Consider the following 144,179-nt stretch of genomic DNA (forward strand, 5'->3'; position numbering starts at 1 on the left):
CTCGCCCTCCTCCTCCTTCCTCCTCGCCCTTCTCCTCCTTCCTCCTCGCCCTTCTCCTCCTTCCTCCTCGCCCTTCTCCTCCTTCCTCCTCGCCCTTCTCCTCCTTCCTCCTCGCCCTTCTCCTTCCTCCTCGCCCTTCTCCTCCTTCCTTCTCGCTCTCGTCCTCCTCCTCCCTCCTCGCTCTCGTCCTCCTCCTCCCTCCTCGCTCTCGTCCTCCTCCTCCCTCCTCGCTCTCGTCCTCCTCCTCCTTCCTCGCTCTCGTCCTCCTCCTCCCTCCTCGCTCTCGTCCTCCTCCTCCCTCCTCGCTCTCCTCCTCCTCCTCCCTCTCCTCCTCCTCCTCCCTCCTCGCTCTCCTCCTCCTCCTCCCTCCTCGCTCTCCTCCTCCTCCTCCTCCCTCCTCGCTCTCCTCGTCCTCCTCCCTCCTCGCTCTCCTCCTCCTCCTCCCTCCTCGCTCTCCTCCTCCTCCTCCCTCCTCGCTCTCCTCCTCCTCCTCCCTCCTCGCTCTCCTCCTCCTCCTCCTCCCTCCTCGCTCTCCTCCTCCTCCTCCCTCCTCGCTCTCCTCCTCTCCTCACTCCTCGCTCTCCTCCTCCTCCTCCCTCCTCGCTCTCGTCCTCCTCCTCCCTCTTCGCTCTCGTCCTCCTCCTTCCTTCTCGCTTTCCTCCTTCCTCCTCGCCCTTCTCCTTCCCCCTCGCCCTCTTCCTTCCCCCTCGCCCTTTTCCTTCCTCCTCCTTCCTCCTCGCCCTCCTCCTTTCTCCTCACTCTCCTCCTCACCCTCCTACTTCTTCCTCACTCTCCTCCTCCTTCCTCCCCGCCCTTCTCCTCCTTCCTCCTCGCCCTTTTCCTTTCTCCTCGCCCTTCTCCTTTCTCCTCGCCCTTCTCCTTCCTCCTCGCCCTTCTCCTTCCTCCCTCCTCCTTCCTTCCTCCCCCTCCTCCTTCCTTCCTCCCCCTCCTCCTTTTCTCGCCCTCCTCCTTCTTCCTCCTCGCCTTCCTCCTCGGCCTCCTAGCTCCTCCTCCTTCCTTCCTCGCCCTCCTCGCTCTCCTCTTCCTTCCTCCTCGCCCTCCTCCTCCTTCCTCCTCACTCCCCTCCTCCTTCCTCCTCGCTCCCCTCCTCCTCCTTTCTCCTCGCTCCCCTCCTCCTCCTTCCTCCTCGCTTCCCTCCACCTCCTCCTTCCTCCTCGCTTCCCTCCTCCTCCTCCTTCCTCCTCGCTCTGCTCTTCCTTCTTCCTCCTCGCTCTGCTCCTCTTTCTTCCTCCTCGCTCTCCTCCTCCTCCTTCCTCCTCGCTCTCCTCCTCCTCCTTCCTCCTCGCTCTCCTCCTCCTCCTTCCTCCTCGCTCTCCTCCTCCTTCCTCCTCGCTCTGCTCTTCCTTCTTCCTCCTCGCTCTGCTCCTCTTTCTTCCTCCTCGCTCTCCTCCTCCTCCTTCCTCCTCGCTCTCCTCCTCCTCCTTCCTCCTCGCTCTCCTCCTCCTCCTTCCTCCTCGCTCTCCTCCTCCTCCTTCCTCCTCGCTCTCCTCCTCCTCCTTCCTCCGCGTTCTCCTCCTCCTCCTTCCTCCTCGCTCTCCTCCTCCTCCTTCCTCCTCGCTCTCCTCCTCCTTCCTCCTCGCTCTCCTCCTTCCTCCTCGCTCTCCACCTCCTTCCTCCTCGCTCTCCTCCTTCCTCGATTTCCTCCTCCTCCTTCCTCGATTTCCTCCTCCTCCTTCCTCGATCTCCTCCTCCTCCTTCCTCGATCTCCTCCTCCTCCTTCCTCGATCTCCTCCTCGTCCTTCCTCGATCTCCTCCTCCTCCTTCCTCGATCTCCTCCTCCTCCTTCCTCCCCGCTCTCCTCCTTCCTCGATCTCCTCCTCCTCCTTCCTCGATCTCCTCCTCCTCCTTCCTCCCCGCTCTCCTCCTTCCTCGATCTCCTCCTCCTCCTTCCTCCTCGCCCTCCTCTTTCCTCCTCGCCCTCCTCCTTCCTCCTCGCCCTCCTCCTTCCTCCTCGCCCTCCTCCTTCCTCCTCGCCCTCCTCCTTCCTCCTCGCCCTCCTCCTCCCTCGTCACCCTCCTCCTTCCTCCTCGCCCTCCTCCTCCTTCCTCCTCGCCCTCCTCCTCCCTCGTCACCCTCCTCCTTCCTCCTCGCCCTCCTCCTCCCTCGTCACCCTCCTCCTTCCTCCTCGCCCTCCTCCTCCCTCGTCACCCTCCTCCTTCCTCCTCGCCCTCCTCCTCCCTCGTCACCCTCCTCCTTCCTCCTCGCCCTCCTCCTCCTTCCTCCACACTCTCCTCACCCTCCTTCTTCCTATTCACTCTCCTCCTCCATCCTCCTCGCCCTTCTCCTCCTTCCTTCCTCGCCCTCCTCCTTTCCTCGCCCTCCTCCTCCTTTCCTCCTCGCTCTCCTCTTCCTTCCTCCTCCTTTCTCCACGCCCTCCTCCTCCTTCCTCCTCGCTCCCCTCCTCCTCGCTCTTCTCCTTCTCCTTCTCCTCCTCCTTCCTTCTCGCTCTCCTCCTCCTCCCTCCTCCCTCTCCTCCTCCTCCTCCTTCCTCCTCGCTCTCCTCCTCATCCTCCTTCCTCCTCGCTCTCCTCCTCATCCTCCTTCCTCCTCGCTCTCCTCCTCATCCTCCTTCCTCCTCGCTCTCCTCCTCATCCTCCTTCCTCCTCGCTCTCCTCCTCATCCTCCTTCCTCCTCGCTCTCCTCCTCATCCTCCTTCCTCCTCGCTCTCCTCCTCATCCTCCTTCCTCCTCGCTCTCCTCCTCCTCCTCCTTCCTCCTCGCTCTCCTCCTCCTCCCTCCTCGCTCTCCTCCTCCTCCCTCCTCGCTCTCCTCCTCCCTCCTCGCTCTCCTCCTCCTCCCTCCTCGCTCTCCTCCTCCTCCTCCTTCCTCCTCCTCCTCCCTCCTCGCTCTCCTCCTCATTCCTCGCTCTCCTCCTCATCCTCCTTCCTCCTCGCTCTCCTCCTCCTTCCTCCTCGCTCTCCTTCCTCCTCGCTCTCCTCCTCCTCCCTCTCCTCCTCCTTCCTCCTCCTCCTCCTTCCTCCTCGCTCTCCTCCTCCCTTCTCGCTCTCCTCCTCCTCCCTCCTCGCTCTCCTCCTCCTCCTCCTCCTTCCTCCTCGCTCTCCTCCTCCGCGCTCTCCTCCTCCTCCTCCCTTCTCGCTCTCCTCCTCCTCCCTCCTCGCTCTCCTCCTCCTCCCTCTCCTCCTCCTCCTTCCTCCTCGCTCTCCTCCTCCTCCTTCCTCCTCGCTCTCCTCCTCCTCCTTCCTCTCCTCCTCCTCCTTCCTCCTCGCTCTCCTCCTCCTCCTCCTTCCTCCTCGCTCTCCTCCTCCTCCTCCTTCCTCCTCGCTCTCCTCCTCCTCCTCCTTCCTCCTCGCTCTCCTCCTCCTCCTCCTTCCTCCTCGCTCTCCTCCTCCTCCTCCTCCTTCCTCCTCGCTCTCCTCCTTCCTCCTCGCTCTCCTCCTCCTCCTTCCTCCTCGCTCTCCTCTGCCTCCTTCCTCCTCGCTTTCTTCTGCCTCCTCGCTCTCCTCTTCCTCCTCCTTCCTCTTCGCCCTCCTTCTCCTTCCTCTCCGTCCTTCTATTCCTTTCTCCTCCTTCTTCGCCATCTTCCTCCTTCCTCCTCGGCCTTCTCCTTCTTCCTCCTTGGCCTCCTCCTTCCTCCTCGTCCTCCTCCTTCTTCCTCGCCCTCCTCCTCCTTCCTCCTTGCCTTCCTCCTCGTCCTCGCCTTCCTCCTCCTTCCTCCTTGCCTTCCTCTTCGCCCTCCTCCTTCCTCTTCGTCCTTCTATTCCTTCCTCTTCGCTCTCCTCCTCACCCTCCTACTTCCTCCTCACTCTCCTCTTCCTGCCTCCCCGCCCTTCTCCTCCTTCCTCTTCTCCCTCCTCCTCCTTTCTCCTCGCCCTCCTCCTTCCTTCCTCGCCCTCCTTTTCCTTCCCCCTTGCCCTCCTCCTCCTCCTTCCTCGCCATCTTCCTCTTTGGCCTCATCCTTCCTCCTCGCCCTCCTCCTTCCTTGTCGCCCTCCTCCTCCCTCCTCGCCCTCTGTGGGGAAATCTGGCTCCAGTATAAAACTAATAAAACCAGCATTGAATGTAATGAAACGCCATTTTCTGGGTGAGACCCGGAGGCTCCACGGAGCTTTACCAGGCTGATATGCTAATGTCAGACTTTGGCATCAGTCATGTGTATGGAGTTCTAGGGCCTACCAGGGACCACAGCCAGAACCTGGCCCCCTCAGAGAGGCAAGGGGAGCAATGGCCTATAGAAACCCTCGTGTAGTTGGAAGCATTCTATATCTGCCATCAACCGGGTCAAGCATTCAGAAAGGTAACCATTCCAAAACAAACCCCTATTCTGGTGAAAATTGCTACCAAAAGCCGAACTAGTGGATAGAACTCCCCAACAGAAAACAAGCAAGCTAGTATGACGTCACACGTCACCGCGCCGCTGTCTGCGCAGCTTCCCCCTCCCCGGGAGGGGGAAGGGGGAGCCCCAGACCTCTCTCGCCGGCTATCCACCCATCAGTTCTGAGGCTGGATGTCAAAACACGCGAAAAACCGCCGACTGGAGGGAGGGAGGGTTGCCGGGGGAGCCTCTGGGTCTTGCCCAGAAAATGGCGTTTCTTTACATTCAACGCTGGTTTTCTGTGGGGATCCCCGTCGGCTTCTCGGAGCTAAATACCGACAGAGAAAGGTCAAAGGGAAGGAACCGGGAGGCGGACACCAAGCACCCCTCAACGGAAGCGAGACAACCGACAGCCAACGCTAACCCAAGGCGACAGCCCGAAAAAGGACCCAGAAACAACACGAGACAACGACCAGCAAGGCCCCTGCACGAACACCAAAGATCCTTGCCCGAATGACATCAAGGATACGCCGCATAGACGGGAGCTCGAGCAGCGAAGCCACGAACGCCACAGGCATAGGGAAAGAACACAGGCAGGCTAGTCGCAAGAACACGGCTGACCACCCGGGACACCGTCACCCGCGAACAGAGAAGAATGGAACCGGATCAACTCAAAGCATGCCCCGGACATAAAGGCCGTGGCACGCAAATAACAGCGGAGTGCCGCCACTGAACAAAACACGACACCCCCCGGCCCTACCAACCAAAGCACCAATAACACAAGGACCCCTCCGGAACGCAGCAGCCCCCCTCCCATGCCAGAAAAGATGGAGAGTGCTGCCACCGAACAACCAAAACGCCAAAACCGAAGGAACAGAAAAACCCCTGCGGAGGAGCAAGAAGCCCAGCCACCCGACTCCCCAGAGGTAAACGCCAACAGGAAAAGGAGCTGACGAAAAAACAAACCTGGAACCGAAGGGGCACCACCAACCGAGGAGAAGACAGAGCACGCTTACCAGAGACCAGGACGGTTCAAGCGGTGCACTAACAGGCCGGAAGTGAAATAACGCACGAGACAGCGTACTAACGGTACAGAAGCAACACCAAGAACGAAAGAAAGCCGAAGTGGCTCCGTGAGCGCCGCACGAACGAGGCGACAGTACGTGGCAAAACGACGGCCCCCAACCCCCACCAGAAAAAACCAAGCCGACGCTAACAACTGCAGCCACCTAAGAAAGGGCAGGAGGAAAAGGAAGGACCGCCAAAATACCCCATTCTACGGCCAAGAAGAAGTACGCAGGTGGGACACCGACCACTAAGCCTCCCGACCACCAACCGGAGGTGAGACACGCGAAGCAGAATGTAAGCAACCCCGACAAGGCACCTCCGAGCGCAGGAAAAGGCGGAGTTGCAGGAAGATCTCGGGTGCGACCACCAAAGTCCAGGTGGCACAAAGGAGATGAAACGTCTGCCGAACAGAAAGCTCCCAATGCAAGCAAGCCCGCCAGGAGATCAGAAATAACGGGTCCAATGCAAGACATGGCAAGACCCTGAAAAACCAACCGGCAGGGCAAGCCAGGAAAGCCGAAGAAAGCATGAGGGTTGCCACCAGAACAGTACCCGAACCAAAGGGTACGAGCAATGAAAACAGACCAAGACACATAAGTGCACTATAGTACACAGGCTGAAATAACGCCCAAGAAGCCAAGGAACGCACGAAGAACACCCCTGCGGCATAGGAGAAAACAAAGGAAATGCACAAGGAAGAGAATCGGTAAAAACCGACAGCCCCCCCCCCAAAGCAGCAAGAGCAGGCAAAACCGACCAAAGGAGATGCCAGGGAAGCGACTGGGGAAAAGCAGGATGAAAAGAGCCAAAGCTCAAAGCCCAGGAAACAACCAGGGGTGGATAATCAAGCAGGGACAGGATCCCACGCACATGAAAGGTCCAAGCCAGGGACCCGAAGACCACGAAAATTAACAAGCAAATCCCCAGACGCAAACCCAAGGCACAAAACAGCAGCAAAGTGCCACACCACAACCGGACACAGGAAAAAGGACACCCCACCACAAAACACGTTACCAATGCACACGTGCAGCAGAAACGTGCACCACCGCAACATGTAAGTAGCAACCTGCTTCTGCAAAGGCAGAGAACGGTGTAGGCAGACCCCAGACAGGGCCAACGGAGACACGACAGAACCCAGCAGGCCCAAGAACCAGCACACCCGGTGACCGACGGCGGAGATACCAGCCCGATACCTGCTGGATGGGGTTCAGGGTGTTCACTTACTCCCCAAGCCCGGCCCGAGGCTAGGCTTGACTAGGGAGAGGTTGGCCCACCAGGCTGTTACTTGGAGCAGCCCGCAGGCCCACATACCCACCACAGCCAGGATGGGCCGGAACCTCTATCCGAAAACAGGCTAGTGTTCCTTGGAAGTCCACGGATGTACCGGCAATACGGCGGATGCTCGCAGGTAGGACGTGTAACAACCACAGACCTCTGATGGTTATACAGTGTTTCCCGATTGTGCCTATGGCACCACTGCACTCCACTGGAACTATCCCGCAAGTTCTTCCATATAGGCGGGACCCAAGAGCCAGAGCTCAAACCGCGCAAGCACAACCAGGAGAGCCCTACCAGGTGAGTACATAACCAGCACCACAACCCACACACCCCATAACACGAAAGATGTGGGTCCCCCTGAATGACACTAGCATGGGTACGTTGGACATGCACATGAGTGGGACTGGAAGGGTTGAAAAGGGACAGTCACTGGTGTGCTAACGGTCTCATTCGTACATAAATATACCTAAATAAAGACAGGTATATAAACATCGCATCCATGCAGCGCCCAGCCAAAAGACGCCAGACCACAGAAACTCACCTGTCAAATGGAGGAACAAACGTGTCACGACCCAACAGTGCCCAAAAGATCCTTTGAGCACCGCTAGGTGAAAAAGCCAGAGCCGGACACGCAGGAGAGCAGGGTAGAGGCGAAGGAGGCCCACAGCCATGACACAGGGAAAACCGCGGCGTCCTTCCCACAGCGGGAATCTATGACATCCCCGGAGCGAAGGGGCACATACCGGAGAAAGGGAGAAGAGTGAGAGGCAAAAGCACCCGAGTAAAAAGGGCGCAAAACACCAGCACTGAAACACACCGCCCAGACCAAAACAAACTCCACGGCGCATATGCATGACACGCTGGCCGAACCGCACAACCTGCTCTGCGGAAAGGTGCCAACCAGGACAACTGCACTAGAAAAGTAGCCATAAGAGGAAGCAGTAACAACAAAACCAGCCAACTAAGCACAGACAAAGAGCCCAAAAAGGAACCCCAACTGGGCCACGAGTAGCCCAACTGGGCTACAAGTAGCCCAATACGGCGACCCGGACTAGGAGCCGACAGACGTTCCAATAATACGGGAAGTAGCGAAAACCTTCCCGAACCCTCGAGAACACAGAAGCAAACACCAGTCTCGAAGGCACACAAAGGCACAGTCACACCCGAGACCAGAAGTCATGTAGAACCCCAAGAACGGGAAAACATGACGAAGACACCGTCCCGAAAAGGGGGGAGCATCCACCCACAGGACGGAACTAACCGACTCAAAGGCCAAGGAACCGAACCCGGGGAGGGGATGATGCCCAACAACAACACGTACGCCGAGTGGGGAGGAAAAACCCCACTCCGCGTAACCAGAAGCCCCGCCTAGAGGGGGAGAAAACCCCCCCACGGGGTCCTACGGGGCCAAAGCCCCCCAAGTCAGCCCCAGGAACCCACACGACAGGCCCCGGGGGCCAAGCCATCCCCCCAAAGCCCCGGCCGTACCAGAAAACCGGGGCAGCTGCATTTTTACAAAAAATACTAAGGAAGGCAGCCCACTGGCAGACTCTTACAACACAGCTGGAGGAACAGGCTCAAATGCCCCCATCACTACCCAAGAAGGGGAATTCCCCGAGACTGCCCGAGTCTCAAAACCATCGAACCCCGCCCCGAACCCACAGTCGGTAAGGAACCGGATGTCGGCAGGACAAGGACATCCAGGGGAAAGACAAGGGGGCATAGAAGGAACCGAAGCAACAAACACCCTCAAGTTCCAACACGACACGAACCAAAACGGGGAAGCCCCGAGGCTCCCGGGGAGTAAACAAACGAGAACGCTGCCACCACCAAGGCTCAAAGTGCAACGCCCCTGCTGCCCGCACCCGCTTAGTCAGCACAACTGGGTAACCGAGCCACAACGAGCAACAAAACTCGCAGGACTCCGGGTTGAAGGGGTCACCGACCCCACAGGCAGCAGACGGAGGCAAACAGAGAGTCACCCTGAGACAAGGGGTGAGAGAAACCCTCAAACTCGCTAGAAGCGAGGGGGGGGGACTCCGGGGTCACATTCATTGGACCTGCACGCCCCCAGTGAATTCCCAGGGTCCCGAGCGTTTACTATAATAGGACTCGTGCTCAGGTAATCCCATTCAGGGTACTGCTAACCGGCGTCCAAAGCTACCAAACAACTTTCTAAGCACTGAACCCCCGGGACGTTTACACTCACGGGGACCTAGCAGGGGGAACCACCAGAATAATACTCGGAACACAAGGGACACAGGAGGCAAGAACGAAGGCAGACCCCCCACCAGGTAGATAAACAAAAATGAAAAAGAAAACCCCGCAAGAGGACAGCATACCCAGGCACAACAGACCTGGACGCCAAATAGGTGAAAACAAGCTGTGCAGCACCTTGCGCCCCACCAGTGCAAAACTGCCCCTTACCCGAAGGCGAACAAGGGAGACAGAACACCCGAGCACACAAAGGGCGGCCGAAAACCAAGGAGTAAACTGCCTAGCAGGGGCAGAAACCAAGGAACTTGTGGAAGGTGGCCCCAAGGGCAGTACTTACAGGGCACCTAGGGAAGGGAACCCTAGGCGCATGCAGCCAGAGTACTGGAGACTCCCGATTCACGCATCACCTAGAAGACAGACACCATACTAGGTACAGTGCTGAAACAACTAATGGAGCCGGAGCACACAACCGGTGCCTATAGCATCAGTCGAAGAACTGATGGGTGGATAGCCGGCGTGAGAGGTCTGGGGCTCCCCCTCCCCAGACAGCGGCGCGGTGACGTGTGACGTCATACTAGTTTGCTTGTTTTCTGTTGGGGAGTTCTATCCACTACTTCAGCTTTTTTGGTCGCCGCTCTGCTACCGGAGGGCGCTGACGTTCGGCCCGGGCTGTCAGTGTTGACCTGTAACTGCTGCGTGGTGGTCGTCTTGTTGACGGTGTGGTGCGGCCATTGGCCGGGGCCTGGCGGGTGTCATGGCGTCGACTAGTGGTGGCCGTGTTCGCCGGGTCGACACCGCCCGGCTTGATTTCTCGGCCCCCGTTGACTGGCCCTTGGTGGAGGTTGCCCTTATGGACGTCATGCGTGTGGAGTACCAAGATCTCTACGGTGTTGAGAAACTTTCCCCTACCCGGGTGGCGGTGACGTTCTCCTCGGCGCAGGTATATCAGCTGTTTGTGCGTCGATGGGGTACGCGGACGCATGTACTTCCAGGTTCTGCTGTGACGGTGGAGGTCTCCGATCCGTGGGGCCCCCTGACGTATGTGAGCGTTCATGGTGCGCCGGTGCAGTTTCCTGAGGATGAGCTGTCTACCGCGTTCCGTCGGTATGGTGAGGTGGTGGGGCAGCGTCATGCCTGTCTGCTTAGTGGGCGCCTGAAGGGGCTCCGTATGGGTGCCCGTACTTTGCGCATGCGGCTCTCTGGGGCTATTCCCTCTCGGGTGGCTGTGTGTGGGTTTTATGTGCGTGTGTTCTACCAGGGGCAGACTCGCTCCTGTTTCCGGTGTGGTGAGGTAGGCCATTTCGCTGCAGCTTGCCGTGCCCCTCGTCCGGAGGACCCATCGGTTTTCCATGCGGATGATTTTCCACTTCTGCCGGAGGCTGGGGCGCCCCCAGTGGGCCCGGGCTCTGTGGGTGTGCCTCTGGAGGCGTCGTCCCCAGCTGTCCCTACCTCTCCGTCTGCTGCTGGGTCCTCTACTCTGTCTGTTGACTCTGATGCTCTCGCGGCTCCTGCTTCGGGTGCGCCTCTGCTGGTGGCGGCGGAGGTACATCGCGACCCGAGTGTCTCCTTGGAATCCGACGTGTGTGGTGTGGTGCCGGCGGGCGACCCGTGTGCAGTGGCCAGTGTGCTTCCCGAGGCCAGGGGCGGTGTTGTTACTGTGTCTCCTGACGGCCAGCCTAGCGGTGTTCCTGATGCTGGTGCCGTGGCGCAGCCGCCTGCTGTCGCTTGTGCTGTGCCTCCTGTGGTTGCATTGGGCTCTTCTGTTCCTCGACGAAAGCGCGCTCCGAGGGATCGGTCGCACAGCAGGGGCCCCCCTGGGAAGAGGATCGAGGCTTCGGGTGGTGTGCCTTTGGCTGGTGCTCCTCCCTCCGCTTCTCCAGTGGTTCCTCCTCCCCCTTCGGAAGCGGGATCTGGGGATGAGCGGGGCATTGAGCGTGGTGTCGGGCTCGGGGCGGCGGAGGCAGGGGAACAACTGTGGATGGTGTCCTCGACGCCTGGGGCGCCCTCTTCGCATGGTGTGTCTCCTGTGATTTTGAAGGCGGTTCCTGGCCGGTCGTCTTCCAGGGTGCGGCAGGGGGTTGAGCCTGGTGGTGTGGATGTGGCTCCCGCTGCGGGTGCGGTTGTGTCCCCTGGGGGACGCGTTGGGTTGGGGGTGTCCTGAGGTTCTCCCGATGGCGCCCTCTGTTGTCTGTGCGTCTTTGCATGTTCGTGGTTTAAATGATCTTGGGGTCCAGTTGGGCCTGTTGGATGGTGTGTGTGTGTGTGGTTGTTTTGGCTCCTGTGGGTGTGTGTTCGTTTGGGTGTGCTTGTGTGTGGGTGTGGTTTTTATGTTTTCCCTGGCTCCTGCGTGGGCCTTTTTGTTTGCCTTGTATGGATTTTATGGTTTGTGCATTTTTGTTCTTTATGGTATGTATGCTTATATGCTCCTATGTCTTTGGAGCGTGCCTCTTCTGTCTTTTGTGATTTTCTGTGTGGGGGTTGGGGTGCCCGGGTTATGTTTTGTCCTCCCCCCCCCTTTTCATGTACTACTGTTCCTGTGTTATGAGTGTTCTTTTTGCCAGCCATGTACTTTGCCTTGGGCTATTTATGTAGTATTTATCTGTTCTTTCTTGATTTGTGTTTTGTGTTCTGCCTTTGTATTATGTCTTTTTAATTATGCATGAGGAAACGGAGTAAGAAACAAGAAATGTACTCAGTTATTTCTGTTTGACTTTCCATGTTCTGTATTTCCATGTTTTTTGTTTAATGTAGTTTTGTAATTTTGTCTCTTAGGGGTTTCGGAGGCCTGTTGTTCTGTACTTTTATGCACCTGTGCTTGGGTTGTTGGGCTGGGCTTGTATGTGCGTTCTCCTTTTGTATTTCTGTACTTAAGGTTGTGTGGAAGTGCCTATGTTTTATGTTATTTCTATTGTGTGCTATTTATGTCATGTTCTGTTTTTTGTGGTACATACTGTCCCCGTTTCTGGGTTCTCTTTTTTTTTGTGCCTTGTGTCATGTGTTTTCTTTCTTGGTTTTTGTTGGGTATGTTTAGTGTATCCGTGGTTTACTTCCTTTGTTATATTGTCCTGTGTATGTTCTTAACTTGTTCTTTCGGCGGGTGTCTGTTTTGTACATTGTGTATTCTTTTATAAAAATAAAAAAAAAAAAAAAACTTCAGCTTTTGGTAGCAATTTTAACCAGAATAGGGGTTTGTTTTGGAATGTTTACCTTTCTGGATACTTGACCCGGTCGATGGCAGTCATAGAATGCTTCCAACCACACGGGGGTTTCTATAGGCCATTGCTCCCCTTGCCTCTCTGAGGGGGCCAGGTTCAGGCCGTGGTCCCCGGTAGGCCCTAGAAATCCATACACATGACTGATGCCAAAGTTTGACATTAGCATATCAGCCTGGTATAGCTCCAAGGAGCCGACGGAGCTCCCCCCAGAAAAGGGTGATACCTAAGATGATAAGCATAGACTATTACATTATGGAGTCAGTAGTTCTAGTAATAGTATGGTAGTTTAATTGCATTAAGCAGAATGAAAACATTAAATTGAAATATAACAATTTATTTTTATATTTATTTATTTAAAAACAAGAAGGTACAGTGGGGTCTGAGAGCACATAATAATAATAATGTTGTTATTCTTATATTTTTGGAAAGCCACAAACACGCATTCCATCTTGAGCAGTTACTTAATCTAACAGATATGGCCAAGACTATCAATAGGTACATTGTAGCAAAATTTGAGTTCATCATAATAACTACAATATAAATTGAAGGTATTGATAACACCGGTGAAGTTGCACGTCTTAAGTACTAAAATGCTTTAATACTCTTAGTTACAGTTAGTAGTGGACAGTGACCTTGAAAGTTCAGACAATTGTCAAACAAGTTGTATATAAAAATTATTAAGTCATAAGTATGAGCCAAGTATTACACCTTAAATCAATTAACAATTAAAATAAATATATTTATTTAAGCTCTGTCATTAGTTTATTTATATACAAGAAGGTATATTGCGTCGTGAAAGTGCATACATTGGAGTTTAAGTATAAAATTCTTGCAAAGCTACCATGCATCAAGACGACGAAGAGTTGAGGGAAAGGCAGAAGTAAGTAATTATCAAAAAGAAGGCACCAAACCGGGAAGGTTATGTAGCACTATCAAATGTGTGGGATAACCAGAGGGCGCTAAATATCACCAAGGACGCTAATACGAGAACAGAAACGCATAAGGTGAACGATATCAAAAGTATCCGAGTCACCAAGAATACCATTAAGATACAAACAACAGCGAGGGACGGTCGGAAAACAAGACACAAGCTCGTCCCGGAAGTCAGGACATTCAACAAGGATGTGCACGACCGTAAGAGGGACAATGCAATTAGGATAATGTGCACTCTACATTATTAAAACAGTTAACACTGAAAAGCATCACTGAAAGTACTCAGAGTATGGGTAACGATGTGTATCAGTGCTATACCGACGGCTCTGTAGAAGAATGTGGACGATGTACCGAATGTGCATGTAATATATTTGAACACATACAGCAATGAAGCACGTCAATGACTGGGCAAGTACAACTCAAACCGAACTTGCAGGCATATACCTTGCCACTGAATTTTTAAAAGACAAAGGCAGTGGACTTTTATACTGTGACTCGCAGAGTGCACTCCTGGCATTGAACGCACATAGTAGTGACACCCAGAAAATAGTCAGTGATATTCGAATGAATGTTTTAGCTGCTAAAGAAAACAGATTTGAAATTGAATTCCTATGGATACCATCACATGTTGGCATCTCAAGGCATGACACTGTTGATATGCTTGCAAAGAAAGCCTGTAGAAAACCAGTGGTAGAAATTGATATGGGTGTTTCATTAGCAGTGACAAAGAGAATACTTAAACAAATATCTAATGCAGATCTCACCAACCTAACAAATTCACAAAGACCTGAAAGTTGTAGCATTAAATATTATGATGGATATCGTGAGGAGACATTCACATATGGGACTATAGAACAAGAACCTGGCAATGTGATGTTATAGTGGCCAGAATACGCCTGGGATATAGACGTATCTGGCAGCTTTCTCAAAACCCAAATGTCGAGTACACAATGTGTCAACTTTGTGAAAGAGAAAACATGCACTCTCTTGAACATTATATTGTAGATTGACTGACTTTCGCCCTCCTGGGCTAAGGTATGCTGAACTGTGTAATTACTATATGAGTACTGGAACACTTGATGATATATTGGACTTATACCCAAGATTAACCATGTAATGTATCAATTATACAATGTATGTATGTGATGTAACTATATAACCTGAGCTTGTAAAAGCACCTTAATCACCTTCAGTGATTAAGCCATGGTGCTTAATCACCTTCAGTGATTAAGCACTTAATTGCACACTAGTTTCTCTATCAGCATCTCACCCTGTCAGAGTAAAAGAGACAAATGTATGTGAATGCATGTGTGTGTAATTACCTAAGTGTAATTACCTAAGTGTAGTTACAGGATGAGAGCTACGCTCGTGGTGTCCCGTCTTCCCAGCACTCTTTGTCATATAACGCTTTGAAACCACTGACGGTCTTGGCCTCCACCACCCTCTCACCTAACTTGTTCCAACCGTCTACCACTCTATTTGCGAAGGTGAATTTTCTTATATTTCTTCGGCATCTGTGTTTAGCTAGTTTAAATCTATGACCTCTTGTTCTTGAAGTTCCAGGTCTCAGGAAGTCTTCCCTGTCGATTTTGTCAATTCCTGTTACTATTTTGTATGTAGTGATCATATCACCTCTTTTTCTTCTGTCTTCTAGTTTTGGCATATTTAATGCTTCTAACCTCTCCTCGTAGCTCTTGCCCTTCAGTTCTGGGAGCCACTTAGTAGCATGTCTTTGCACCTTTTCCAGTTTGTTGATGTGCTTCTTAAGATATGGGCACCACACAACAGCTGCATATTCTAGCTTTGGCCTAACAAAAGTCATGAACAATTTCTTTAGTATATCGCCATCCATGTATTTAAATGCAATTCTGAAGTTAGAAAGCATAGCATAGGCTCCTTGCACAATATTCTTTATGTGGTCCTCAGGTGATAGTTTTCTATCTAGAACCACTCCTAGATCTCTTTCTTTATCAGAATTCTTTAAAGATTTCTCACATAATATATAGGTTGTGTGGGGTCTATGTTCTCCTATTCCACATTCCATAACATGACATTTATTAACATTAAATTCCATTTGCCAAGTGGTGCTCCATATACTTATTTTGTCCAGGTCTTTTTGAAGGGCATGACAGTCATCTAAATTTCTTATCCTTCCTATTATCTTAGCATCATCAGCAAACATGTTCATATAATTCTGTATACCAACTGGTAGATCATTTATGTACACAATAAACATCACTGGTGCAAGAACTGAACCCTGTGGTACTCCACTTGTGACATTTCTCCATTCTGATACATTGCCTCTGATTACTGCCCTCATTTTTCTATCAGTCAGAAAATTTTTAATCCATGATAGAAGCTTACCTGTCACCCCTCCAATATTTTCCAGTTTCCAGAACAACCTCTTATGTGGAACTCTGTCGAAAGCCTTTTTTAGGTCCAGATAGATGCAGTCAACCCAACCATCTCTTTCCTGTAATATCTCTGTGGCTCGATCATAGAAACTGAGTAAATTCGATACACAGGATCTTCCAGATCGAAAACCATACTGTCTGTCTGATATTATATCATTTCTCTCTAGGTGTTCTACCCATTTAGTTTTGATTAGTTTTTCCAATACTTTCACTATTACACTTGTCAATGATACAGGTCTATAATTGAGGGGGTCTTCCCTGCTGCCACTTTTGTAGATTGGAACTATGTTAGCCTGTTTCCACCCGTCTGCTACGATTCCTGTACACAGGGATGCCTGAAAGATCAGGTGAAGTGGAATGCTGAGCTCAGATGCACATTCTCTCAGAACCCATGGTGAAACGCCATCTGGGCCAGCTGCTTTGTTCTTACCGAGCTCCTTGAGCATTTTTTCCACTTCGTCTCTAGACACCTCTATGTGTTCTATGTTGTTCTCTGAAATTCTTATTGTATCTGGTTCCCTAAAGATTTCATTTTGTACAAACACACTTTGGAACTTTTCGTTTAGTGTTTCACACATTTCCTTTTCATCTTCCGTGAATCTATTTCCCATTTTCAACCTCTGAATATTATCCTTTACCTGCAATTTGTTGTTTATGAATTTATAGAATAGACCTGGTTCTGTTTTACATTTGTCCGCAATCCCTTTTTCAAAATTTCTTTCTGCCTCTCTCCTCACTGCCGTGTAGTTGTTTCTCGCATCTTTGTATCGCTGATATGTTTGGGGGTTCGGCCTGTATTGATTCCATTTTTGTGTCTTTCGGTCTCTAGCCCTCTCGCAATTTCTATTGAACCAATCCTGTTTCCTAGTTCTGCATCTCTGTTTTGGTATAAATTTTTTTGTGCCTTTATCATATATTTCACAAAACTTGCCATACATCTCATTCACTTCCTTGCCTAGCATCAAGTCTGTCCAATTATATTCACTAAAAAAATTTCTAAGGTCACCATAATGTCCTCTCCTGAAGTCTGGTTTTTCAACTGCTTCAACCTCCTTATTTTCTTCCAGCTTATAACGCATTGCATACTTTATTCCCAAAAAGACATGGTCACTTTTACCCAAGGGAGGAAGGTACTGAATGTCAAATATCTCTTCCTCCTTCCTGGTAAATATCAAATCTAGCATGGAGGGAACGTCCCCTTCCCTCATCCTCGTAGCTTGTTTAACATGTTGATACAAGAATGTTTCCAGGATGAGGTCTACAAATTTACAGGTCCAAAAATCTTCTGTTTTAGCTTCATATGCTTCCCAGTCTATGGATTTCAAGTTGAAGTCACCGACTATCAACAGTCGTGATCTATCGTTATCCGCTCTCGCTATAATCTCTCATTATTGTTATAAGACCTTCACGTTTACTATCTAGCTCCTCCTTTGACCATGTGCTGCTTGGCGGTGGACTATATGCATTTATCATCATTAGTTTATCATCCTCATAGCAGATCTCTAGTGCTATTATGTCAACTTCTTGTGGATTGGCAGTCATTATTTCCTTCACCTTTAGGTGTTCTTTTACCAGCACAGCAACGCCACCGCCTTTCCTAATTTTTCTGTCCCGTCTCCAAATTGAGTAGCCCCTTGGGAATATGACCTCATTTAAAATTACATCTTCAAGTTTTGTCTCCGTGAGTGCAACAATGTCTGGTGTCTGCAGCTGTATTACATCACTTAACTCCAGTATCTTCGATCTCACTCCATCTATGTTGGTGTATGCAATCTTCAGGAACTTGTTCCCCCTCTCCTTATTCTTCACTCCCCCTCTCTCTATTGATTTTGTTGGTTTGCCTTTATGTACCACTTTACTGGTTTGCCTACCCCTATCACTTTGTAGAAAAAAGAATTTATTTCTTCTTCATTCCTGCTCTCATTTAAATGTTTTGCCTCGGCGAGGTTCAGTTTCAGCTTCTCTCTATCTTCTTTTGAAAGATCTCGTCTTAATGACCACCCTTTCCCATCCTCATCCCTTTGCAATTTTCTAGCATTCCTTAGTACTTCTTCCATCTGTTTGGCACCGTTTAGGGTGATCCTCAAAGGTCGATCTTTCCCTTTTACGTACCTGCCTATTCTCCTGTAGTCGCACACATTCTCTCTGTTTGTAAGACCTTCCACGAGGCCAACAATTTTATCTACTACTTTAGCTTCTTCTACAGCTCTTTCTGACCTAGATGTTATCGCCTTTTCTTTGCAGCCAAAAATGATCAGGGACTTACTCCGATCAACTGTGTTTTGCACCAACTTCGGGTTAGATGCCAATTCTTTCCTCACTTCTAGCCTAATGTTTGTTTTATCTTGGTTGCTGCAGTGTTTGACTTCCTTTACTGCTTCTTCTATTTTTTCCTTCTCCTTGGCCACTTGTGCATAAGTGAGTTGCATATCTTTCTTGCACTGTTCTATTCCCTGTGTAACTTCCTCCATCTGTGCTGACAAAAGCTGTTTCTCCTGTTGAATTTCCTTGCCTAACCTATTGCAGTCATTTATGTTTAAATTTACTTTAACTTCTTCCAAAGCTATTTTTAAGAGTTTATTTTCTTCTTCCATGGCTTTGCAATTTGTTTCCAATTGATTCTTATCCTTGCGCAAGTCTTTCACTAAACCCTCAAGACATAAAACTTTGCTATTCAAATGGTCATTACTTTCTTTCAATTTACTAATTATTTCTACATGAGAGTTCACTATAGTATCTAAATTTACCAACTTGTTATGTAGACTACTAATATCAATGCTTTCTTCATTGAATCCCTCAAAATCAAGCTCTGTTTTGTTTTTCCCCTTGCCAGTGGCCATCTTGAATGTTCTTCTCTGCACTGTAAACACTAGGGCAACTTTTTCTCATCCGATTTTTCACTTCCCTTAGCACTTTCCTGTTATCTCACCTATTTTTCAAGAGCACTATACCTTTATGTTCTCTGGGACACCACTCACTACCATCAACCTGTACTACAATACTTAGGATTGTTGAAATATGCTGGAGCTCCTCTGCTGCAAGTGTTGACCCTAGGGGTGTCACCTTTTGAATCAAGTATGTGTGTGTGTGTATATGTATGTATATATGTGTGTGTGTATGTATATGAATGTGTATAAAGTATATATGGAAGCTGATCAGAATTACATTTCACCTTTGTAAATGCACATTACTGCCAAAACATTCTGGCCAAAGGAGGAGCAAGGTCGGGGCCCAATGCAGCAGAGGCTGCAGAGCCCGGTCTTCCAACACGGACAGACTCGGGGGCTTGGTCGCCCACCCCACGAGCCTGAGAAGGTAAAGGAGAAACAGAATTTAACATGAGGACGAAAAAGAAACATTCATTCACAAATGTGCCCCCACACCCACCATGGAGCCACAGTTAGAGGCAGGACACCCAACAAGAAGCTATTGCTGATCATGCTGGGGCCCCCTAGGGCTGTGTCGTGAGTATATGCCCCACAAACGCCACCTTAAGAACCGTCAGTCTGTCGAGATCGTGTTCAGTGATGAAAGGAGGATTGACAATAAAAGGTTCCCCTTGCTCTCGACTTTGGGTACTACAGTTCTACGGGTGCAGGAGTATGCCTCCTCAAGCACCCGGGCGTCAAAATAGAAGTAGTCCAAAGGAATAACCAAAACAAGCAAAAGGTCGGCAGGAAACGACAAGCACATAGGAGAAGAGGGGGGAGAAAAACGAAACAGAAGGAAAAGGAAAAGTTGTTCAGCACAATTAGAGAGGATAGCAGCAGGAGCACAAGGCTACAAAAAGGCAGAGGAGTGTCCCAAGGAGCATTACACTCCAGCAGCCGCCCACTAAGCCCCACTCATGGCATCAACGAGCTGAACAGGGAGGGGGGAGGCAGAAGAGTAAGCAGGACAGCCGTAATTGAGTTTAGACAGCATGAGAAAGGAATGTAAAGAGAGCAAGCAGCATGCGCCCTTCAGCTCCCCAGGAAGTATGGGACAAGACCTTAAGTAAGTTAAGGGCTTTGAAGCATTCAACTCGAAGGTAAGAGATAAGGGGTGATTAAGACAAGCAAGTGTCAAAGATTAACTCAAAAAGTTTAACAGAATCCTTTATAAAAGAGGATTACTATCAAGAGGACAGAGTGGGGTCGAAGAACGACCTGCTTCCAAGTAAAGGTCATAGCACAAGTCTTAGTTGGAGAGAACTTGAAGCCATGATTGGTGGCCCAGGACGACATGGCATCAATCGCAAGTTGAAGCCGCCATTGGAGAAAAGGCGAGTCATCACCTTGACAGCAGAGGGTAAGATCATCAACATAGAGAGCTGAGAAAATGCCAGAGGGATGGGAGGAAAGAAGACCATTGAGGGTTACCAGGAAAATAGTAGTGCTCAGAACACAACCTTGAGGTACACCTTCGTATTGCCGAAAAGAGGCAGAGAGGTTCCCTTAGAATCTCATTCTAAGGGAACGACAAGAGAGGAAGATCTTGAGTTAGAGAGGGAGATTGCCACGAAGGCCAAAAGAACATTGTTGGAACAGAATGTGGTATCTCCAGGTGGTGTCATACGCCTTTTCCAGGTCCAAAAGGACTGCAACCACGAAGGTCTTCACAGCAAAGGTAGTACAAACATGGACCTCTAAGTTCAGGAGGACATCAGTCATGCAGCAACACTTGCGAAAGCCAAATTGAGAAGGAGAGAGGGAGGGCGATAGCATTCCAAGAACCATATCAGACAGACACTGACCATACATTTAAAGAGGTTGCAGACACAACTCATTAAAGCAATGGAGCGAAAGTCTTTAGGGAATGACCACAGAGAACTAGGTTTTCAAATAGGAAGAATAACCGGCTCAAGTCAGTCCATGGGAACCGATGACAACTCCCAGACACTGTTATAAACGTTCAGTAAATACTGAAATATGTATGGAGGGAGATGTCAAAGTATTACATAATGAATATCAAATGAACCCGCCGCTGTAGAACCGCAGAAGGCCAGGGCAGACAGGAGTTCTTAGAGAGAGAGGAGCGTTATAGAGAAGATGAAGAGGCGTTTGAAAATCTAAGTGACAAGATTGAAGAAGAGGCTTAAGAGTAAGGAAAGGAGGAAGATGAGAATCGGAGCTAACAGTTGAAAAGTGTGAACCCAGTTCGGTTTTGACCGAGACCGGATCTGCCACAACAGAACCACAGAGGTGAAGAACTGGCAAGACATCTGGAAAAAACTTACCCACTAACTTGCAGATTTCCTCCCAGATCAGGGGCAGAGGGGTGTTAGACATAATAGTGGAAATGAAAGATCTCCAACTCTCACTCTTAGTCATACAGATGGCCCTACGGGCCACTACACTTGACTTCTGGCGCAAAAGCAAAGAATCAGGCGTCCATCAACAACGGTGTTTCTTCTAGGCCGCACGCTTACAATGGACAGCCTGAGCACAGGCTGCATTCCACCAGGGAATGCACTTCTGTGCGCCCCGGGAGGTAGAGCGAGGAGGGCAGCATCAAAAACTGTCATGAAAGGAGGAGGGGGGCTCGGGAAAGAGGAAAATCAGAGAGGTTGGAAAGAGTAACACAAAGGTAAAGAGGTTCCAAACAGCCTTGTCAAACTTCCACCTAGGGAAGGAGAGGGGAGGGTGAGAAGAAAAGAAAAGTGAGAAGGATGGGGAAAAGGTCACTTATGTAGGTCATCAAGAACCCGCCAGGTGAAGTCCATATAAAGAGAAGATGAGCAGAAAGATCAATACAGGAAAGGGTGGGGAATCAACATGAGTGGGTTTGCCAGAATTCACTAGTTATAAATGAAGAGAAGTGAGCACAAATGGTTCAAGAAGGCATCCCCGGGTGTTTGTCAGAATATCTCCCCAGAAGGTATGCTGACAGTTAAAATCATCCAAAAGGAGCACAGGCTCTGGTAAAGAGTCCAACAGGTGTTTAGGATCATGAAGAGAAAGCGTAAAATTTGAGGGGAGATAAACGGAACAGACTGTATACCATTTACTCACAAAGATATGGACCACAAAACACTGAATGGGTGACTGAAAAAGTCGGGGGATGAAGGGAATATCACGACAGATCAAGAGAGCAGTAGAGTTATGCGCAGTAAAAGCTGGAGGGGAAAAGAGAAAGTAATAACCATGCCAAATAAGTTTTATTGTTTTCTTTTGGGAGGGAGTTCTTTGGTTGTTCTACCTCTTCCCCTCACTTCATTACACACGCAAATCACAATAGCGTGATGCTTCAATGAACAAATCCACAAGGGCCGTGACGAGGATTCGAACCGTCAGAAGAGGTAGAACGGCCTATTGACATAGCTAGAGTGCATGGGGGAGTTGTGTAAAACCTTGGTTTGTGTCTCGAAGAGGCTGCAGGATTCAAGTAAGTTCAGTAAAACTTCTGGTTTCAACTCTTTTTACCATGTTGTAGCTCAGTCGATAAGGCAGCGTCTGCGATGATCTAAGACGTAGGTTCAAATCCTCGTCACGGTCCTTGTGGATTTGTTCATTGATGAATCACGCTAGTGTGATTTCTGTGTGTTTTTGACAATATTCAAATGACTTATGCTGTATGAATCCTAATGTGCTTTATTAGATTTGATTTTTGTGAAAAGTCTTTTTGACATTCTAAACAGTGATATGGTTTCTCTCCTGTATGAATCCTCATGTGTGTTATTAGAGATAATTTAAGTGAAAAGTCTTTTTGACATTCTGAACAGTGATATGGTTTCTCTCCTGTATGAATCCTCATGTGTTTTCTTAGATATGATTTTTGTTTAAAGTCTTTTTGACACTCTGAACAGTGATATGGTTTCTCTCCTGTATGAATCCTCATGTGTTTTATTAGAGATGATTTTTGTTTAAAGTCTTTTTGACACTCTGAACAGTGATATGGTTTCTCTCCTGTATGAATCCTCATGTGTGTTATTAGATTTGATTTAAGTGAAAAGTCTTTTTGACATTCTGAACAGTGATATGGTTTCTCTCCTGTATGAATCCTCATGTGTGTTATTAGAGATGATTTTTGTGAAAAGTCTTTTTGACATTCTGAACAGTGATATGGTTTCTCTCCTGTATGAATCCTCATGTGTCTTATTAGAGATAATTTGTGTGAAAAGTCTTTTTGACATACTGAACAGTGATATGGTTTCTCTCCTGTATGAATCCTCATGTGTCTTATTAGAGATAATTTGTGTGAAAAGTCTTTTTGACATACTGAACAGTGATATGGTTTCTCTCCTGTATGAATCCTCATGTGTTTTATTAGAGATGATTTTTGTTTAAAGTCTTTTTGACACTCTGAACAGTGATATGGTTTCTCTCCTGTATGAATCCTCATGTGTGTTATTAGAGATGATTTAAGTGAAAAGTCTTTTTGACATTCTGAACAGTGATATGGTTTCTCTCCTGTATGAATCCTCATGTGTGTTATTAGAGATGATTTTCGTGTAAAGTCTTTTTGACATACTGAACAGTGATATGGTTTCTCTCCTGTATGAATCCTCATGTGTTTTATTAGAGATGATTTTTGTTTAAAATCTTTTTGACACTCTGAACAGTGATATGGTTTCTCTCCTGTATGAATCCTCATGTGTTTTATTAGAGATGATTTAAGTGAAAAGTCTTTTTGACATTCTGAACAGTGATATGGTTTCTCTCCTGTATGAATCCTCATGTGTGTTATTAGAGATGATTTTCGTGTAAAGTCTTTTTGACATACTGAACAGTGATATGGTTTCTCTCCTGTATGAATCCTCATGTGTTTTATTAGAGATGATTTTTGTTTAAAGTTTTTTTGACATACTGAACAGTGATATGGTTTCTCTCCTGTATGAATCCTCATGTGTGTTATTAGAGATGATTTTTGTGAAAAGTCTTTTTGACATTCTGAACAGTGATATGGTTTCTCTCCTGTATGAATCCTCATGTGTCTTATTAGAGATAATTTGTGTGAAAAGTCTTTTTGACATACTGAACAGTGATATGGTTTCTCTCCTTTATGAATCCTTGCGTGTGTGTTATTAGCCATAATTTATTTTTAAAGTCTTTCAGACACATTCTACAGTGATATGACTTTTCTCCTGAACGGTCACTTATTTATATTTTGATATTTTTTAAAGTAGTTGTAGTACATTACTACTACTAAAGTAGTAGTAATGTATTTATTTTTTTTCTCTAAATGTTTTCTATGCTATTATGCGAGATGTTTTCATAATATAATTTTAAACATTCAACACTGATGACATTTTTCTTTTGAATAAATATTTGTACAGTTTTCTTGATTGTATAAACCTTTACAGCTATTTGATCCAATAAGCAAGTATTATCTAATGAAATATTCTACATTTCATTAGTTAAGTCTTGTAGACAATTATTACTAGTATTTGTCTCCTTTATAAATTGTTGTGTTCTTTATAAATCTTAGTAATATATTTTTTATATAATTTTAAATGCATGAGCTTTTATTTATTACTAAAGCAAATATTGTTAAGAGATGCCAAAAACACTTGGACTGTCGGATACATAAATAATTCAAGTAACTACATAGTAATCAGTATAGAGTAACCAGAATAGAGCACACAGGTTATAGTGTTAACTCTGTTGTCAACAGATGGCACTCAATATCAGATAAGCAATTGGAATAATCTAACTTTTGTAGGAATATAAAGCAATTTAATTACTTGTCAAAGACACAAGAGAATGGAAAAAAGTTACAATATGTAAACCACAGGAATTATTCATAAATAGTAAGATAATATTGTGCTTATTATATTATAAAATGTGCTAGACATAAAATATACTCTACAATATTTCCTGTGAATCAGCAAGTGTAAAAGCAAACATACAAATCTACGTCTCCACATGCGTTCACCAGCAGGAAAGTTAGTGTCCGTGTATAACTTTGTAAACATTACGAACAAATCTTGTGGCAATTTTTTTTTTAAGATTTAGCAAAATGTCTTTGTATAGGAAAATTAAATATATTATAAATTTTATAATCATACTGTACATATAGTATACAGTATGATTAGTATACATATATAGTATACAGTATGATTAGTGTACATATAGTATACAGTGTACATATATACTGTACATAAAACATACTGTTTTATCATACTGTACATATAGCAACAGCAGAGAAGGATGGTTTATTATAAATACAGCCACAGTATTAAGATGTTTCACTACAGAACCTTATTATAAACATCACCACAGAACTATGGGATGTCTTATTATAAATATAACCACAGAACTGATGGATGTCTTATTATAAATATAACCACAGCACAAGAGTCAGGTACAGTGGACCCTCATGTGGTCTGTCATTTGCAAAAATATATGTGTGTGATTTTTAAAAGAACTTACTGATCCAATGTACCATGCACATTGTTATTTTTAAATCCCCTATACCATTCATGTAATTATGTAAATAAATAAATAAATTCTGAGCATTAAGAACACTGATATATTATCTTATTTGGAGAGCCTTTTGAGCTTAAGAGCAAATTACCTAAGAAAAAAATCATAATTACTATACAGTATAAAGATTATTTATTTTAAATGCTTTCTCAACATTTACAATGGCTCACATAGGAGAAAAAGTATGTAATGTTTTAAAACTGAAAATATACATTAAACTTTTTAATATTAGAACCTGATTATAAAAATCATTAATTTGAAAATCTTAAAATGTTTTCTTGCCAAACAATAGTATTAAAAACAATACTGTACCACATACACAATGAACTAATAAATACTGAGATTATAAAATTAATGATACACCAAATTTAATTTAAATACACATTTTCTTTGTTACCATAGTGCATGAGATGTTAATAATGCATGACATATTGAAAATACATATAGTCATTCACATGAGTGTGCTGAAGACAGTCTTACCCATCTACATGTAGTATTTCTTACACCATAATGTGTTTCATAATGCTGCTGACAACATGTATGCAGTATATCTGACAGTGTGTGTGGATGCTGACACTGCAGGTATTATTCAATACCACTGGGTCCTGACACAGCAGGTATTATTCAATACCACTGGGTCCTGACACTGCAGGTATTATTCAATACCACTGGGTCCTGACACTGCAGGTATTATTCAATACCACTGGGTCCTGACACTGCAGGTATTATTCAAAACCACTGGGTCCTGACACTGCAGGTATTATTCAATACCACTGGGTCCTGACACTGCAGGTATTATTCAATACCACTGGGTCCTGACACTGCAGGTATTATTCAATACCACTGGGTCCTGACACTGCAGGTATTATTCAAAACCACTGGGTCCTGGCACTGCAGGTATTATTCAATACCACTGGGTCCTGACACTGCAGGTATTATTCAATACCACTAGGTCCTGACACTGCAGGTATTATTCAATACCACTGGGTCCTGACACTGCAGGTATTATTCAATACCACTGGGTCCTGACACTGCAGGTATTATTCAATACCACTGGGTCCTGACACTGCAGGTATTATTCAATACCACTGGGTCCTGACACTGCAGGTATTATTCTTCTGGTGACTGTAGGAGCTGTGAAAGAAAGGATTGAGAGATTACCAAGTCGTTTAAAGTCAACAAATACCAAATACAGAATCTTTGAAATCTAGTAAAGATTTCCCAAATAGGATTTTTTTTTTAATAATTCCAATACTATAATGGTTCTTTCTCCAAATAAAACAAAGATATACAGTATAGGTAAAATATATCAGCCAGCAGACTGTAAACAGGTACAAATCCCTGTGCACAGGAATCTTAGCAGATACAGTACATAGAAAAAGGCAAACATAATTCCAATCTACAAAAATGGTATCCAAGAAGACCCTCTAAATTATAAACCCGTATCATTAACAAGTATGGTAGTTAAAACATTAGAAAAAAATAGCTAACACCAGATGGGTTGATCCATTGTTGTTAACACAACAATGGGTAGAACACCTGGAGAATACAATAATGACATCATAATGGACGGACGGTATGGTTTTCGAACAGGAAGATCCTGTGTAACAAATCTACTTAGTTTTTATGAATCACAGAGATTCTACAGGAAAGAGATGGTTGGCCAACTGTCTATCTGGACCTAAAAGACCAGCATTGATGTAATGAAATGCCATCTTCTGGGTGAGACCAGAGGCTCCCTGGCGCTATCCGGACTGATATGAGTGAATTAGACCGTGGCATCAGCCAAGTGAATGGAGTTCTTAGGCCTAACAGGGACCACAAACCAGAACCTAGGCCCCCCTCAGAGTGGCACGAGGAGCAATGGCCTATAGAAAGCCTCGTGAGGTTGGAAGCATTCTATGTCTGCCATCGACCAAGACAGGCACCAAAGAAAGGTGGGTACCCCAAAGCAAACCCTATCTGATTAAAAAAACCAGCGTTGAATGTAATGAAACGCCATTTTCTGGGTGAGTCCCGGAGGCTCCCTGGAGCTATCCATGGCTGATATGGATACCCTAACTATTTTGCATCAGTCGATGTGGGTGGCGTTCTAGGCCTACCGGGGACCATGAGCCAGAACCTGGTCCCCCTCAGAGAGGCATGGGGAGCAATGGCCCATAGAATTGCACATGTGATTTGGAGCATTCTATATCTGCCATCGACCGGGACAGGCACCCAGAAAGGTAAGCGCCATAAAACAAACCCTTATTCTGGTTAACAACAAAAATCGACAAACGAGTGGACAGAACTCCCCCAGGAAAATGAACTAACAAGCATGATGTCACACGAGCCTCGCCACCGCATGTCTGCGCAACTCCCCCCTCCCCGGGAGGGGGAAGGGGGAGCCCCAGACCCCCGCGCCGGCGATCCCCGCCCCAGTTCTGAGGCTGGATATCAAAACCGCAAAAAAAAAAACGCCGACCGGAGGGCGGGAGGGTGCCAGGGAGCCTCCGGGACTCACCCAGAAAATGGCGTTTCATTACGTTCAACGCTGGTTTTCTGGGGGGAGCTCCTACGGCTTCCCGGAGCTTATTCACCAAAGACTACCTAAGAAAACAAGGGGACATACCCGGGAGGCGGTCGGTGAACCACACCTCAACACGAAGTTGAGACAACCCAAGGACCCTTCCGGAAAGCAGCAGGCACATCATTCGCTAGAAAAAGGGAGAACGGCTGCAGACGAAGAGACCTATGACCACGACCACAGGAGCCAAAAACCACTGCGCCTGAGAAGAGCATGAAGCTCTGCCACCTGACCCCCAGAGGCCAATGCCAACATAAAAAGAGAGCCGAGGCAAAGCCAACCTGAACCGAAGGAGCCACAACAACCAAGGAGAAGAAAAACAGGAGAGCACCCGGTCCAAACACCAGAACGGTACAGGCAGTGCATGAGCAGGCCGGAGGTGAAACAATGCATGAGACAGCCTGCGAAACGGCACAGAAGGAACATCGATACCAAAAGCTAGCAGCAGAAACCAAGGTGCCAGACCCAGGAACGGCCCCAAGCGCCTCTACATCCTCCGCAAGCCAATCCTATGACAGCCCCAGGAGGGAAAAGAAAATGCAGGACCAAAACCAAAATGCCACAAGCATGCAAGTCCACCGCCACAAGTGCAGCCGACAGGGAAGGATCCCGCATAAGGAGCCTCCCCGCACCAACATCCCGCAGAAGGGCAGGAGCAAAAAGACTCATTAAGAGGAGCAAAATCGCCCCCAGGAAAATGAGTAGTGCCGAGACAGTGCTAAGAGAAGAGATATGAACAGAATAACAAGGCCAAACACCCAGAAACTGCCTGGAATAGGACCCACAAGCCCTAGAAAAGACCAGAGGGAAGCTCAACCGAATGACGACAGACGTACCAGAAAACGGGAAGGAGCAAAACCGTCCCGAACCTTCGAGAACAAAAAGAAGCAAACACAAAGGACGAAGGCACAAAAACCCCATCACACCCGAGACCAAAAGTCATGCAGAAACCCCAAGAAGAGGGGGACATGACGGAGAAGGCCCGTCCCGGAAAAAAGGGGCGAAGACCGTAGAAAAACACCCACCGACAGGACAAAAGCAAAGGGCACAATGGACAAGGAAACCGAGCCCAGGGAGGGGCCGACGCCCACAAAGCACGTGCGGAAAGGGGGGAACAGAAAAACCCCACACTACAAAACCGCAAGCCCCGCCCAGAGGGGTAGAAATACCCCGGCGGGGACCAACGGGGCCTGAGGCCCCTCACGTTAGCCCCCCCCCCCAGCCCCGGGAACCCACCCTGCAGGCCCTGGGGCCGAGCTGTCCCCCCAAAGCCCTAGCGTCAAGAAAAACCCCGGGGCAGCCGTGAAAAACACTAAGGAAGGGAGCCACTAGGCTCTGGAACTTGAACCAAAATCGGAGGATAGGCGAGGGGCGAGACGAAGACCCCAAGCTCATCCCCAGCCAGCTCAACGAGGCGAGGACAACGAGGACAGGACAGAGAATCCAAGGAACATGGAAAAACCAGGCCCGGCACAGCAAGACCGGCAAGGAAGGAGGGCCCCAGAAGGAGCACGGAAGGGCCGAACAAAATGCCACAACCAACCCCGACACGCAGCCGCAGTACCAAAACCACAGCAGAATGTCACCATACTCCCTGAGGAAGCAACAGAGAAGATAAAGATAAATCGGAACATGAGTGGCACACAAGGGGACACAGGCGGAAACCGAGCACCCAACTGAGCCACAGGGACGGTAGAAGAAACGTGTGCAGTGGAACAGGCAATCGAAGGAACACATTAGGCAGCCCAACTAGGGCTGTCCCCATACACAGCCCCAAGAGCAGAAACGAGAGCGCCCATGAAGCACAGAATCCGCTCGACAGGCGAACGACAGGGGAGAGGCAGAACCAAAGAGCCAGAACCCAATCCTGCAAGCACAAGGAGGCGAGCACAAAACGCCCTCGACACAGGAAAACGTACCACCGAACAGGCAACCCCACTGTTGCACCATGGAACAAGGTGGAGGCGGGGCCCCGAACTCCAGCAAGGTTAGACAAGCATAGGAGAGGGGCAGGAGGAGTACAGGCAGGAGCCGTCTCAGAAGGGCCAAGAGGCCACCCGCAGACACCCGTGAACCGAGGAAGGAATCAGGTGGAGAGAACAAGAGCTGCCCTGTATGGGCTAATAGCCCTGCAGTAGGCACCTCAGGTGGTACGGTCCACGTTCTCAAGTATGTATGTACACCCATTCCTACTTCCAAAAACAAAAACAGCGTCAGGACGAAGGAGACGTCATACCGCACCAACCCACCTGCAGAACATAGGCTCTGTGGGCCATGACGCAAGCCTATGAGTCCGTAGCCGCCGGAGGCGGCCAGGGTGCCCATGCTGGAGAGGAGAAGGGGAGCAGCGAAGGAGGCTCCCCACCCTAGAATGCAGGGAAAAAACCTTGTGACTTCCCCACAGCGGCACTCCAGAACACCCCCAAAGCAACGGGGCACGGATTGTATTAAGAAAAGAGCGAGAGGCGAAGCCCCCTGAGAGAAATGGATGCAGAACACCACGTGTGCACACCGCCCGGAGCCAAAACAAACTCCCACGGCACATGCGCAGGACGCGAAAGAAAAGTAGCCCAACAAGGCGGCAAGGAGCCCAACCGGCGGCAAGGAGCCCAACCGGCGGCAAGGAGCCCAAACCGCTACAAGGAGCCCAAACTGCTACAAGGAGCCCAAACCGCTACAAGGAGCCCAAACCGCTGCAAGGAGCCCAAACCGCTACAAAGGAGCGCAAACAGCTACAAGGAGCCCAAACAGCTACAAGGAACCAGTATGGAGGCAAATTCCGGGACACGCAGGAGGTAAGCCGCAAAGGCCAACTGCACCACAGGCGAAGAGATGCAGGTAGCCGAAAACCTCTGGAAGACAGAACCGAAAAACCACAGGGACACGGAACCGACCCAGGGAGGAGCAGAACCCAAGCCCAAATCGTACGCAGTACGGGGGAAAGAAAACCCCACTCCTCGCAACAGTAAGCCCCGCTCAGAAGAACGGAAATCCAGGCGGGGCGCAATGGAGCCCAAGGCCCCCCCTCCCCAACCCCAGGAGCCTCTACAACAGGCCCCAGGGCCAAGTCGCCCTCCAAAGCCCCGGCCCCACAAGAAAAAGCCGGGGCAGCCGAGAGAGCTGGAAGAGAAGGGGGGCCCACTGGTTAGACCCCGGAGCATCGGCCGGAGGAACAGACTCAAATGCCTCCGCAGCTACCCCGGACGGGGCAACCCCCGAAACTGCCCAAGTCTCAGAACCTCTAACCCCGCCTCGACCCCGAAGCCTGCAGATGCGTAGGGGCCGGAAGCAGGAGGGAGAAAAACAAGGGGGAGTGGAAGGAACCAAGGCCGAAGGAACCAAGGCCGAAGCAACCAAAACCCCCAAGTCTGGGTCCCTACACAAAGCGGGGCAGCATCGTGGCGTCCGAGGAAGCGACAAACCCGAGCGCGTTGCAACAACCTACCTTGCAACGCGCGAGCTGCCTGCACCCACGGGAATTCATCAGCAGACTGGGTGAATGGAGTCACGAACAAGCAACAAAGCTCGCAGGACTCAGGGTCGAATGTGTCACCGACCCAACAGGCAGCATGACGGAGGCAAAAAACAAGGAGAGTCACCCTAAGACAAAGGGACAGAGCAACCCTCAACTCGCACAAAGCGAGAGGGGATGCAAGGGTCTCCACTATCGGACCCGAGAGCCCCTGGGGGGTTTCCCAGGGCTCCTAGACTGGGTCTGCTAAGGGTTATCCCAGGCAGGGCACTGCCAACTGGCGCCCCAAACTACCAAGCAAACTGCTAAAGCTGAACCCACGGGACGTGTCCACCCGTGACGGCGAAGCAGGGGGGGTGCCACCACACAAACAAACCTAATATAAGGGGGGGGGGGAACACAAGGGAGACCCCCCTACCAAGGTAAACAAGGGAGGAAAACCCCCAAACACTTGGGGCAGCTAAACGCCAAGCAGCAAAAAGCCAACAGAGGTAGACTCAAGGTGATTTGTGGAAGGCAACCCCAAGCCCCAAGGGTGGTACTTACAGGGCACTCAGGGAAGGTGACCCTAAGCACATGCAGGCCGAGTACCTGAGAATACTACTCCCAGCTCACACGACCACCGTAGGAGCAGCACTGCAAACAAGTCACAGCACTGAGACAAGACCGGAGCTGGAGCCATACGACCGTGTATTATCCCATCAGCCGAGGAACTGGGGCGGGGATCGCCGGCGCAGGGGTCTGGGGCTCCCCCTTCCCCCTCCCGGGGAGGGGGGAGTTGCGCAGACATGCGGCGCGGCTCGTGTGACGTCATGCTTGTTAGTTTGTTTTCCTGGGGGAGTTCTGTCCACTCGTTTGTCGATTTTTGTTGTTAACCAGAATAGGGGTTTGTTTTGTGGGGCTTACCTTTCTGGGTGCCTGTCCCGGTCGATGGCAGATACAGAATGCTCCAAATCACATGTGCAATTCTATGGGCCATTGCTCCCCGTGCCTCTCTGAGGGGGCTAGGTTCTGGCTCGTGGTCCCCGGTAGGTCTAGAACTCCACCCACATCGACTGATGCAAAATAGTTAGGGTATCCATATCAGCCATGGATAGCTCCGGGGAGCCGTAGGGGCTCCCTCCAGAAATTGCTACTGAAAGCCAAACTGTTGAGAAGAACTCTCCAAACTAAAAACGAACAAACGAGCATGATGTCACAACCATCTCCGTGCCACTGTCAGTGCAGCTCCCCACTTCTGCAGAAGGGGGAAGGGGGAGCTCCAGACCTCCCACACCGGCTATCACCCCCAAGTTCAGAGGCTGGATGTCAAAAACTGTGAAAAACCTCCGACCGGAGGAAGGGAGGGTTGCCGGGAAGACTCCGGGTCTAACCCAAAAAAATGGTGTTTCATTACATTCAACGCTAGTTTTCTGGGGGAGCCCCTTTGGCTTCCCGGAGCTACTTAACCAAAGATAAAAACAAGAGGGACTTTCCCGGGAGGAGGTCGCCACTCGCTCCAGGGGCACCATGCAAGCGCTCGCTTCCAAGAGAAGCCGGACCTGGGACAAAGAAGTCATCCAAAAGCAGGAGCAATAGACCCAGGGGTTCAGATGGAACAAGTCCAGAATGTACCGCAAGTCCGCACAGTCTCGTTTCAGAACCGGAAACAAGGCGGGAAACCGACCTGAGGGATGAGGACTTTTGTCCACACCCAAGCAAACCCACTCCAAGATGACCCAACAGAGAGAGAGAGAGCCTTCCCTGCCAGCTCCAAGCCCCCCGAAGAAGGAGGGGCCACCCAATGCCACTGCAAGCCGCATGAAGAGACCCGAAAAGCCGACAAATCGTGGGACCAGGCGTGAGCAAACTGTACGAACCTCTCCCCACCAATTGCCTCGTCAATAGGATGACCAATGAAAGGGCCGAAGCCCCTTATGAAAAGCCGATAGATGAGCAGAGCAATTACCGCTCCAACCAGACGTCGTCGGCCCGGAAGGCTGTTCCGACTCTGAAAATGGCACCACTGGCATACCACGACAAGAGGAACCTCGAGCCCTGGGGCATGACCCTTTTGGGAAGAAACCCCACGGGCCCCCCTAAGAACCAAAAAGTCCAAGATGGGACGAAAACTAGAAACCTCTGTTTGCAGAAACTGCACCATCGCATACTCTGCAAAGAGAAAGGACAAAATGGGCATAGAAAACCTAAGAGCCAGAGCTCAAGCGGATTCTAAGGATTGAGCGAGCACCGCCTGATGGCACCCAAAACGAGAAGCAAAAAACAGAGACACTGCCTCCCTCAGGATCGGCACAAACAGCTTCAACAAGGCAGCCAATGCCCGCACCACTGCGACCAACGCACCAGAACTAGGATCAGCAACCAACGCCTCCATGTCCTCCTTAAGCCAGTCCGAAGACAGCTTGAGAAGGGAAAAGAAACGCAAGACCGAAGCCTAATGGTCACAGATGAGTAAGTCCTCAGCAACCAGGGTAGCCGAAAGGAAGGGAACCTGCACGCGAAGCTACACAGGCTGACATCCCAAAGAAGGACAGGGATGTCCGTGACACTGCTACAAACAAGCAGTGAAGCGTTCAATCTCGCCCCCCGGGTAAATCTGAACAACTGTCAGGGCCTCTCGCCACTGAAGCATGTGGGACCGACAGAACGTATGCCATACCGCCATTGAAAATACAGGCTATTTTGCCAAAGAGGACGACTCCGGAACCTCGTAACGCACCCAGTAAGGAAAGGAAAAACCGATCACAAATGAGGCAGGATCCATTATCGAGGCACAATCCAGGTCGTGCAAGAGATGGCCTCGAGCCACAATGGCCTCCCGCACCTAATGGGGCACGATGCGGGAAGCCGAAAACCTCCAGAAGCAAGGAACAGAAGTACCAGAGGGATCCCGGGAAGGGGTTGATGCTATATCAAAATCGTATAGGGAGGGAGGGGATAAGAAAACCCCACCCCCCCTGCAACAACAAGCCTCGCTCATAGGGTACCAACACCCAAGCGGGGTCAAATGGAGCCCAAGCCCCCCAAGTCAACCCCCTCCCTTGCCTCGGGAACTTCCACATTAGGACCCGGGGTCGAGTCGTCCTGCAAACCCTGTGCCTCAAGAGATAAGGCAGAGTCCACCGGAAAAGTTGGAACAAACAGGGCCCACTGGTCACACCCAGAAGCACCGGCTGGAGAAAAAGGCTCGAATGCCTCCGTCATCACACCAGAAGGAGCATCCCCTGAAACTGCCCGAATCTCACCACCAACTAAACCCTGCCCTGACTCTGAAACCCTTAAACACTTCAGAACTGGGTGCAGAGGGTCGAAGAACAGCAGGGGAAGGACAAGGGAGGCATGGACGAAACAAAGTTGAGGCGATAACAACCCCAAGTTCGAATCCCTTTATGCAAAACTGGGCAGGCTCGGGGCATCCGGGTTAGTAACCAACCCAGCGCACTGCAGCAACCTAAAACATGCATGCAACGCCAAAGCTGCCTGCACCCGAGTATTAAGATCAGTGGATTGGATGAACTGGAGTACAAGCAAGGAACACCACTCGCAGGACTCCGGGTCAAAGGTGTCACGGACCCAACAGGCAGCATGAGGGAGGCACAAATTGGTGATTGTCATCCTGAGACAAGGGGACAGAGCAACCCCCAAACTCTCACGAAGTGAGATGGGACCCAAAGGATGCATCCATCGGACCACGGAGCCCTAAAGGGGGTTTCCAGGGCCCTTACATGCTCTGCTAAGGGAAGCCCAGGCAAGATACTGATAACTGGCACCCCAAACTATCCAGCGAACTACTAACAGTTGAACCCTTGGGAGGTGTACACTCACAGGGACCTAGTAGGACCACCAATTTATATAGAAGGGGTACCAACACCAAGGGGCAGACCCCCACCAGGCAGGAAACAAAAATAAAAGAAAACCCCTGCATGAGGGACAACGACCCGGTGAAAACTAGCTGCACAGTACCTTGCGCCCCTACCAGTGACAAAACAAGTGGTGCAAGAAACACCCCAGCTGACACCAAGGCAATTAAGCAATTACCGAGAAGCAAAAGATTCTACAGAGGCAGACCCCAAGCGACTTGTGGAAGATAACCCCAAGCCACAAGGGCAATACCTACTGGGCACCTAGGGAAAGGAACCCTAGGCATATGCAGCCCCGAGTACTTGTGAAATTACTCCTGGTTCACACACCACCACAGAACAGGACCACACCACAAGGCACAGCACTGGAAATGACTTGAGCTCGATCAGGGCATTAGTCAATGGAGTTCAGCCTACCGGGGACCATGAACCAGAACCTGGCCCCCTCAGAGAGGTACAGGGAGGAATGGCCCTGGCAAACACCCCATGGTTGGGGGTTTTCCTTATCTGCCATCCAATGGGGTTAGGCACCCAGAAAAGTAGGCATAACAAAACAGACCCCACATGGTAAGAAAACTGCAACCAAAAACCGGAGAGGCAAAACACCCACCAGCCCCAAGATAACAAGGGAAACAAGCAAACATCACACTTTGCCGTCGCACCACTCGTAAGCACAGCCATCCCCTCCCCGAGAGGGTGATGGGGGAGCCCCGGACCCCTTGTGCTGGCTACCTAGCAATCCAGTTCGGAAGCTAAGCATCCAAACAATGAGAAAAAAAAAACATCAGCAGGAGGGAGGGAGGGAGGGTGACTGGGAGCCTCCAGGGATCACTGAGAACTTTTCGACCTCCAAAAGCACTGCGCCTGAATATTGACCCAAGAAATGGCAAACACGGCAGCCAAAGCAGCAAACTTCCTAACGTCATGGCCGTGCGGACAGATAGCAGGCTGGCTAGACTTAACCACCATGCTGTACGGCCATAATAAAGGACAATTCTGTGGTGAGCCGAAAATAAATTCTGCACAAAAAATTATTTTCTCTTGTTAAATTGTAGCCTCTGATCACGGCAAAATAAAATTAAATATTGTACGTGACATACTATAGTCATGATGGAGCTGAGAAGTTGAGCAAATAATGGGCGCTGAGCGATAAAGCTCTCAGGGTCACTAGCAGACGCCACCTCACTCCCTCTTTCACCAACACCTCTCTCGGCAACATTCCTTCTCCCAACATACTCCTTTTGCTGTTATTACACTATATACACACACATCATATACAGTATAAGAATCTACATTTGTTTTCAACATAGCGAACCACTAAGCTGGTATGCTGAGTCCAGACAATAACAGGCTGCCACACAGAATCAGTAGACGACGCTACCTCCCTCCCTCACCAAGATTACTCCTCCCACCATACTGCGAACAGGGCTAATTATCACCACAATCCTGCTATTATCAGAATCCTGGTCACTAAATCCTGTAAATTAATCATTTTCCACAAGTTTATTCTGTAAAGGAACATGAGAATTCATTTCAACATTCTAAGATGGACCAAACAATGGTAGGGTGCTGTGGCTACCTGCATAGTGCTTTGAACATCTTGAACAGAACATGAGAACATAAGAATAACGGTAACTGCAGAAGGCCTATTGGCCCATATGAGGCAGCTCCTATTTATAACCTCCCACTCATATACATGTCCAACCTATCCCACAACAGCATTGTGTTCACTGATATCTGGAAATTGTACACAGTCTTTATCACAGTCAGGCTCCTCTCTAATACTATCATGGCTAAATAATACCAGTTACATATATATTTTTACAATTTTAGGCGATGCTGTGGTCACAAGCTGAACAGCGATGCTGTTGCCTCATGCTGTACTCACCTAATTGTACTCACCTAATTGTGCTTGCGGGGGTCGAGCTCTGGCTCTATGGTCCCGCCTCTCAACCGTCAATCAACAGGTGTACAGGTTCCTGAGCCTATTGGGCTCTATCATATCTACACTTGAAACTGTGTATGGAGTCAGCTTCCACCACATCACTGCCTAATGCATTCCATTTGTCAACCACTCTGACACTAAAAATGTTCTTTCTAATATCTCTGTGGCTTATTTGGGCACTCAGTTTCCACCTGTGTCCCCTAGTGTGTGTGCCCCTTGTGTTAAATAGCCTGTCTTTATCTACCCTATCAATTCCCTTGGGAATCTTGAATGTGGTGATCATGTCCTCCCTAACTCTTGTGTCTTCCAGCGAAGTGAGGTTTAATTCCGTACCTCTCCTCGTAGCTCATACCTCTCAGCTCGGGTACTAGTCTGGTGGCAAACTGAGTGCCAACCTTGGTTGCTAACTCAGTACTGAGGCTCTCACACTTAAGAACGATTTTCTTTAAAAATGGGGTCTGTTTAAAGGAGTCCTGAGACACAGGATGTGAGCCTCGTATACCCGCAGAACTTTTGAATCGCTCCCTATACCTAAGAGCGCCACTCTGCGCACCCCCGATCTAACCCCCAATCTGGTGCTCTGCGTACCCTCAATCTAATGCCTCAAGGCACTCTGCACAGTGCGGTGGTTAACCCTTAAATTGCACAACACTTTATATGACATGTTGAGTAATTGACGCACGACTGCGCAATATGACGTTTTGGAGTACTAACCGCTATTTAAACTGAAGTTTAAATAAAAATAATATAACTCCATAAAAAATATGGAGTACTATTTAAACGGCCCACAGATACAAGGGGTTCACATCACCTTCTGCAGGGCTCTTGTAAACAGACGCCATTTAAAAAAAAATTGTCGGCAACATTCCCGGGTGTGGGGGCCTCAGTACTGAGTGAGCCACCAGGGCTGGCACAAGCAGCATGAGCTCACAACACTGCTGTTCAGCTTGTGACCACAGCTTCACCTAAAAATGTCAAAAAACCAGCGTTGAATGTAATGAAACGCCATTTTCTGGGTGAGCCCCGGAGGCTCCCTGGAGCTTATCGGGCTAATGTATGTTATGTTAGACCGGGACATTAGCTAAGGAGTTCAGACCTACCAGGGACCAGCGCCAGAACCTGGCCCCTTCAGAGAGGTTTCAGGGAGCAATGGCCCTGGAAAACCCCATATGGTTGGGGGTTTTCCTTATCTGCCATCGACCGGGGTTAGGCACCCAGAAAGGTAGGCGTAACAAAACAAACCCCACATGGTAAGAAACTACAACAAAAACCGAACAGAGAGGTAGAAAACTCCCTACAATCCCAAGGAAACAAGCAAACAAGCAAACATCACACTTTACTGCCGCGCCGATCGTCCGCGCAGCCCTCCCCACCCCGGGAGGGGAAGGGGGGAGCCCCGGACCTACCGCGCCGGCTGCCAAGCTCCAGTTCGGAAGCTAAGCTTCAACCAACGCGAAAAAAACGCCGACCGGTGGGAGGGAGGGTTTCCAGGGAGCCTCCGGGGCTCACCCAGAAAATGGCGTTTCATTACATTCAACGCTGGTTTTCTGTGGGGAGCCCCTACGGCTCCCTGGAGCTTCATACCCAAAGAGAAGGAAAAGAAAGGGCTAACCCGGGAGGCGGCCGCCACAAACTCTGCAACGCAAAGCCAAGACAACCGGCCACAAACCTGCGACCCAAGGCAACAAGAACGCCCAAGAACAGACGCACATATGGATGGGCGGCCAAAAACCTGTGCGACCCACAATTCCCTGCGCCCGAAATGAGCCCGAGACGTCACCAACACAGCAGCAATTGCTGCAAACGTCTGAACAGCACGGGCGCAAAGACAGACCGCAGGAAGAAGGAAAACACTGCGGACGACCCGGGAGACCCGAGCCCTGAAAACAGGGAACGAAGGAACCGGATCAACCACAGCGCATCCCCAGGCACGGCACGCCGGCAACAGCAAAAAGCACAACTGGACAACACAGGACGCACCCCCCGGCCAAACCAAACAAGTACCAAAACCCCAAGAACCCCTCCGGAAAGCAGCCGTCTCGACCGTCGCCAGGACAGAGAAAGGCTGCACACCAATAAAGCTACCACCAGTACCAAAGAGGAGGAAACTGAAACCGAAGGGGCTACCACAAACTGAGGGGAAGAGAAGAAGGCACCCTGAACAAGGACCAGGATGGCTCAGGCGACTCATGAGCAGGCCGGAGGGGAAACAAAACGCGAGAAAACGTAATAAACGTCATACAGTCTCCAAGACGAAGCTCGCAGGTGGGACACCGTCAACAAAGCCACCTGAACACCATAGAGATGGCGATACCTGCGTCAAAATACCAGACGCGAAGAGCCAAAGAGAAGGCCGAACCAGTCACGGACAGGACCGATTCGGCCTGCTGAAAGAGGCGAAGCCTCAGGAAAAACGCCCCGGGTACGGACACCTATCAAGCAGCGTCTGAAAAGAAGGCCGGGCCGGCCACCGTGGAACCATAAGGACTGTTCTCGTGGGAATGGGCTGCAACCGAGCCAGAACCCGAAGCAACAGCTGGACCGGGAGAAGAGGTACAGGTACCCCCCACCTCGACCAGGCCTGCCTAAAGCCTCCACCGTGAAGTCCTCGCAGGTGGGAAGGGCGCCACAAAACGGGCGACGCCTAGACCACGCCGACCCGAAGACGTCCATGGCCAGGAGTCCATAAGCCCAACAGAGCCAACAAAACGAATTGGCGACGACTGGCCAACCCACGAAGAGGAATGAACCGAGACAGCTGTCCACCAGGACGCAGGACACACCCCGGACACGAACCACACGGTTAACCAAACCCCCTGTGGTTCCGGCAAGAACCACCAGAGAACAGTCCAAACAGAGCTGAATGGTAGAGTACCTAGTGACCCAAACCCTCCGAAGCGCAAAGCAGACAGCCATGAACACCTGAACCGGGCTGTGAGCCCGACGGACAGACAGACTCCATCAACCTCGGCCGACCTGGTGAGCACTGGTCACAAAGCCCCAGCCGAGAGACGACCCGTCCGTGAACACATCGAGCGAAGGCTCGGGGAGCTGCCAAGGCACGGAACCCCGAAAACCCCAAAGAGGAAGCTGGTGACGCAGCACCAACACCAGATCCCCAGAGGAACCCAAGGAATGCAAGAGGCGGAAGTGGAGTCTCCGTAGGAACCAACCGACGCCGGAGCCAAACCCGACTCCGCGGGCAGACAAGCACGCCGAAGTGCAAACTCCCGCACAACCGCCCAAGCAACCGCTGAGCAACCCGGGACCCCCTCCTGAACAGCCAAAGGCGGGACCACAGCCACAGTAACACTTCTGGAGGGAAGACAATGAGGGGCCCAAGAGCCTGAAACAAGGCCCAGGTCCGAACCCGGGACGGAAACAGAAGGTAAAACCTCCAGATCACCAGGAAACCAAACCCAGCGATCTGGAAAGAACCATCCCCTGGCGAGCAGACAAGCGGACTGACTGGGAGCCCACTCCAGCCAGTCGTCGAGGTAGGCCAGACACCGAATCTCAGACGCAGACAGGGCACTAAGATCCGGTAAAGATGCAAAGAGTATACAAAGTGCCCTTCACAAAATAGGGAATGCAATAAAAACAGCAAACCTGAAGCCCCACCACCAAAGCATTGTATGACAATCATATTAAGACATATTATGACATATGACAATCATTATATGACAATATGACAATTATAATCAAAGCATTATATGACAAAGAGTGCTGGGAAGACAGGACACCACGAGAGTAGCTCTCGTCCTGTAACTACACTTAGGTAAGTACACATAGGTAATTACCAACCGTGCTAGCCCCAGAAAAACTGGAGAGGAACGTGCCAAGAAGTGACCTGGAGGTCCAGGTCCACCATCCATGCACCCGGCCCTAACAGAATCCGAACAGGAGACAACAGTCCTCCGAGCAGGGCAGAGGATCCAGGGTGCATACGGAAGTAGTCCAGAAGAACTGCAGACTGGAAAAGCTCATGACTGCAAAGAGCAGACGGGAAAAGCTCATGACTGCAAAGAGCAGACGGGAAGCCCAGAAGGATGGGGCGGATCGACCACGCCCCACGCACCCACGAAGAGGAAATGACGAAGCGCAGGGAAGAAGCCCACCCCGCCAGCTCTGAACCCCCCCCCCAAGGGGGAGAAGCCGTCCTCCGACGCCAGCAGAGGCCGGAAGACAACCCAAAGCGCCCACCAACAGCGGGACCAAGCGAGAGGCAACAGAGCAAGCTGCTCCCCCAGCGCCCAGTCAACAGAGAAGGGAACAGAACCCCTACAGAAAGAAAAAGTACACTACCGAAGTCATGAGGAGAGACTACGGGAATGAAACCACACTTCGCTGGAAGAGGAAGTGAGGGGAGACCTGATCACCACATACAAGATACCCAAGGGAATCGACAGGGTTGAGAAGGACAGGCTATGTAACACAAGGGGCACACGCACTAGGGGACACAGGTGGAAACTGAGTACCCAAAAGAGCCACAGATAGAATTAAAGTTTTTTTTTTTTTTTTTTTTTGAGTGTCAGAATGGGAACGGGAAAGCACTAAGAAGTAATGTGGCGACTCCTCACACAAGTAACGAGGCTGACCCCCATACAATGTCACATGTAGACATGACAGAGCCCAAGAGGCACAGGAACCGATACACCTATACAGGATACAGGATACGATACATACAGGATACTATATCGTATACAGGATACGATACAAAGATGCGAGAAACAACTACACGGCAGTGAGGAGAGAGGCAGAAAGAAATTTTGAAAAAGGGATTGCGGACAAATGTAAAACAGAACCAGGTCTATTCTATAAATTCATAAACAACAAATTGCAGGTAAAGGATAATATTCAGAGGTTGAAAATGGGAAATAGATTCACGGAAGATGAAAAGGAAATGTGTGAAACACTAAACGAAAAGTTCCAAAGTGTGTTTGTACAAAATGAAATCTTTAGGGAACCAGATACAATAAGAATTCCAGAGAACAACATAGAACACATAGAGGTGTCTAGAGACGAAGTGGAAAAAATGCTCAAGGAGCTCGGTAAGAACAAAGCAGCTGGCCCAGATGGCGTTTCACCATGGGTTCTGAGAGAATGTGCATCTGAGCTCAGCATTCCACTTCACCTGATCTTTCAGGCATCCCTGTGTACAGGAATCGTAGCAGACGGGTGGAAACAGGCTAACATAGTTCCAATCTACAAAAGTGGCAGCAGGGAAGACCCCCCTCAATTATAGACCTGTATCATTGACAAGTGTAATAGTGAAAGTATTGGAAAAACTAATCAAAACTAAATGGGTAGAACACCTAGAGAGAAATGATATAATATCAGACAGACAGTATGGTTTTCGATCTGGAAGATCCTGTGTATCGAATTTACTCAGTTTCTATGATCGAGCCACAGAGATATTACAGGAAAGAGATGGTTGGGTTGACTGCATCTATCTGGACCTAAAAAAGTCTTTCGACAGAGTTCCACATAAGAGGTTGTTCTGGAAACTGGAAAATATTGGAGGGGTGACAGGTAAGCTTCTATCATGGATGAAAAATTTTCTGACATAGAAAAATGAGGGCAGTAATCAGAGGCAATGTATCAGAATGGAGAAATGTCACAAGTGGAGTACCACAGGGTTCAGTTCTTGCACCAGTGATGTTTATTGTGTACATAAATGATCTACCAGTTGGTATACAGAATTATATGAACATGTTTGCTGATGATGCTAAGATAATAGGAAGGATAAGAAATTTAGATGACTGTCATGCCCTTCAAAAAGACCTGGACAAAATAAGTATATGGAGCACCACTTGGCAAATGGAATTTAATGTTAATAAATGTCATGTTATGGAATGTGGAATAGGAGAACATAGACCCCACACAACCTATATATTATGTGAGAAATCTTTAAAGAATTCTGATAAAGAAAGAGATCTAGGAGTGGTTCTAGATAGAAAACTATCACCTGAGGACCACATAAAGAATATTGTGCAAGGAGCCTATGCTATGCTTTCTAACTTCAGAATTGCATTTAAATACATGGATGGTGATATACTAAAGAAATTGTTCATGACTTTTGTTAGGCCAAAGCTAGAATATGCAGCTGTTGTGTGGTGCCCATATCTTAAGAAGCACATCAACAAACTGGAAAAGGTGCAAAGACATGCTACTAAGTGGCTCCCAGAACTGAAGGGCAAGAGCTACGAGGAGAGGTTAGAAGCATTAAATATGCCAAAACTAGAAGACAGAAGAAAAAGAGGTGATATGATCACTACATACAAAATAGTAACAGGAATTGACAAAATCGACAGGGAAGACTTCCTGAGACCTGGAACTTCAAGAACAAGAGGTCATAGATTTAAACTAGCTAAACACAGATGCCGAAGAAATATAAGAAAATTCACCTTCGCAAATAGAGTGGTAGACGGTTGGAACAAGTTAAGTGAGAAGGTGGTGGAGGCCAAGACCGTCAGTAATTTCAAAGCGTTATATGACAAAGAGTGCTGGGAAGACGGGACACCACGAGCGTAGCTCTCATCCTGTAACTACACTTAGGTAATTACTTAGGTAATTACCTGTTGACGGACGGTTGAGAGGCAGGACCAAGGAGCCAGAGCTCAACCCCCACAAGCACAACTAGGTGAGGACATATATTGTAAAAGCACAAGCCGCCGACTAGTGGCAGAGAGCACTACGCTGGCCAGGCAAAGAAGGCACAAAACTGCATCAAAAGGCCCACCTCGACAGCAAAACCACAAAGTCCCAGCACAACCACAACATGTGCCAAGACCCAAAAAGCTCAGTCTGCAAGCCAGGAAGACCCCGGAACCCCAAAAGGCAGAACCGGGTCACACGAGGAAACAAAGTCCCCTGAACCCACAAAAGGGGGCCCAAGAGGAAGAAACCTCCAGAACGAAACCAAGGAACCCAAAGGAACCCAGAATCGAACCAGGGGGAGCCCAAACCACCACATTTGCCGGCGGAGAACACCACTAAAAGGCAAAGCACAGACCCCAGCAGAACGCCCTGGGAAAACGGTCCCAACCGACCGAAAACCGAGGGGCAAGGTGTGGGAGCAAGCATACCAGCCAGGGGCACTGAGCCTAAACCCAGAGGCTCAGACCCAAAATCAACACCCAAACGTTCCCAGAGGAACAGGCAACGGCAAGAAAACGCCAGAAAAACAAAGAAACGACAACAGGAGAACAAAAACCCTGCAAATTTTTCGAAAACTCACCAGAGACGCTCGCTCGCACACCCAGACGCATGTAAACAAACCGCAACGCCGCCCTGGTGGCCACGCCGGGAAACCGGCAGACGAAAATGGCCGCCAGCAGGGGCTGTGACTGACGCTTAATACACAAAAACACGCCAGCAAATGTGGGAAGCTAGCAGACTGGAAGGGCGAAAAACGACGCCCAACAGCAGAAAAACCCCTGAAGGGGCAAAACCGCCCCAGAACTGCTAGCAGGCAACCCCCACAGCCCCGGGAACCAACAACAGAGGCCCCGGGGCAGAGCCGTCCTCCAAGCCCTCCGCCCTTAAAGAAAAGCAAGAGCCCATGGGAAAGGCAACAAGAAAGGGCCGCTGGTAAGACCCAGAAGCCTTGGCAGGAGGCACAGGCTCAAACCTCCGTCCCCAACCCGAACGGGGCATCCCCCGAAAACCGCCCGAGTCTCTGCCGCAACTAAACCCCGCCCCGACCCCGAAACACGCAGACGGTCCGGAGCCGGGAACATGGAGAGAAAGGGGCGAGCAGCACCTAACCAAACGGGGCGGCCACGGGGCATTCGAGTGGGAAACTAACCTAGCATGTTGCAGCAACCTAACCTAGCTTGCAACACGGATGCCGCCTGTACTCTGAACAGTAATAACATCAGGAGAGTACTGGAGAACAAGCAGAGAATCACTCGCAAGACTCCGGGTCAAGGTGTCAGTGACCCAACAGGCAGCATGACGGAGGTAAAAATGGCGACTGTCACCCGGAGACAAGGGAACAGCAACCAACGATCCCGTTCAAGACGGGTTGGAACCTGGAAGACACATACAATGGTCCCCCGAGCCCAGACAGGGGTTTCCAGGGCCCGTAGGGTAACAACTACGGGAAGCCCGGGCAAGGTGTTGCTAACCGGTTAAGAAACCCAAACATAACAAGAGGGTAGATTATAGCACTGAAAACCCCTGAGACGTGTACAAGCACGGGGGCCTAGCAGAGGGCCGCCAAACACTACCAGTGGAACTATAACCACCTTAGGCAGACCCCCACCAGGCAAGAAAATGAAAAACAAAAGAAAAACCCCGCAAAAGTACACCGTCTCCAGAGGCAACAGAAACCGGCCGCCGCTTAGGTGGCAGGCTGCGCAATACCTTGACGCCCTAACCAGCACAATACCAATCCCTACCCAGGGCCAAACAAGGGCCCCAAGCCCCAGCTGGCCCCAAGGGCGAGGCAAATGCCGAGCAGCAAGAACCTCTACGGGAATGGTTCCCGAACGCCCCAGGGAAGATAACCCTGTTACGCAAGGGCAGTACTCACAGGGCGCTTAGGGAAGTCAGCCACTAAGCACATGCAGCCCCGGCACTGATGAAGTACTCCTGGCCACCGCACACCACAACACACGGCAGTGAACGCCACACAAGGCAAACACCGCCTAGGAAACTGAGGCCAGAGAAGCATCAATCCCGGTTGACATTAGCGAACGAACTGGAGCTTGGCAGCCGGCGCGGTAGGTCCGGGGCTCCCCCCTCCCCCTCCCGGGGTGGGGAGGGCTGCGCGGACGATCGGCGCGGCAGTAAAGTATGATGTTTGCTTGTTTGCTTGTTTCCTTGGGATTGTAGGGAGTTTTCTACCTCTCTGTTCGGTTTTTGTTGTAGTTTCTTACCATGTGGGGTTTGTTTTGTTACGCCTACCTTTCTGGGTGCCTAACCCCGGTCGATGGCAGATAAGGAAAACCCTCAACCATATGGGGTTTTCCAGGGCCATTGCTCCCTGAAACCTCTCTGAAGGGGCCAGGTTCTGGCGCTGGTCCCTGGTAGGTCTGAACTCCTTAGCTAATGTCCCGGTCTAACATAACATACATTAGCCCGATAAGCTCCAGGGAGCCGTAGGGGCTCCCCACAGAAATATATGTAACTGGTATTATTTAGCAATGATAGTATTACAGAAGACCCCTGACTGTGATAAAAATTACTAGGATTCTGACAATAGCAGGATTGGTGTGATAATTTGTGCTGTGCTGTGAGATGAGTAATGTTGCGGGTGGGAGGGTTGAAGCATCGACTGCCGAATCTGTGTGGCCACCTGTTGCTGTCTGCACTTACTATACCAGCATAGTGGTTTGCTATGGTGAACAAAACATGCAGATACTTATATATAATGTCTGTATATAGTGAATAAAAGCAAAAACAGTATAGTGGGAGGAGAATTTTGGTGAAGGAGTGAGTGGCAGCCAGTGGCTGGCTGGTGTGCCGGCCACTCCTTGCTGCTTTTTGACTCAGCATACCAACTTAGTGGTTTGTTATGGTAAAACACACATGTAGATACAGTATCGACTATTTAACAGTCTCTTATTTACCAATCTGCCGGTTCCATTGACCGGTTTGGGAGATCCGGTATCTGGAACCTCATATACCGGTCTGGCGGTCGATATTGGGTTTGTTTCGGTATCGGCGGGCCCTCACATGGGAACGGGCCATCAACCTTGAAGGTATTGAGGGAGGGATGGGAGGTAGTGATTGATGGAAGGAGGCATTGAGGGGGAGAGGCAGGGAGGGATAGAAGCAGTGAGGGAGGGAGAGTGTTGGTACATCTAAGCTTGTATGGTGAGTAAAGGCACAGAGATGTAGCTACTCACACAGTCAGCTGGTGGCGGCCGCCCTCACGGCCAGAAGCACTAATATTTCTCCTACAACAATACTGTTTGTGGTGTTATTACGCTATATACACACATTATATATAAATATCTACCTGTTTTATTCACCATACTTGTACAAGTAAACTGGTATGGTGCCCAAAGACCATCGTGGTCATCAGTAAACAACATGATAAGTCCTGCAGACGACGCTCCACCCTCACCAAAATGGCGGCTCCCAACCTCCTACTCTCGCTGTTATCTCACACTATACACACGTTATATATAAGTATCTACATTTGTGTTCACCATAGCGAACCACTAAGCTGGTATGGTGAGTGCAGTCAATAAAAGGTGGCCACACACACTCAAAAGACAACGCCACCATCCTCCCTCCCACAGCATTATTCCTCCCTCCGTGGCGCACAGCGCCAAATATCACCACAATCCTGTTATTATCAGAACCCTGGTCAGTTTTATCACAGTCAGGGGTCTTCTGTAATAATATCATTGCTACATAATAGCATGAACAAGTCTATTATGGCATTTTTAGGCGATGCTGTAGTCACAAGCTGAACAGCAGTGCTGTGAGCTCATGCTGCGTGCGTCAGGCTTGGTAGCTGACTCAATACTGAGGCCCCTAACACCCGGGAGTTTGGCCCACGATTTTTTTTTAAAATGGCGTCTGTTTACAAGAGCCCTGATGAAGGTGTGGTGAACCCTGTGTATCCGCGGGCCGTTTAAATCTTGCGTAGTACTCCAAAGCATCACATGATGCGATGCACAATTTACTGCAAGTTGGTCAAAGCATCATATGATGCGATGCGCAATTGAAGGGTTATGGAAACTTCAGTCTGTGCACATTGCTTTTAGGAAACTTATTTATTTGTTATTACATAATTACTAGTACTTATTTCATTTGTTTTTGGCAATGATTAATTGTTCTAAAATTAATAGTAATTCCTGTAACCAGGTGGTCCCTCCCGACGCTCCCCTCCCACCCTCCCGACACCACCCACCCACCCCACCACCTCCTTCACCATGCATCTATAGAGCCACAGGCAGACGGGATTAATACAGTACGAATTTTTATCCGGCCAAACCAGCTTTTATCCAGTTCCTGTGGCCATTTTAGCCGGATATTGAGAAAACTTTATCCGGTCACAATTTTGGCCGTATAAGGGCGTTTTCCGGATGTTCGAATCCCGGATAATCACGGGGTTACAGTATATACATACACACACTGTATATACCCATGTACATGTGTGTTCCCCATAGCGAACCACGAAGTTAGTATGGCGAGCAAAACAAGAGTGGCTGCCACACAGAGAGGGTACCTGAATTCTCTCCCTCCCTCGCCACAATTCTTCCTTCCACAATACTACGCTCAATGCTAATTATAATCACAATCCTGATCACAAATTCCTGTAAATGAATAATTGACCACAAGTTTATTTTGAAAAGGAACCTAAAAAGTCGTTTGAAGATTCCTAGATGGACGAAATAATGCTGTGGTGCTGTGGCTAGTGCTGTGAACATCGTGAACAGCATTGAATCACTGATATTTGAACATTGTACCCAGTCATTATCACACTCAGGCTCTTCTATAATACTATCATGGCTAAATAATACAAGTTATATATATATATTATGACATTATTAGGCGATGCTGTGGTCACACGCTGAACAGCAGTGCTGTGCGCTCATGCTACGAGCACCAGCCTTGGTTGCTCACTCACTACTGAGGCTCCCACACCTGAGAATGTGGACCACGATTTTTTTTAAAGATGGCGTCTGTTTACAAGAGCCCTGAGGAAGCTGATGTGAACCCCATGTAGCCGCGGGAGTTTTGAATGGAACGTGAAAAATACAAATACCCGGAGGCACGTTGCGCACCTGAAGCCTGGGCCTGCAGGCGCATTGCGCAGTTAAAGGGTTAAAGAGTTTGCAGAGGCTGAGGGATACCTACTGCAACAAGATTTTAATTGTGATGAAACAGGACTGTTCTGGAAAAGATTGCCTAAGAGGACATACATTACCAAGGAGGAAAAATCCTTGCCCAGACACAAGCCTATAAAAGATAGGGTTACGCTTGTGCTGTGTTCAAATGCAAGTGGCGATTTGAAAATTAAACCCTTGCTAGTGTATTATTCTGAAAATCCAAGGGTTTCAAACAGTATAAAGTGCAGAAACACCAAATGTGTGAGATGTGGAAGGCTAACAAAAGGGCACAGAGTGACTAAGATTTTTTTTCGGAGTGGGTGAATGAAGTGGTGTGCCCTACCATAGGAAAATATCTGCAGGAGAAAGGTTTGCCACTCAAGGCCCTGTTTCTCCTCGACACTGCTCCTGCTCATCCTCCAGGATTGGAAGATGAATTGATGCACAGATGCAGTAAATTTCTCACAATAAAGTTCCTTCCTCCTAACACCACCACTCTAATTCAGCCTGTGGACCAGAAAATCATAGCGAATTTTAAGAAACTGTATAAAAGGGCACTTTTCCGGAAATGTTTTGAAGTGACTGAAGCCACAAACCTCACTCTCAAAGAGTTCTGGAAAGACCATTTTAACATTTGTAGTTCTTTAAAACTCGTTGACAAAGCCTGGCAAGAAGTGACTCAAAGAACCCTGATCTCTGGCTGGAGAAAATTGTGGCCTGAATGTGTGACAGAACTAGACTTTGAGGGGTTTGAGCCTGTAAATGATGCGCCTATTGTTCAGGAAATTGTTACTCTGGGCCAGCAAATGGGCTTGGAATTGAACGATGATGATGTGGAGGAGTTAGTGGAAGAACACAATGAAGAACTGACCACCGAAGAACTCCAAGCCCTTCAAACGGAACAGCAAGAAGACTCAGCCGAGGATGTTTCTCCAGTGGAGGAGGATGAGGCAGTAGCGAATGTCCTTTCTGCAGAAATTAAGAAGGTGTGTCAGATGTGGGAAGAGATGCAAACTTTTATTGAAAAGACTCACCCAGAGAAAGCTGTAATAGGCCTTAATCTTTTCAATGACAATGTGATGCCTTACTACAGAGACAGCTTGCGAAGAAGGGAAAAACAAGCTTCCATGGACAGATTTGAGAAAATCGAGCAGTGAGCCACAACCAGGACCTAGTGGTATGCAGGCAAAACGTGCCAGGGAGTGCACACCAGAAAGGTCCTCACTGCCTGATGTTATAATGGAAGGGGACTTCCCTTCCAAACAGTAACACCTCTCCTCCTCCCACCTCCTCACCATACCTGGTTGATACCTGGTTGATGGGGTTCTGGGAGTTCATCTACTCCCCAAGCCCGGCCCGAGGCCAGGCTTGACTTGTGAGAGTTTGGTCCACTAGGCTGTTGCTTGGAGCGGCCCGCAGGCCCACATACCCACCACAGCCCGGTTGGTCTGGCACTCCTTGGAGGAATAAATCTAGTTTCCTCTTGAAAATGTCCACGGTTGTTCCGGCAATATTTCTTATGCTTGCTGGGAGGACGTTGAACAACCGCGGACCTCTGATGTTTATACAGTGTTCTCTGATTGTGCCTATGGCACCTCTGCTCTTCACTGGTTCTATTCTACATTTTCTTCCATATCGTTCACTCCAGTACGTTGTTATTTTTCTGTGTAGATTTGGTACTTGGCCCTCCAGTATCTTCCAGGTGTATATTATTTGATATCTCTCTCGTCTTCTTTCTAGTGAGTACATTTGGAGGGCTTTGAGACGATCCCAATAATTTAGGTGCTTTATTGCGTCTATGCGTGCCGTATATGTTCTCTGTATTCTCTCTATTTCAGCAATCTCTCCTGCTCTGAAGGGGGAAGTGAGTACTGAGCAGTACTCAAGACGGGACAACACAAGTGCCTTGAAGAGTACAACCACTGTGATGGGATCCCTGGATTTGAAAGTTCTCGTAATCCATCCTATCATTTTTCTGGCTGTCGCAATATTTGCTTGGTTATGATCCTTAAACGTTAGGTCATCAGTCATTATTATTCCCAAATCCTTTACATGCTGTTTTCCTACTATGGGTACATTTGATTGTGTTTTGTACTCTGTATTATGTTTAAGGTCCTCATTTTTACCGTACCTGAGTACCTGGAATTTATCACTGTTAAACATCATGTTATTTTCTGATGCCCAGTCGAAAACTTTATTAATATCAGCTTGAAGTTTTTCAATGTCTTCAGCCAAGGTAATTTTCATACTGATTTTTGTGTCATCTGCAAAGGATGATACGAAGCTGTGACTTGTATTTTTGTCTATATCTGATATGGGAATAAGGAAAAGCAGCGGTGCAAGGACTGTACCCTGAGGTACAGAGCTTTTAACTGCACTTGGACTAGATTTTATATGGTTGACCGTTACTCGCTGAGTCCTGTTTGACAGAAAACTGAGTATCCTACGTCCTACTTTACCGGTTATTCCCATTGACTTCATTTTGTGTGCTATCACGCCATGGTCACATTTATCGAAAGCCTTTGCGAAGTCCGTGTATATCACATCAGCATTCTGATTTTCTTCTAATGCCTCAGTGAGTTTGTCGTAGTGCTCAAGTAGCTGTGAGAGGCACGATCTTCCCGCTCGAAATCCATGTTGGCCTGGGTTGTGAAGGTCATTGGTCTCCATGAAATTGGTGACCTGACTCCTAATCACTTTCTCAAATACTTTTATGATGTGCGATGTTAGTGCAACTGGTCTATAATTCTTTGCCAATGCTTTGCTCCCTCCCTTGTGTAGAGGGGCTATGTCTGCTACTTTAAGTGCATCTGGTATCTCCCCCGTGTCCAAGCTCTTCCTCCACACTATACCGAGTGCCTGTGCTACCGGCACTTTGCATTTCTTTATAAATATTGAATTCCATGAGTCTGGACCTGGGGCCGAGTGCATGGGCATGTTTTCAATTTCTCTTTCAAAATTTAGTGCGCTCATGTTTATATCAGTTATATTTACAGGGGTTTGAATATCCCGCATAAAGAAATTGTCTGGATCTTCCACCTTCATGTTGTTTATTGGAGTGCTAAACATGTCCTCATACTGCTTTTTTAGGATTTCAATAACTTCTTTGTCATCCTCCATGTATGAACCTTCACTTGCACGAATAGGTCCAATACTAGCAGTGGTTTTTGCTTTTGATTTTGATAAGGAGCCGCCCCGCACCAACATCCCGCAGAAGGGCAGGAGCGAAAAGACTCATTAGGAGGAGCAAAATCGCTCCCAGGAAAACTAGGAGCGCCGAGACAGTGTGAAGAGAAGAGATATTCACAAAAGAACAAAAAGGCCAACACCCAGACGCTGCTGGGAAGAGGACCCACAAGCCCTAGAAAGGACCGGAGGGAAGCTCATCCAAATGACGACAGACGCACCAGAAAAAGGGAAGGAGCAAAACAGTCACGAACCTTCGAGAACAAAAAGAAGCAAACACAAAGGACGAAGGCCCCAAAACCCCGTCGCACCCGAGACTAAAAGTCATGCAGAAACCCCAAGAAGAGGGAGACATGACGGAAGAAGGCCCGTCCCGGAAAAAGGGGCGAAGATCGTAGAAAAGCACCTACCGACAGGACGGAAACAACGGGTACAACAGACAAGGAAACCAAGCCCAGGGAGGGGCCGACGCCCACAAAGCACGTGCCGAGAGGGGGAACGGACAACCCCACACCACAAAACTGCAAGTCACCCCCAGAGGGTTAGAAACACCCCGGCGGGGACCAACGGGGCCTGAGGCCTCTCACGTGAGCCCCACCCCAGCCCCGGGAACCCACCCTGCAGGCCCCGGGGCCGAGCTATCCCCTCAAAGCCCCAGCGTCAAGAAAACCCCGGGGCAGCAATGAAAAACACGAAGGAAGGGAGCCCACTAGGCTCTGGAACTTGAACCGAAACCGGAGGATAGGCGAGGGGCGAGATGAAGACCCCAAGCTCATCCCCAGCCAGCACAATGAGGCGAGGACAAGACAGTGAAACCAAGGAACCTGGAAAAACCAGGCCCAGCACGGCAAGACCGGCAAGGAAGGAGAGCCCCAGAGGGAGCACGGAAGGGCCGAACATAACGCCACAACCAACCCCGACACGCAGCTGCAGTACCAAGACCGCAGCAAAACGTCACCACACTCCCCGAGGAAGCAACAGAGAAGATAGATAAAATGTACACGAGTGGCACACAAGGGGACATAGGCGGAAACCGAGCACCCAACTGCGCCACAGGGATGGTAGAAGAAACGTGTGCAGTGTAACAGGCAATCAAAGGAACACATTAGGCAGCCCAACATGGGCTGACCCTATACACAGCCCCAAGAGCAGAGATGAGAGTGCCCAAGAAGCACAGAATCTGCCCGACAGGCAGAACCCAACCTGCAAACACAAGGAGGCGAACACAAAACCTCCGACACAGGAAAAACGTACTACCAAACAGGTACCCCCACCGTTGCACTGCGGAACAAGGTGGAGGCGGGGACCCGAACTCAAGCAAGGTTAGACAAGCATAGGAGAGGGGCAGGAGGAGTACAGGCAGGAACCGCCTCTGAAGGGACAAGAGGCCACCTGCAGACACCCGTGAACCGAGGAACGAATCAGGTGGAGAACAAGAGCTGCCCAGTATGGGCTAATAGCCCTGCAGTAGGCACCTCGGGTGATACGGTCCACTTTCTCAAGTACGTATGTACACCCATTCCTACTCCCAAAAACAAAAACAGCGTCAGGATGAAGAAGACGCCAAAACCGCACCAACTCACCTGCAGAACATAGGCCCTGAAGGGCCATGACGCAAGCGTTCGAGTCCGTATCCGCCGGAGGCGGCCAGTGCGCCCACGCTGGAGAGGATGGGAGCAGCGAAGGAGGCTCCCCACCCTAGAATGCAGGGAAAAACCTCATGAATTCCACACGGCGGCACCCCAGAACACCCCCAAAGCAACGGGACACAGATGGAAATAAGAAAAGAACGAGAGGCGAAGCCCCCCCGAGAGAATTGGAGCAGAACACGTGTGCACACCGCCCAGAACCAAAACAAACTCCCACGGCGCATGCGCAGGACGCGAAAGAAAGTAGCCCAACCAGGCGAGAAGAAGCCCAACCAGGCGCGAAGTAGCCCAACCAGGCGCGAAGTAGCCCAACCAGGCGCGAAGTAGCCCAACAAGGCGAGAAGTAGCCCAATAAAGCGAGAAGTAGCCCAATAAAGCGAGAAGTAGCACAACAAGGCGAGAAGTAGCCCAACCGGCTACAAGGAGCCCAACCGGCCACAAAGGTGCCCAAACGGCCACAAACGAGCCCAAACGGCTACAAAGGAGCCCAAACGGCGACAAGGAGCCCAAACTACTACAAGGAGCCCAAACGGCTACAAGGAGCCCAAACGGCTACAAGGAGCCCAAACGGCTTCAAGGAGCCCAACCTGTCCAGAACAGAAGGAACCAGTATGGAGGCAAACTCCGGGACATGCAGGAGGAAGCCGCAAAGGCCAACCGCACCGCAGGCGAAGAGATGCGGGTAACTGAAAACCTCCTGAAGACGGAACCGAAGAAACCACAGGGACACGGAACCGAACCCGGGGAGGAGCAGAACCCAAGCCCAAATCGTATGCAGAGGGGGGAAAGAAAACCCCACTCCTCGTAACAGTAAGCCCCGCTCAGAAGGACTGAAATCCAGGCGGGGCGCAATGGAGCCCAAGGCTCCCAAGGCCGCTCCTTCCCAACCCCAGGAGCCTCTGCACCAGGCCCCGGGGCAGAGTCGACCTCCAAAGCCCCGGCCTCACAAGAAAAAGCCGGGGCAGCCGAGAGAGCTGAAAGAAAAGGGGGCCCACTGGTCAAAACCCCGGAGCATCGGCCGGAGGAACAGACTTGAATGCCTCTGCAGCTACCCCGGACGGGGCAACCCCCAAAACTGCCCAAGTCTCAGAACCTCTAACCCCGCCCCGACCCCGAAGCCTGCAGATGCGTAGGGGCCGGAAGCAGGAGGGGGAAAAACAAGGGGGGCGTGGAAGGAACCAAGGCCGAAGCGACCAAAACCACCCAAGTCTGGGTCCCTACACAAGCGGGGCAGCATCGGGGCGTCCGGGGAAGCAACAAACCAGAGCGCGTTGCAACATCCTACCCTGCAATGCGCGAGCTGCCTGCACCCACGGGAATTCATCAGCAGACTGGGTGAATGGAGTCACGAACAAGCAACAAAGCTCGCAGGACTCAAGGGTCGAATGTGTCACCGACCCAACAGGCAGCATGATGGAGGCAAAAACAAGGAGAGTCACCCTGAGACAAAGGGACAGAGCAACCCTCAAATCGCACAAAGCGAGAGGGGACGCAAGGGTCTCCACTATCGAACCCGAGAGCCCCCAGGGGGGTTTCCCAGGACCCCTAGACTGGGTCTGCTAAGGGTTATCCCAGGCAGGGTACTGCTAATTGGCGCCCCAAACTACCAAGCAAACTGCTAAAGCTGAACCCACGGGACGTGTCCACTCGCGAGGGCAAAGCAGGGGGGTGCCACCACACAAACGAACCTAATATAAGGGGGGGGGGGAAACAAGGAAGACCCCCTACCAGGCAAAAACAAAAAGAAAAAACCACACAAGTGGACAACGTACCCAGAGGGAACAGAGCCGGCCGCTGTCATAGGTGAAAACTAGCTACGCAGTACCCTGCACCCCACCAGTGCGATAACTACCGCTTACCCCAAGGTAAACAAGGGAGTGAAACCCCCAAACCCTAGGGGCGGCCAAATGCCAAGCAGTGAAAAGCCAACAGAGGTAGACCCAAGGTGACTTGTGGAAGGCAACCCCAAGCCCCAAGGGCGGTACTTACAGGGCACTCAGGGAAGGTGACCCTAAGCACATGAAGCCTGAGTACCTGAGAATACTACTCCCAGCTCACACGACCACCGTAAGAGCAGCACTGCAAACAAGTCACAGCACTGGGACAAGACTGGAGCTGGAGCCACACGACCGTGCATGATCCCATCAGCCGAGGAACTGAGGTGGAGATCGCCGGCGCGGGGGTCTGGGGCTCCCCCTTCCCCCTCCCGGGGAGGGGGGAGCTGCGCAGACATGCGGCGCGGCTCACGTGACGTCATGCTTGTTAGTTCGTTTTCCTGGGGGAGTTCTGTCCACTCGTTTGTCAATTTTGTTGTTTAACCAGAATAGGGGTTTGTTTTGTGGCGCTTACCTTTCTGGGTGCCTGTCCCGGTCGATGGCAGATATAGAATGCTCCAAATCACATGTGCATTTCTATGGGCCATTGCTCCCCGTGCCTCTCTGAGGGGGCCAGGTTCTGGCTCGTGGTCCCCGGTAGGCCTAGAACTCCACCCACATCGACTGATGCAAAATAGTTAGGGTATCCATATCAGCCATGGATAGCACCGGGAAGCTGTAGGGGCTCCCCCCAGAAAACATGACTTTGAGAAGAAGTATAGGTTAGGAATCGTCTCCAAAGAATTTTCAAAGAATTACTCATCATTGATATCTAAAATAATTAGGAGGGCCAAAATGAAATACTACGAAGATAAATTTTACCCACACAAAGGGCAATATTAACACTTTTCTGAGATCTTCACTTGGATGTACGAGTGGTTTATTTAAGCGCTTGTCGGATCACGACGTACATTTACGGTCAGTGTTATAGTGGGTATATACTACTCGATCGACTTGGGGTTTGTATGAATATCTTTGCCATTAAATTTCCGTTTTCTCTAATAGGCACAGTGCCTATTTGAGAAAATGGCAATGTATTGTAACTTAGAGGAGAGACTATTGAGTTGGTGACACAACGAGGGTAATCGCCAACTCCACACACTCTTGTGTTCGCCGCGATCATGATTCTACATTTATATGCATATGTCTGTGTAGAGAATTTTATTGCGAGTTCAGTGATATAAAATTTAACGCTGTAGGACTAATGTGGAGCTGACAACAAACAAAAGAGTATGAACATTTTGTAGCTGTTTGGGCGTACAGCGAGACGGCAAGTGATCTACGTTTTTATTTATTTCGTGATGGAATAGCTAATGCTTTGGTTACATTTTATACATATGATCTTGTAGAGAATTTTATTGCCAACACATTGATACCAAAAGGAAATACGTAGCTCGAGAATTGGTGTCAGGAGAGTGAAAAGATTACACACTGTTTGGCGTTTACGCTCATGAGAAAAAAACGCCGCGTGCACAATGCGCAGAGTTTTTTGGCGGGTACCGCGCGCATTAAAGTGTTAAGAAAACATGGAGCACAATTTCTCAAATAATAGGATCAAAGAAGATTTTAAATAACAAACCAATAATCTTGTCAAATAATGATGGTCTGCTTTCAGCCTCTGACACTGCTCTTGAATTCAATAGGTTTCTTCTCTTCCATTGGGTCATCCCTTGCAAATGATATTCCATCTTCCAGTATTAATATTTAGGACTATCTTACATGTAATATCCACAGTCTCTGTATCTAATGCCTACTAATTCCACTGATGTTACTGACATAATCCTTTCCATTAAAACCAAGTCTAGTGCCCTTGAGGAGATACCAACTTTTATTTACAAAAAACCAGCGTTGAATGTAATGAAACGCCATTTTCTGGGTGAGACCCGAAGGCTCCCCGGAGCTTTACCGGCTGATATGCTAATGTCAGACTTTGGCATCAGTCATGTGTATGGAGTTCTAGGGCCTACCGGGGACCACGAGCCAGAACCTGGCCCTCTCAGAGAGGCAAGGGGAGCAATGGCCTATAGAAACCCCCGTGTGGTTGGAAGCATTCTATGTCTGCCATCGACCGGATCAAGCATCCAGAAAGGTAAGCATTCCAAAACAAACCCCTATTCTGGTGAAAATTGCTACCTAAGCCGAACTAGTGGATAGAACTCTTCAACAGAAAACAAGGAAACTAGTATGACGTCATACATCACCGCGCCGCTGTCTGCGCAGCTCCACCCTCCCCGGGAGGGAGAAGGGGGAGCCCCAGACCTCCCACGCCGGCTATCCACCCATCAGTTCTGAGGCTGGATGTCAAAACACGCGAAAAAACGCCGACCGGAGGGAGGGAGGGTTGCCGGGGAGCCTCCGGGTCTCACCCAGAAAATGGCGTTTCATTACATTCAACGCTGATTTTCTGGGGCGAGCCCCGTCGGCTCCCCGGAGCTAACTACCCACAGAGGAAGGTCAAAGGGACAGAACCGGGAGGCGGACACCACCCACCCCCCAAGGAGGTGAGACAACCGGCAGCAAAGCCAACCCAAGGCACCACAGCCCCGAAAATCCCGGGAACAACACGAGAACCACGAGCAGCAAGGCCCCTGCACGAACACCAAAAATCTATGCCCGAAAGACCACAAGGCCACGTCGCCCAGACGGCAGCGAGAGCAGCAAAGCCACGAATGCCACAGGCATGAGGGAAGAACACAGGCAGCTTAGCCGCAAGAACACGGCTGACCACCCGGGACACTATCACCCGCGAACCGGGAAGAACAGAACCGGATCAACGCAAAACGCGCTCCGGACCCAAACGCCGTGGCACGCAAACAACAGCGGAGGGCCGCCACTGAACACAAAAACGACACACCCCCGGCCCGACCAACGAAGCACCAACAAACCCTGGACCCCTCCAGAATGCAGCAGCCCCACCCCGCGCCAGAAAAGATGGAGACTGCTGCCACCAAACAACCAAAATGCTAAAACCGAAGGAGCAAGAAAACTCAGCGACTCGACCCCCAGAGGCAAAGGCCCAAAGGAAAGAGCCGACGAAAAAAACACACCGGAACCGAAGGGGCACTACCAACCGAGGAGAAGACAGAGCACGCTGACCAGAGACCAGGATGGTGCAAGCGGCGCACGAACAGGCCGGAGGTGAAACAACGCACAAGACAGCTGACTAACGGTGCAGAAGCAACACCAAGACCGAAAGCAAGCTGAAGCGGCTCCGCCTGCGCCGCACGAAAAGAGGCGACAGTATGTGCCAAGACAACGGCCCCCAACCCCCACTAGAAAACCAAGCCGAGAGTAAACCAAGCTAACAAGAGTAACCACCTAAGAAGGGACAGGAAAAGGAAGGACCGCCAAAATACCCGATACTTCCGCCAAGAGAAGCACGCAGGTGGGACACCTACCACGAAGCCACCTGACCACCAACCGGAGGCGAGACCACGAGGCAGAACATAAGCAGCCCCGACAAGGCCCCTCCGAGCCCAGGAAAAAGGCGGAGCCGCGAGATCTCGGGCGCGACCACCGAAACCCAGGCGGCACAAGGAGATGGAACGTCTGCCGAACAGAAAAACTCCCCAAAGCATGCAAGCCCACCAGGAGTTCAGAAACGACGGGTCCGACGCGAGACATCGCAAGACCCCCCCCCCCCAAAAAAAAAAAAAAAACGGCAGGGCAAGCTAGGAAACCAAAGAAGGCGGAAGGGTCGCCGCCAGAACAGGACCCGAACCAAGGGGCACGAACAACTGCAATAGACCGAGACAAAGAAGCACATCACAGGACACAAGGCTGACCAACGCCTAAGAACACACGCAGAACATCCCTGCTGCAGAGGAGGCAGGAAGAAAGAGCAGAAGCACAAAAAAAACCAGGGAGAACAACCAGGGGTGGACAAGCAGGCAGGGACAAAAACCCCACGCTATCCCCAGGCACAAAACGGCAGCAAAGTGCCACTCCACAACCAGACACAGGAACAAGGACACGCCACCGTGAAACACGGTACCAATGCACACGTGCAGCAGCAGCAACAGGCACCACTGCAACACGTAAATAGCAACTCCCCTCTGCAAAGGCAGAGAACGGAGCAGGCAGACCCCAGACAGGGCCAACGGAGATACGACAAAACCCTGCAGGCCCAGAAACCTGCACCAGGCGACCGACGGCGGAGAAACCCCGCTCGATACCTGCTGGATGAGGTACTGGGAGCTCTTTTACACCTGAAGCCCGGCCCAAAGTCAGGCTAGACCGGCCAGAGGATGGCCCACCAGGCAGCTACTAGGAGCAGTCCACCGGCCCACATACCCCCACAACCAGGACGGGCCGGAACTGCCATACGAAAACAGGCCAGTGCGCCCTGGAAGTCCACGGACGAACCAGCAAGAAGGCTTATGCTCGCAAGTAGGTCGTGTAACAAGCACAGACCTCTGATGGTAATACAGTGTTCCCCAAAGGTGCCAATAGCACCACTGCATTCCACTGGTACTATCCCGCAAGTTCTACCAGATAGGCGGGACCCAAGAGCCAGAGCTCAAATCCTGCAAGCACAGCCAGGAGCCTTACCAGGTGAGTACAGAACCAACCCTACAACCCCCACACCTCACAACATTAAAAAAAGGAGGGTCCCCTGAATGACTCCAGCATGGGTTGGACATGCACATGAGGGGGACAGGAAGGGGTGATAAAGGGACAGTCACTGGTGTGCGAACGGTCTCAGTCGTACAAAGTATCCACTCAATTTAACAGCCTATATGGGGCTGAGCCCAAGTCGTTATTTACGGAGCTCCGTTATTTCCGACGTTAAGTCGGGTCGGGTAATTTTTCAAGTAACATTCAGGTAGGATATATTTTATACTGTATAACTAAAATTAAATAAAGTTCATTGTGTAATTGCATTCCAATTTAGTGCACGGCCGACGATTAAGCCAGTTGCTGGCTGCTGCATGGATGATGTGTGAACACGCTCTGATCAAGTCCAGATGGGTGGGAAAAAATTGATTCATTCCTTTGTATTGAAAAATATTTCATGTATCAATCAGTGAGTTAATATTGTCTTAATAAAATTTTAGAGATGTGTTTTGATTTACCCTGAACAGTGCAGGTAATGTATTTTTAATGTTACGACACAGGCTGTGGCGGCCATGCCATAACAATGGCGATCGAGCCTTGTCACTGAGAGCTAGCCAAGACGAAATATTTTGAGCTCACCTTTTCTCTTCTGACGATAGAATATACATTTGCAGAGACTAATATGTAGCTTTTGTTGAAAAAACCAGCGTTGAATGTAATGAAACGCCATTTTCTGGGTGAGTCCCGGAGGCTCCCCGGAGCTATCCCAGGCTGATATGCTAATGTCAGACTTTGGCATCAGTCATGTGTATGGAGTTCTTAGGCCTACCGGGGACCACGGCCAGAACCGGGCCCCCTCAGAGAGGCAAGGGGAGCAATGGCCTATAGAAGCCCCTGTGTTAGTGGAAGCATTCTATGTCTGCCATCGACCGGAACAGGCACCCAGAAAGGTAAGCGCCCCAAAACAAACCCCTATTCTGGTTAAAATTGCTACCTAAAACCGAACTAGTGGATAGAACTCCCCAACCGAATACAAGCAAACTAGTGTGACGTCACACACTGCCGCGCCGCTGTCTGCGCAGCTCCCCCCTCCCCGGGAGGGGGAAGGGGGAGCCCCAGACCCCCCGCGCCGGCTACCCACACCTCAGTTCTTGAGGCTGGATGTCAAAAACGCGAAAAACCGCCGACCTGAGGGAGGGAGGGATGCCGGGGAGCCTCCGGGACTCACCCAGAAAATGGCGTTTCATTACATTCAACGCTGGTTTTCTGGGGGGAGCCCCGTCGGCTCCCCGGAGCTAACTACCCACAGACAGAAAAAGAGGGACTTACCCGGGAGGCGGTCGTCGCTCACCCCTCAACTCGAAGCCGAGACAACTGGCTGCAACCGCCGATCACAAAACATGATGCACCCCCGGCCAGACCAACCAAGCATCAACCACCCATGGACCCCTCCGGAACGCAGCAGTCTCATTCTTCGCCAGAAAAGAAGGAGACGGCTGCAAACGAACAAAACTATCACCACGACCAAAAGAGCAGAAACCCCTGCGCCGGAGGAGAGCATGAAGCTCCCCTACCCGACCCCCAGAGGCCAAAGCCAACAAGAAAAGTGCCTTGGAAAAACAATCCTGGACCGAAGGGGCCACAACGAAACGAGGAGATGAAAGGAAAGCGAGCACTCTGTCCAAAGACCAGGACGGCTCAGGCGACGCATGAGCAGGCCGGAGGTGAAACAATGCACGAGACAGCTTGCGAAACGGCGCAGACGTAACATCGATACCGAAAGCAAGCTGAAGCGGCTCCGCCAGCGCCGCACGATACGAAGCGACAGTGTTAGGCATAAGATGACGGTCCTGAAACAACCACGAGAGGAAGGACAAGACCACCCGAACAGACAAGGAGCTAACACGACGAAGACGCAAAAAGAAACGGAAGGACCGCCAGGAAAACTGCATACTGCCGCCGAGAAGAAGCCCTCAGGTGGGACACCAACAAGGAGGCCACCTGATCACCATAGAGATGATGATAGACTCGAGTCAAAAAAACCATACGCGAAGACTCGAGGAGAAGATCGAACCAGCTACGTGACGTACCGGCCCGATCTGCTGAAAGAGGCAGAGCCGCGGGAAAAACCCTCGGGTTCGGACACCGAGCAACCAGCGCCTGAAACCAAGGCTGGGCCGGCCACCAAGGGGCCAGAAGGACAACTCTCCCCCGGTAAGTCTCTAAGCGAGTCAGGACCTGGAGCAACAGCCGAACCGGGGGAAAGAGATACAGGAACCCCCACCTCGTCCAGTCGAGCCAAAAGGCATCGACCCCGACGGCCTCGCAATCGGGGAAGGGCGCCGCATAAACGGGAAGACGCCGCGACCACGCCGACGCGAAGAGGTCCACCTCGGGGCGCCCGAACGTCTGGCAAAGCCAAAGGAAGGACTCGTCGTCGACCGTCCACTCCGTGGAGAGAGGAACGAAGCGAGACAGGGCGTCGGCCAAGACGTTGGACACGCCCCGTACGTGAACCGCCAGGAGAGCCAAACCCCGAGAACTCAGCAGACGAGTCACCCGAAGCGACCAACCCCAAAGAGACAAGGACCGCATCGAACCCCCGCGGTTCAGGCAATGAACCACCGGAGAGCAGTCCGAATGGAGCCGAATCGTCGATCCGCGGGCCACCCGAATCCTCCCCAGAGCAAACCACACTGCCGAGAACTCCCGCACCGTACTGTGAGCTCGACGGAAGGACGGATCCCAACGCCCCTGGCCGGCCTGGTGAGCACTGGTCACAAAACCCCAGCCGAGACGACGCATCCGTGTACACATCGAGCGAGGGCTCGGGTAGGCGCCAAGGCACTGAACCCCGAAAAACCCGAAGAGGAAACCGGTGACGCAGCAACCGACGCAAGTCCCCCGGGGGTCGAACTCTGCGATCGCGAGAGAGGCGGAAGGGGGAACCCCGAAGGAACCAGAACAGCCGTCGAAGCCAAACCCGACCCGGCGGGTAGACCACCATCGCGAAGTTCAGGCTCCCGCACAGCCCCTCGAGCAACCGCCGGGTGACCCGAGGGCCCTCCAGAAACAGACGAAGGCGGGACCGCAGCCGCAGGAGAGACTCCGGAGGGAGAGACAAGGAGGCGGTTCGAGAGTCCCACACGAGACCCAGCCATGTCCGAACCTGAGAGGGAACCAGATGGGACTTCCTCCAGTTCACCAAGAACCCGAACCCGGCAAGCTGGGAAAGAACCAAATCCCTGGCTAGCAAGCAAGCTGACTGGCTGGGAGCCCAAACCAGCCAGTCGTCGAGGTAGGCCAACACTCGAACACCTAGGAGACGCAAACGAGCCACCACAACCCGTGAACACGCGAGGTGCCAGGTTCAACCCGAACGGGAGACAACGAAAGCGGTAACTCAGACGCCCCACTACAAAACCGAGCCAGTCCCTGAACCGCGGATGAATCGGGACATGCCAATAAGCGTCCCGGAGGTCCAGGGACACCATCCAAGCTCCCGGCTCCAAGAGGAGCCGAACCTGAGACAGCGTAGTCATCCGAAAGGAGGGGCAATGAACCCAGGGGTTCAGACGGGACAAGTCCAGAATGAACCGCAGGTCCGCGCAGTTCCGTTTCGGAACCGGAAACAGACGGGAAACCCATCTGAGGGACGACGTCGTTTCGACGACGCCCAAGCGTACCCACTCCAAGACGACTCGACAGAGCGCAGGGGAAGAAGCCTGCCCTGCCAGCCCCGACCCCCCAAAGAGGGGAGGGGCCACCCAACGCCACCCAGGCCGCGAGACACGACCCGAAAGGCCCACGAATCGTGGGACCAGGCGCGGGCGAACAGCGCAAGCCGCCCCCCCATCGCCCCGTCAAAGGGGCAAACCGCGAAAGGGCCGGCGACCCCTACGAGACCCAGAACCCCGCACAGCGCGAACACCGCGCCGACCAGACGAGAGAGGGTCCGCAGGAGGAGCCAACCCCAAACCTGACACCAGAGGCCTACCACGACGAGAGGAACCCCGAGCCCTGGCACGACCTTTCCGGGAAGACCCACCCCGGGACCCCCGGAAAACCAACAAGTCCGACATCGGACGACAAGCCGCCGACGCAGCCTGAATAAACTGCGCCACGGCCGACTCCCCAAACAGGAGAGGACAAAAAGGTGAAGAACGCCTAAGAGCCAGAGCCCAAGCAGATCCCATGGAGGAACCCAGCACCGCCTGCCGACACGCGAGACGGGAAGCATAGAACAGGGAAACCGCATCCCGCAAAATCGGCGTGAACAGCTTCAACAAGGCAGCCGACGAACGCGCAGCCGAGGACAAGGTGCCGGACCCCGGGACGGACCCAAGCGTCCCCACATCCTCCACGAGCCAATCCGAAGACAGCTCCAGGAGGGAAAAGAACCGCAAGGCCGAACACAAAAGGCCCCGAGCGCGCAAGTCCCCCGCCACGAGCGCCGCCGAAAGGGAGGGAACCTGCACATGGAGCTGAATAACGCCCACATCGCGGGGAAGGGCAGGGGCAAACAAGCACTCATTCAGGTACTCAAGTTCACCCCCCAGGAAAACCTGAAGCACCGTGGAAGCTTCCCGCCACTCCAGCGTGCGGGAACGACAGAAGGAACGCCAGGAATCCAGACCAAACAAGGGGCAGTCTGCTAGCCAGGACGACTCCGGAACCTCGTAACGGAGCCAGAAAGGGAACGAAGTCCCAACCTTGACGTGGACGGATCCATTTCCGAGGCATAATCTGGGTCACGCAGGAGGTAAGCTGCAAAGGCCGCTCGCACCACACCAGGTTGGATGCGATAAGCCGAAAACCTCCGGAAGGACGGAACCGACGTACCCAGGGGAACACGGAACCATACCCGGGGAGGGGCCTACACCAAATCCAACTCGTACGCAGAGGGGGGGAAAGAAAACCCCACTCCTTGTAACAATAAGCCCCGCTCAGTGGGAAGAAAAACCCCGGCGGGGTCCAGCGGGGCCCAAGGCCCCCAAGTCAGCCCCTCCCCAGCCTCGAGGTCCGTCACCACAGGACCCGAGGCCGAGTCCTCTCCCCAAGCCCCGACCCCACAAGACAAGGACGGAGCAGCCGGAAAAGCTGGAGGAAGAGGGGCCCACTGGTCAGACCCTGAAGCTTCGGCCGGGAGACAAGACTCGAATGCCTCTGCCGCCCCCCCCGGAAGGGGCAACCCCCGAAGCTGCCCGAGTCTCGAGATCAAGTAACCCCTGCTCCGACCCCGAAACCCTCAGACGCTTCGGGGCCGGAAGCAGGGACGGGGGACGATAACGAACAGAAGGGGAAGGACGAGGAGGTGCGGACTGAACCAGGATCGAAGCGACCCCCACCCCCAAGTCCGGGTCTCGAAAAGCAAAGCGGGGCAGCCCCGGGGCATCCGGGGAAGCAACCAACCGAGCGCGTTGCAACAGACGAAACCTAGACTGCAACGCACGTGCCGCCTGTACCCGAATAGAATCAGAGGATTGGGTAAATTGAGTGACAAGCAAGCAGCAACACTCACAGGACTCAGGGTCGAAAGTATCACCGACCCAACAGGCAGCGTGGCAGAGGCAAAAACAATGAGGGTCACCCTGAGACAAGGGGACCGAGCAACTCTCAAACTCGCACACAGCGAGTGGGGACTCCGGGGTCACATCCATCGGACCCACGCGCCCCCTAGGGGATTCCCAGGGTCCTGAGCGTTTACTTTAAGAGGACTCGCGCTCAGGTAGTCCCAGGCAGGGTGCTGCAAACCGGCGCCCAAAACTACCAAGCAAACTTCTAAAGCTGAACCCCAGGGACGTGTACACTCACAGGGACCTAGCAGGGGGCGCCACCGATGAGAACAGTGGAAGGGCAAAAACAAACTGAATAAAATGACAGAACCCCCCACCAGGCAAAAACAAAAAGAAAAACAAAACCCCGCAAGAGGACAGCGAACCCCAAGGAACAGAGCCGGCCGCGATGTCGGGAAATACAAGCTGAGCAGCACCCTGCGCCCCTACCAGTGCAAACTGCCTCTTACCTGCCGGTAACAAGGGAGAACAGAACACCCAAGAGCCCAACAGGCGGCCGAAAAACCGAAAGGTAAAACGGACCAGCAGAGGCAGACCCCGAGGAGCCTGTGGAAGGTGGCCCCAAGCCCCAAGGGCAGTACTTACAGGGCACCTAGGGAAGGCAGCCCTAGGCACATGCAGCCCGAGTACTGAAGATAACTCCTGGCTCTCGCACCCACAAAACTAACACCACACGCAAAGCACAGTGCAGTAGCGACACCGGAGCCAGAGCACACGACCATCGCCTATAGCATCAGCCTCAAGAACTGAGGTGTGGGTAGCCGGCGCGGGGGGTCTGGGGCTCCCCCTTCCCCCTCCCGGGGAGGGGGGAGCTGCGCAGACAGCGGCGCGGCAGTGTGTGACGTCACACTAGTTTGCTTGTTTTCGGTTGGGGAGTTCTATCCACTAGTTCGGTTTTAGGTAGCAATTTTAACCAGAATAGGGGTTTGTTTTGGGGCGCTTACCTTTCTGGGTGTCTGTTCCGGTCGATGGCAGACATAGAATGCTTCCACTAACACAGGGGCTTCTATAGGCCATTGCTCCCCTTGCCTCTCTGAGGGGGCCCGGTTCTGGCCGTGGTCCCCGGTAGGCCTAAGAACTCCATACACATGACTGATGCCAAAGTCTGACATTAGCATATCAGCCTGGGATAGCTCCGGGGAGCCGACGGGGCTCCCCCCAGAAAAAACAACTAATATCTTGTAATACTATAATAAAATTGGTAAATTGACTTACTTTTAATGTTACGACACAGGCTGTGGCGGCCATGCCATAACAATGGCGATCGAGCCTTGTCACTGAGAGCTAGCCAAGACCAAATATTTTGAGCTCGCCTTTTCTCTGCTGACGATAGAATATACATTTGCAGAGACTAATATGTAGCTTTTGTTGAAAAAAAACAATTAATATCTTGTAATACTATAATAAAATTGGTAAATTGACTTACTTTTAATGAAGCTGAAGATTACGAAGCTGTTTTGATTACGTCATCCTCTGCAGCGCTTTTTTTATATGTACAATTATTTTCAGGCACTCACTTCACACAACAGCTAGCCTTACTACTAATTCACATGAGTTCTAATTCTACTTCACTATTGACAATTATTTCTACTGTATATTTACACTGTACAGTATCTTTTTGTCTAGGCTTAATTAATCATTAACACTTACAATACTGTACTCTATCAACACTTTTTGCACTAATTTATATGCCTTTCAATCATATTTTATATCGTTAGTGGATGACTTGTCACGACTTGGTGGGAATTCAGCATCGGCGGGTGCAACATGGCTTGTAGAGCATTCGTTGCTGGCGGATGCTCCATGACTTGTCGATGGTAATTCAGCATCGACGGGTGCAGCATGGCTTGTAGAGCATTCATTGCTGGCGGATGCTCCATGACTTGTCAATGGTAATTCAGCATCGACGGGTGCAGCATCGCTTGTCGACGAAGATTTTTCACGAACCGTTGAAATCATGAATTTATCTATTTTTGTCTGAATCTGATTTTCTCTGGCTAACGTTTTGAGACATTGCTTTAAGGCTGTAAGGTGTACATAAAAATTTCCAATAACCTCATGTTTACTTTTTATTGAATATTCAATGAGTTCCTCAACTTGTTCCAATCTTTTCTGATATCCGACACCTCTAGGCAGAGCCTCACCAACATCGTCCGAGTCATCATCAGAGTCATCAGTCATTTCCGAGAACACTTTGCGCAATCTGTTCTTCAGTTAACAATTCATAACCAGGATCGTAATCATTTTCTAACCATTCATTGATATCATTCACTTGTACACCCTGACCAGCTTGGAGCAACATTGTTCGGATCGTTTCTTCAAACCCTTCAAAATCATTGGCTTCATTTTCAAAACCTTTGAATTCACTATCAGATACTGCTGCTTCACATCTAGGCCTCTCTGTTAACAGTTTCTTCCATAAATTTGTTAGTGTGGTTTCTTTCACTTTATTCCAAAGCCTAGCCCAGTGGAATATTGCTTCCCTGATAGTGTACTTTTTTAGATTTTCTAGTGTTCTTTAAGCCCTTGTATCCTTTCCTGTCAATTCATCTTCCTCGCTAGGTAAAACAACTAAAACATCTTCAAGCATTGCTGTTTGGTACATACGTTTAGCAGCAAGGATAACACCTTGGTCCATGGGCTGGATCAAGGATGTTGTGTTTGGTGGAAGTGCCATGCATTTTATTCTGCCATCCCTTGAAATTAACTTGCTAATGGGATGAGCAGGGGCATTATCTAGCAGCAACAATGCCTTAACCTCACTGGCCTTTATTCCACATTTGTTGATCTGGAATTCTCTGACTTCTTTGCAAAAGTGGTTTTCAAACCAGTCCGTAAATATTATTTGATTAAACCATGATTTCTTAGAATTGTAATATATTACAGGTAATGCCTGCATTATATTTTTTAAGGCTCGAGGATTTTTAGACTTGCCTACCACGGCACATTTTGTCCTGTGAGAGGCATCAGCATTAGCACAGAGCAAGACTGAGAGCCATTCCTTGCTTATCTTTCGTCCAGGAATATTTTCCTGCATCCTACTGGTTAAGGATGTACTTGGTACAGCTCGCCACATAAACCCAGTCTCGTCAGCATTATATACTTGATATTTGCTTAAATTATTACTGACAATGTACTCGTTTAATTTAGCCTTGAATGAATCAACATTAGTGGGATCAGCACTTGACGCCTCACCAGAAATTTTTTTGGTGTTTGAAATGTTATGCCGAGCCTTAAATCTTCCAACCCACCCATCACTTGCACTGAAATCTTTTATACCTAATTGAATGGCAAGTTTACTTGCTGCAAATTTAAGCTCTTCAAATCTTATTGCCATGCCAATTGTGCGGTGCTGAATAAACCACTTATACACTGCAGCATCCAATTGTGGATACTGACCAGACTTTACTGTTTTTCTCGAACATGCAGCACCAGAAGTAGCACACTCTGTTGTGCTCACATATTTTAATAGAGTATCCTTCTGTTTCTTGATGTCACTTACTGTACTTTTCCCGATGTTAAACTCTGCTGCTGCTCGTGCATGAGAATATCCTTTATCAAGTTTCTTAATTAACTCCAGCTTCTGTGCAACCGTCAGGCGCTTCCTTTGGGTAACTTTTGGCATTTTGTAAATTAAAAAGATCACAATTACAGTACAGTAATATCCTTCACAATTGAAGCTAGCCGCGCGAGTTCACGGTAAACAATGGGAACACATGGCCCGGCGGAGTACATACTAGGTCCGTGGGAAAAAAAATACCTAGTGCCTATACATACTATAAAAGGTATTTAATAAGAAAACAAAGACTTTTGCTTAATAAAAACTGTTTCAAAATATTTTATTAATAATAATTTACAATTTTCTTCATTAAAGTGAATCATTTTAAAAGAAAATTAAGATGTAATATATGACTCTGGACGATCCAGGTCGGTGGCGGCCTGGTCGCCATGTGAGGGGACGCTGATGCCACAACAAACCCAATACCGACTGTCGGTAATATCGACCGCAGACCGGTATAGCAGGCTCTAGATACTGGGCTCCCAAACCGGTCGTTAATACCGGCAGATCGGTATAAAAGAGGCCGTTAAATTGAGTGGATACTGTATACCTAAATAAAGACAGGTATATAAACACCGCCGCATCCAGCGCCCGGCCAAAAGACGCCAGACCGCAGAAACTCACCTGGCGAATGGTGGCACGAACTTGACACGAGTCAACCGTGCCCAGAAGAACTTGGGAGCACCCCCAGGTGAAGACGCCAGAGCCGGACCCTGCCGGACCCGCAGGAGAGCAGAGAGGCGAAGGAGGCGGTGCACACCCATGACACAGGGAAAACCGCGGTGTCCTCCCCACAACTGGGAACCAGGACACCCCCGGCGCGAAGGGGCACATACCGCAGCCAGGGAGAAGAACGAGAGGCGAAGCACTGTAGCAAAAAAGGGCGCAAAACACCAGCACTGAAACACCGCCCAGACCAAAACAAACTCCACGGCGCATGCGCATAACACGCTGGCCGAACCGCACACCCTCCCTGCGGGAAGGCGCCAGCCAGGTCTACTGCACGAGAAAAGTAGCCAAAAGAGGAAGCAGGAACAATAAAACCGGCCAAAGAAGCAAAGAGCCCAAAAAAGGAACCCAACCGGGCGACAAGTAGCCCAACCGGGCGACAAGTAGCCCAACCGGGCGACAAGTAGCCCAACAGGGCGACAAGTAGCCCAACTGGGCGACAAGTAGCCCAACAGGGCGACAAGTAGCCCAACAGGGCGACAAGTAGCCCAACAGGGCGACAAGTAGCCCAACAGGGCGACAAGTAGCCCAACAGGGCGACAAGTAGCCCAACAGGGTGACAAGTAGCCCAACAGGGTGACAAGTAGCCCAACAGGGCGACAAGTAGCCCAACAGGGCGACAAGTAGCCCAACAGGGCGACAAGTAGCCCAACAGGGTGACAAGTAGCCGAACAGGGTGACAAGTTCGAGGAGCCGACAGACGTTCCAATAACGCGGGAAGTAGCGAAAAACCTTCCCGTACCCTCGAGAACAGAAGCCAACACTAGTCCCGAAGGCACACGAAGGCGCAGGCGCACCCGAGATCAGAAGTCACGCAGAACCCCATCGAACGGGGAAACCTGACAAAAACACCGTCCAAAAAAGGGGTGGGAGGAAACATCCACCCACAGGACGGAACCAACCGACTCAAAGGCCAAGGAACCGAGCCCGGGGAGGGGCCGAAGTCCATCAGCACGTACGGCGAGTGGGGAGGAAAGACCCCACTCCGCGTAACCACAAGCCCCACCTAGAGGGGGATAAAAACCCCCACGGGGTCTAACGGGGCCAAGGCCCCCCCAAGTCAGCCCCTCCCCAGCCCCGGGAACCTACACGACAGGCCCCGGAGCCGAGCCGTTCCCCCAAAGCCCCGGCCGTACCAGAAAACCGGGGCAGCCGTGAGAACACTAAGGAAGGGAGCCCACTGGCAGACTCATACAACACGGCTGGAGGAACAGGCTCAAATGCCCCCGTCACTACCCCGGAAGGGGAATTCCCCGAGACTGCCCGAGTCTCAACACCAAAAACCCCGCCCCGAACCTACAGACGGTAAGGAACCGGATGCAGGCAGGGTGAACCAAGGGAAAGACAAGGGGGCGTGGATGGAACCGAAGCAACCAACACCCCCAAGTCCCAAAACGAACTACAACGGGGCAGCCCCGGGGCTCCCGGGGAGGAAACCACGAGAACGTTGCCACCACCAAGGCTCAAGTGCAACGCCCCTGCTGCCCGCACCCGCTTTGTTAGCACAACTGGGTAACCGAGCCACAACGAGCAACCAAACTCGCAGGACTCCGGGTCGAAGGTGTCACCGACCCCACAGGCAGCAGACGGAGGCAAAACAGAGAGTCGCCCAGAGACAAAGGGTGAGAGCAACCCTCAAACTCGCTGGAAGCGAGGGGGGGACTTTGGGGTCACATCCATCGGACCCGCGCGCTCCCAGGGGTTTCCCAGGGTCCCGAGCGTTTACTTTAAGAGGACTCGCGCTCAGGTAATCCCAGGCAGGGTACTGCTAACCGGCACCCAAAGCTACCAAACAACTTTCTAAGAGCTGAACCCCCGGGACGTGTACACTCACGGGGACCTAGCAGGTGTACCACCAGAAAATACTCAGAACACAAGGGACACAAGGGGCAAGAACGAAGGCAGACCCCCCCACCAGGTAGATAAACAAAAAGAAAAAGAAAACCCCGCAAGAGGCCAGCGTACTCAAGCGGAACAGAGCCGGCCGCTTAGATTGGTAAAGACAAGCTGCACAGTACCCTGCGCCCCACCAGTGCAAACACTGCCCCTTACTCTAAGGCGAACAAGGGAGACAGAACACCCGAGCACACAAAGAGCGGCCGAAAACCAAGCAGTAAACGGCCAAGCAGGGGCAGGACCCAAGGAACTTGTGGAAGGTGGCCCCAAGCCCCAAGGGCAGTACTTACAGGGCACCTAGGGAAGGGAACCCTAGGCGCATGCAGCCCGAGTACTGAAGAATCACTCCCGGCTCACGCACCACCTAGAAAACAGACACCACACTCTAGGTACAGTGCTGAAACAACCACTGGAGCCAGAGCACATAACCATTGCCTATAGCATCAGCCGAAGAACTGATGGGTGGATAGCCGGCGTGGGAGGTCTGGGGCTCCCACTTCCCCCTCCCGGGGAGGGGGGAGCTGCGCAGACAGCAGCGCGGTGACGTATGACGTCATACTAGTTTCCTTGTTTTCTGTTGAAGAGTTCTATCCACTAGTTCGGCTTAGGTAGCAATTTTCACCAGAATAGGGGTTTATTTTGGAATGCTTACCTTTCTGGATGCTTGACCCGGTCGATGGCAGACATAGAATGCTTCCAACCACACGGGGGTTTCTATAGGCCATTGCTCCCCTTGCCTCTCTGAGGGGGCCAGGTTCTGGCTCGTGGTCCCCGGTAGGCCCTAGAACTCCATACACATGACTGATGCCAAAGTCTGACATTAGCATATCAGCCGGTAAAGCTCCGGGGAGCCGACGGGGCTCCCCCCAGAAAAGTTTCAAAAATTGTTGGCATTCTTTCTAAGATCAGATATTATGTACCTCGCCCTGCCATGGTGACACACTATTACTCTCTCATCTATCCTTATCTCAACTACGGTATTTGAGCTTGGGGTTCTACTACCCTAAATCATTTACGTCCTCTAATTACTCAACACAAAGCTCCTATTAAGACAATATCTAACTCTGGCCCCAGACATCACTTGGTACCCTTACTCAAATCTCTGAATATGTTAGATATTAAGTCACTGCACATCCTCTCATGTGTATTTAATATATATAAAACCCTGAACTGTAATGTCAATCCGGACCTTAAAAGCTTCCTAGAAGGTTGTAACAGATCCCATGAGCACCACACCAGAAACAGATACCTATTTGATATTCCAAGAGTACGACTTAGTCAAACTAGAAATGCTTTACAAATCAAGAGACCCAGAATGTGGAATGACCTTCCCAATTATGTTAAAGACTGCATGTACCTCTCCCAACCAGTTTAAGATTAAAACTAAGTGCTACCTAATTAACTCAATGTAACCTATCTCACCCCTAAATGTCAACCCATGATACCTGGTTGATGGAGTTCTGGGAGTTCTTCTACTCCCCAAGCCCGGCCCGAGGTCAGACTTGACTTGTGAGAGTTTGGTCCACCAGGCTGTTGCTTGGAGTGGCCTGCAGGCTCACATACCCAGCACAGCCCGGTTGGTCCGGCACTCCTTGAAGGAAACAATCTAGTTTCCTCTTGAGGATGTCCACAGTTGTTCCTGTAGTATTTCTGATCTACGATTTTATACAATGCTGTTTGTTGACCAAATTGTATTTTTGCTTTTTTTCTGTCATGTTCCCCCCGTGCCCTTTTTCATTTTTTTCTTATTTTTTCTCAACACAATTTATACTTTAATCTCAATTAGAGTTAAGTTTTAGTCTTTGTTTTTCCTGCTCGAAACGCTTTGCATAATAGTGGCTTTAGGCATTGTATGTACTAGCTCTATCTATAAATCCATCAACTTTTGTATCTTACCTTGTATGTATGTACTTTACCTGAATAAATATTTGTATTTGTATTTGGTTTAGCCGGATAAAATATCAGAGCCGGTTAATTTGCTGCCGATGTTACACTATCTGGACAGTCAGCCGGATAATCATGGAATTGTCCGTATATGAAAACCATGAGGCAGGCCGTACCGTATTAATCCCCTTTGCCTGTGGCTCGAGGCGCATGGTGTAGGAGGGGGTGGGGTGGGTGGGTGGTGTCGAGAGAGAGGGGAGCATTGGGAGGGACCACCAGGGGGGATAAGGGTTAGATGGGGGAGCGGCCTATACACTACAGTACAGGAGTTACCATTGATTTTAGAACAATTCATCATAGCCAAAGTCAAAAGAAATACTAGTAATTATGTAATAAAAAATACCATACAAGTTTCCTAAAAACAATTTGCACAGGCTGAAGTTTCCTTCAAAAATGTTTTTTTTTTCTGCTGGCGGCCTACGTAACGTGCCTCCTCCCTACCCCGACTGGACCCATCCAGGCCTGGTCAAGCCATGTGCTCTCTACCCTCGTGTTACACCACAGTGCTGCGCCATTAGTGAAATATTTTTTTAATACCTTTTTTATTTTCATAGTAACTTTGAACATTTTTGACCAAGACTGTCTGGTAGCAGCATGAATCATTCTGGAGATGTTAAGAGGAAGAAGGATGTCCTAACAATTAAGGACAAGCTATGTGTTATACAACTTTGTGAAAACGGCCGGTCGACCTCAAGTGTTGCCAAGGAATTTAATATAGGCACTAGTACTGTTTCTGATATAAGGAAACAAAGAGAGAAACTTATAAAATTCATTTCAACCTGTAAAAGTGAAGGTGCAAGCACTAGCAGAGAGTGTGGTAGGAAGACTATGAAAACTTCGACGCATGTACAGTTGGATGAGGCTATGTACAAGTGATTTGCTCAGCACTGCACAGCTGGCCTGACAATTTGCAGCCAGAAATACAAAATGCTGCAAGCAGGTTTGCTGCAAGCCTTGGAATAAAGGATTTCGAAGCGAGTGAAGGGTGGGTTGCAAGGTTCAAGGGTAGGCACAATATTGTGAAGAGGAAAATTTTCGGTGAAAAATTGAGTGCAGATGAAAGCAGTGTAGAACCATTTAAACAAATTAAGAGCATACATTGTGGCAAATAATTTATATTCGTATCAAATTTACAATGCAGATGAAACTGGGTTGTATTGGAGGAGTTTACCAGAAAAATCTCTAGCAATGAGAAGTGAGGGTTGTGTGCCAGGACGTAAGGTCAACAAGGACAGGCTCTTGGCCATGATGTGTGCGAATGCCGACGGCACAGACAGAATCACGTGTGCAATTGTTGGCAAATCTAAGAAACCAAGATCCTTGCATGGACAGACTGCCAGTCAAATATTATACGTGTAATAAATATTGGATAAGTTTAGATTTAGGAAAGACTTGGGTAAATACTGGTTCAGTAACAGGGTTGTTGATTTGTGGAACCAATTACCGCGTAACGTGCTGGAGGTGGGGTCCCTCGATTGTTTCAAGCGCGGGTTGGACAAGTATATGAGTGGCATTGGGTGATTATAAATAGGAGCTGCCTCGTATGGGCCAATAGGCCTTCTGCAGTTGCCTTTGTTCTTATGTTCTTAAATATTAATATTATAAGTGCCGGACAAACCGAGCTCACAGACCAACCAGGCCAACTTAAAATTATCTGTTGATTTGGGAAACGTTCCAGTACAATAAGTCACATGACTGTGCATACGGATGATAAACCTCGTGAATATCCTGAGTGTGGCAAGGGATTCAATCGTCTGCGACTTATAAAAGCTCACAGGATTGTGCATACAGCTGATAAACCTCCCGTGCGTCATGAGTGTGGGAAAGGATTCAGATGATGCATTGCAGATGGTGCATTCAGATGATGAACATTACCCAGTTCCTTCATCTGGGAAGAATGAAGACATATTGGTGCATTCGGATGATAAATAGTACCTAGTTCAATTGATCAGTAGACTGTATATCATACTAACAATAAACATACAACCCCAATGAATTTTCCAGTGAGGTTTGATAGAAATTTACTTCAGGACACATACTAGAAAAAGTTTATAAGTTACAAATAACAATTTTTGTGTGTGTGAATTTTTTGGTGGATAATATACATTTATACACTAAAGGGACCTAGCCATATTTATTCTTAAACGTCTTCAAACTGATATTACTTTGAAATTTAACAATAAAAACATAAGCATTTTTACTATTAACACTTAAAAACAAAAACTGGTAGAATTTTTCAACTAATATTATTGCAAACCCTTTTGATTGGTTTTGTTATAAAGTTAAAGTTCAATATAGTAGGCTAAGCTAAGCTTTGCTAAGCTAGAACAGAGGATTTTTGGACTTGTAGATTTGTAAACCTCATCCTGTAAACATTCATGTTTCTACATGTTAAACAAGCTACGAGGATGAGGGAAGGGGATGTTCCCTCCATTCTGGATGTTATATTTACAAGAGGAAGAGATATTTATCATTCAGTACCTCTCTCCCTTGGGTAAAAGTGACCATGTCTTTTTGGGAATAAAGTATGCAATGCATTATAATCTGTTAGAAAATAAGCTTGAAGCAGTTGAAAAACCTGATTTGTGGAAAAGTCATTATGTGGAACTCAGATATTTCCTTAAGGAATTTGACAAACACTTGCTGTTAGGACATGAAGTAAATGAGATGTATGTCAAGTTTTGTGAAATATATGATAAAGGCACAACAAAATTTATTCCAAAGGAGAGATGCAGAACTAGGAAAAGGAGATTTGTTTATAGATGTCATCTGGATTTTTCCGAGTTTCGGAGTTTCCGTGATATTTTCTATTTTGATCAAAATATGTATAATGTTAATATTGATAAATGAGCTTTCCTGTCTACTTAGGTAATGATTCCAAAGATCGTCCTTCCTTTCCTCCCGGGAATCTGGATGTAGCAGGTGCTCAATTGTCAAAAGTGAAAAATTTGGTTTGTCATCCGAATGCACCATATCGGTAAATTTTTTAATATTTTAAAAATAGTAAATGGCACTATTTTTGCAAAATCATTACAAGATCTATTATTCTAATAGGGGTTTGATAAAATACAGTAGAATGCCTACTGGTTTTACCTGTAATAGGGTTTGATATAGTTGATTATGGATATATTGTAATGAAATGCTCCTATTGTTAAGAAACACTTTTTTAAAAGAGTATTTTGTAATGAGCAGCTCTGAAAATCAGTTGATTACAGATAATGCTACATAATACACTTAATGTGTGTATATGTTACCACAAGTGAGGTACATAAAGGTATTTATGAGTAAGATGTAATTGTGTCTTTGACACTGATAAAATTAAGTACTGTGGTTTTATATACTGATAATTAGCTAAAAATATATACTGTACAAGTAAATAAATTATTTTACCTTGCACCGAGATCCACCAAGCCTGTATGGTGTGCGTTTCAGTACTTCGGAAATCTGGAATCTCTTATCTGCAATGAAACAATACATATTATTGCACTTACCAAAACATGGATGAATGTAGAAAATAGAGAACTATTAGATGAATATCAAATTAATGGATTTAATCTATTTCACACAGATAGATATATTAGACAAGGAGAGGGAGTAGCCATGTATGTTAGGCAATATTTGAAATGTAGTCTCGAAAAGACTACATTTCAACAGAAACGTGCCACACACCAGTCACAAGACTGAACCTTATCGAGGCCAAACGTCTAAATGAGAGCATGAACGAGTAAGAAATAATACTTTAACACCAGGCATCATACACACAATGAATGCACCTGCAGACACACAACGAGCACTATCAACATAGCAAAGAATACTCCATAAAAAAAATCATTAAATATGATTGACAATGAGATGAAATAATGCACAGTATGTCAATTTTGTGAAATTTTTTCATTACTGAACTAGGTTTTCAATGCTTACATTTGTTATTCTTGGCATTCTTTGCTTCATATCTGAAGCTTCGTTTTAAGTTTCCACTTCAGACGTGTCTTCCGCAGCTATGCATCTCCGGTTTGCAGCATCAAAATCATCTGCAATAGCTGAATATAATTAATAATATATCAGTGAGATATATATTTATCATTACCTAGTAGTAGTGAACACTAAGAAATAACATAAATCAGCTTTCTAAAGAGATGTTTAATAATATGACACACATGATTTGGAACTTATAACTGGGTTAAGTACTTTGCACATACAGTGGTACCTCGGAATGCGAGTGTCCCTGTATGCGAGGTTTTCGGAAGACGAGCAGTATTTACTCCAAAAATTTGTCTCGGAAGGCGAGCGTTACTTCGGGACTCGAGTTTGTTGATACGCGTACAGGCCGACCTAGCGCGTGGTGGTTCAGCGATCGTCGCCCCTCTGCCCCACCGCCCCTCAGTTTACCATTGTCTCGCGCTCAGTGACTACCCCCACATCAATTCTTCTCGCGGATTTTCAGTGTTTTGTTGGATTTTTGGTGATTTGTCTATACAATTTGTTATTATATATCTCACCATGGGTCCCAAGAAAGCCAGTGGTAAGGATAAAGGCCAGAAAGCTCATGTGAGGATGACAATAGAGGAGAAACAAGAGATCATTCGGAAGCATGAGAACGGTACACGTGTTGTTGAACTTTGTAGGCAGTACAACAAAGCCACATCAACAATATGCACTATACTTAAGAAGAAAAATAAGATTATGGGTGCTAAAGTGGCAAAAGGAGTAAGAACATTAACGGCACAAAGACCACAAATACTTGAAGAAGTGGAAAAGTTGTTATTAATTTGGATACACGACAAGGAGTTGAGGGGTGATAGTGTTTCGGAGGCCATTATTTGTGAGAAAGCCAGGGTGTTGCACGAAGACCTTCTAAAGAATACCCCTGCAACGAGTGATGCAGATAAGAAAGAGTTTAAGGCAAGCAGGGCCTGGTTTGAAAAATTTAGAAAGAGAAGTGGTATCCATAGTGTTACAAGGCATGGGGAGGCAGCCAGCTCAGACAAACCAGCCGCTGGACGATTTATTGACGAATTTAAAGAGTTTGCAGAGGCTGAGGGATACCTACCGCAACAAGTGTTTAATTGTGACGAAACAGGACTGTTTTGGAAAAGAATGCCTAAGAGGACATACATTACTAAGGAGGAAAAATCCTTGCCTGGACACAAGCCTATGAAAGATAGGTTTACGCTTGTGCTGTGTGGAAATGCGAGTGGCGATTTGAAAATTAAACCCTTGCTAGTGTATCATTCTGAAAATCCAAGGGTTTTCAAACAGTATAATGTGCAGAAAACCCATTTGTGTGTTATGTGGAAGTCTAATAAAAAAGCATGGGTGACTAGGCTTATTTTTTCGGAGTGGGTGAATGAAGTGCTGTGCCCTGCCATAGAAAAATATCTGCAGGAGAAACAATTGCCACTCAAAGCCGTGCTTCTCCTTGACAATGCTCCTGCTCATCCTCCAGGCTTGGAAGATGATTTGTTGCCTAGATACAATAAATTCCTTCCTCCTAACACCACTCCTCTAATTCAGCCTATGGACCAGAAAATCATAGCGAATTTTAAGAAACTTTATGAAAGGGCTCTTTTCCGGAAATGTTTTGAAGTGACTGAAGCCACAAACCTCACCCTCAAAGAGTTCTGGAGAGAGCATTTTAACATTTGTAGTGCTTTAAAACTCGTTGACAAAGCCTGGCAAGAAGTGACTCAAAGAACCCTGATCTCTGGCTGGAGAAAATTGTGGCCTGAAGGTGTGAGAGAACTAGACTTTGAGGGGTTTGAGCCTATAAATGATGCGCCTATTGTTGAGGAAATTGTTAGTCTAGGCCAGCAAATGGGCTTGGAATTGGATGGTGATGATGTGGAGGAGTTGGTGGAAGAACACAACGAAGAACTCCTAGCCCTTCAACAGGAACAGCAAGCCAACGCAGCAGCGAATGATTCTGCAGTGGAGGAGGAGGTGGCAGCAGCACCAGCGAATGTCCCTTCTGCAGTAATTAAGAAGGTGTGTCAGATGTGGGAAGAGATTCAAACAACTATTGAACAGACTCACCCAGAGAAAGCTATAGTAGGCCGTTGTCTTAATCTTTTCAATGACAATGTGATGCCTTACTACAGAGACAGCTTGCGAAGAAGGGAAAAGCAAGCTTCCATGGACAGATTTGTGGTGAGGAAATCGAGCAGTGAGCCTCAACCAGGACCTAGTGGCACTCAGGTAAAACGTCCCAGGGAGAGCACACCAGAAAGGTCCTCACTGCCTGATGTGATTATGGAAGGGGACTCCCCTTCCAAACAGTAACTCCTCTCCTCCTCCCCCCTCCTCACCATCTTCCATACGCCTACAGCACTCGACAGCAAGGTAAGTAATAACTGGAACATAGTTTTGTAGGTTTATTTGGATGAATTAGGTAAATTAGGTATAAAAATTTAGTTTGATGTGGGGTTTTTGGGGTAGTCAGGAACGGATTAATTCATTTCCCTTTATTTCTTATGGGGAAATTAACTTCGGAATGCAAGGCGTCTCCAGGAACGGATTAAACTCGTATTCTGAGGTATGCCTGTAAGTCTCAAGGAGCCATTAGGAAACCCTGCTTGTGATTAAAATATGCTGTTTTTATATACTGTATGTGCAGCACAGTACCTCGCCTTTCCATACACCAGCACTGGCCCTCACCTCTCAATACACCACCACTGCCCCTCACCTCTCAATACACCACCACTGCCCCTCACCTCTCAATACACCACCACTGCTCCTCACCTCTCAATACACCACCATTGCCCCTCACCTCTCAATACACCACCACTGCCCCTCACCTCTCAATACACCACCACTGCTCATCTCTCAATACACCACCACTGCCCCTCACCTCTCAATACACCACCACTGCCCCTCACCTCTCAATACACCACCACTGCCCCTCACCTCTCAATACACCACCACTGCCCCTCACCTCTCAATACACCACCACTGCCCCTCACCTCTCAATACACCACCACTGCTCCTCACCTCTTAATACACCACCACTGCCCCTCACCTCTCAATACACCACCACTGCTCCTCACCTCTTAATACACCAGCACTGCCCCTCACCTCAATACACCACCACTGCTCCTCACCTCTTAATACACCACCACTGCCCCTCACCTCTCAATACACCACCACTGCTCCTCACCTCTCAATACACCACCACTGCCCCTCACCTCTCAATACACCACCACTGCTCCTCACCTCTTAATACACCACCACTGCCCCTCACCTCTCAATACACCACCACTGCTCCTCACCTCTTAATACACCACCACTGCCCCTCACCTCTCAATACACCACCACTGCCCCTCACCTCTCAATACACCAGCACTGCCCCTCGCCTCTCAATACACCACCACTGCCCCTCACCTCTCAATACACCACCACTGCTCCTCACCTCTTAATACACCACCACTGCCCCTCACCTCTCAATACACCACTGCTCCTCACCTCTTAATACACCACCACTGCCCCTCACCTCTCAATACACCACCACTGCTCCTCACCTCTTAATACACCACCACTGCCCCTCACCTCTCAATACACCACCACTGCTCCTCACCTCTTAATACACCACCACTGCCCCTCACCTCTCAATACACCACTGCTCCTCACCTCTTAATACACCACCACTGCCCCTCACCTCTCAATACACCACCACTGCTCCTCACCTCTTAATACACCACCACTGCCCCTCACCTCTCAATACACCACCACTGCCCCTCACCTCTCAATACACCAGCACTGCCCCTCGCCTCTCAATACACCACCACTGCCCCTCACCTCTCAATACACCACTGCTCCTCACCTCTTAATACACCACCACTGCCCCTCACCTCTCAATACACCACCACTGCTCCTCACCTCTTAATACACCACCACTGCCCCTCACCTCTCAATACACCACTGCTCCTCACCTCTTAATACACCACCACTGCCCCTCACCTCTCAATACACCACCACTGCTCCTCACCTCTTAATACACCACCACTGCCCCTCACCTCTCAATACACCACTGCTCCTCACCTCTTAATACACCACCACTGCCCCTCACCTCTCAATACACCACCACTGCTCCTCACCTCTTAATACACCACCACTGCCTCTCACCTCTCAATACACCACCACTGCTCCTCGCCTCTCAATACACCACCACTGCCCCTCACCTCTCAATACACCACCACTGCTCCTCACCTCTTAATACACCACCACTGCCCCTCACCTCTCAATACACCACTGCTCCTCACCTCTTAATACACCACCACTGCCCCTCACCTCTCAATACACCACCACTGCTCCTCACCTCTTAATACACCACCACTGCCTCTCACCTCTCAATACACCACCACTGCTCCTCACCTCTCAATACACCACCACTGCCCCTCACCTCTCAATACACCACCACTGCTCCTCACCTCTTAATACACCACCACTGCCCCTCACCTCTCAATACACCACCACTGCCCCTCACCTCTCAATACACCAGCACTGCCCCTCACCTCTCAATACACCACCACTGCCCCTCACCTCTCAATACACTACCACTGCCCCTCACCTCTCAATACACCAGCACTGCCCCTCGCCTCTCAATACACCACCACTGCCCCTCACCTCTCAATACACCACCACTGCTCCTCACCTCTTAATACACCACCACTGCCCCTCGCTTCTCAATACACCACCACTGCTCCTCACCTCTTAATACACCACCACTGCCCCTCACCTCTCAATACACCACCACTGCTCCTCACCTCTTAATACACCACCACTGCCCCTCACCTCTCAATACACCACCACTGCCTCTCACCTCTCAATACACCACCACTGCTCCTCACCTCTCAATACACCACCACTGCCCCTCACCTCTCAATACACCACCACTGCTCCTCACCTCTTAATACACCACCACTGCCCCTCGCTTCTCAATACACCACCACTGCCCCTCACCTCTCAATACACCACCACTGCCCCTCACCTCTCAATACACCAGCACTGCCCCTCACCTCTCAATACACCACCACTGCCCCTCACCTCTCAATACACTACCACTGCCCCTCACCTCTCAATACACCAGCACTGCCCCTCGCCTCTCAATACACCACCACTGCCCCTCACCTCTCAATACACCACCACTGCTCCTCACCTCTTAATACACCACCACTGCCCCTCACCTCTCAATACACCACCACTGCCCCTCACTTCTCAATACACCACCACTGCCCCTCACTTCTCAATACACCACCACTGCTCCTCACCTCTTAATACACCAGCACTATAGCCAGCACCAGAATCTAATAATATTATAAAATATAAGTGTTTACTTACGATAATATTTGCGTGATTGCATGAAGCGTTTGTCTTCTTGCTGACTGCACGGACCACAAACTGACCGCTTTGTTGATGTTCCTGGCGGCGGATGACGCTGTGACGTCACAGGTGAGGGACGCTTTGCGCACTACTCAATCGTCGCTTGAACCCATCATAAAAGTTTTGTTATTTTTATTATTTTATTTTTATTTATTTTTATACAAGAAGTTACACTGGAGGTTAACAGAGAATATAGAAAATAAGTTGAATTAACATTCTTGTAAAGCCACTAACACGCATAGCGTTTCGGGTAAGTCTTTAAACTAACAGTTTTTTTTATAAATTAACAGTAAAATTGATAAAAAATGTTACCAGGTATTTTATAGCTTTTCTTTACAGGTACAGATAATTTTAAGTAAAATAATTACAGTAAAATCAACAAAAATGTTTACAGGTAATTTGAAGAAATATTGACACAAAAGCAGATCAGAATAATACACAATAAAGAAACAAGGATTACTAGATACATGAGAATAGCATTTCAGGGTTATACATTGGTTCACTGAAGCACAATATGAGGATCATTTCGAGGAAAAGTTTCAAGGAATAATGCAGTAGAAAATGCACTCAATACAACAACCATGATATCAAATGATTACAATGTTCAGATTCAGATTCAGATTCAGATGTTTATTCAGGTAAGGTATATACATACAAGTGATGTTACATTAATGGATTGATATATAGATAGAGCTAGTACATACAATGCCTAAAGCCACTATTACGCAATGCGTTTCGGGCAAGAAAACATTAATATCTAGAACTTAATACTAATTGAGCATAAAGAATAAAAGATGTTGAGAACAAATACAAATAAAGATAAAAAAAAGGGGGAAACATGACTGAAAAAGCAGCACAAATACAATAGGTTGACAAACAGTGTTGATTAAAAAAAAAAAAAAAAGAAAATAACAGACATGGGTTGACAATAGAGGAGTGAGGTAGATTACAGGGAATTTATTAGGTAGTGTTTAGTTTTTATCTTAAACTGGTTGAGAGAGGTACAGTCTTTAACATGGTTGGGAAGGTCATTCCACATTCTGGGCCCCTTGATTTGCAGAGCATTTCTAGTTTGATTAAGACGTACTCTAGGAATATCAAAACTGTATTTATTTCTGGTGTGGTGCTCATGGGTTCTGTTACAACCTACTATGAAGCTTTTAAGATCAGGATTGGCATTATAGTTTAGCGTTTTATATATGTATAATACACATGAGAGAATGTGCAGTGACTTAATATCTAACATATTAAGAGATTTGAGTAGGGGTACCGAGTGATGTCTGGGGCCAGAGTTGGATATTGTTCTAATAGCGGCTTTGTGTTGGGTAATTAGAGGACGTAAGTGATTTTGGGTAGTAGAACCCCAAGCACAAATACCATAGTTGAGATAAGGATAGATAAGGGAGTAATAGAGAGTCACCAGGGCAGGGCGTGGTACATAATATCTGATCTTAGAAAGAATGCCCACAGTTTTTGAAACTTTTTTAGATATATTTAGAATGTGTCCCTGGAAATTCAGCTTGTGGTCAATGAGAATGCCAAGGAATTTGCCATCTAATTTGTTACAAATTTGGGTATTGTTTATTTTGAGATTTATAAGACTAGAGGATTTATTGCCAAACAGAATATAGAAGGTTTTGTCAATGTTAAGGGTGAGTTTGTTGGCAGTTAGCCAAAGATGGACTTTATTTAGCTCAGTATTTACTGTGGCATTTAGAGCAAGAGGGTCAGGACTGGAGTAAATGAAGGTTGTGTCGTCAGCAAATAGAATTGGTTTGAGGTGTTGGGAGGCATTTGGAAGGTCATTAATGTAGATGAGAAAGAGGAGAGGGCCAAGTATGCTGCCCTGAGGAACACCAATGTTGATGGGTAGGGTGGGAGAAATTGTATTATTCACAGAAACATATTGGAGCCTGTCAGTAAGGTAGGACTCGAGGTATTGTAGGGAGTGTCCTCTGACTCCATAATGATGTAATTTAAGAAGAAGGTTATGGTGGTTGACAGTATCAAAAGCTTTACGCAGGTCCACAAATAACCCAACAGGGAACTCCTTTTTATCAATGTTAAAGTAATATGGCTTAGGTACAAATATTGGGGGATTGAGTAGCACTAGATACAGTGTGAAGATAAAGCCCATGGTAGAAAACTATGAAGATGAAATTAGGTACTTTTTGGTTTTATTTTTGAATATGGCAAAAGCTGGACAGCTTTTCAAGTCATTAGGGAATAAGTTCCATAGACTAGGTCCCTTTATTTACATAGAGCGTTTACATAGATTAAGTTTGACTCTGGGGATATCAAAGAGATATTTATGTCTGGTGTGGTGGGCATGTGTTCTGTTACATCTGTCCAGGAAGAGTTTCAGAACAGGGTTTGCACTTAGAAAAAGGGTTTTATAAACGTAATTTACACAGGAAAATGTGTGAACTGAATTTATGTTTAGCATGTTGAGGGATTTAAACAGAGGAGCTGTGTGTTGTCTGAAAGTAGAGTTAGTTATTGTCCTGAGAGCAGATTTTTGCTGGATGATGATGGGCTTGAGGTAGTTTGCAGAGGTTGAACCCCAAGCACAGCTACCATAAGTAAGATAGAGATAGATAAGTGCATAATAGAGTGAGAGGAGAGCAGAGTAGGGTACATAATATCTGATCTTAGAGAGTATCTTAGAGAGTATACCAATTGTTTTAGAAACCTTTTTAGTTATGTGTTGTATATGGGTGCTGAAGTTGAGTCTCTTGTCTAAGTACAGGCCAAGAAACTTTCCATCATTTTTATTGCTAATGTTTACATTATCTATCTGAAGCTGAATTGTATTTGTTGATTTGCTTCCAAATAAGATGTAGTAGGTCTTTTCTATGTTTAGTGTGAGTTTGTTGGTTGACATCCACAAGTAGACTTTTTTTAATTAATTGTTTACAACCTTATTTAACATGAGTGGGTTGGGGTCAAAGTAGATGAGTAGTATCATCAGCAAACAATATAGGTTTAAGTATGTTAGAGACATTAGGGAGATCATTGATGTATATAAGAAACAGGAGGGTCCTAGGATGCTGCCCTGTGGCACCCATACAGTTATTGGTAGAGTGGGAGAGGTTATATCATTGATGGCTACATATTAGTGTCTGTTACTAAGATAGGATCGGATATAGTTCAGGGCAAGGTCACGGATTCCATATTGGTGGAGTTTAAGTAAGAGGTAGTTATGGTTAACAGTATCAAAAGCCTTTCTCAGGTCAATGAAGAGTCCAATTGGAAACTCACTTTTGTCGAGGGCTGAGAAGATTAAGTCAAGCAGACTAACAATACCATCATTGGTACTCTTTTGGGAGCGGAAGCCAAACTGACAAGGACTTAGTATATTGAATTTTATAAGGGAGTAGAGCTGTTTGTAAACAAAAAATTAAAATATTTTTGATAATATAGGTAGATTTGATATGGGTCTGTAATTATTTATGTCTGCCGTGTTACCTCCTTTATGAACTGGCGTTACTCTTGCTTTTTTAAGGATATCAGGGAAGGTATGATACTCTAGGGATTTATTGAACAGCAATGCTATGGGTGGTGCAAGGGCGTGGGGGGCACTCTTGTATACCATCGATGGTATTTCACTAATGTTCCCCGCTTTGGTTTTTAGCGAGTGAATGATGGACACAACATCTGGAGGGCTGACCGGAGAGAGAAGAGAGTTTGGATAGCTGCCTGAAAGATATGTGGTAACATATGTCTGAGTCTCTGGGATTTTTCGGGCAAGGTTAGCACCAATCGATGAAAAGACGCTATTAAATTCAGTTGTTGTTTCAATATCTGTTGCAGGTACTCACTTAGTTGTACTCACCTAGTTGTGCTTGCGGGGGTTGAGCTCTGGCTCTTTGGTCCCGCCTCTCAACCGTCAATCAACAGGTGTACAGGTTCCTGAGCCTATTGGGCTCTATCATATCTACACTTGAAACTGTGTATGGAGTCAGCCTCCACCACATTACTTCCAAATGCATTCCATTTGTCAACCACTCTAACACTAAAAAAGTTCTTTCTAATATCTCTGTGGCTCATTTGGGCACTCAATTTCCACCTGTGTCCCCTAGTGCGTGTGCCCCTTGTGTTAAATAGCCTGTCTTTATCAACCCTGTCGATTCCCTTGAGAATCTTGAATGTGGTGACCATGTCCCTTACTAACTCTTCTGTCTTCCAACGAAGTGAGGTTTAATTCCCGTAGTCTCTCCTCGTAGCTCATAGCTCTCAGCTCGGGTACTAGTCTGGTGGCAAACCTTTGAACCTTTTCCAGTTTAGTCTTATGCTTGACTAGATATGGACTCCATGCTGGAGCTGCATACTCCAGGATTGGTCTGACATATGTGGTATATAATGTTTTGAAAGATTCCTTACACAAGTTTCTAAAGGCCGTTCTTATGTTAGCCAACCTGGCATATGGTGCTGATGTTATCCTCTTGATATGAGCTTCAGGGGACAGGTCTGGTGTGATAACCCCAGGTCTTTCTCTCTCTCTCTGACTCTTGAAGTATTTCATCTCCCAAATGATACCTTGTATCTGGTCTCCTGCTTCCTACCCCTATCTTCATTACATTACTTTTGCTTGGGTTAAACTCTAACAGCCATTTGTTCGACCATTCCTGCAGCTTGTCCAGGTCTTCTTGAAGCCTCAAGCTGTCCTCCACTGTCTTAATCCTTCTCATAATTTTGCTGTCGTCAGCAAACATTGAGAGGAATGAGTCTATACCCTCTGGGAGATCATTTACGTATATCAAACAGGATAGGTCCGAGTACAGAGCCCTGTGGGACTCAACTGGTGACTTCACGCCATTCTGAGGTCTCACCTCTCACTGTAACTCTCTGCTTCCTATTGCTTAGGTACTCCCTTATCCACTGGAGCGTTCTACCAGTTACTCCTGCCTGTTTTTCCAGCTTATGCATCAACCTTTTATGGGGTACTGTGTCGAAGGCTTTCCGACAGTCCAAAAAATGCAGTCCGCCCATCTTTCTCTTTCTTGCTTAATCTTTGTTACCTGATTGTAGAATTCTATCAAGCCTGTAAGGCAAGATTTACCCTCCCTGAACCCATGTTGATGGATTGTCACGAAGTCTCTTCTCTCCAGATGTGTTACTAGATTTTTTCTCACAATCTTCTCCATCACCTTGCATGGTATACAAGTTAAGGACACTGGTCTGTAGTTCAGTGCCTCTTGTCTGTCTCCCTTTTTGTATATTGGTACTACATTAGCAGTCTTCCATATTTCTGGTAGGTCTCCCGTTTCCAGTGACCTACTATACACTATGGAGAGTGGCAAGCAAAGTGCTCCTGCACACTCTTTCAATACCCATGGCGAGATTCCGTCCGGCCTAACAGCTTTTCTCACATCCAGCTCCAATAGGTGCTTCTTGACCTCATCTCTTGTAATTTCAAACCTTTCCAAGGTCACCTGGTTTGCTGCCACCTCTCCTAGCGCCGTGACTTCTCCCTGTTCTATTATAAAGACCTCCTGGAACCTTTTGTTGAGTTCTTCACACACCTCTTTGTCAATCTCTGTGTACCTGTCCTCGCCCACCCTAAGTTTCATCACCTGTTCCTTCAGTACATTAATGACACTATGTAAAAGACACATCTAATACTTTATGTAGGGCATAAGTAAATCTGTGTATCTATGTATTTACGTATGTAGGTTAGCTTAGCATTTTAAAAGCACCGAATCACCTTCTGTGGTTGAGTGTTCAATAAACCCTTGAACTGTATGTTTAACACTTCTCTAACCCTGTCCATGGAGGACAGAAGAAAATGTATATATGCTGGTTAGCATTGTAAATGTGTGGCCACGTCTGTGGTAGAAAAAAAAAACAAAAAAAAACTGTTGTCTTCCTCCTGATGTGACTGTGTAGTAGCTTTGGTTCGGTCTTGCCTTTATTAGCTATATCATTTTCATTCCTTTTCTCAGCTTCTCTTCTCACTAACATACTCGTTCCTGGTTCTCTGGTATCTCTCTCTACTTTCTGGTGTTCTGTTATTACGGAAGTTCCTCCATGCCCTTTTGTTCAGCTCCTTTGCTTTCATACATTCCCTATTAAACCACGGATTCTTCTTTTGCTGGTGTATAACTATCCTTGGAGATTTTTTATTTTATTATGTGAATGTTGTTTAGCTTCTAGGATGTTAGAGATCTCTCTCCATGTGCTTTTCATGTTGCCTTTTGCTTCTTTGAATCTATTCTCGTAATAGGAACGCCTTGCTTTTCTTATTATCCTGGTAAGCACTAATGAGTACCTCTTTACCACTTCCTTTCCAACTAGGCCAATCCTAAGTTTTTTTTTCATATTCATGTTTCTTGTCGATTGCTTTAAGCGAGTATGGCCAATACGCAACCTCGCCAGAGCAGTTTCCCACCGCCGGTTACGGTGGTAGGAGGATGGCCACGAGGAAACACAACATTTAAGAATACGGAGTTGTTACCAGTAACAGACGACCAAGAAGCCAGCCAACGGGTAAGGATGGAGGAATGGATAACCGGGTAAAAGTCGGAATATGGAATACCTTTACGAGAGACGGGGCAAGAGCGGACAGCTTCCTTGGCGGCAGCATCCGCACGCTCATTTTTTTATTTATTTATTTATTTTATTTATTTATGCATATACAAGAATGTACATAAGGAATGTGAGGATACAAATATGGTAATTACAGTCTTGTAAAGCCACTAGCACGCGCAGCGTTTCGGGCAGGTCCTTAATCTAAGAAAATTTTAAGGAAGTAAATACTTGCAAAATTTATAGACAAAAAAATGATAACAGATTACATGGAATGAAAAAAAAGAAGATGAGAGAAAATTATAGGTACAGTATATTAAAGCACATAGGTAGCTATGATTGATTGCAATGACAGCTTAAAATGGTAGTTGACAACAAATTGGTAGGCACAATACAGCAGAAACAATATAAGATTGATTGCAATGACAGCTTGAATGGTAGTTGACAAAAATTGGTAGTCACAATACAGCATATGGCTAGCACATAAAAGAAGACAGCAATGAACACAATTATAAGGTTGTTTGATATTACATAAAAATTAGGAGATTGGGTAACACTAGGTACAGAGCAAATTTAAAGCTCAGTGTAGGAAACTAAATAGATGAAGTTAGGTACTTTTTGGTTTTGCTTTTAAATAAGGCAAAAGTTTTACAGTTTTTCAATTCACTAGGGAGTGAGTTCCATAGACTAGGTCCCTTAATTTGCATAGAGTGTTTACACAGATTAAGTTTGACCCTGGGGATATCAAAGAGATATTTATTTCTGGTGTGGTGATAATGGGTCCTATTACATCTGTCCAGGGAGAGTTTCAGAGCATGGTTTGCATTTAAGAACAGGGTTTTGTAAATGTAGTTGACACAAGAGAATGTGTGGAGGGAGTTAATATTTAGCAAGTTTAGGGATTTAAACAAGGGAGCTGAGTGTTGTCTGAAAGCAGAGTTAGTTATTATTCTGATAGCAGATTTTTGCTGTGTGATGATGGGCTTAAGGTGGTTTGCAGTGGTAGACCCCCATGCACAGATACCATAATTAAGATAGGGGTAGATTAGTGCATAATATAGTGAGAGGAGAGCAGAGTTAGGAACATAATATCTGATTTTGGAGAGTATACCAACTGTCTTAGAGACTTTCTTAGTTATGTGTTGAATGTGGGTGCTGAAGTTGAGTCTCTTGTCTAGGAATAGGCCAAGAAACTTGCCATCATTTTTATTACTGATGTTAATGTTGTCTATCTGTAGCTGAATTGCATTTGATGATTTGCTTCCAAATAAGATGTAGTAAGTCTTTTCGATGTTTAATGTTAGTTTGTTCGTTGACATCCATAAGTGGACTTTTTTTAATTCATTATTCACAACATTATTTAGTGTATGTGGGTTGAGGTTTGAGTAGATAAGGGTAGTATCGTCAGCAAACAATATAGGTTTGAGAATATTAGAGACATTAGGCAGATCGTTTATATATATAAGAAATAGAAGAGGTCCTAAGATGCTGCCCTGTGGCACTCCAACGGTAATTGGTAGAGTGGAAGAAGTTGTATCATTGATGGTTACATATTGGTGTCTGTCACTAAGATAGGATCGGATGTAGTCAAGGGCAAGGCCTCGGATTCCATAATGCTGGAGTTTAAGTAAGAGGTAGTTGTGATTAACAGTATCAAAGGCTTTTCTTAGGTCAATGAAGAGTCCAATCGGAAACTCATTTTTGTCAAGGGCTGAGTAGATAATGTCAAGGAGACTAATGATTGCATCATTGGTGCTCTTTTGGGACCGGAAGCCAAACTGGCAGGGGCTGAGTATGTCGAATTTTACGAGGTAGGAATAGAGCTGTTTGTAAATAATTTTTTCAAATATTTTTGATAGAATGGGTAGATTTGATATTGGTCTATAATTGTTTATGTCCGCCGGATTGCCTCCTTTATGGACTGGCGTTACTCTTGCTTTTTTGAGGATATCAGGGAAGGTGTGATACTCTATAGATTTGTTGAACAGTAGTGCTATGGGTGAGGCAAGGGCATGGGAGGCTCTCTTGTACACAATGGACGGAATTTCACTGGTGTTCCCTGCCTTGGTTTTTAGAGAATGTATGATGGACACAACATCTGCCGGGCTGATTGGTGAAAGGAGAAGAGAGTTTGGATAGCTGCCTGAGAGATATGTGTTAATATGTGTCTGAGTCTGTGGGATTTTACTGGCAAGATTAGCACCAACCGATGAAAAGAAACTATTAAATTCATTTGCCATTTCTAAGTCAGTTGACGGTATACCCCCATCCTTGTAGAGTTTTATTTGGTTATGTGAGTGTTGTTTAGTTCCTAGGATACTAGAGATAGTTTTCCAAGTGCTTTTCATGTTGCCTTTTGCTTCATTGAATCTATTGACATAATATGCAAGTTTTGCCTTTCTTATGATACTGGTAAGCATTGATGAGTACCTTTTAGCTACTTCCTTTGAAACTAGGCCAATCCTAACTTTCTTTTCATATTCATGTTTCTTGTTGATTGAGTTGAGAATGCCACTTGTGAGCCATGGATTGTTTAATCTTTTGTCAGTTACTTGCTTGGTAAGAAGGGGACAATGAATGTTGTAGAGGCTTAGAGTTTTGGAGATGAAGAGGTTAGCTAATGAATTTATATCATGGGTATTATTGAATTCAGAATCCCAGTTAATATTGTAAAGTGCCTCTGTAAGATTGTCTAAAGCTGATTCACTGTGTAGCCTAAATGAAAGTTTCTTGCTTTTTGGTGGTGTTATGTCCATGTTCGCTATGAGAAAGGTAGGATAGTGGTCAGTTGTTCTGTCGTAGATTATACCAGATACAAGGGGAGCTGTTATGTTTGTCCATATGTGGTCCAAGGTAGTGGCTGATGTTTGAGTGACTCGGGTAGGTTTGGTGATTGTGGGGATTAGCATACAGGAGTTCATGCTGTTAAGGAAATAGTCAACTTGAGAGCAATTTTGTTGACCCAGGTCAATATTAAAATCTCCTCCCAGAATGAAGTGGTTTTTGTTGAGATTGTTGTTTATAATAAGATTCCTTAGGTTGTCTGAGAAAGAAGCTATGTTAGTATTGGGAAATCTATAGATGGCTCCAATAGTCAAAGAAGATGTAAGGGATTTAATTGAAAACTGAGCAAAAGTATATTCACAGTAGTCATCTCTGTCACTAATAACACTGTTGCAGATAAATGTATCTCGGTAATATATAGCTGTGCCACCACCTTTTTTATTAGGCCTACAGTTATGAATGGCTTTATAACCAGCTAAGTTGTAGAGTTGGGTATAGTCTTTATTTAGCCAAGTTTCTGTTAAAATAATGAACGATAGGTTAGTACCTAGTGCTGTGAGTAGTGCATTTAAATCGTCAAAATGTTTACCAAGTGATCTAACATTTTGGTTATAAACTGATAGATAGGTGCTATTTTGGAGTTTGTTTTTAGCCTGGTGTGCTGTGAAATACTTGCAATAATGATGATCAATGTGCTGGTTGGTGTAGATATGAGACAGAAGATTTTGATCAGGATCAATATCAGTGAGCATAGAGATGCAGAGGGATCACGATATAAGATACACGATAAAGCAAAACACAAGAATAAAAGCAAATACAATAAAATAGTAGCAATTTAGAAGTAAAATAAAGATCCAATAGATAGCCAGGGAGGACACAGAAGTTACATAAAATAAAAAAACAAAAAATCAGTAGAGACTGACAATATAAATGTAAAATAAAAAATAATAAGAAAAATGATAATCATAAAAAAATGATCTTGAAGATAATTAGCTTAGTAATGGTTAATTAACAGGGTAATAAAAAGCCCTAGGTTTAGTGACAAGGGGATTAACTAAGAACAAATAATTAAGAGTATAAAACAGGCAAAGATGACAAACAAAAAAAAAATAAAAAAATAAAAATAAAAATAAACACCTTTGGAAAGGAAAGGCAGAGCTTAAGTACACTTTGGTTGTATGTGAGACTACAAATTATGTTCTGGTTATTCAGCTGATATCCCACAGTCATCCAGGAAAGAAGTGAGGTGTGCTTCAGTGGTTATGACATAAGTTTTTCCAGAGTCAGTCTTCCTAGCTATTATTTTACCATCGCGCACAAAACAATGTTTAATAGCAGTGGATCTATTGCAAATTCCACGTAGTTTAAATAAGAGATTTTGTCTGAATCTGGTAAGACATTCGTTCACATAAACCTTGGATTTCATAGCGACTGCAGTAGTGATAAGGTCTGACTTGCGGGAGCAGCTATCTAACTTCACCCTTATCTTTCTGTTGTTTGTACCAGATGATTTGGCACCCACTCTATAAGCTGACTTAATGTCTCTTGCTTCAATTGAATAATTCAACTTAGTACGCAATTCCTGGATCACGATGGCAGTACAGTCTTCTCTGTCAGTTTCATGGGGAAAATCCTGTGATGAGATGATGACAGAATCAAGGAGCTTAAGCTGGTCTGATTCGTCTTGGGTTGCAGTGTGTTGCTGTTGTAGGGAGTTAAAATGGTTCTCTAACTTTTGTAGCATCTCTTCTTGCTTCTTAGAGGTTTCTGCTGGTTTAAAGTTAGTAACCGAGATCTGAAGAGAGCTTAATTCCTGTTCGAGGTGGCCGACTCTGGCAGACAGATCTTGGTTAATCTTGTGCATGGCCAAAGCATCACTCTGAAGCTTTATTATCAGGTCCGACTGCTCTCGGATTATAGACTTTTGGTCGTCATGTATTTGAGTCAATAATCTGAGCCATGGATTATCAGCGAGACGCTTAAAGTCAGTACATGGGGAGGCAGCTCGTTTAAGTTGCTCCATATGGTTACATAACTGTTGTAAGGCTCGAGTCAGTGACGACGCTTCAATCAGCTGGGAAGGTTTGTTATTGTTGACGCAGGGAGGGTCGGTACTCCCCCCGGTAGCCCCTAAGGGGGAGACAGATTCAGATGTCAGATTCAGATGTTTATTCAGGTAAGGTATATACATACAAGTGATGTTACATAAATGGATTGATATATAGATAGAGCTAGTACATACAATGCCTAAAGCCACTATTACGCAATGCGTTTCGGGCAAGAAAAACATTAATATCTAGAACTTAATACTAATTGAGCATAAAGAATAAAAGATGTTGAGAACAAATACAAATAAAGATAAAAAAAAGGGGGAACATGACTGAAAAAGCAGCACAAATACAATAGGTTGACAAACAGTGTTGATTACAAAAAAGAAAAAAAAAAAAAGAAAATAACAGACATGGGTTGACAATAGAGGAGTGAGGTAGATTACAGGGAATTTATTAGGTAGTGTTTAGTTTTTATCTTAAACTGGTTGAGAGAGGTACAGTCTTTAACATGGTTGGGAAGGTCATTCCACATTCTGGGCCCCTTGATTTGCAGAGCATTTCTAGTTTGATTAAGACGTACTCTAGGAATATCAAAACTGTATTTATTTCTGGTGTGGTGCTCATGGGTTCTGTTACAACCTTCTATGAAGCTTTTAAGATCAGGATTGGCATTATAGTTTAGCGTTTTATATATGTATAATACACATGAGAGAATGTGCAGTGACTTAATATCTAACATATTAAGAGATTTGAGTAGGGGTACCGAGTGATGTCTGGGGCCAGAGTTGGATATTGTTCTAATAGCGGCTTTGTGTTGGGTAATTAGAGGACGTAAGTGATTTTGGGTAGTAGAACCCCAAGCACAAATACCATAGTTGAGATAAGGATAGATAAGGGAGTAATAGAGAGTCACCAGAGCAGGGCGTGGTACATAATATCTGATCTTAGAAAGAATGCCCACAGTTTTTGAAACTTTTTTTGATATATTTAGAATGTGTCCCTGGAAATTCAGCTTGTTGTCAATGAGAATGCCAAGGAATTTGCCATCTAATTTGTTACAAATTTGGGTATTGTTTATTTTGAGATTTATAAGACTAGAGGATTTATTGCCAAACAGAATATAGAAGGTTTTGTCAATGTTAAGGGTGAGTTTGTTGGCAGTTAGCCAATGATGGACTTTATTTAGCTCAGTATTTACTGTGGCATTTAGAGCAAGAGGGTCAGGACTGGAGTAAATGAAGGTTGTGTCGTCAGCAAATAGAATTGGTTTGAGGTGTTGGGAGGCATTTGGAAGGTCATTAATGTAGATGAGAAAGAGGAGAGGGCCAAGTATGCTGCCCTGAGGAACACCAATGTTGATGGGTAGGGTGGGAGAAATTGTATTATTCACAGAAACATATTGGAGCCTGTCAGTAAGGTAGGACTCGAGGTATTGTAGGGAGTGCCCTCTGACTCCATAATGATGTAATTTAAGAAGAAGGTTATGGTGGTTGACAGTATCAAAAGCTTTACGCAGGTCCACAAATAACCCAACAGGGAGCTCCTTTTTATCAAGGGCTGTATGAATCGAGTTAAGCATACTAATGAGTGCATCGTTAGTGCTTTTTTTGGGTCTGAAGCCATATTGGCAAGGGCTAAGTATATTGAGTTTGGCTAGATATGAGTAAAGCTGCTTGTATATAAGTTTTTCAAAAATTTTTGACAAGTTTGGCAGGATTGATATAGGTCTGTAGTTGTTAACATCTGTGGGATCACCACATTTGTGGACAGGCGTTACTCTCGCTTTTTTTAGAATATCTGGAAAGGTTTGGAGTTCAAGTGACTTGTTGAAGAGCAAAGCAATAGCAGGGGCTAAAGATCTGGAGGCTTTTTTGTATATTAAAGTTGGTATCTCCTCAAGGGCACTAGACTTGGTTTTAAGGGAAAGGATTATCTCATTGACGTCAGTGGAATTAATAGGCTTTAGGTACAGAGACTGTGGATAGTTACCTGTAAGATAGTCCTTAATGTCAGTACTGGAAGATGGAATATCATTTGCAAGGGATGAACCAATGGAAGAGAAGAACCTATTGAACTCAATAGCAGAATCAGAGGCTGAAAGCTGACCATCGTTATTAGACAGGAGAGTCGGTTTGTTATTTAAAGATTTCTTTGATCCCAATATTTGTGAAATTGTGCTCCAAGTTTGTTTAATGTTGCTCTTTATTTGAGTAAATTTATCTTCGTAGTAATTAGTTTTGGCTCGTCTAATTATCTTAGTTAGCAATAATGAGTAATTCTTTGAGAATTCTTTGGAGACAATTCCTAACCTATACTTCTTCTCAAGGTCGTGTTTTTTGTTAATGGATTTCAGTATTCCCTTTGTAAGCCAAGGATTGTTAAGCCTTTTGCTTGTGACTTGTTTTGTAAGCCTAGGACAGTGGGTGTTATAAAGGCTAAGAGTTGTTTGTAGAAAAGATTGCACTGCTAGGTTTGCGGAGGCAAACCGCATTGCGGAGTGCGGAGACAGCCGCATTATTCCTGTTGCTAGCTTGGCTGGTTGGGTTCATCCTGATAGGTGTGCTATCATTCTTTACGGCCTTGCCGAGCTTAGAATTGTTTGGCATGGTAGCAGCAGAGATGTATGCAGCAGATGGGGTAGACTCGTTGATATGGCAGCAGCAAACGTCAGGTTAGCTTTCTCCAGGGAGCAACACTAATGAGGTCGAGATGAGCTAGTAGGTTAGGTTTTGTCGAATATTTCGGTCACATTTAGGTCACTGGGTACTTAGCTGCCTTCTGGGGTTGTTACATCATGTTAGGGATGTTGTGGGCTCAAGGAGCAGCTGATAAAGTTGGAGGGGCAGCAGGGTCGTCAGGAGCGGATCGTGTTAATACATACATTTAATACATTTAAAGACACACCAATATGACTGGGAACCCAACAAAACTTAACCGACTTAAACTTACTGTGAACAAGAAACAGCCAATGCTGGATCTCGACAACTACGGGATGAACCGGATTAAAGGACCCGAGAGCCATGAGGACACTACGAGAGTCAACAACAACCACAAAGGAAGACTGACAACGAGAGAGCAGGAGACGAAGAGCATAGAGAATAGCATAAAGCTCCTCTGTAAATATGCTAGTCTCCAGAGATAAGCGACACATATAAGTGCGATCAGGAAAAACAACAGAGTAGCCAACACCGTCCGCAGACTTAGACCCATCGGTGAAGACAGAAACGGAGCGGGAGTGAGAAGAAGAGTGCTCAAGGAAAAGGCATTTTAGAACCGTAGGAGGGGTAATAGCTTTAGTGACGCGGGTCAAGGACGTACAAAACTGCGGAAGGGGGACTCTCCACGGGGGCAAAGAAGGAACAACACGAGGAGAAACATTAGAAACACGAACGGAAAGAGAATCCTGTAAGCGAGATAACCGGACAGACAGAGGGAGGTGGTGAAGAGGAACAGGAACTGCAGGAGGGGTAAAAGTTAAAGCACGACAGAGGCGAGAGGAAGGATGTTGCAAGGACCGAACAAGATAGCGAAGACAGTAGCGATCACGGCGGTCCTGGAGAGACAGGAAGCCAGTGTCAACATACAAGCTAAGGACGGGAGTCGAACAAAAGGCACCAGAACTGAGGCGCAGCCCAGTATGGTGCAAAGCATCAAGACGGTGAAGAGCAGAAGAGTAAGCAGGGCAACCATAATTTATTTATTTATATATATACAAGAAGGTACATTGGGTTTGTGAGAATACATTGGATAGTACAGTATTTACATTCTTGTAAAGCCACTAGTACGCGCAGCGTTTCGGGCAGGTCCTTAATCTAGCAGATAATTTTAAGTAGGTAATTCCTATCAGAATTGATAAATGATAAAGATACATTGCAAGAGAAAAATGAGATGAGAGAGCTTAGTAAGTATATTAAAGCACATTGTTATATTAAAGCTCTGATTGATTACATTGACAGCTTGATTAGTAATTTAAACAAGATTAATAGACACCATACAGCAGATTGACAGCACATATAAGACAGCAATGATCACAATGGTAAAGATGTTCAGATTGGGTACATAAAGATTGGGAGACTGGGTAGCAAAAGATACAGATAAACAAGATTTATAAACACCATACAGCAGATTGGCAGCACATATAAGAAGACAGCAATGATCACAATGGTAAAGATGTTCAAATTGGGAACATAAAGGTTGGGAGATTGGGTAGCAATAGATACAGTGCAATTTTAAGGCAAAAAGTGAAAAACTATGAAGATGAAATTAGGTACTTTTTAGTATTGATTTTGAATGATGTAAAAGTTGGACAGCTTTTCAATTCAGTAGGGAGTGAGTTCCATAAACTGGGTCCCTTCATTTGCATAGAGTGTTTACACAGATTAAGTTTAACTCTGGGGATATCAAAGAGATATTTATTTCTGGTGTGGTGATAATGGGTCCTATTACATCTGTCCAGGAAGAGTTTCAGACAAGGATTTGCATTTAAGAACAGGGTTTTGTAAATGTAGTTCACAAAACACAAGAGAATTTGTGGAGTGAGATTATGTTTAGCATGTTTAGGGAGTTAAACAAGGGGGCTGTGTGTTGTCTGAAAGCAGAATTTGATATTATTCTGATAGCAGATTTTTGCTGGGTGATGATGGACTTGAGGTGGTTTGCAGTGGTTGAACCCCATGCACAGATACTATAGTTGAGATAGGGATAGATTAGTGCATAATATAGAGAGATGAGAGCAGAGTTAGGTACATAATATCTGATTTTGGAGAGTATACCAACTGTTTTAGAGACTTTCTTAGTTATGTGTTGTATGTGGGTACTGAAGTTGAGTCTCTTGTCTAGGAATATGCCAAGAAACTTTCCATCATTTTTATTGCTAATGTTTACATTGTCTATCTGAAGCTGAATTGCATTTGTAGATTTGCTTCCAAATAGGATGCAGTAGGTCTTTTCTATGTTAAGTGTTAGTTTGTTGGTTGACATCCATAAGTGGACTTTTTTTAGTTCGTTATTAACAACATCATTTAGTGTATGTGGGTTGGAGTTGGAGTAGATGAGGGTAGTATCATCAGCAAACAAAATAGGTTTCAGAATGTTAGAGACATTAGGCAGATCATTGATGTATATAAGAAATAGAAGAGGTCCCAAGATGCTGCCCTGTGGCACTCCAACGGTTATTGGCAGAATGGGAGAGATTATATTTTTGATGGCTACACATTGGTGTCTATCACTAAGATAGGATTGGATATAGTCCAGTGCATGGCCTCGGATTCCATAATGATGGAGTTTACATAAGAGGTAATCGTGATTAACAGTATCAAAGGCCTTTCTCAGGTCAATGAAGAGTCCAATTGGAAACTCATTTTTGTCAAGGGCTGAGTAAATTATACCAAGGAGACTAATAATTGCATCGTTGGTACTCTTTTGAGAGCGGAAGCCAAACTGACAGGGGCTAAGAATGTCAAATTTTACGAGATAGGAGTAGAGCTGTTTGTAGATAATTTTTTCAAATATTTTTGATAGTATGGGTAGGTTCGATATTGGTCTATAGTTGTTTATGTCTGCCGGATTACCTCCTTTATGAACTGGCGTTACTCTTGCTTTTTTAAGGATATCAGGGGAGGTATGACACTCAAGGGATTTGTTGAACAGCAGAGCTATAGGTGGCGCAAGGGCATGGGAGGCGCTCTTGTATACAATGGATGGGATTTCACTGATGTTCCCAGCTTTGGTTTTTAGTGAGTGTATGATGGACACAACATCTGTCGGGCTGACTGGTGAGAGGAGAAGATAGTTTGGATAGCTGCCTGAGAGATATGTGTTGATATGTGTCTGAGTCTGTGGGATTTTACTTGCAAGGTTAGCACCAATCGACGAAAAAAAGCTATTAAATTCATTCGCCATTTCTAAGTCAGATGACGGTGTAAGGCCATCCTTAGAGAGTGTTATCTGGTTGTGGGAGTGTTGTTTAGTTCCCAGGATGTTAGAGATGGTATTCCATGTGCTTTTCATGTTGCCTTTTGCTTCTTTGAATCTAGTCTCATAATATGAAAGTTTTGCTTTTCTTATGATACTGGTAAACACTGATGAGTACCTTTTAACTACTTCCTTTGAAACTAGGCCACTCCTAAATTTCTTTTCGTATTCATGTTTTTTGTTGATTGATTTAATTATGCCACTTGTGAGCCACGGGTTATTTTTTCTTTTATCAGTAACTTGTTTTGGTATGGAGGGGACAGTGAGTGTTGTAGAGGCTTAGAGTTTTGGAGAGAAAGAGGTTAGTTGATGAGTTTATATCCTGTGAATTATTAAATTCAGATTCCCAGTTAATATTGTGAAGTGCATTAGAGAGATTGCCTAAAGCTGATTCACTATGTAGCCTGAATGAAAGTTTCTTGGTTTCTGGTGGTGATGTGTCAATGTTTGCTATGAGGAAAGTAGGATAGTGGTCAGTTGTTCTGTCATAAATTACCCCAGATGTAAGGGGAGCTGTTATATTAGTCCATAGGTGATCCAGGGTAGTGGCAGATGTTTGAGTGACTCGGGTGGGCTTGGTGATTGTGGGGATTAGCATACAGGAGTGCATGCTGTTACGGAAATAGTCAACTTGAGGGTTGTTTTGAAGACCCAGGTCAATATTGAAATCACCTACCAGATTGATGTGATATTTGTTGAGATTGTTATTTATGATAAGATTCCTTACATTGTCAGAGAATAAAGTTATGTTGGTATTAGGAAATCTATAGATGGCACCGATAGTCAGGGAGGATTTAAGGGATTTACTGGAGAACTTGGCAAAGGTATATTCACAATAGTCATCTCTATCACTAATAACACTATTGCAAATGAAGGTATCTTTGTAATATATTGCTGTACCACCACCTTTTTTATTAGGCCTGCAGTTATGAATGGCTTTATAACCAGCTAAATTGTAGAGTTGGGTATAGTCATTACTTAGCCAAGTTTCTGTTAAAATGATGAATGATAATTTAGTACCTAGTGCTGTAAGTAGTGCATTTATATCATCAAAATGTTTACCAAGTGACCTAACATTTTGGTTGTAAACTGATAAGCAGGTGCTATTTAGGAGTTTGTTTTTTGCAAGATTTGCTGTGTAATACCTGCAATAATGATGATCAATGTGCTGATTTGTGTGGATATGGGACAGAAGATTTCGATCAGGATCAATATCAGTAAGCATATAGATAAGATAATGTCACGATACAATAAGATAAGCAATTACAGGAACAGATAAATACTAAATCTGCTGTAAAATAGAAAGTAATTATAGCAAAACACAACAATATAACAATACAATAAGAGCTTACAAAGTATTAAGTCTGCTAAAATTAGAGAATAATTATGGCAAAACACAACAATAAATGCAAGTAAACAAAAGAATTGAAACAATTAGAGGTAGAATTAAGGTCACTAGATAGCCATGGAGGATACACAAGTTTGGTGGAGAGAACAAAAAATCAGTAGAGACTGTCAAGATGAATATATAAAAAATTTGACAAATGATAATTGTAAAGTAAAATAATCTTAAAGATAATAAATTTTATTTAGCTTAGTTTTTAACCTATAATTAGTATGAACTTAATTAAAAGAACAAAATGAGATCAATAATTGATTTCAATAAATGACATAAATCAATACAATTAAATTTAAAATTTAAATGGAATAGGGTAAGATTAGATTTAAGAGTAAAATTTTACAATGAAACTGAGGTAGATGCTTGCATAAGTGCATGGAGACTTGATGGATTATTTAGGAAATTATATGAATGAGAGAACATTAGGTAAATGGTAAGGCAGAGACAGCACCTTAGACAAAGTTAGATTAAGTTAGGTTAGGCTCAGGCACTGAAAGAGTTATTTTAAGTACTGGCATTGGTCGGGTTCAGGTTTTCAGATATACCACAGTCACTAAAGAAGGCCAGTAGTTGTTGGTCACATTTTATTTCATATCTTTTTCCTGTACTTTCCTTCTTCGCAAAAATCGTTCCATTCCTAGTGTAGCACTGCTTGATAAGACCAGGGTTTTGTTTGCGAATTTGACGCAGCCTGTAGAGGAGGGATCCACGTTGCACAGTAATTTTCGTATAATTCGAATATTTGTTGAACTCCCAGCCCCTTAAGACTGTCCATATTATGATGGATAGAGCTACCATACAATGTTTCATTAAGTTAAGTGGAATCTAGTTGGTTGACATTCACGAGTGTACTTTTTCACCTCATTATTTAAAATATTATTTAGTGTGTGTAGATTGGAGCTTGAAAAAATTAAGGTAAATCAGTAAATAGTAAACGTTTAGGAATTTTAGAGACATGTGGAAGGAAGAAGCCATGATAACCTGGGATTTTAGGTTCTAGTCCATCTCCCAGAAAGTTCTTCTGAAAGTTTCAAAATGATTTTTCAGTTGATAATATAGTGCACAGTAATTTAGGTTTAGCAAGAAAGAGATACAGCAATCATTACGTTTATGCAGGAGAAACATTTAGGAGAAAAAGCTTCAAATTGATTCCGTCGAATTCATTGATGCAAATATTGATTTATTTATTAGAGAGAATAATTCTTTTCTAAGTCACTTGCAAGTATGGTCGAGCTTTTATGGGTGAAATACGGTTTTCTAATCACCATTAGCAATGAATACTTTCCCAATTTCTGTACTAATATGGTCATAAGTCATTCATCAATGCCACCCTAAATGCCAATTTATCACCTGTCTACTGTCTATTTTCTCTATACTTACTTTTGTAAGAATATTGTCTATGTATCACTAACCATCCTTACCAAAGATAATTAGATATATTATATGATGACTGACTAACTTATATGATTGACTGTATTGGGTCAGTCAGTCAGGTGCTGTCACAGTGAGAGGTTGTGTTAGCTGGAGCTCCGATTGTAGTAAGATTATTACAACAACATTGGAAGGATTAGTGAAGAAACTGGTGAATTTAGTTGGAGCTCTGAGGACAGAGCTGGATTCGCTACGGGAGGAGGTACGACAGCTGAAACAACATCAGGAAGAAACAAAGGAGGCGACCAGTGTTAAAAAGACCTCGTCTTGGCAAGTTGTAAAGGACAGGGGTCTTAAGAAGACCTTGGCAAAACCGACACCTAATAGCCTAAGGACTTCTAACGCATTTGATGTGTTAGAGGACGAGTGCTGTGGTGAACCTGTAGTTCAAGAGGTGAAGTCACAGTGAGAGGTTGTGTAAACCGGAGCTCCTGAGTGTTGTTATATTATCATAGCAATATGGAAGTTGTAGTTAAGGACCTGGTGACTCTAGTGGGAGCCCTGAGGACAGAGTTGGACTCTCTGCGGGAGGAGGTGCGTCAGCTTAAAGAACAACGAGAAGTAACGAAGGAGGAGACCAGTAGTAAAGGGACCTCGTCTTGGAGAGTTGCGAAAGACAGGGGCCTTAAGAAGACTTTGATAAAGCCGCCTTCAAACGCCATAGCAACTTCTAATTCATTTGACGTTTTGGAGGACGAGTGCTGTGGTGAGACTGCGGATCGCGCAAAAGGGAAAGCAACGAAGAGAAAGGAAGAGCAGGCCCCTCAGAAAGTAAAGGTACCTAAGCAAACATTAGTTGTGGGAGATTCCCAGATAAGGTATTTGGATAGAGCGTTTTGTGCTAGAGATAGGGGGAACAGGTTAAGGGTTTGCTATCCCGGAGCTGGCATTGGTGATATTATAAAAAACATGAATGATATTATGGCTGGTAATGGGAACAATCCCATTATTTGCATTAGCGTGGGAGGAAATGATGTTGGTCGAGTTAGGAGTGAGGAACTGATTCAGAGGTATAAAACAGCCATAGAATTAGTTAGGAGCAAGGGAGGAATCCCGATCATATGTGGCATTCTTCCAAGAAAGGGAGTGGGAAATGAATGGATATCGAGGGCACTTGGTGTCAATTGCCGGGTGGAAAGATATTGCAAATCAAATGCAATATCTTTCATAGACAACTGGGAACACTTCTATGGAACACTTTCAGAAAGTAAAGGAAGTACCTAAGCAAACATTAGTTGTGGGAGATTCCCAGATAAGGTATTTGGATAGAACGTTTTGTGCTAGAGATAGGGGGAACAGGTTAAGGGTTTGCTATCCCGGAGCTGGCATTGGTGATATTATAAACAACATGAATGATATTATGGCTGGTAATGGGAACAATCCCATTATTTGCATTAGCGTGGGAGGAAATGATGTTGGTCGAGTCAGGAGTGAGGAACTGATTCAGAGGTATAAAACAGCCATAGAGTTAGTTAGGAGCAAGGGAGGAATCCCGATCATATGTGGCATTCTTCCAAGAAAGGGAGTGGGAAATGAATGGATATCGAGGGCACTTGGTGTCAATTACCGGCTGGAAAGATATTGCAAATCAAATGCAATATCTTTCATAGACAACTGGGAACACTTCTATGGAAGAAATGAAATGTATGCTCGTGATGGGGTGCATCTATCGAGAGCTGGGGTTGTTGCTGTTGCGAACTCGCTAGAAGAAGTGGTTAGAGGTGTTTGTTTGGGTTTAAACTGTTAGTAGATAGAGGTATGGGAATTGATTTGGAGGAAGGAGGTAATAAAAGTATGTGTTTGTGGGAGAAAGGAATTGGCAAAACGATCAGGGAAAGAGAAGGTCCGCAAAATAACAATTCACTTAGGGTATATTACACTAACAGTAGAAGTCTAAGAAATAAAATTAACGAATTAAATGCTCTTGTCTGCACAGAAAAAATAGATATTATTGCACTTACCGAAACGTGGATGAATGTAGAAAATAGAGAACTATTAGCTGAATATCAAATATATGGATTTAAACTATTTCACACAGATAGATATATTAGACGAGGAGGTGGAGTAGCCATATATGTTAGGGACAATTTGAAATGTAGTCTCAAAGAGGGAATCAAAACAGAGCCACACACAGAAACTATTTGGATTGAATTAAACGAAAAAGCTAATAATATTATAATAGGAGTAATATATAGGCCACCAAATTTAGACAGAATGGAAGCAAAGCATCTATGGGATGAAATATCTAGAGCATCTAGATCTAACAGTATTTATGTCATGGGTGACTTTAATTTTAGCGGAATAAACTGGTTGAACAAAACAGGGAATAGTGAAGCAGAAGATTTTCTAGAATTAATTGACGATTGCTTTCTTACGCAACACATTAAGGAACCAACACGGGAAAATAATATTTTAGATTTAGTGTTAACTAACAGGGAAACGCAAATTAATGACATCGAAATAGGGAGTGAGCTAGGGAGCAGTGATCACAAAGAAATCAGATTTAGCATAGAATGGAATAGACCAGTAGGAGAAAATTCTGTTAAAGTGCCAGATTTTCGAAGAGCTGATTTTAATAGCCTAAGAAATTTTTTGGGTCAAATTGATTGGAAAGGCTTGGGTATGGGGTGTGGGCCGGTCTTGGAGCGAGACATGAACCCAGCGATAGGTGACTTAAATGGGGATTTCGATGTGGATTCAATATATAACTTATTTAAGAATATTCTAAACAAAGCACAGGAACGTAGTATACCATACAAATTGAATAGATCGTATACTAATAACCCAAAGTGGATAACAAAGAATTTGAAGAACCTTATAGGTAAAAAGAGAGCTTGGTACAAAAGGATTAAAAATGGGGAGGTCACTTTAGAACAGGAATTCGTACAACTGGTTAGAAATGTTAAAAAAGAGATAAGGAAAGCAAAAAGAAACTATGAAGTTCGCATAGCAGGGCAAGCAAAGACAAATCCTAAAGGGTTTTTTCAGTTATATCGTACTAAGACTAGGGAAAGGATAGGTCCATTAAAAACTGAGACAGGTCAAATAACAGATAGTGATGAAGAGATGAGTAGTATTTTTAATAAATATTTTGTATCTGTATTTACTAAAGAGGAACTTAACAATATGCCTTCAGCCGAACAAGTCTATGTGGGTGGGGACGAGGACAGGTTGACGAGTTTAGCAGTTACCAGGGAGGATGTTCTTAAACAAATAGTAAAACTCAAACCAAACAAATCCCCAGGGCCGGATGAAGTGTTTGCTAGGGTGCTTAAAGAATGCAAAGAGGAGCTTTGTGACCCACTGTCAACCATATTTAATAAATCAATAGAGTCAGGCAGAGTGCCAGAGTTTTGGAAAGTTGCTAATGTGATACCAGTTTTTAAGAAAGGAGATAGATCACTTGCGTCTAACTATCGACCAATTAGCCTAACGTCTATTGTGGGAAAGTTACTCGAATCTATAATAGCAAATAAAATTCGTCTTCATCTTGAAAAACATAAATTAATAATTGAGTCGCAACATGGTTTTATAAATGGCCGTTCATGTTTAACAAATTTGTTATCTTTTTATTCTAGCATTGTTGAGGCAGTTGATAGTGGTAAGGATTGCGATGTTGTATACCTTGACTTTAGCAAAGCTTTTGATACAGTGCCACATGAAAGACTGATTAAAAAAATAGAGTCTCATGGTATTGGGGGTGCTATATTAAGCTGGATTAGGGCATGGCTATACCGAAGGAAACAGAGAGTTAGTATAAATGGAATCAAGTCAGAGTGGGAAAATGTTGTAAGTGGAGTGCCTCAAGGCTCTGTCCTGGGACCTCTGTTGTTTATAATATATATAAATGATTTAGATTCAGGTTTGAGTAGCAACATTTGCAAATTTGCCGATGATACGAAAATCGGTAGGGAAATTAATTCGGAGGAGGACTCACTATCACTTCAAGTTGATCTAGATAGGGTTTTGAAATGGTCAAAGGATTGGCAGATGCAGTTTAATGCTGATAAATGTAAAGTTCTGAGGTTAGGTAATGATGATAGAGTTACAAGATACGAGCTAGATGGTGTTGTGATTGCGAAGTCGGATTGCGAAAGGGATCTGGGAGTTATGATTAGTAAGAATTTAAAACAAAAGGATCAATGCATAAATGTTCGTAATAAGGCAAATCGGACACTTGGATTTATTAATCGCAGCGTTAGTAACAAGACACCTGGTGTGGTTCTCAAGCTATATCTTGCTCTAGTTAGGCCCCATTTAGATTATGCAGTTCAGTTTTGGTCGCCATATTATAGAATGGATATAAATTCACTTGAACGTGTCCAGCGTAGGATGACTAAGTTAATTCCCCAAATTAGAAATCTTTCATATGAAGAAAGATTAACAAAGCTTAAGTTGCATTCACTGGAAAGGCGAAGAGTTAGGGGTGACATGATAGAGGTTTACAAGTGGATGAATGGACATAACCGGGGGGATATTAATAGGGTATTAAAAGTATCAACACAGGACAGAACACGAAACAATGGATATAAATTGGATAAGTTTAGATTTAGGAAAGACTTGGGTAAATACTGGTTCAGTAACAGGGTTGTTGATTTGTGGAACCAATTGCCGCGTAACATTGTGGAGGTGGGGTCCCTCGATTGTTTCAAGCACGGGTTGGACAAGTATATGAGTGGGATTGGGTGGTTATAGAATAGGAGCTGCCTCGTATGGGCCAATAGGCCTTCTGCAGTTACCTTTGTTCTTATGTATGGAAGAAATGAAATGTATGCTCGTGATGGGGTGCATCTATCGAGAGCTGGGGTTGTTGCTGTTGCGAACTCGTTGGAAGAAGTGGTTAGAGGTGTTTGTTTGGGTTTAAACTGTTAGTAGATAGAGGTATGGGAATTGATTTGGAGGAAGGAGGTAATAAAAGTATGTGTTTGTGGGAGAAAGGAATTGGCAAAACGATCAGGGAAAGAGAAGGTCCGCAAAATAACAATTCACTTAGGGTATATTACACTAACAGTAGAAGTCTAAGAAATAAAATTAACGAATTAAATGCTCTTGTCTGCACAGAAAAAATAGATATTATTGCACTTACCGAAACGTGGATGAATGTAGAAAATAGAGAACTATTAGCTGAATATCAAATATACGGATTTAAACTATTTCACACAGATATATTAGACGAGGAGGTGGAGTAGCCATATATGTTAGGGACAATTTGAAATGTAGTCTCAAAGAGGGAATCAAAACAGAGCCACACACAGAAACTATTTGGATAGAATTAAACGAAAAAGCTAATAATATTATAATAGGAGTAATATATAGGCCACCAAATTTAGACAGAATGGAAGCAAAGCACCTATGGGATGAAATATCTAGAGCATCTAGATCTTACAGTATTTATGTCATGGGTGACTTTAATTTTAGCGGAATAAACTGGTTGAACAAAACAGGGAATAGTGAAGCAGAAGATTTTCTAGAATTAATTGACGATTGCTTTCTTACGCAACACATTAAGGAACCAACACGGGAAAATAATATTTTAGATTTAGTGTTAACTAACAGGGAAACGCAAATTAATGACATCGAAATAGGGAGTGAGCTAGGGAGCAGTGATCACAAAGAAATCAGATTTAGCATAGAATGGAATAGACCAGTAGGAGAAAATTCTGTTAAAGTGCCAGATTTTCGAAAAGCTGATTTTAATAGCCTAAGAAATTTTTTGGGTCAAATTGATTGGAAAGTCTTGGGTTTGGGGTGTGGGCCGGTCTTGGAGCGAGACATGAACCCAGCGATAGGTGACTTAAATGGGGATTTCGATGTGGATTCAATATATAACTTATTTAAGAATATTCTAAACAAAGCACAGGAACGTAGTATACCATACAAATTGAATAGATCGAATACTAATGACCCAAAGTGGATAACAAAGAATTTGAAGAACCTTATAGGTAAAAAGAGAGCTTGGTACAAAAGGATTAAAAATGGGGAGGTCACTTTAGAACAGGAATTCGTACAACTGGTTAGAAATGTTAAAAAAGAGATAAGGAAAGCAAAAAGAAACTATGAAGTTCGCATAGCAGGGCAAGCAAAGACAAATCCTAAAGGTTTTTTTCAGTTATATCGTACTAAGACTAGGGAAAGGATAGGTCCATTAAAAACTGATACAGGTCAAATAACAGATAGTGATGAAGAGATGAGTAGTATTTTTAATAAATATTTTGTATCTGTATTTACTAAAGAAGAACTTAACAATATGCCTTCAGCCGAACAAGTCTATGTGGGTGGGGACGAGGACAGGTTGACGAGTTTAGCAGTTACCAGGGAGGATGTTCTTAAACAAATAGTAAAACTCAAACCAAACAAATCCCCAGGGCCGGATGAAGTGTTTGCCAGGGTGCTTAAAGAATGCAAAGAGGAGCTTTGTGACCCACTGTCAACCATATTTAATAAATCAATAGAGTCAGGCAGAGTGCCAGAGTTTTGGAAAGTTGCTAATGTGATACCAGTTTTTAAGAAAGGAGATAGATCACTTGCGTCTAACTATCGACCAATTAGCCTAACGTCTATTGTGGGAAAGTTACTCGAATCTATAATAGCAAATAAAATTCGTCTTCATCTTGAAAAACATAAATTAATAATTGAGTCTCAACATGGTTTTATAAATGGCCGTTCATGTTTAACAAATTTGTTATCTTTTTATTCTAGCATTGTTGAGGCAGTTGATAGTGGTAAGGATTGCGATTTTAATCAGTCCACATGAAAGACTGATTAAAAAAATAGAGTCTCATGGTATTGGGGGTGCTATATTAAGCTGGATTAGGGCATGGCTATACCAAAGGAAACAGAGAGTTAGTATAAATGGAATCAAGTCAGAGTGGGAAAATGTTGTAAGTGGAGTGCCTCAAGGCTCTGTCCTGGGACCTCTGTTGTTTATAATATATATAAATGATTTAGATTCAGGTTTGAGTAGCAACATTTGCAAATTTGCCGATGATACGAAAATCGGTAGGGAAATTAATTCGGAGGAGGACTCACTATCACTTCAAGTTGATCTAGATAGGGTTTTGAAATGGTCAAAGGATTGGCAGATGCAGTTTAATGCTGATAAATGTAAAGTTCTGAGGTTAGGTAATGATGATAGAGTTACAAGATACGAGCTAGATGGTGTTGTGATTGCGAAGTCGGATTGCGAAAGGGATCTGGGAGTTATGATTAGTAAGAATTTAAAACAAAAGGATCAATGCATAAATGTTCGTAATAAGGCAAATCGGACACTTGGATTTATTAATCGCAGCGTTAGTAACAAGACACCTGGTGTGGTTCTCAAGCTATATCTTGCTCTAGTTAGGCCCCATTTAGATTATGCAGTTCAGTTTTGGTCGCCATATTATAGAATGGATATAAATTCACTTGAACGTGTCCAGCGTAGGATGACTAAGTTAATTCCCCAAATTAGAAATCTTTCATATGAAGAAAGATTAACAAAGCTTTAGTTGCATTCACTGGAAAGGCGAAGAGTTAGGGGTGACATGATAGAGGTTTACAAGTGGATGAATGGACATAACCGGGGGGATATTAATAGGGTATTAAAAGTATCAACACAGGACAGAACACGAAACAATGGATATAAATTGGATAAGTTTAGATTTAGGAAAGACTTGGGTAAATACTGGTTCAGTAACAGGGTTGTTGATTTGTGGAACCAATTGCCGCGTAACATTGTGGAGGTGGGGTCCCTCGATTGTTTCAAGCACGGGTTGGACAAGTATATGAGTGGGATTGGGTGGTTATAGAATAGGAGCTGCTTCGTATGGGCCAATAGGCCTTCTGCAGTTACCTTTGTTCTTATGTTCTTATGATGTTGTATACCTTGACTTTAGCAAAGCTTTTGATACAGTGCCACATGAAAGACTGATTAAAAAGATAGAGTCTCATGGTATTGGGGGTGCTATATTAAGCTGGATTAGGGCATGGCTATACCAAAGGAAACAGAGAGTTAGTATAAATGGAATCAAGTCAGAGTGGGAAAATGTTGTAAGTGGAGTGCCTCAAGGCTCTGTCCTGGGACCTCTGTTGTTTATAATATATATAAATGATTTAGATTCAGGTTTGAGTAGCAACATTTGCAAATTTGCCGATGATACAAAAATCGGTAGGGAAATTAATTCGGAGGAGGAACATAAGAACATAAGAACATAAGAACAAAGGTAACTGCAGAAGGCCTATTGGCCCATACGAGGCAGCTCCTATTCTATAACCACCCAATCCCACTCATATACTTGTCCAACCCGTGCTTGAAACAATCGAGGGACCCCACCTCCACAATGTTACGCGGCAATTGGTTCCACAAATCAACAACCCTGTTACTGAACCAGTATTTACCCAAGTCTTTCCTAAATCTAAACTTATCCAATTTATATCCATTGTTTCGTGTTCTGTCCTGTGTTGATACTTTTAATACCCTATTAATATAAGAACATAAGAACAAAGGTAACTGCAGAAGGCCTATTGGCCCATACGAGGCAGCTCCTATTCTATAACCACCCAATCCCACTCATATACATAAGAACATAAGAACATAAGAACAAAGGTAACTGCAGAAGGCCTATTGGCCCATACGAGGCAGCTCCTATTCTATAACCACCCAATCCCACTCATATACTTGTCCAACCCGTGCTTGAAACAATCGAGGGACCCCACCTCCACAATGTTACGCGGCAATTGTTTCCACAAATCAACAACCCTGTTACTGAACCAGTATTTACCCAAGTCTTTCCTAAATCTAAACTTATCCAATTTATACCCATTGTTTCGTGTTCTGTCCTGTGTTGATACTTTTAATACCCTATTAATATCCCCCCGGTTATGTCCATTCATCCACTTGTAAACCTCTATCATGTCACCCCTAACTCTTCGCCTTTCCAGTGAATGCAACTTAAGCTTTGTTAATCTTTCTTCATATGAAAGATTTCTAATTTGGGGAATTAACTTAGTCATCCTACGCTGGACACGTTCAAGTGAATTTATATCCATTCTATAATATGGCGACCAAAACTGAACTGCATAATCTAAATGGGGCCTAACTAGAGCAAGATATAGCTTGAGAACCACACCAGGTGTCTTGTTACTAACGCTGCGATTAATAAATCCAAGTGTCCGATTTGCCTTATTACGAACATTTATGCATTGATCCTTTTGTTTTAAATTCTTACTAATCATAACTCCCAGATCCCTTTCGCAATCCGACTTCGCAATCACAACACCATCTAGCTCGTATCTTGTAACTCTATCATCATTACCTAACCTCAGAACTTTACATTTATCAGCATTAAACTGCATCTGCCAATCCTTTGACCATTTCAAAACCCTATCTAGATCAACTTGAAGTGATAGTGAGTCCTCCTCCGAATTAATTTCCCTACCGATTTTCGTATCATCGGCAAATTTGCAAATGTTGCTACTCAAACCTGAATCTAAATCATTTATATATATTATAAACAACAGAGGTCCCAGGACAGAGCCTTGAGGCACTCCACTTACAACATTTTCCCACTCTGACTTGATTCCATTTATACTAACTCTCTGTTTCCTTTGGTATAGCCATGCCCTAATCCAGCTTAATATAGCACCCCCAATACCATGAGACTCTATCTTTTTAATCAGTCTTTCATGTGGCACTGTATCAAAAGCTTTGCTAAAGTCAAGGTATACAACATCGCAATCCTTACCACTATCAACTGCCTCAACAATGCTAGAATAAAAAGATAACAAATTTGTTAAACATGAACGGCCATTTATAAAACCATGTTGCGACTCAATTATTAATTTATGTTTTTCAAGATGAAGACGAATTTTATTTGCTATTATAGATTCGAGTAACTTTCCCACAATAGACGTTAGGCTAATTGGTCGATAGTTAGACGCAAGTGATCTATCTCCTTTCTTAAAAACTGGTATCACATTAGCAACTTTCCAAAACTCTGGCACTCTGCCTGACTCTATTGATTTATTAAATATGGTTGACAGTGGGTCACAAAGCTCCTCTTTGCATTCTTTAAGCACCCTGGCAAACACTTCATCCGGCCCTGGGGATTTGTTTGGTTTGAGTTTTACTATTTGTTTAAGAACATCCTCCCTGGTAACTGCTAAACTCGTCAACCTGTCCTCGTCCCCACCCACATAGACTTGTTCGGCTGAAGGCATATTGTTAAGTTCCTCTTTAGTAAATACAGATACAAAATATTTATTAAAAATACTACTCATCTCTTCATCACTATCTGTTATTTGACCTGTCTCAGTTTTTAATGGACCTATCCTTTCCCTAGTCTTAGTACGATATAACTGAAAAAACCCTTTAGGATTTGTCTTTGCTTGCCCTGCTATGCGAACTTCATAGTTTCTTTTTGCTTTCCTTATCTCTTTTTTAACATTTCTAACCAGTTGTACGAATTCCTGTTCTAAAGTGACCTCCCCATTTTTAATCCTTTTGTACCAAGCTCTCTTTTTACCTATAAGGTTCTTCAAATTCTTTGTTATCCACTTTGGGTCATTAGTATTCGATCTATTCAATTTGTATGGTATACTACGTCCCTGTGCTTTGTTTAGAATATTCTTAAATAAGTTATATCAAATAAGTTATATCCCCCCGGTTATGTCCATTCATCCACTTGTAAACCTCTATCATGTCACCCCTAACTCTTCGTCTTTCCAGTGAATGCAACTTAAGCTTTGTTAATCTTTCTTCATATGAAAGATTTCTAATTTGGGGAATTAACTTAGTCATCCTACGCTGGACACGTTCAAGTGAATTTATATCCATTCTATAATATGGCGACCAAAACTGAACTGCATAATCTAAATGGGGCCTAACTAGAGCAAGATATAGCTTGAGAACCACACCAGGTGTCTTGTTACTAACGCTGCGATTAATAAATCCAAGTGTCCGATTTGCCTTATTACGAACATTTATGCATTGATCCTTTTGTTTTAAATTCTTACTAATCATAACTCCCAGATCCCTTTCGCAATCCGACTTCGCAATCACAACACCATCTAGCTCGTATCTTGTAACTCTATCATCATTACCTAACCTCAGAACTTTACATTTATCAGCATTAAACTGCATCTGCCAATCCTTTGACCATTTCAAAACCCTATCTAGATCAACTTGAAGTGATAGTGAGTCCTCCTCCGAATTAATTTCCCTACCGATTTTCGTATCATCGGCAAATTTGCAAATGTTGCTACTCAAACCTGAATCTAAATCATTTATAGATATTATAAACAACAGAGGTCCCAGGACAGAGCCTTGAGGCACTCCACTTACAACATTTTCCCACTCTGACTTGATTCCATTTATACTAACTCTCTGTTTCCTTTGGTATAGCCATGCCCTAATCCAGCTTAATATAGCACCCCCAATACCATGAGACTCTATTTTTTTAATCAGTCTTTCATGTGGCACTGTATCAAAAGCTTTGCTAAAGTCAAGGTATACAACATCGCAATCCTTACCACTATCAACTGCCTCAACAATGCTAGAATAAAAAGATAACAAATTTGTTAGATTCAGATTCAGATTCAGATGTTTATTCAGGAAAGGTATATACATACAAGTGATGTTACATTAATGGATTGATATATAGATAGAGCTAGTACATACAATGCCTAAAGCCACTATTACGCAATGCGTTTCGGGCAAGAAAAACATTAATATCTAGAACTTAATACTAATTGAGCATAAAAAATAAAAGATGTTGAGAACAAATACAAATAAAGATAAAAAAAAAGGGGGAACATGACTGAAAAAGCAGCACAAATACAATAGGTTGACAAACAGTGTTGATTAAAAAAAAAGAAAAAAAAAGAAAATAACAGACATGGGTTGACAATAGAGGAGTGAGGTAGATTACAGGGAATTTATTAGGTAGTGTTTAGTTTTTATCTTAAACTGGTTGAGAGAGGTACAGTCTTTAACATGGTTGGGAAGGTCATTCCACATTCTGGGCCCCTTGATTTGCAGAGCATTTCTAGTTTGATTAAGACGTACTCTAGGAATATCAAAACTGTATTTATTTCTGGTGTGGTGCTCATGGGTTCAGTTACAACCTTCTATGAAGCTTTTAAGATCAGGATTGGCATTATAGTTTAGCGTTTTATATATGTATAATACACATGAGAGAATGTGCAGTGACTTAATATCTAACATATTAAGAGATTTGAGTAGGGGTACCGAGTGATGTCTGGGGCCAGAGTTGGATATTGTTCTAAATAGCGGCTTTGTGTTGGGTAATTAGAGGACGTAAGTGATTTTGGGTAGTAGAACCCCAAGCACAAATACCATAGTTGAGATAAGGATAGATAAGGGAGTAATAGAGAGTCACCAGAGCAGGGCGTGGTACATAATATCTGATCTTAGAAAGAATGCCCACAGTTTTTGTAACTTTTTTTGATATATTTAGAATGTGTCCCTGGAAATTCAGCTTGTGGTCAATGAGAATGCCAAGGAATTTGCCATCTAATTTGTTACAAATTTGGGTATTGTTTATTTTGAGATTTATAAGACTAGAGGATTTATTGCCAAACAGAATATAGAAGGTTTTGTCAATGTTAAGGGTGAGTTTGTTGGCCGTTAGCCAAAGATGGACTTTATTTAGCTCAGTATTTACTGTGGCATTTAGAGCAAGAGGGTCAGGACTGGAGTAAATGAAGGTTGTGTCGTCAGCAAATAGAATTGGTTTGAGGTGTTGGGAGGCATTTGGAAGGTCATTAATGTAGATGAGAAAGAGGAGAGGGCCAAGTATGCTGCCCTGAGGAACACCAATGTTGATGGGTAGGGTGGGAGAAATTGTATTATTCACAGAAACATATTGGAGCCTGTCAGTAAGGTAGGACTCGAGGAATTGTAGGGAGTGTCCTCTGACTCCATAATGATGTAATTTAAGAAGAAGGTTTTGGTGGTTGACAGTATCAAAAGCTTTACGCAGGTCCACAAATAACCCAACAGGGAGCTCCTTTTTATCAAGAGCTGTATGAATCGAGTTAAGCATACTAATAAGTGCATCGTTAGTGCTTTTTTTGGGTCTGAAGCCATATTGGCAAGGGCTAAGTATATTGAGTTTGGCTAGATATGAGTAAAGCTGCTTGTATATAAGTTTTTCAAAAATTTTTGACAAGTTTGGCAGGATTGATATAGGTCTGTAGTTGTTAACATCTGTGGGGTCACCACATTTGTGGACAGGCGTTACTCTCGCTTTTTTTAGAATATCTGGAAAGGTTTGGAGTTCAAGTGACTTGTTGAAGAGCAAAGCAATAGCAGGGGCTAAAGATCTGGAGGCTTTTTTGTAAATTAAAGTTGGTATCTCCTCAAGGGCACCAGACTTGGTTTTAAGGGAAAGGATTATCTCATTGACGTCAGTGGAGTTAATAGGCTTTAGGTACAGAGACTGTGGATAGTTACCTGTAAGATAGTCCTTAATGTCCGTACTGGAAGATGGAATATCATTTGCAAGGGATGAACCAATGGAAGAGAAGAACCTATTGAACTCAATAGCAGAATCAGAGGCTGAAAGCTGACCATCGTTATTAGACAGGAGAGTCGGTTTGTTATTTAAAGATTTCTTTGATCCCAATATTTGTGAAATTGTGCTCCAAGTTTGTTTAATGTTGCTCTTTATTTGAGTAAATTTATCTTCGTAGTAATTAGTTTTGGCTCGTCTAATTATCTTAGTTAGCAATAATGAGTAATTCTTTGAGAATTCTTTGGAGACAATTCCTAACCTAAATCCGTTAAATAACCGTTAAATAACCGTTAAACATGAACTAAATAACCGTTAAATAACCGCTAAATAACCGTTAAACATGAACGGCCATTTATAAAACCATGTTGCGACTCAATTATTAATTTATGTTTTTCAAGATGAAGACGAATTTTATTTGCTATTATAGATTCGAGTAACTTTCCCACAATAGACGTTAGGCTAATTGGTCGATAGTTAGACGCAAGTGATCTATCTCCTTTCTTAAAAACTGGTATCACATTAGCAACTTTCCAAAACTCTGGCACTCTGCCTGACTCTATTGATTTATTAAATATGGTTGACAGTGGGTCACAAAGCTCCTCTTTGCATTCTTTAAGCACCCTAGCAAACACTTCATCCGAGGACTCACTATCACTTCAAGTTGATCTAGATAGGGTTTTGAAATGGTCAAAGGATTGGCAGATGCAGTTTAATGCTGATAAATGTAAAGTTCTGAGGTTAGGTAATGATGATAGAGTTACAAGATACGAGCTAGATGGTGTTGTGATTGCGAAGTCGGATTGCGAAAGGGATCTGGGAGTTATGATTAGTAAGAATTTAAAACAAAAGGATCAATGCATAAATGTTCGTAATAAGGCAAATCGGACACTTGGATTTATTAATCGCAGCGTTAGTAACAAGACACCTGGTGTGGTTCTCAAGCTATATCTTGCTCTAGTTAGGCCCCATTTAGATTATGCAGTTCAGTTTTGGTCGCCATATTATAGAATGGATATAAATTCACTTGAACGTGTCCAGCGTAGGATGACTAAGTTAATTCCCCAAATTAGAAATCTTTCATATGAAGAAAGATTAACAAAGCTTAAGTTGCATTCACTGGAAAGGCGAAGAGTTAGGGGCTACATGATAGAGGTTTACAAGTGGGTGAATGGACATAACAAGGGGGATATTAATAGGGTATTAAAAGTATCAACACAGGACAGAACACGAAACAATGGGTATAAATTGGATAAGTTTAGATTTAGGAAAGACTTGGGTAAATACTGGTTCAGTAACAGGGTTGTTGATTTGTGGAACCAATTGCCGCGTAACGTGGTGGAGGTGGGGTTCCTCGATTGTTTCAAGCGCGGATTGGACAAGTATATGAGTGGGATTGGGTGGTTATAGAATAGGAGCTGCCTCGAATGGGCCAATAGGCCTTCTGCAGTTACCTTTGTTCTTATGTTATGTTCTTATGTTCAACGAGGAGGCAAAGGCAAAGCAACGAGGAACAATGAAGTGCAGGTCCCTCAAAGTGCCCTAAAGGAAAAGGGAGGAACGAAGCGAATGTTGGTCGTGGGAGATTCCCAGGTGAGGTATTTAGACAGAACGTTTTGTGCCAGAGATAAAGGAAACAGGTTAAGGGTTTGCTATCCGGGAGCTGGTATTGGTGATATTGTTGGAAACATGAAAGATATTATGACGGGAAATGGGAACAAACACATTATTTGTATTAGTGCAGGGGGTAATGATGTTGGGCGAGTTAGGAGTGAGGAACTAATACAGAGATTCAAGACAGCAAAATAATTAGTTAGAAGCAGGGGGAGGAATCCCGATCATATGTGCCATTCTTCCAAGAAAGGGAGTGGGAAATGAATGGATGTCGAGGGCACTTGGTGTCAAATGCCGGCTGGAAAGATATTGCAAATCTAATGCAATATCTTTCATAGACAATTGGGAACACTTCTATGGAGGAAATGAAATGTATGCTCGGGATGGGGTGCATCAATCGAGGGCTGGGGTTGTTGCTGTTGTGAACTCGTTGGAACCAGTGGTTAGAGGTGTTTGTTTGGGTTTAAACTGTTAGTAGATAGTGGTATGGGAATTGATTTGGAGGAAGGAGATAATAAAAGTATGTGTTTGGGGGAGAAAGAAATTGGCAAAATGATCAGGGAAAGAAAAGGGCCTCAAAATAACAATTCACTTAGGGTACACTACACTAACAGTAGAAGTCTAAGAAATAAAATAAACGATTTAAATACTCTTGTCTGCACAGAAAAAATAGATATTATCGCGCTTACCGAAACGTGGAAGAATGTAGAAAATAGAGAACTATTAGCTGAATATAAAATAAATGGATTTAAACTATTTCACACAGATAGGTAGATTAGACGAGGTGGGGGAGTAGCCATATACGTTAGGGACAATTTGAAATGTAGTCTCAAAGAGGGAATCAAGTCTGAGCCACACACAGAAACTATTTGGATAGAATTAAACGAAAAAGCAAATAATATTATAATAGGAGTTATATATAGGCCACCAAATTTAGACAGAATGGATGCAAAGCATCTATGGGATGAAATATCTAGAACATCTAGATCTAACAGTATTTATGTCATGGGTGACTTTAATTTTAGTGGAATAAACTGGTTGAACAAAACAGGGAATAATGAAGCAGAAGATTTTCTAGTAATTAACTGACGATTGCTTTCTTACGCAACACATTAAGGAACCAACGCGGGAAAATAATATTTAGAGTTAGTGTTATCTAACAGGGAAACACAAATTAATGACATCGAAATAGGGAAGAAGCTAGGGAACAGTGATCATAAAGAAATCAGATTTAGCAAAGAATGGAATAGATCTGTAGGAGAAAATTCTGTTAAAGTACCTGATTTTCGAAAAGTTAATTTCAATATTTAAGACATTCAAGAAATTTATTGGGTCAAATAAATTGGAAAGTCTTGGGTATGGGGTGTGGGCCGGTTTTAGAGCTAGACGTGAACATAAGAACAAAGGTAACTGCAGAAGGCCTATTAGCCCATACGAGGCAGCTCCTATCTATAACCACCCAATCCCACTCATATACTTGTCCAACCCGCGCTTGAAACAATCGAGGGACCCCACATCCACCACGTTACGCGGCAATTGGTTCCACAAATCAACAACCCTGTTACTGAACCAGTATTTACCCAAGTCTATCCTAAATCTAAACTTATCCAATTTATACCCATTGTTTCGTGTTCTGTCTTGTGTTGATATTTTTAATACCCTATTAATATCCCTCATGTTATGTCCATTCATCCACTTGTAAACCTCTATCATGTCACCCCTAACTCTTTGCCTTTCCAGTGAATGCAACTTAAGCTTTGTTAATCTTTCTTCATATGAAAGATTTCTAATTTGGGGAATTAACTTAGTCATCCTACGTTGGACACGTTCAAGTGAATTTATATCCATTCTATAATACGGCGACCAAAACTGAACTGCATAATCTAAATGGGGCCTAACCAGAGAAAGATATAGCTTAAGAACCACACCAGGTGTCTTGTTACTAACGCTGCGATTAATAAATCCCAGTGTCCTATTCGCCTTATTACGAACATTCATGCATTGATCCTTTTGTTTTAAATTCTTACTAATCATAACTCCCAGATCCCTTTCGCAATCCGACTTCACAATCTCAACACCATCTAGCTCGTATATAAATTTTATAAATGGCCGTTCATGTTTAACAAATTTGTTATCTTTTTATTCTAGCATTGTTGAGGCAGTTGATAGTGGTAAGGATTGCGATGTTGTATACCTTGACTTTAGCAAAGCTTTTGATACAGTGCCACATGAAAGACTGATTAAAAAGATAGAGTCTCATGGTATTGGGGGTGCTATATTAAGCTGGATTAGGGCATGGCTATACCAAAGGAAACAGAGAGTTAGTATAAATGGAATCAAGTCAGAGTGGGAAAATGTTGTAAGTGGAGTGCCTCAAGGCTCTGTCCTGGGACCTCTGTTGTTTATAATATATATAAATGATTTAGATTCAGGTTTGAGTAGCAACATTTGCAAATTTGCCGATGATACGAAAATCGGTAGGGAAATTAATTCGGAGGAAGACTCACTATCACTTCAAGTTGATCTAGATAGGGTTTTGAAATGGTCAAAGGATTGGCAGATGCAGTTTAATGCTGATAAATGTAAAGTTCTGAGGTTAGGTAATGATGATAGAGTTACAAGATACGAGCTAGATGGTGTTGTGATTGCGAAGTCGGATTGCGAAAGGGATCTGGGAGTTATGATTAGTAAGAATTTAAAACAAAAGGATCAATGCATAAATGTTCGTAATAAGGCAAATCGGACACTTGGATTTATTAATCGCAGCGTTAGTAACAAGACACCTGGTGTGGTTCTCAAGCTATATCTTGCTCTAGTTAGGCCCCATTTAGATTATGCAGTTCAGTTTTGGTCGCCATATTATAGAATGGATATAAATTCACTTGAACGTGTCCAGCGTAGGATGACTAAGTTAATTCCCCAAATTAGAAATCTTTCATATGAAGAAAGATTAACAAAGCTTAAGTTGCATTCACTGGAAAGGCGAAGAGTTAGGGGTGACATGATAGAGGTTTACAAGTGGATGAATGGACATAACCGGGGGGATATTAATAGGGTATTAAAAGTATCAACACAGGACAGAACACGAAACAATGGATATAAATTGGATAAGTTTAGATTTAGGAAAGACTTGGGTAAATACTGGTTCAGTAACAGGGTTGTTGATTTGTGGAACCAATTGCCGCGTAACATTGTGGAGGTGGGGTCCCTCGATTGTTTCAAGCACGGGTTGGACAAGTATATGAGTGGGATTGGGTGGTTATAGAATGGGAGCTGCCTCGTATGGGCCAATAGGCCTTCTGCAGTTACCTTTGTTCTTATGTTCTTATGTTCTTATGTATCTTGTAACTCTATCATCATTACCTAGCCTCAGAACTTTACATTTATCAGCATTAAACTGCATTTGCCAATCCTTTGACCATTTCAAAACCCTATCTATATCAAATTGAAGTGATAGTGAGTCCTCCTCCGAATTAATTTCCCTACCGATTTTCGTATCATCGGCAAATTTGCAAATGTTGCTACTCAAACCTGAATCTAAATCATTTATATATATTATAAACAACAGAGTTCCCAGGACAGAGCCCTGAGGTACTCCACTAACAACATTATCCCACTGTAACAAACTAGGCTGTTGTAAGAATTATCCAGAGTGGTTTATCGACAAAAGAGAATAGGAAGCTGAGCCGCATGGTGACCTGACCCCCAGGGGAATTCGCGGTGGAAATAACCAACGCTTTGTTCATAGCTGCGTATAATGAATCATCCTATAGTATTCAGTAATTTAGAGAAATTAGCCTTTATTCATTTTGCATTAAAATTGTATTGTATAATAGTACTGGATACAATATCAAGAGTATTCTAATTATTGAGTTTGTCACCATCAGTGACGTCACGAATCAGATCTAACTTTTAAAGCGGAGTGACCGGCGGTCATAGGTCATCAGGGGTTGACAGGTCTACTATTTCTCAAAGTTTTAATAACCATTTTTGTGATCGGGAACAGCTCTGCCGTTAGAGGCTTGTGTAATTTATTTCAGTAAAATAATTCAACCAGTCTGGATCAATTAAGTACAACAGAGTTTAATTGTTATAACTTAAACCTTGCTAGTAACTTGGTAAAACTTTGACTAGGCGGAAGGATACAAGGTTCTAGTCTGGGCTAGGCCAGACGAGGACAAATCAGTGTGGAAACGGGAGCAGCTGGGATAAGAGGTCAAACATCTTACCTCTCCCCAAGACCAGCCAAAACATCTAGCTGGTCGCCCAAGGTATAGTTGCTATTGTTAATTATAGAAATAGTCTTCTCATTTGCCACTCAGGTCAAGTAGGGAGTGTTAAAGTGATAGGGAGTGAACACATTTAGATTTTGTTTTAGTTTTCTCTTAATAAATTAAATTTGTTATTAATTTGCATTTTATTGTTTCCATTTGGTTATGTGTAAACTTGTCCTGGTCACGTGGTCCATAAGAACATAAGAACAAAGGTAACTGCAGAAGGCCTATTGGCCCATACGAGGCAGCTCCTATTCTATAACCACCCAATCCCACTATCCCACCCAGTCCACACGAGGCAGAGTTGCATTGGGCGCCGATTCTAACATCGAATCGGAATTATCATTACCGTGTAATTTATTCCACACTCAAGGTCATCGTATATAGTGGGGATCAAGCCCCTAGGTTGATTAATTAGCGTGATCGATCCAGACCTCGATCATTGCTCTTGTATTACTGGTCTGGTGGTGGCAGCAGAGGTGACTCTAGGGTTTTGTTCAGAGCTTAGGTCACGTCATACTGGGTGTAGAATCCTAAGTCGGTCAATCGTCTTAGGACCACGTGGCGTGGAGTTGGCTTTGGTAAAAGTTTTGGAGTCCCTTGGTTTAGAAATAAAAGTAAGAATACGGGTAGAGGGAGTAGAAAGAAGGAAGTAAAGAGAGAGGAACCCGAACCCGTGTTACAATGGTGCACAGCGGTGGTTTCAACAATTTTGTTTGAAATTGTTGAAAGGCTCACGCGTCTAGCCGTTCGAACACGTGCGCGGATGCTAAGGAGACAGCCGCGGGCCAGGATTAGCAGTGCGCCCCACAACAGTGCGGTTGAGTGGGGATTGGCGAATCTTGGGTCATGCGGGCTGATATGATTAAGGTTTAGTTAGTAAGATTAGGCTGTTAAACTAGATTTATTGAAAAGGAGACCGCTCCGAGTTGATTGGACTGGGTACCATACTCGACCCATTGCAATTAATTCAGAGGTGTTGGGAGCCACCATACTCTCAACAGCAGTTCCTTGAGGGCTGTCGGGGGCGGATATATCTGTGGGACGCCAATAGATAGTCCGAGGGCGTTATTAGACGACCCAAAACGCTAGGAAAAACGTAATCCGTGAAGGGCGTTGCGGCCTCCGAGGGACGGACTAGTAACCTACCTAGCAGCGATTCAACAACTAAGTGATCGCACACTTAGTGGAGGTTGAGTCGTCCCTAGTCATAATTGTTGCTGAAAGCTGCGTGTCGCTCTGTTGGAACCTAGAGGGTGTGGCCCCTAGGCTAGGTGTGGTACGGCGAGCCGGTAGGAACAATTATAAGATTAAGTCGAGTGCATTTTTGAATTAAGTATACTTAAATTTATAAAGTAATTTCCGTTATTTTCGTTGTTCTAGAAGTTAATTTTTTCCCCTAAATTCAATCCCCGGTTAAAAATTTTTCAAAGTGTTTAGCATTTTCTTGCATATTAGGCTAAGTGCGTACATTTTTTTGCTATTCCCTGTTGTATTAGTCTAAGTCAGAGGCGTTGTTACTAGAGTGTAGTTAATCCTCTGGACTTAGGGCTATATGTCGGTCACGATAGATAAGTGAAGGAGTTTAAGGGATAGTAAGTTGCGTGTAAATGTTATTTGTCCGTGGAATATTTCTAAGTATTTTGGGATAAGTTTTCGGCTAAGTCGATGTCGGAAAGTCGTTAACTGTAATTAATTTGTATTCGTGGGTCACGTGTATGATCTGGGTATCATTAGGATTCCCCAGTCGATGCGTGTGATATTTTCTAGTTTTTACCAGTAAGACGGTAGAATTGTGTTTTAGACTTAGAACTCTGTTTTCAGTAGAAACGTAGGTGGAAAATTTTCTAAGTCCAGCTTGGGCTAGAATCTGACTTTTTGGCGGAAATTCTAATTTTTCATGTTTCGTGTATATTCTGGGGTCAGTATTACTCTCTAGTGCGCGCAAGGGACGTAATTCTGTTCGTAAAGCATTAAACAGTGATAATTACATTTTTGCCGAATTTAGTTATTTTTCGAGAAAATCGTGTTGTAATTTTGTCAGAGTCCATTGGAGGTGAAAATAAGAACATAAGAACAAAGGTAACTGCAGAAGGCCTATTGGCCCATTCGAGGCAGCTCCTATTCTATAACCACCCAATCCCACTCATATACTTGTCCAACCCGCGCTTGAAACAATCGAGGGACCCCACCTCCACCACGTTACGCGGCAATTGGTTCCACAAATCAACAACCCTGTTACTGAACCAGTATTTACCCAAGTCTTTCCTAAATCTAAACTTATCCAATTTATACCCATTGTTTCGTGTTCTGTCCTGTGTTGATACTTTTAATACCCTATTAATATCTCCCTTGTTATGTCCATTCACCCACTTGTAAACCTCTATCATGTCGCCCCTAACTCTTCGCCTTTCCAGTGAATGCAACTTAAGCTTTGTTAATCTTTCTTCATATGAAAGATTTCTAATTTGGGGAATTAACTTAGTCATCCTACGCTGGACACGTTCAAGTGAATTTATATCCATTCTATAATATGGCGACCAAAACTGAACTGCATAATCTAAATGGGGCCTAACTAGAGCAAGATATAGCTTGAGAACCACACCAGGTGTCTTGTTACTAACGCTGCGATTAATAAATCCAAGTGTCCGATTTGCCTTATTACGAACATTTATGCATTGATCCTTTTGTTTTAAATTCTTACTAATCATAACTCCCAGATCCCTTTCGCAATCCGACTTCGCAATCACAACACCATCTAGCTCGTATCTTGTAACTCTATCATCATTACCTAACCTCAGAAATTTACATTTATCAGCATTAAACTGCATCTGCCAATCCTTTGACCATTTCAAAACCCTATCTAGATCAACTTGAAGTGATAGTGAGTCCTTCTCCGAATTAATTTCCCTACCGATTTTCGTATCATCGGCAAATTTGCAAATGTTGCTACTCAAACCTGAATCTAAATCATTTATATATATTATAAACAACAGAGGTCCCAGGACAGAGCCTTGAGGCACTCCACTTACAACATTTTCCCACTCTGACTTGATTCCATTTATACTAACTCTCTGTTTCCTTTGGTATAGCCATGCCCTAATCCAGCTTAATATAGCACCCCCAATACCATGAGACTCTATCTTTTTAATCAGTCTTTCATGTGGCACTGTATCAAAAGCTTTGCTAAAGTCAAGGTATACAACATCGCAATCCTTACCACTATCAACTGCCTCAACAATGCTAGAATAAAAAGATAACAAATTTGTTAAACATGAACGGCCATTTATAAAACCATGTTGAGACTCAATTATTAATTTATGTTTTTCAAGATGAAGACGAATTTTATTTGCTATTATAGATTCGAGTAACTTTCCCACAATAGACGTTAGGCTAATTGGTCGATAGTTAGACGCAAGTGATCTATCTCCTTTCTTAAAAACTGGTATTTTCCAGTTTGCCCTCGACATCCAAAAAAACCTATTTTGAAAATAGGTTTTATTATATAAAAAAATATAAAATATATATTTTATTATATAAAAAAAACCTATTTTGAAATTTCGTCAAAATCTCGGATTTTGACGAAAATTCGAATTAGTGAGTGTTGAAACCGCCCGAAGAGTCAGTATTGTTCTGCATACAACGTCAGCAGTAAATAATAACGTATTTATATCTGGGAACGAGAAACCCAAATTTTTGTGAATTAAAGAAGTTTTGTGATATTTGGGGTGATAGAATATTTTTCCCTCGGAGTCAGAAAATTTGGCAGAGTCCAGCAATTGAGTAAAAACGCAGTTTTTGATAAAAATTCAATTTTTAGTAAGCATTTATAGGTCCTGGGTGTCTATATTAATCGCTAGAGCGGTTTATTAACGTAAAACTAGTTATTTTCCTTCAGAACAAAAATTTTGATTTTTCAGCGTTTAAGCGAAAAAGCGCGGGACTTAGTTTTTTCAGCGCAGCTGGTCCCGCTCCATCAGTCATCAGTGGCCACGCTGCTCACTTCAAGCGCGTTTTAGTATTCAAGTACAGTAAATATTCTTTATTAATCCATCACGAGTGCTACGCGTTAGTTGCGTTATCATTTAAATTGTTTTATATAAATTAGATTCCTTAATTTTTTTTAACGTAAAGGACTTAGGTTTCAGCAATAGAACTGCGGGATATTTCACGGTCAGACACGAGTGCGGGGCAGACACTCATTCATTGGATTCACTTCAGCGATTCTCTCGATAAATCGGTGTATTTCCTATTTTGGGAATTTAGTAGTTTTCTCTTAGAAAAGAGTTGCGATTTTTTTTATTATTATTTGTGTAAGATCACGGTTGTAGTGAGTTCGGGTCGAGGGTGTACTATAAGGTAGTTTAGAAAAGACGTGGCACACCAGGAATCACAGAAAATTTTTAAGCCAGACAGTGACCAGTCAGTGGGGACCAGTGGAAGTGGAAGTGTAGAGGACAGCACCTCTTCCGACACCACTGGGGACCACCTAGGTACACCTCATCCGTCACTACAACAACCCCAACCCCATCCTCAATTCCCATACCAACCCCATCCTCAGTTCCCATACCAACCCTTCCCCCAACCCCAGGCCACCCCATACCCATACCCATTCCAACCCCAGGCCACTCCATACCCATACCCATTCCAACCCCAGGCCACCCCATACCCATACCCATACCCATTCCTGCCCCAGGCCACCCCATACCCACCCCAACCTCAATCCACACCCCAGCCTGAGGTCACCCACACCATACCTCAACCCCAACCTCAATCCACACCCCAACCCGAGGCCACCCACACCATACCTCAGCCTCAACCCCAACCTCAATCCTATAATTGAATTTTATAGATATTTGATGTTGGATTTTATAGATATTATAAACAACAGAGGTCCCAGGACAGAGCCTTGAGGCACTCCACTTACAACATTTTCCCACTCTGACTTAACCACATTTATACTAACTCTCTGTTTCCTTTGGAATAGCCATGCCCTAATCCAACTTAATATAGCACCCCCAATACCATGAGTTTCTATTTTTTTAATTAGTCTTTCATGTGGCACTGTATCAAAAGCTTTGCTAAAGTCTAGGTACACAACATCGCAATCCTTACCACTATCAACTGCCTCAACTATGCTAGAATAAAAAGTTAGCAAATTTGTTAAACATGAACGGCCATTTGTAAAACCATGTTGCGACTCATTTATTAATTTATGTTTTTCAAGATGGAGACGAATTGTATTTGCAATTATTGATTCAAGTAACTTTCCCACAATAGACGTTAGGCTAATTGGCCGATAGTTTGACGCAAGTGATCTTGAGGTTATCTTGAGATGATTTCGGGGCTTTAGTGTCCCCGCGGCCCGGTCCTCGACCAGGCCTCCACCCCCAGGAAGCAGCCCGTGACAGCTGACTAGCACCCAGGTACCTATTTTACTGCTAGGTAACAGGGGCATAGGGTGAAAGAAACTCTGCCCATTGTTTCTCGCCGGCGCCTGGGATCGAACCCAGGACCACAGGATCACAAGTCCAGCGTGCTGTCCGCTCGGCTCCAGCTATCTCCTTTCTTAAAAATTGGTACCACATTAGCTACCTTCCATGACTCTGGCACTCTGCCTGACCCTATTGATTTATTAAATATGGTAGACAGTAACTCGGAAAGCTCCTCTTTGCATTCTTTAAGCACCCTGGCAAACACTTCATCCGGCCCTGGGGATTTGTTTGGTTTTAGTTTTTCTAATTGTTTAATTACATCCTCCCTGTTAACTGCTAAACTAGTCAACCTGTCCTCATCCCCACCCACACAGACTTGTTCGGCTGAAGGCATATTGTTAAGTTCTTCTTTAGTTAATACAGATATAAAATATTTGTTAAAAATACTACTCATCTCCTTGTCATTATCCGTTATTTGACCTGTCTCAGATTTTAATGGACCTATATTTCCCTAGTCTTAGTTCGATATAACTGAAAAAAACCTTTAGGATTTGACTTTGCTTGCTCTGCTATGCGAACTTCATAGTTTCTTTTTGCTTTCCTAATCTCTTTTTTAACATTTCTAACCAGTTGTATGAATTCCTGTTCTAAACTGGCTTCCCCATTCTTAATCCTTTTGTACCAAGCTCTCTTTTTACCTATAAGGTTCTTTAAATTATTTGTTATCCACTTTGGGTCATTAGTATTCGATCTATTCAATTTGTATGGTATACTACGTTCCTGTGCTTTGTTTAGAATATTCTTAAATATGTTATATATTAAATCCACATCGAAATCCCCTTTTACGTCACCTATCGCTGGGTTCATATCTCGCTCCAAGACCGGCCCACACCCCATACCCAAGACTTTCCAATCTATTTGACCCAAAAAATTTCTTAGGCTATTAAAATCAGCATTTCGAAAATCTGGCACTTTAACAGAATTTTCTCCTACAGGTCTATTCCATTCTATGCTAAATCTGATTACTTTGTGATCACTGTTCCCTAGCTCACTCCCTATTTCGATGTCATTAATTTGTGTTTCCCTGTTAGTTAACACTAAATCTAAAATATTATTTTCCCGCGTTGGTTCCTTAATGTGTTGCGTAAGAAAGCAATCGTCAATTAATTCTAGAAAATCTTCTGCTTCACTATTCCCTGTTTTGTTCACCCAGTTTATTCCACTAAAATTAAAGTCACCCATGACATAAATACTGTTAGATCTAAATGCTCTAGATATTTCATCCCATAGATGCTTTTCTTCCATTCTGTCTAAATTTGGTGGCCTATATATAACTCCTATTATAATATTATTTGCTTTTTCTTTTAATTCTATCCAAACAATTTCTGTGTGTGGCTCAGTTTTAATTCCCTCTTTGAGACTACATTTCAAATTGTCCCTAACATATATGGCTTCTCCCCTTTCTCGTCTAATATATCTCTCTGTGTGAAATAGTTTAAATCCGTTTTTGATATTCAGCTAATAGTTCTCTATTTTCTACATTCATCCACGTTTCGGTAAGTGCAATAATATCTATTTTTTCTGTGCAGACAAGAGCATTTAATTCGTTAATTTTATTTCTTAGACTTATATTTTTAGTGTAATATACCCTAAGTTAATTGTTATGTTGAGGCCCTTTTCTTTCCCTGATCATTTTGCCAATTCTTTTTTCCCACGCACACATATTTTTATTACCTCCTTCCTCCAAATCAATTCCCATACCACTATCTACTAACAGTTTAAACCCCAACAAACACCTCTAATCACTGATTCCAACGAGTTCGCAACAGCAACAACCCCAGCCCTGGATAGATGCACCCCATCACGCGCATACATTTCATTTCTTCCATAGAAGTGTTCCCAGTTGTCTATGAAAGATATTGCATTTGATTTGCAATATCTTACCAGCCTGCAATTGACACCAAGTGCCCTCGACATCCATTCATTTCCCACTCCCTTTCTTGGAAGAATGCCACATATGATCGGGATTCCATCCTTGCTCCTAACTAATTCAATGGCTGTCCTGAATCTCTGTATTAGTTCCTCACTCCTAACTCGTCCAACATCATTACCCCCTGCACTAATACAAATAATGGGTTTGTTCCCATTTCCCGTCATAATATCATTCATGTTTCCAACAATATCACCAATACCAGCTCCCGGATAGCAAACCCTTAACCGTATCTCTGGCATAAAACGTTCTGTCTAAATACCTCACCTGGGAATCTCCCACAACCAAAATTCGCTTCAGTACCTCCTTAACTTTCTGAGCAGCCTGAGGGGCCTGCGCTCCGCCGCTCCTCGCTGGTTTCCGTTCCAATTGAACTGCAGGCTCACCACAGCACTCGTCCTCCAACACGGCAAATGAATTTGCTGTCCTTAGTGTGAGGAGATGGTTCACCAGCTCACTTACAATAGTGCTCTTATGCCTGTGGCAGCCAGTACACTTGTTAAGTGCACTTGTTAAGTGGGCGGACTTAAGTTTGGTAACCAGCAACCGAAACATCTAGTGTTTGGGCTCATGTGAGAGCCCCAGTCCTCAGCAGTCCAGAAATGTTACCCTGGCCGGAGTAACACGTCTGTGGACAGTGCTAGAGCTGATAGCATTATCTCCTTGTATGGCATGAGGCGAGACTCAACTTTGCGCAGGAACAGCTAGGCCGCAGGCGTTGGTGAGCTGTGGGCCTCCCGCGTTCGCTAGCCACTTGAGTCGTTGTCATGGAAACAGCCGCCATCTTAGTAAACATCTTGAGCCGCCATGTTGGTCGGCCATCTTGGAGTTGCCCTAGGGGCTATGCTACACCGTCGCTGATTGGATGAGAGGGGTAGGCCGCTGTATGCCTTCCTCTCATTGGTTATTTCAAGGAGGACGCGGGGATCGCCGGTGTAAGCATCATTCTGAACCCAGCTGCCACCTTGTCAAGACGCTTCCTGTACTCAATTCGGCCAAATTGAAGTATAGGGCGCTGTGGTGGCTGGACTACCCAACTGCTTCACCTACGACAGCGGTCGTCACAGAATCCGGCCGAAGTCGTCGCTTGGAGGTACAGTGATCTGGGATCGTGGGGTAATGTGCATACGAGCAGTAACGGACTCGTAGATCCCATACCAGTGATGATTAGACTTGCTAGTGCTCTGTAGCAGTCGATGGGAACGGGGAAATTCGTGTCAGTGTTAAGGCAGATTTCCCATGTTAATGTGTGAGACGCTATCGTTGTGCGCGTCACCTGGGTACGAACGCTTCACTTCACCGGTGGGTCCAGGGTGCGAACTCAGCCGTATTGAGTGGGAGGGGTTCGAGAGCGTGCCAATTGTACGAAAAAATACCACGTAAGGTACTACCGCCGCCTACCGTTGCCCTGACCGAGCCAGCCACCGGAAGCGGGGTGCGAGATGTATGGGAATAGTGTGTAGCCGGCAGTGTGAATGAGTAAGTACTTATGTGTGTATTTCTGGTGATCAGTTAGTCTCTAAAAGCTTGAATTCGAGGTCAAGTGTTCCATCACATTGTCACGCAGCACCTGTGGAGGTGGAGTGAAGTGTGGGCGAGGAGATAATCATCCTTGTTGTCATCTTGTCAGTCCAGAGGGACTTACGTCTGGTGTACACAGACGTACAGTGTGTGTGTGTGGGTACACACGGGAACAGAGTATACATAGATTAGCCAAGGACTGAGAGGACGTCCATGTAATAATTATATTATTCCATTGTGGTAATAATTTTTGATCGTCCGTGGGACGGAGTGATATCATTTCCATGTGTGGTCTTGCAGGTGTGGAATTCCAACACTGAGCGCTCAGGTATGTGTAACGCCAGTGATTCCTGCCAATGATTATTGTGGAGTGTACCACAGTGTGGTTTTAATTTCTTGTATTGTTCTCAGGGCCGTGACAAGTGTGATTTATATTTATATATATATGTATTAACGTAATTTTGGTAGAATTTGGTGAGTGACGAGGCTGTCTGGAGAGACCACCAGCGCTCTGTCGAGTAAGGTAACTCTCGAGAGTATTTATCGACATGCGTGATCGATAAATCACTCACCCATGTGATTTAAGGAGTGCGAGATCTCCTTAGTGTTCCCAATAACGTTTGATAGATGTAGGCTACATGTGCCAGCAGTAATTATATATATATATATATATATATAATCATAGTGTCACGGTGCCCAGTGTTATTGTGTCATTTACTGTGTGGTGATTGAAATATATTGACCTATGTTCTAGGGATTATTGAGAGCACTGGGGTCATTTGCAACAGTAAGTAAGTAAGTAAGTGTTGTGCAGTATTCTAATACTTGTAAATTAGAGTACTTGCCGTGTGTGTTATTGCAGAGGGGTTGTTATTTGATGGTGATTGTTGCTAGTGTTGAGCATCACCGTATGTGATTGCAGTTCAGTAAAGTCATTGTGGGGCAGTGTTCTAGAGGGTTCATGTTCTGTATGTTATTTTACTAAATTCTGCAGTATTGTCATTGCAACCGGATTGTAACGTAAATCACTGTGATTTGTTAGTGTGATTTGTCATTGTCGTGGGTGAACTCGGCTGTAGACGAGTACTGGGGTACACATATATTCTCCTGTTATCTGGTAGGAGATCGAAGTCCAGTATTCAGTGAGGTGATTGCGAGGCAATTAATATAACGTAACCAAGGGAACGCCCATTGCTTTAAGAGAATTTGTTCTTTGACAATTTGAGTAACGTAGAATACGTTTGGGTTAATTTACTTTCCTGCAAGCAGCTACGGTAGTCTCGAGGAGCCTAGCCATCATCCAGATAAGAATTAGAGTATTGTCTGTCGTAATTAACGGTCAGTGGGCCGGGTAATTGACGTGTTTCAGGAAGTCAAAGTAATTAACCTCGATCCTTGTTTGATCAACTCACACGAAGGCTATATTGTTCCATTAACGTAACGTCGTTATTTATCTGCCCGGAGGTACCGGCACTTGATTGACTCGTGGGAAGAGTAACGTCATTTTAGAATAACGTAAACGTGGGGCTAATTACTGTTATTAGCCACCTGAATTGGTCTGAGTATGGAAGGCTTAGACGGAATTCATACCTTAATGTAAATTGCTGAGCCAGTGTGAAAGGTTGCGTATTTTAATTGATTAATTATTGATCTTGGGGATAGTAATTAATTACTCTAAAGGTAATCACGAGTGATTACCGTTCTCTTAGCACTTTGGACATTGTAAATCAGAGTTTACCATCGCTGAGTGATTAGTAACCGATTAACGTAAATTAACGTAACTAGTAAAGAGATTAATCAGCTGTCTGGTAGTACAGGGATTAATGAGATTTTCTCACTGAATGCTCGACGGGTAGAGTGTTGTGTAATTTCTGCGTTACTAGTGACAGTTGTTAGAGTTATTAATTTAACGTAAATGTTACCTTGTTATTAACGTAAATGCTATTGTTATTGATTGTTGATCGTCCGTGGGACGGAGTGTTAACGTAAGGATTAATTTGAGGAAGGGTGCTGGAGTTGCCAGTGAACCCATTAGTTATTGATGTCATTGAAAGACTACTGATTTGATTGCATTGCAACCGCTATTGCAGATGTAGACTGCACTAAGGCGTAGAACAGTTAGGAGGTTACTGGAGACGTGTTTCAGAACCTACTGTGTCATTTGTTGTAATTGTGATTATAGATCTGTTAGTTCTTGCTTGCTTGTTGATTCCTCTGTGGTCACGCTTATGTTCGAGTTAGTTCATTATGCAGTCCGAGGGGCTGGTGTCTAGCTGTCATTGATAGTGTCACAGGAAGGATTTCGAGTAACATCATTGACATTTCTTTTTGTTTTGTTGTAGTAGTTAGTACTTTATTGAATAAACTAAGTTGTTATGGTTAACACTGTCTTTTCGTTACACCCCCACTTATTATTATTGTTATGCAAATGTTCACACTCGACTAATAAAATTGTGACTAATTCTGAGCTTTGGATCAAATATACGGCACCACCTACTTGACCTACTCGTTAGATTCGCTTTGGCGAATGGCGAAGGTCGTCGGCCTAGTGGAGGGGATTTCAATTTTCATTGGGGTCTCGGCGTTTGCTCGCGCCTAGTCAATTGTTCATACATGGTCCCAAAGTGAGGAATGAGCTGCTTACTACACTGGTGTGTTAGCTAAGCAAGTCCTTCCTCAGGCGACCTAATTGAATATCACGACAGGAATAAAGGTTAAAGAATAAAGAAAATTCTTAGAAATTTTCCGAGCTCAATTCCTTATACCAATTACATTTTATTCCAAACTTCTCACAAGTTACAACACAAAAACTCTCACATCATGGCGCCCAACGTGGGGCCGTAGACTTTTGATTCATAATCAGAAAAGTAAGACTCATCAAGTTGAGAAACCTATGAAGAAAGGTGTGCAGAACATTGCAGAACAATATTACTGTGGGTGTGTTTGTTGTCGGTTAGCAAGATTAGGTACACACACACCACACACACAGAATGGATGATTATTATAGGGATAAGTACATAGATCTGTATGTAACTAGGTATGGCGTGCTGCCAAAGGATAGAAACATTCGCACAGATGAGGAATGTAGGCAGTATGTTGAGGAGCATAAGGCCTATGTACGGCGTCTGCGTCTAGAAAGAGCAAACAGAAGTGATCTAGGGGACAAGGGAGTTCCCCTAGCCGACCGTGGTATAGTCGGTATGTCAGGGGGTGTGGGATTGAGTCCACCCCAGGAGAAGGAAGGGGAGTCGCGACCCCAGCCTAGGCTAAGGACTGATTCCTTGGGCCACAGAAACGTTTTGTTAGAAGTAGTCAATCAGATACCAGAACAACCTCTCAAGAGGGGGACTGAACAACCCCAGGAGGAAATGACTTTACAGTACCTAGCAGCTCAAGCTGATGGTTTTAAACTGCAAGGAGTTAATAAGGCCAAGTTCGTGGCCATCATGTGGAATGCCCACCACGAGAGATTGACTAGATTGGAAATTGCAGGAGTGCAATACCAGGCAAGGACGGGGAGTCAAACCCCTCCTGCCGCGCCAAGCTCAGAGGTACCGGCGCTGGAAGTAGAGATACCTCCTCTATTGCCAAGAGAGGAGAAGATCGATCCTAGGGATGCATACCTAGATCGATGTGTGACGAAGGTTGAAAGGTTTACTCAAGCTCCAAGTAAGGGAGCCAAACCTAAAGAAAGTAAGTCTAAGGGACACCAACAGAAACCCAAGGTTAAGGGACCCAGGTGCTTCACATGCAACATGACAGGTCACCGAGCAGCTAAGTGCCCGAGCAGCACTAGGCTTAAGACTAAGAAGGTGACCAAGGTGCAAGTTACAGGCATGAGTACCGTGGGAGGTGATGCCCTAAGATACACACTCGAGTTAACTAGAGGAAGAGTTCATGGGCAATGGACGAGTGTCTTTCGAGACCGGGGGTGCTACAGTTAACATGGTCAGGAGCAGTTTGGTTGAGCCTGAGAGTAGAACAGGTCGAACCCTCCGTGTCCAGTTCCCAGATGGCACTGGTAAGGACATGGAAGAAGTGTCCGTGTTGGTAGACACCCCATATATCAAAGTTGCACTAATTAGAAAGGCAGTGTATGGACTTTTGATAGGTAATACTCCTGGTATAGAGAACCAGGTGGGTCTGTCCTGTGGAAATGACCCAGAGGAAACAGGAACAGGTGAGAGGAAGGTTAAACCCGCTGGCGTTGACACCAAGCGTCAGCCGGCCGGTCGAGCAGAGATCACCGCCGCCCAGACAGAAGAAGAGAAGCAGCAGGTGAAAGGAAACCGGAGCCGTCCTCCTCTCCCTATTGCACAGAAAACGAGAACTGACTCAGAGGGACTCAGATGGGTCTCACCAGCTGACGGCGATGTCACACGGCCGCCAACTGAGGAAGTCATGGTCGCCTCTTGTCAGGCGAAAGATCAGGTGCATGAGGTAAAAGGAAAAAAGAGCAATTTTCCTTCTTTCATTTCACAGAAAACGGAGGTGAGCCCAGTGAGACAAGTGTGGCCTGGATCAGATGATCCCGTCACGACCTGTCAACCAGCCAGACCCGCGAGGGTTAACACCACACAGGAGAGTAAACGTCTGCTTGATGTTACCAGTGGTGAGGCTAAGGTAGCTGTGGTTCCAACAAGTGAAGTGGATATTCTGGACCAATCTTTCAGGCTGTGGGAAGATCGCTCAGACAAACGAACGGTCGCTGAGAGATTGAAGAACGAGCAGGTCAATGACCCAGTGCTCAGTGAGGGGCGAGGTTTGAAAGCTGCTGAAGAGGCCTCAGCCCAGTCAACTCAGTCGGTAGAGCAACTCTGTCTGAGAGTGACAGACAGACAGGAAGAAAGACCCTGTCACCTGGAAGTCATGACAGTCTGCTAACTGTCGGAATTGTGTCGGTAGGTTAGGGAAGGTGTTGAGTCTGTACTTCATTGGTAAGTCCATTCCAGTGTGCTACCCATTGTGTCCAGTATGACACAGACCTGTGGGGCGAGAGTGTGAAGGGACTGAGGAAGGGAAGCTGCGAGGCGTTGAGCCAGCTTAACCTGGACCCAGAACCTGAGCACGACCGCACTACGGTCAGGAAGTACCACCCTGGACGAGCCAGTGACATCAAATCTTGTCCCGCCAGCCACCGACGTCCACAGAAAACGGATGAATCACCACCACCCAGCCGCCGTGCACTTAAGAGCACAAGTGTAAGTGGCTGGTGATTTAGATGAAATTTTCCTCCGGGAAATTTTATCTTCTGGTGGGAGGTTATGTGAGGAGATGTTCACCAGCTCACTTACAATAGTGCTCTTATGCCTGTGGTAGCCAGTACACTTGTTAAGTGCACTTGTTAAGTGGGAGGACTTAAGTTTGGTAACCAGTTTAGTTTAGTTCATTTATTATGCACCCCATACCCATCTTGTGGGCGGTAGTGGAAAGGGTTACAGAGGCACATAATGGGCTCAGGGACTGAACCCCACAATTCATTTAGCTAAGCAAGTTACAATCTTGATGAGCTAGTTACAAAATTCAATATATGTCATCACATCAACAATGGGTTCGAGATCGACCTCAAGTACAGGTTCTAAATTAAGCAACTGACATATGTGGAGAGCTAGTGTCAAAATTGATATGTTTGTCCTGTACACCGCCCCCCATCCAGTGGGCAGCGGTGGATAGGTTACAATCACTTAGTTACTACCTACAGTTAGCAAACTGGGGATATTTGGCTAAAATTTCTGGTAGCAGATCATTTTGAATGAAATATTGACACATCGCTGGAACATTGGTTATAGAATTGTCTCTAAATTCACGTATCTTTTCGCACTCCATCACATAGTGACGGAGGGTAACCTTTCGCACTCCATCACATAGTGACGGAGGGTAACCAGCAACCGAAACATCTAGTGTTTGGGCTTATGTGAGAGCCCCAATCATCAGCAGTCCAGAAATGTTACCCTGGCCGGAGTAACACGTCTGTGGACAGTGCTAAAGCTGATAGCATCATCTCCTTGTATGGCATGAGGAACAACTTTGTTCAACTTTACTCAACTTTGCACAGGAACAGCTAGGCTGCAGGCATGGGTGAGCTGCGGGCCTCCCGCGTTCCCTAGCCACTTGAGTCGTTGTCATGGAAACAGCCGCCATCTTAGTAAACATCTTGAGCCGCCATGTTGGTCGGCCATCTTGGAGTTGCCCTTGGGGCTATGCTACACCGTCGCTGATTGGATGAGAGGGGTAGGCCGCTGTATGCCTTCCTCTCATTGGTTATTTCGAGGACGCGGGGATCGCCGGTGTAAGCATTATTCTGAACCCAGCTGCCACCTTGTCAAGACGTTTCCTGTACTCAATTCGGCCAAATTGAAGTATAGGGCGCCGTGGTGGCTGGACTACCCAACTGCTTCACCTACGACAGCGGTCGTCACAGAATCCGGCCGAAGTCGTCGCTTGGAGGGGAGAAAGCCATTGTGTACAGTGGGTAGAGGTACAGTGATCTGGGATCGTGGGGTAATGTGCATACGAGCAGTAACGGACTCGTAGATCCCATACCAGTGATGATTAGACTTGCTAGTGCTCTGTAGCAGTCGATGGGAACGGGGAAATTCGTGTCAGTGTTAAGGCAGATTTCCCATGTTTGTGTGAGACGCTATCGTTGTGCGCGTCACCTGGGTACGAACGCTCCACTTCACCGGTGGGTCGAGGGTGCGAACTCAGCCGTGTTGAGTGGGAGGGGTTCGAGTGTGTGCCAATTGTACGAAAAAATACCACGTAAGGTACTACCGCCGCCTACCGCTGCCCTGAGCGAGCCAGCCACCGGAAGCGGGGTGCCTGATGTATGGGAATGGTGTGTAGCCGGCAGCGTGAATGAGTAAGTACTTATGTGTGCATTTCTGGCGATCAGTACCATTACAGTTCCTGTAATGGTACAGGAACTTAAGGTAAAGGAAATAAGTAAGAGGAGAAGGGAGGAGAGTAGGGGTGCAGCCACAGAGTAGGTCTCGTGCCCACGAACGCCAGCCAGAAGAAGAACGCTCCCAGCGACCAGCTTAGGCCTCCCGCATGTGGTGGTGCCGGAAGGAGCCTAATTGATCGTGCAGCTAAGCACATTAAAAATCTTCCCCCATGCAACGTATTGTTACTTTATAAATGATTAAAGTATTAGTAAACATAGTTGGTGCCTATGTTGTTATTTAATAATCAACCCCAGCTCAGACTTTAAATGCTCTTTGAGAAACAAGAATAGTCTTACGTCTGGCAGGGAAGATACAAACAATTTCAGCTCGTGATGCGTTCAACTATACTATAGGAAAGTTTAATAACTCAATTTTGACCTCTGGTTTCCACTGAAGAACCCAGGGTCGTAACATGGGCCAAGCGGGCCCTCAGGGTCAGACTGTAGAGGTGAGCCAAGCGGGGCCTCAGGGTCAGACTGTAGAGGTGAGCCAAGCGGGCCCTCAGGGTCAGACTGTAGAGGTGAGCCAAGCGGGCCCTCAGGGTCAGACTGTAGAGGTGAGCCAAGCGGGCCCTCAGGGTCAGACTGTAGAGGTGAGCCAAGCGGGCCCTCAGGGTCAGACTGTAGAGGTGAGCCAAGCGAGCCCTCAGGGTCAGACTGTAGAGGTGAGCCAAGCGGGCCCTCAGGGTCAGACTGTAGAGGTGAGCCAAGCGGGCCCTCAGGGTCAGACTGTAGAGGTGAGCCAAGCGGGCCCTCAGGGTCAGACTGTAGAGGTGAGCCAAGCGGGCCCTCAGGGTCAGACTGTAGAGGTGAGCCAAGCGGGCCCTCAGGGTCAGACTGTAGAGGTGAGCCAAGCGGGCCCTCAGGGTCAGACTGTAGAGGTGAGCCAAGCGGGCCCTCAGGGTCAGACTGTAGAGGTGAGCCAAGCGGGTCCTCAGGGTCAGACTGTAGAGGTGAGCCAAGCGGGCCCTCAGGGTCAGACTGTAGAGGTGAGCCAAGCGGGCCCTCAGGGTCAGACTGTAGAGGTGAGCCAAGCGGGCCCTCAGGGTCAGACTGTAGAGGTGAGCCAAGCGGGCCCTCAGGGTCAGACTGTAGAGGTGAGCCAAGCGGGGCCTCAGGGTCAGACTGTAGAGGTGAGCCAAGCGGGCCCTCAGGGTCAGACTGTAGAGGTGAGCCAAGCAGGCCCTCAGGGTCAGACTATAGAGGTGAGCCAAGTGGCCCTCAGGTTCAGACTGTAGAGGTGAGCCAAGTGGCCCTCAGGTTCAGACTGTAGATGTGAGCCAAGCGGGCCCTCAGGTTCAGACTGTAGAGGTGAGCCAAGTGGCCCTCAGGTTCAGACTGTAGAGGTGAGCCAAGTGGCCCTCAGGGTCAGACTGTAGAGGTGAGCCAAGATTGCTGCCCCAAATCTATGTAAATGACCTACTTGGGTTAACTTCCTCATACATGACAATATATGCAGAGAGAACATTAAGTAACCACTATGGGGAGCCAGGTGCTGCAGGAAGACCTTGGCATTCACCAGGAGTGAGCACACAGGTGGCTATAAGAGTTAAACAAAACAAGTGTAGGGTAATTATAAGACTCAGAAACACTGACAGACTCGGGGTTATCTTGAGAGATGGTTATCTTGAGATGATTTCCGGGCTTAGTGTCCCCGCGGCCCGGTCCTCGACCAGGCCTCCTTTTTTGTTACACATCCCCAGGAAGCAGCTGTCTAACTCCCAGGTACCTATTTACTGCTAAGTGAACAACAGGCCTAAAGAAACTCTGCCTATTTGTTTCCGCCTCCACCGGGGATCAAACCCAGAACCTTAGGACTACGAATCCCGAGCGCTGTCCACTCAGCTGTCAGTCCCCTATCAGGGGTGAACACACCATCAGCACTAACACCAGAATTACTCGGAAGCAGGATAACATCGGAGTCATATGGGAAGCTGGCAGATATGAATGGTATTTACAAATTTAAACTGTTTCTTTCAAGACACTTTGCTCTTCCTACATTAGATCTGTACCAGAGCATGCAGCACCAGCACGGAATCCGCACCTCTGTTATGAACTTTATGTTATGTCTTTCCAAATAACTTTCATATCTATTTTATAAAGATTAGGTCAGCAAATTCCTTACTAATATTAAATTTGGGTTAGTTTAATTTAAATAAATATACTATTAAGTTATGTAAGTAATTAAATTAAATTCTTACCTACTAAACTAAATTATTTAAATAATCGTAATATATATATGATATAATATATAATAATATATATTGAATATATATGCTTATATTCATTGAATATAAGCATTGAATGCTTATATTCGTCGAGCGCTTACCCACTGTTCTGAATGGAGCAACGTGAATAGAGAGTTTGAAAGAGTAACTCAAGTATTGGTGAACAACGGATATAGCAACGCGGAAATAAACGCTGCTATAAGAAGACACTTGGACCGTTGGTATAATCCAGAACCAAGAACAGAAACCACAATACCTCCAATAAAATTATATTACAAATCAACCATGCACAGTGAACATATAAAAGAGGAAAGAATAATGAAAGAAATAATCCGTAAAGGAGTAAAAAGCACTACTCCTAACCAAAACATAAACCTGATAATATTCTACAAAACCAAGAAGACTTCCGAACTCCTTATCAAAAACAGCCCGAAGCCGACGGAGAACCCTCTACAGCAGTCAAGCGTTTTATACAGGTACACTTGCCCCCACGAAGGATGTAACCTTTAATCTAAGTACATAGGTATGACGTCGACCAAGCTGACGAGGCGTTTGACATGCCATCTTCAATCCGGTGCCCCTAGGAATCACATGAGACAAGCCCATGATATCACTCTAACAAGAGAAATGTTGAACAAAAATACCTGTATAATAGACAAAACCTTAGATGCAAGAAGATTACAAATTCTTGAAGCAATTCACATAAGAATAGAACAACCTACCATGAACACCCAAATCACGGAACTATTTACTCTACCCACCATGAGAGTGAGGACAAGACCAGAACATAACGATGCCAACACAGAAGACAATGTCCAACATAACAGGCCAATTACACTGGATTAATCTTTGTATGTAGATAGGAGCTGCCTCGTATGGGCCAATAAGCCTTCTGCAGTTACCTCTATTCATATGTTCTTTCACATATATATATATATATATATATATATATATATATATATATATATATATATATATATATATATATATATATATATATATATATATATATATATATATATATATATATATATATATAAACCTATACTTGCATAAACCACAAGTGAAGATTAATAATCTTTGGACAACACCCACCAGTGGGACTCGAACCCAGAAAGCACAACTACCTTCCAGTAGCTGCCATAACTAGTATGCTTTAACCCACTACACCATCAGACCCTACAAAAGAAGTAGAGACTTCGAGATATATATACACCTCAAATATCTCCACTTCCCGAGGGCACCAGATGAGTGTGAGGTTAGTCTGCATTTTTCGTCAAGCCACTGTCAATGTGAGAGAACTCGTGTCCAGCTTATAAGCCTATACTTGCATAAACCTCAAGTGAAGATTAATAATCTTTGGACAACACCCACCAGTGGGACTCGAACCCAGAAAGCACAACTACCTTCCAGTAGCTGCCATAACTAGTATGCTTTAACCCACTACACCACCAGACCCTACAAAAGAAGTAGAGACTTCGAGATATATATACATCTCAAATATCTCCACTTCCCGAGGGCACCAGATGAGTGTGAGGTTAGTCTGCATTTTTCGTCAAGCCACTGTCAATGTGAGAGAACTCGTGTCCAGCTTATAAGCCTATACTTGCATAAACCACAAGTGAAGATTAATAATCTTTAGACAACACCCACCAGTGGGACTCAAACCCAGAAAGCACAACTACCTTCCAGTAGCTGCCATAACTAGTATGCTTTAACCCACTACACCATCAGACCCTACAAAAGAAGTAGAGACTTCGAGATATATATACATCTTCGAGATATATATACATCTCATCTGGTGCCCTTGGGAAGTGGAGATATTTGAGATGTATATATATCTCGAAGTCTCTACTTCTTTTGTAGGGTCTGATTGTGTAGTGCGTTAAAGCATTCTAGTTATGGCAGCTACTGGAAGGTAGTTGTGCTTTCTGGGTTCGAGTCCCACTGGTGGGTGTTGTCCAAAGATTATTAATCTTCACTTGTGGTTTATGCAAGTATAGGCTTATAAGCTGGACACGAGTTCTTTCACATTGACAGTGGCTTGACGAAAAATGCAGACTAACCTCACACTCATCTGGTGCCCTCGGGAAGTGGAGATATTTGAGATGTATATATATCTCGAAGTCTCTACTTCTTTTGTAGGGTCTGATGGTGTAGTGGGTTAAAGCATACTAGTTATGGCAGCTACTGGAAGGTAGTTGTGCTTTCTGGGTTCGAGTCCCACTGGTGGGTGTTGTCCAAAGATTATTAATCTTCACTTGTGGTTTATGCAAGTATAGGCTTATAAGCTGGACACGAGTTCTCTCACATTGACAGTGGCTTGACGAAAAATGCAGACTAACCTCACACTCATCTGGTGCCCTCGGGAAGTGGAGATATTTGAGATGTATATATATCTCGAAGTCTCTACTTCTTTTGTAGGGTCTGATGGTGTAGTGGGTTAAAGCATACTAGTTATGGCAGCTACTGGAAGGTAGTTGTGCTTTCTGGGTTCGAGTCCCACTGGTGGGTGTTGTCCAAAGATTATATATATATATATATATATATATATATATATATATATATATATATATATATATATATATATATATATGCGAACAAGCCTGAATGGTCCCAAGGACATATGCAACTGAAAACTCACACCCCAGAAGTGACTCGAACCCATACTCCCAGAAGCAACGCAACTGGTATGTACAAGACGCCTTAATCCACTTGACCATCACGACCGGACATAATGAGGTGATAGCCGAGGCTATATGAACCACCCCACCGCCGGCACTCGGATAGTTATCTTGGGCATAGCATTTTACCAAATCACCTCATTCTTTGGGGCACACGTGAGGAACACAAATGCGAACAAGCCTGAATGGTCCCCAGGACATATGCAACTGAAAACTCACACCCCAGAAGTGACTCGAACCCATACTCCCAGAAGCAACGCAACTGGTATGTACAAGACGCCTTAATCCACTTGACCATCACGACCGGACATAATGAGGTGATAGCCGAGGCTATATGAACCACCCCACCGCCGGCACTCGGATAGTTATCTTGGGCATAGCATTTTACCAAATCACCTCATTCTTTGGGGCACACGTGAGGAACACAAATGCGAACAAGCCTGAATGGTCCCCAGGACATATGCAACTGAAAACTCACACCCCAGAAGTGACTCGAACCCATACTCCCAGAAGCAACGCAACTGGTATGTACAAGACGCCTTAATCCACTTGACCATCACGACCGGACATAATGAGGTGATAGCCGAGGCTATATGAACCACCCCACCGCCGGCACTCGGATAGTTATCTTGGGCATAGCATTTTACCAAATCACCTCATTCTTTGGGGCACACGTGAAGAACACAAATGCGAACAAGCCTGAATGGTCCCCAGGACATATGCAACTAATTCAGGCTTGTTCGCATTTGTGTTCCTCACGTGTGCCCCAAAGAATGAGGTGATTTGGTAAAATGCTATGCCCAAGATAACTATCCGAGTGCCGGCGGTGGGGTGGTTCATATAGCCTCGGCTATCACCTCATTATGTCCGGCCGTGATGGTCAAGTGGATTAAGGCGTCTTGTACATACCAGTTGCGTTGCTTCTGGGAGTATGGGTTCGAGTCACTTCTGGGGTGTGAGTTTTCAGTTGCATATGTCCTGGGGACCATTCAGGCTTGTTCGC

At 45.5% G+C, this 144,179-nt stretch overlaps 1 long non-coding RNA gene across 3 annotated transcripts; it reads right to left on the reverse strand.

The window, feature by feature from the left end:
* Positions 1–23,293: 23,293 nt before the first annotated feature.
* On the reverse strand, positions 23,294–82,920 carry LOC138357116 (uncharacterized). 3 transcript variants are annotated; one of them, XR_011224825.1, is made up of 4 exons: positions 82,766–82,920; positions 77,354–77,463; positions 76,823–76,890; positions 23,294–25,958 (listed from the first exon to the last, which is right to left on the reverse strand). It is a non-coding gene; the product is annotated as an uncharacterized lncRNA (long non-coding RNA). The 3 variants fall into 3 exon arrangements; XR_011224827.1 differs by lacking the exon at positions 23,294–25,958 and adding an exon at positions 66,489–66,624; XR_011224826.1 differs by lacking the exon at positions 23,294–25,958 and adding an exon at positions 66,489–66,627.
* Between the last annotated feature and the right edge of the window lie 61,259 nt (positions 82,921–144,179).

This window comes from Procambarus clarkii, chromosome 76 (assembly GCF_040958095.1).
Source record: "Procambarus clarkii isolate CNS0578487 chromosome 76, FALCON_Pclarkii_2.0, whole genome shotgun sequence".
Classification (NCBI taxonomy): domain Eukaryota; kingdom Metazoa; phylum Arthropoda; class Malacostraca; order Decapoda; family Cambaridae; genus Procambarus; species Procambarus clarkii.